Source organism: Phytophthora infestans, genomic scaffold (assembly GCF_000142945.1).
Source record: "Phytophthora infestans T30-4 supercont1.1 genomic scaffold, whole genome shotgun sequence".
NCBI lineage: Eukaryota > Oomycota > Peronosporomycetes > Peronosporales > Peronosporaceae > Phytophthora > Phytophthora infestans.
Window position 1 is genome coordinate 1,664,960 of NW_003303758.1, and position 136,809 is coordinate 1,801,768.

Genomic DNA, 136,809 nt, shown 5'->3' on the forward strand with positions numbered 1-136,809 from the left:
ACAACGCAACGGTGCCGGCCCAAACACCGATCCCACGAAAGGATGTGTTGTTGAACAACATGGCCGGGAGCGTACTGTACAGTGCGCTGGATTTGGTAGACGGATACTACCAAATCCTGATGCGAGAGAGTGACATCCCGCTCACCGCGGTAAGCACTCCAAGCGGCATGCTTTGGGAGTGGCTCGTCATGCCGCAGGGCTTGTCTAACGCCCCGGTGACGTTCAATCGCCTGGTGACGCAATTGCTCCGCCCTTTGCGTACCTTCGTACAGACGTACTTCGACGACATTTTCGTCCATAGCCGTGCCGAGGGAGGCAAGACGGCCATGGAGGTGCATCTAGGACACCTCCGTCGAGTGTTGGACGTGATGCGAGCGAACAAGCTCTACGCCAACATCGACAAGTGCGTTTTCGCGTCACCAGAGATCAAAGTTCTCGGTTGCTTCGTAAGCAACGTGGGCGTTCGGGCTGACCCAGACAAGGTCAAGGCCATAGCAGCATGGCCGACGCCCCGATCCCAGAAGGATCTTCGAAAGTGGTTGGGTTTGGCCAACTACCTTCACAAGTACAGCGCTGGGTACGCGGGCTTCGCTAAGCCCTTGTCGAGCCTCCTTCAGAAGGACGTCGACTGGCGCTGGGAGCAAGAGCACCAGGATGCTTTTGACAGCATCAAGGCCAGTCTCCAAGAGGCCCCTGTCCTGGCTCTGCCGGACGAGACGAAGCCGTTTAGCGTCGTCTGCGATGCCTCCGATTACGCCATCGGGTGTGCATTGCTGCAGGACGACACGGCTGGACAGGAACGAGTCATCTCATTCCAGTCCAGGCAGCTCAAAGCCGCCGAGCGGAACTACCCTGTCCATGACAAGGAGCTCCTGGCAATGAAATATGCCCTTGTGAAGTTCCGTGTTCACCTTCTGGGCTCTACGCCCTTTGTGATCTACACAGACCACGCGTCCTTGAGGACGGCGACTAACTCGCCTCACCTCTCCCAACGGATGGCGAGGTGGCTGTCCTTCTTCGCGGAATATAACTTCCGCGTCGAGTACAAGCCGGGCAAGCTCAACGTGCTTGCGGACGCCCTCTCTAGGCGTCCCGACTATGAGTTGGCCCACATCACGCGGGTGACAACGGATCTATATGATCGGATACGCATGGCGTATCGGGACGATGAGGCTGTCGCGCCTATCGTCAAGTTCCTTAAGGCCGGAACGAGCGCGAAGTCCGACTGGCTCTCGTCGCGACAGCGCTCACGGCTCCACCGATATGAGTTGAAGGAGGGCCTCCTCTATTATCGGGTGGAGCCCACTGATCCTCCACGGGTGGTCGTACCCAACGACGAGGATCTGAAGTTCGACATCCTCGCGGAGGCGCATGACGCGCCCTCCAGCGGCCACTTGGGCCGCGAGAAGACCTTTCTGTCGGTCTCTCAGTCCTTCTGGTGGACCCACATGTACAAGTGGGTCGCCCGGTACGTCAAGACATGTGAAACATGTCAGCGGGTTAAACCCGCAGGGCACTCTTCGGCTCCACTACAGAGCCTGCCCGTACCGGCTGATTGTTGGAAGTCGATGAGTCTTGACTTCATCTTTGGACTTCCCGCCGACGGACACGGCAACACCGGAATTTTGGTGTTCGTGTGTCGGCTGAGCAAGATGGTACATCTTGCTCCAGTTCCCGTCACTGTGACGGGCGAACAAACCGCAAGGTTGTTCGTCGATGGCGTGTTCCGCTATCACGGTCTCCCGGAGACGATTGTCTCGGACCGAGACCCGCGGTTCACTGCTGCGTTTTGGAAAACGCTGTTCTCTTTACTGGGAACTCGTCTGCAGATGTCCACTGCGGATCATCCGCAGACAGACGGCCAAACAGAGCGCGTCAATCGAGTGCTCGAGGACACTCTGCGCAGTGTGTGCGCGGCAGCGCCACGTACGTGGTCGACGCAGCTTCCAGTTGTTGAGTTTGCGCTCAACAACGCGGTGCACGCGTCCACGGGGTTCACGCCGTTCTACTTGAACGGGTCCGCCACCCCAGAGTGCCTCTCACTCTTCGAGGAAACACTGACTCCTCTATTCTAAGTGGGGGAGAGGCTCGGAAAGCCCTTTCCTCCCAGGTCTCGGATGTGAGGCCAGTTTCGCTGCGGAAACAGGTGGAATCCTTTATGGATACCAAGCTGAACATTGTCAGCAGGGTCCGCGATGCCATGGCAGCGGCCCAAGATAAACAAAAGGAGTACTCGGACAAACAAGGAAGAGGAAACTTAAGTATATTTGAGATTGGTGACTTAGTGTTACTAGACACGAGGAGCCTACCTCTAGACACTGTTAGCTCTGTCGGCAGCAACAAGCTGAAGCACCGCTTCATCGGACCTTTTGCAGTCCTGGCCAGACATGGTGCGTCGTACACCATCGACCTTCCAAAGTCAATGACGACGCACCCGACGTTCTATGTCGGACGTCTTAAGCGGTACTTTGACCCGCAGACCCCCCTTGACCCAGCTCCTCGAAGCGAGGGCCGGTCACCGTCGTCGACGAGGGCGTCGGAGCAGGCACCCAAGCCTCGGTCGGGACGGCAAGGCTGCGGTCAAGACCGTACGCCGGAGGGGCTCCATACGAACGGACCCTGGCGCCATACGCCGAGTACGCTGAGTACGCCGGGTACGCACCATACGCGTACGTCTGGGAGTGTGCCGCAGGCGGCTCCGGACGTGGCAACAAAGCCTCGATCCGTCGGATCATGCGAAAGGCCTCGTCCAGATCGGACGAAGAGGCCCGGCGGTCCACCCGCAGGTGCAGGCTCGCGACCTCTCGCTCCACCAGGTCCAGGCGACCCTCAAGACGAGCGAGCTCGCCCTGATTCCCGGCCTGGGCGGCAGCATTACCGCCAGTCCCAAGGCCAAGTGCAATCTCAAGCACGAGGAGACGTTGACGGAGGCGGTCAACCTCAGGGTCCCGTGTCGGACCCGCAGTCGGAGCACTCGAACGAGAGTGGCTCTCGGGAGGCGCCGAGTACTCGTACTCGTACGAGGGCACCTCCGCCCCTGCTTGACCGGAATGGAGAAGTCCACTTCCACGTGGAGCGGATCCTCCAGGAGCAACGGTGTCGCGGGAAGCGACAGCTCCTCGTGAAGTGGAGGGGTTATGCCCACTCCGCGAACTCGTGGGAGCCGATTGAACGGCTCCTGATTGACTGCCCAAAGGCTGTCGCAATCTGGGAACAGAAGCGGCGGCAGCTTCATAAGTAGTCCGGGGCTTCTTGCCCGAACGGGGTACGGATGATAAATACATACCGTACCCGCGCTCATCGTGAGCGCTAGAAGCCGCGCGCTTCAGGATGTCCCTTGGCAGCATACGCTTGCTGATCAAGTGGGCAAACCTCACACGAAGATCACGCTGGTCCAGGATGTGGGACAGCTGCTGATCTTCATGGAGTTCCCATAACTCCGTGGGCGAGTACTTGAGAGTCTCCACCCACGCCCAGAACATGTCCTCACAAGAACTCCATGTGGGACAGTTCTCGGGCATAACCCAGGGGTATCCCCAAACAGGATAGAGACCACCCCGGGTCTCGGGCTTCTTACGACAAGTCGTGAAGTCCTTAAGGGGAATGCGGTGTGGCGCGAGAAGCACACACCGAGCAGCCTCCACGTTGTCGACGAACAACTGTTCTTTCTGAACAAGGGCTCGTTCATAGATGCCCCTAGAAGTGTGGCCGCCCACAAGGCCACGAGGAGCGACGAGAAGCTCTAAGAAGAGGTCAGCCCCAGAGCTCTCCTCGGGAGGCCAATACCCTCTTGAGTTGATGGCAGCTCCCTGGCTGACGGGTGCCGCCACCGAACCCCCACGCACACGCTGGGCAGCTTGGAAATCCTCCTGCTGCTGGTCGAGGTCATTCGAGACCTCCCGGGGCTCAACAATGGCACCCTCCTCTTCCTCTTCTTCCTCCTTCTCTTCCTCTTCTTCCTCCTTCTCCTCCTCTTCATCCGAGGAGCCGAAGAGACTCTGATAGGAGCGTCGAGTCTCCTTCTCCTCGCGGAGTGGAGACTTAGAGGCGGTACGCTTCTTTGAGGGCTTGGCGCCTTCGGCTTTAGAGGCCTTAGCGCGCGCAAGACCCTCGGCAAGCGAGAGACGTTTGCGAGGACTCCCTTCCTCATCGCCACCGGCTTTGGGAGTGCCCTTAGCCTTAACGGCCGGACTCTCAGAGCGCACAGAGGTCCTGGGACTGTGATCACCGTGATCACTAGCGGACGACTGCACGCTGTCTTCTTTGTGCTCACTGGGCACTGGGCTGTGCCCTCCCACAGAGCGCGCAGGAGCATCATGAGTGCTCTCGGACTCGGCATCGTCCTCACTGCCCGAGTTGAACTCACGTTCTACGAACCGAGGGTTCGGACGATTGTCTGAAGACGAGGGCGACGGACTGCGGCGCCTGCTTGCGCGCTTGTCCGCAGCCGCGTCACCCGAGGATCCGATCGCCTCGGAGGCCACCTGAGTAGCCTCCTTAAGTGCAGAGCCTTTGCCGTGAGGCTTAGTGCTCTTGGCCTGCGCCTTACCGGCTGCAGCCTTGGAGCGTGTCTTAGCACCGCTCTTAGCAGTGCCACGAGGCATGTTAACGGTCGAAGTGGAGACCTTGACGAAGAGCGCACAGGTTGCTGCTCGAGGCTCTAACTGTAAAGTGAGCCTCCGCCGCGCTCGCGCGCCGAGTCGATGGTTTTCGACTTTGAGAATGAGAGTTTGTGACGAACATCTCTTCATTCTGATTGGTCGGTAAACCGAACCTAAGTGGGGGAGGATGTAACGGGGTACGTAGCACTAAGTGTACCCTGGTTACATGAAGTGTGACACTTCACACTTCAGGAGTATGACATGTCATACTCCGGGATATTTGGTACAAGGTACCAAGGTCATTCAAAACCAACCATTGGTTAAATGACATTGCATTTCTATAGGTAACTGATAGTTTGTATTAACCTCAAACTTAACCTACCTATAAATATACTCAGTTTACAATCTACCTTATTTAGGTCACTTCGCTCTCTTTAATTAAAGAGGGGACCTGTGAACTGCCGTTCACTGAGAGTTTGTATACTCTCGGAAGATAACTTCCTCTAGCGCAAGGTGCTGTGTGACCCCGTCACACTTTTAGCCTAGAGTGGGACTCGTACAGTGGGCCGGTGTATCCCCTTTCCGCGGAGATGGGCTAGGCCCCCGTCTGACTCCATTTTCCTCCCTAGCGATGTCGCGCCGACCAACCCACCGCCGCGCCCGCAGGCTCCCAGAAAGCTCCGAGGACAGCAAAGACACCTCGGCACGCAGTGAGACCTCAGGATACGACTCGTCAGCCAGTGAGCGAGATGACGATGACTCGGGAAGTTCGGAGGATGCTTCGTCACGTGCGTCAAAGAAGCGGAAGAAGCGAAGGTCCCGTCCGCGGAAACACAGGAACAAGAGACAAAAGAAGAGGTATTCGCGGCGCAAGTCAAGACGATCGAGACGGCACTCTTTATCTATGGCTTCAGACGTAGAATCTGAAGTTACTGCTGAGAAATCGGACTCTGCTGCCTCCGTCAGCACGCATCTTGGCGAGGACAACTCGCCAGACGTCCCTTCCCAAGAAAGTGTACGGGCTCCCGAGCTGGACGTTAAACTATTTGCGAGTTGGGGAGAGCTGGAAAGCTATTTGAGCAGCTACAGCAGACGAACGTACCAGGTTTGTCATATTTACATATCAGACAGCGCCACAGGCTCAGGATTTGAGCCAATTCGAGAGTCTAACTAACGTTTTTTTCGTACTGTGTAGCTGTACTCCGTGCGTACTGCGACTTCAGTTACGACGCGGAACGACAGAATCAAAAAGAACCAAACATCGTGCAAAAGGATTCCCGAGGAATTGGAATTCTACAACAAAACGTTCGTGTGTACACACCACGGCAGTCCACGGCGCAGCAGAAGTGCTGGAAAGCGTCCCAAGCAGCACTCGAGAAAGATTGGTTGTCCAGCTCAGGTGGGGTTTGTTCTGTTTTATGCCGACGCCGAGGATTGTAACTCTGAAACGGTGCTTGTGATGCCTAGATTAATGCCTGTGTTAGGGATACAGGAGACTGGGAAATTTGCATTACGAAGCAGATCAACTTCGCATAACCATAATCTCAGCCCAGAGTCGTACGAGGGGTACCACGAGGCTCGACAAGTCTCTGACGAAGAAGTACTGTCAGCTGTGCGTACACTCCATCGAGCCGGGGCTGATAGAAAGAGGATCCTCGAATACATAACCGAGAATACGACCGTTGAACCGACGATGAAAGACGTCCACAACCTAGTTGCTAAGCTGAAGCGAGAGGCTTACAATCTGCCATCTCTGGAGGGGCGTATTAAATCCATTTTGGAGGATTTTTCTACCAATCCCGGGAATGTCGCTCGGGTCTTTTCAAACGAGGAAGTGAGAATGAGGTTAAATTTCTAATTACGCTTAGCTATTAATGGTTTGGGATCTGTGTCTTTGCAGGAAATAGTCGAGTGCATATGCATTCAGTCCGCACACATGCGGCAAATGTTTGGACACTTTCCGGAGGTGCTGATGATAGACGCTACACACGACACCAACTCATCAAACTATAAGCTGTTCAGTTTTATGATTCACGACGCTATGAAGAAGGGACAACATGTTCAGGTACAAAATCAAACGAATTCTCTGTAATTGCGACCCAGTCTTAGACTGTGCACAATTTTAATTTATTCACTGATACTTTTTATTGCCTATACACAGCACAGCTTACTGCAAAACAAGAGAAAGGAAACGTTGCGATTGGCGTGTGTTCAGTTCAAGGAGACGTGTCCGTCATATGATTCGCTAGCTGTCATTATCGTGGATAAGGACTTCACAGAGCTGGCTGTTCTGGAAGAGGAGTTTCCTGGCGTTCGTATTCTGCTGTGCCACTTTCACGTTGTTAAGTATCTACAAGAGGAGGTCGCCAAAGACAAGTACAACCTGGACGCGTACACGAAAAAGGAAATGAAACGATTGATACAGCTGCTGGTTAGTACACGGTCGGAAAGGAACTACGACGATGTAATCTTAACGATGAAAGTAGTATTGCGATCTGAAGCTAAAGTGCGTCTATGGTTCGACTATTTCGATCGGAATTGGACGAGCTGCAAGAATCAGTGGAGCTCTATCTATCGTGGGAACGTCCCGCACATGGGAAATCGTACCAACAATCGACTTGAGTCCAGCTGGCAGAAATTGAAAACGCTGGTGAATCGATCGACTGCGCTGGATGATTGCGTCGTCTCTGTCTTGTTTTGGCAAACTGTGAAGGAGAAAATGTGGCTGCGGGTTGTTAACAAAATTGGCGTGAACATGAATGCGCAATACGATGCGGAGATGAATGCTTTGTCAAACACTGTTTCGGATCACGCTGTACAACTGATTAAGCAACAGGACGACTTTGCTCTTCTATCCGCGACTAAATATCGCTATTATCCCATGGGCCCCTACATCATGATGCAGTACGCTGCTGATACTGAGGAGGACATTCAGGAAGAGTATCCACATGCGTGGACTTGCTCGTGTATTTTCCGCGTGACGAGGCTTCTTCCGTGTCGCCATATCATATACTATCGAAAGACAATTGGCTGCACCGATATCGTTCCTGAAAGCATTCTTCATCCGCGTTGGGTGGTTAAAAACTACAAACAGCTGAGAAAAGAAACGGCTGAACCCGTGGAGCTCCCTTACGAAGACAGAAAAATACCCAATCCATCGTGTGGACGTGCCAAGTCGCAGAACGAGAAGTTCAACGAGCTGCTACATATAGGCAAGCAGGTTGCTGACGTTGGAGCTACTTGGGGCACCACAGCGCACGAAAAATTGAAGCAGGAGTTACTGAAGGTTTTTGATGCTGTTCAGATCGGCCAGTGTCATCGTGTGACGTCAACCAGCCATCATCATGATAATACCGAGTTGGTGTCCACCGAAGATAATAGTTTTGAATCGACACCTGGATCACAGTTTGAAAACGTAGTACAGTCTGAGACTGTACTCGAACACATCAACATGTTTGAAGCCACTACTCGCGATTTGTCAAACCAAGACATCGAATTGCAGCAGCGCGAAGAGGAGGACGTCGTGTGCGTAGACCTGAACGAGCGCGCTGAGTCCCGGCGTGATGAAGAATCTCATTCCGAATCTCGGAGTGCTACACAGTCGGATACACGTGCACAACCTAAGACTGTACAATCCTCTACACAGGCGGACACGTCTACAAGTGAGCACGCTGAGGCTCCGTTGGATCCCGAAGAACCTCAGCCGCCTCCAGTCCCTTGGATGATTGCACCTTCCAAGAAAAGAGCAGGACAAGCTAAATCTGCCAGAAAAGCTCGCAAGGAAGCCAGCAGAGAATGTCTCAATCAGACGTCCATGTTGGTCGAAGCAGTGGCGGATGGACTATTACCTTCAATGGCCAAAGTGCAGGCCGCCCAAGACACAGTTTTTCGTTTCAAAGATCGCAGCGTTCTGAGGGGAATGACGGTGCTACGTCAGACACGCTCATGTAAAAATTTAAGTCGCTGAGAGGAGGAAAATGCCGTGCACAGATGCCACTACCATTCGATCTGTCCTCCCAACCAAAAGAATCGAGTCGTGCCAAGCCCAGATTGCTATTTTCCAGAATAGGTGGTTCAGCGATTTTGATCAAAGAATCCCTGCAGACGCCGTTTCAGTTAAAACGGGTGGAGTCATATACGACTCTCAAATGCTGAAGGCAATGAACTCGTGGCACTTAGCAGTTCAACGATTCAACGAGGTCCGAGAGATTATTAAGTGGATGCACAACGTAGACTTGACGGGGTGGAATCCCGATGATAGCTGGAGGAACGGTTTACTTTTGCCCGATGAATTGGAGAATCGTCTAGAGGATATCGATGTTTTTGGCGACTTTTTTTGGGTGACCACTCTACGCGGTCACTATTTAGTAGAACTATCGTGTACGGACCTGGCTCCAAAGTCGCTGATTAAACGCTATGGTGGAGACCATGACATTTTTGCTGTTCCGTCCTACTTGATAAGATATCCTGAGTTTGATCGAGAGGAAGTATCCCAATCAGAAGTTTGGCACCAGATTCGAGCTGCAGCGGAGCAGAAAAAGTTGTGGAGTGATGACGCTCCTAGTACTGTATACGACGATCGAGGAAAACCATTATGGCTATTTGCCGTGACCCTGTACCGAAATGAACACTGGTGTGCAGTAGCGGTAAATTTCAACGACCTCACGATCACTGTGCTTGACCCGCAACGCACTGGAGACAGATACGAGGCCCTTCGAAAGTATCTGTATGCCGACTTGGTGCCGCTGTTACCACAGCCCCCGTCCCCAAAGCGGTACAGGTTCAAGCAACTCGAATGGATGACGCAGGTCGATTCCTACAACTGTGGCGTCTTCGTGATCATGTTTTTCGAGATGCTTCTGCTAGACGTCGCTGTAGTGGGGTCCGAATCGGCGTCAGAATCTACCATAGCGATGCAGTACTTTCGATACCGTTTCATAGCCATATATTAAGCTCAATGTAAGCTCAGGTTCCACATTAGTGTAATTGCTGCTAAGTCTAAATACTGTGATTTTAAGCTGGCCGTGTACGTACTTCGTGAAAATCACCGTGTTGGAGATCTGTGTTGTATTTGCCTAAGTCTTTGCCAATTTGACGAGATCGAGTTTTTTTTAGGCACGGGCTCGCGCCTTTCTGGTCGTGCAGTACGCTCTATTGCACTGTCCTCGTCGTCTATGAAGAGAAACGTGAGTGCCGGCTGGCAAAGAGCTTCGTCTCTGGAGTGAATTCTGACGTTCACATGGTTGTGCTATCCAACACATGGTGAGGCTATACACCAGAAAGGACACCGGACTGTGTAAGACTGTGCGTGATTCTGTAAGACTCTGCACAAAATGCTGACTCATCGCCTCCAGACTGTGTACGTAGGCTCTCTCCGACTACTGTATCGGACTTGAGTCAACTATTGTGACGAGGAAGCTGTTGGCAGCCAGCAGCTTCCTCGTCACAATAGCCAGCCTGGCTGGAGGGCGTCGATCACGGATAATGCACTGGCCGCAATGAAGCGCTTATCAAGAAAATCTTCAGATTTTGTAATACGGCGCAAGGAGTCTCGTCGAGTTGCCTGCTACACAGTCGCTATCAGCGAGCTTCCATCTACTTCTGAAGTATTCTATTAGTACGGTGTGTTTCTGAGCGATCGACGGTCCGTGAGAGGGATCGCGGATCGTATAGTAGTGGGACTCAGTTAGATTAATCGAGCCATGACGTGGGCCTGTAGGACGTGCGAGCTCGCGACCAATGAGAATGACGAGAAGGCATGAGCGGTATGTGGCTCAGAGAGAGGAACAGATCGAGTCGGCGCCAGGAGGAGACGGTGACACATGCCCCATGATCGTGATCGTCGAGCTACCTGCCAAGGAGAAGCTGGGGGTGCAACTTGTGCCGTCCAAAAACGGCGTGATTGATCACGGTACACCATCTATAATCCAGAGCTGAAGAACAAGGTGCAGGCTGGAGATCTTTCCCTCTCTTTCGGAGGACTGAGCGTAGACGGCATGGTCTTCTCCGACGCTATTGATCCGGAAGATGCCTTGACCTATTTCCTTCGAGATCGACGAAGTCCGACGTCAGCGAGTTGTGCGCGAGAAGTTCCAGCAGAATAAAGATGATGATCTGGACAAGGGGATCACCACGTACGCTGAGGTTTTCGGCAATGGACCTATGGGATTGAGCCTGGGAAGAAGCAGTGCGATACGATATTGACGGTGCCGTGGTTCGTGCACTGAAGGGTCAAGCCGAGACAAGCCGTATGACATCTGTCGGTGATTTCTTGTACAAGGTGAACGAGACAGACGTACATCGTGTCATTGCCCAGCAGCTTCCACACCGTGTGGAGAGCAGAGTTAAATGAAATGCTTGGTGTCGACTCTCGTCGGCAACATCCTCAGCTTCTTGAATACGGAAGCTGCTTGCCACGCAATTCTGATTGGGTCAATGGGCATGGATGCCATTGAAGTGTTAGTGGAACAAGGAGCTGTTATAAATGTGTAGTCAAAGGGGTAAACGCCCTAATGCTTTCCAGCTTGTTCGGGCGAGTTCGAGCCGTCAAAGGTCGAATTGACAGTGGAGCGGACGTCAACTTGAACGATAAAACAGCGGAGATGGTTGCAGCGGGGAAGGCGCAAACGAATATTGTGAGTGTTCTCCTCGACAACGGAGCTGACATTTATGCCAAGTCTTATGATGGCAAAACAGCGCTGATGTTGGCATCTTGTCTTGGACATACTGCCACGGAAGCGAAGCTGTTAAAATCCGGAGCTGCTGATACAGTGGATTCCCAGGGATGGACGCCATTGATCGGTGCTGCTAAAGGCGGACACGTGCGTGTAATGCGGTTGCTACTTGAGAAAGACAGTCACGACATCAATATCGTCGAGAACTCAGCGTTACTTTACGCGTCATTCGTGGACGCCGCATGGCTTCTCCTGAAGTATAAGGTGTCAGAGGACAAACAAAACCGCTTTGGTTGGACCCCGCTAGCAGCAGCCGCTCAGCTTGCAAATGGCAGAACCTCTCGTTAAACGCCATGATGACGCTGATGGGAAGCTGCTTGATGGACGTTCGCCACTCTACCTTGCCGCGGAGGGGGGCGTGTCATATATTACGGACTTTAGTGGATTGCACAGATAAGGCAAAACGGACACCGTTGATTAGAGTAGCATTCAATGGTGAAGAGGAATGTGTTCGTCTTCTTCTCGAGAACGTGTATTTGTTCGACCCCCAGGGCGCCGAGCAGCAGATATTGCAAGATAAAACAATCGGTACGACATCGCTACCTTAATCGAGACTCAAATACCAGAGCAGTCGGTAGGGTGTTCGACAGAACGCAGATTTGTTGATTGACGAGCGTGAAATTCGACGAAACTGGGAGGCATTTGTGGGTGAAGCTCCGGTAAAGTATACAAAGGAACCTGGCTTGATGCTGACGTTGTCATCAAGCGCGTAAAAGCCTTCTCAGAGGATGACAAGAAGTCGTTCTGGCACGAGGCTCGCATCTGGAAAAGGCGAAGCACCCAAACACCGTTTCATTCTTCGGCGCCTATTTTCGTGGGCCGAACTATTTCTTTGCTTGCAAGGAAGCTACTAAATGAGGCCTGCTTTTTCTTCACCAGCGCAATATCATTCATAGCGACCTAAAGTGCAACCAGATTCTCGTTGGAGAAAATGGCGAAGCGATGCTGACGGATTGAGCTATATTTCGGATGAGTCGAGACCGAGGGGTGGTGTCCAGGGAGATGTGCGCTGGAAAGCACGTACTTAAACCCCCAGCGAACCAACCAAAGAGGCAGATGTGTATTCTTTTGGAATGTGTGTGGTTGAGTCGGTGACAAGACGGAAAGCCGTGGAGCAACTTGCAAGATTTGGCTGTCATGCATCACTTACAGAACGAAACGTTTCTAAAGCAATCCTGGGAGTTTTCTGATGCTCAGTGGGTGCTTGAAAAGTGTTTGTGTGCTTTTGATCCACAACGACGTTTGACGCTGCGGTAAAAGAGTTGAAAACTTCGCCCGCCACGAAAAGAAGAAAGTCGGGCAAGAGACTTCTGTTACCTTCGAATGACAACCTGAGTCGGAGGACAGCAATTTTTCAGATTCAGATTAAGCCGTCCGCCGCTCTACGTTTCGAGCTGCAAAAGATTTATCCACCCTTTACTTTTGTCTTCATTTACGACTCAAACACCACTTTTTCATCCAGCAGGCGGTCGATCTCCTGTTTGGAGCGACCGAGAACATCCTTTAATATTTGACGTGTGTCTTGCCCCAATTTACGTCCAGCGAATTGCGTGACACCCGGTGTGTCCTTCAACTTCGGCAAAATCGCAGGCACCTTGAGCTTCCTCGTGCCATCTCCATCCGGAATCGTCACTTCCTCAAACATGCCACGTTGCTGGTACTGCGGGTCTTTCACCATATCTTCCACAGAGTACACGAGACCCACAGGCACAGCAGCTTTCTCCATCACTGACACTACCGTGTCAATATCCTGAGTAGCAGTCCACGCAGCCAACGCAGCGTCAATCTCAGCTTGGTGCTCGACACGATCACCGTTCGTGCGGTACTTGCTGTCCGACGCCATGTCCTCACGACCGATAGCGTTCATGAGTCTTACGAACAACGAGTCGATATTGGCCGCAAGAACGACGTTCTTCTTGTCCTTAGTGACGTACGTGTTGGAAGGCACGATACCCGTGATTGTAGACCCCGAACATTCCCGGACGGAGCCGGAATAGTCATATTCAGGGACCACCGCCTCCATCAGATTGAACATGGACTCATAGATAGCCACGTCCACCACTTGTCCTTTGCTGCTCAGTCCACCTCTCTCACGACCGAGAAGAGCGATGACGATTCCAAGTGCAGCATGGATACCAGCTATGGTATCTCCAATACTGAGGTTCGGACGAACTGGCGGACGATCCGGAAAGCCGTTCACATAACGGAACCCACCCATGGCTTCACACACCGACGCAAAACCCGGTCTAGAGGAGTACGGTCCATCCTGTCCGAAGCCTGACACCCGAGTGTACACGAGTTTCGGATTGGTTTTCTCAAAATTGTCAGGTCCAAGTCCCCACTTCTCCATGCGACCAGGTCTGAAGTTCTCAATGAGCACGTCACTCTGTTCAATTAGCTCTTTGATCAACGTCCGACCTTCTTCCTTCTTCATGTCGATAGCCACGGATCGCTTGTTGCGTCCGAGGGAATACCACCACAGAGACGTCTTGGTTGAGTCGAGTTCGCGGTAGTCGCGCACCTGATCACCCGTAGGGGGTTCTACTTTGATCACGTCGGCGCCAAAGTAGCTCAGAATTGTTCCAGCGAAAGGCCCAGCGATGAGGTGGCCACACTCCACGACTCGGATACCTTTAAGAGGTAGAGGACGGTCGATGTTTGTCGATGCTCCAGGAGTGATAGTCGTCACGGAGCGACTTACATGACTTCGCACGAAGCGGGTGCGTCCAACAGTCAGCAAAGAAGCTCGTGGCAATGACGAAAGCATTGATAAATGCATGGGAACGTAAGAGAGTGAGACGATATTCGATGCAAGGGGGAAACTGAAGTGATCGCTTCGCAATCGTGTTTTACTAGTCACTATTCTGAACTTCAACTGTGAGTTTGTGTCACTGACACGAGGGAATGACCTTCATGGCAAGATTGCTGGAGCCTGGAGAGCGTAGTAGCTGTGCGGACAATTGGAGAGAGTAGCAAGTTAATATGCACAGTGATAGCTGGGAAAGTATCGTATGTGTATGTGTTTGAATTTGAGCTCTACCTGATGTTAGCTGCGTCTGTGAGGCACAGGAGCGTTCGCTTGGTAATTGTTGATACGCCGCGGGGTTCATTGACGTCAGCGCATTGCTGCAGCTCTTGAAGCCTGTCAAAATGATACATCCAGTTAGCATCATGTAGTGATAGTGCATTAAAGGTGAAATTGCACCTCTTTACGCTGAGTGTTGGGGGCGCGCGAGAGGAGACGGCGGAGAGTATTAAGAAGCAGCTCCACGTTGGCTGCTCGACGTTATTGGCAAATTTCCTTGCTATCCGCTTACGTTTGCGGTCAATACGCTCTTCTTGAAGACTCGTGGTCAGCGCATAGCCGTAGATCACGTCGACAGTTTCGTCGGAGGCGGTCGAGATGCGAGCGCCACTCACAACTTGCCACTCACTGAGGCCACGCTCGACCACGAGATCATTTAGAACCTGCCGACACGAGTTTTTAATTTCCCCATGTTCAATGAAGACGGCTTGAGTCAAATAACTGTGCTAACCTCTTGCGTTCCGGGTGCAAAACGAGAAATATCCATTTGCCGCAAATTATCAACTGTTTATTCAGCAGACTTAAAAATATCGATTAAGCTGCCATTAAAACTGAAATTTGCCGGCCAATTTATTTTTCCGGACTTTTGCCACGGTCTCAAATGATTTTCTTTTCGCGATAAAGCTCGAACAGCGGTTTATGCTGCATCTCGCCGACCACGAAGGACAAAGTCGCGTTCTTATAGTGGTCGCCGTTGACAGACAAATTGTAGATCACATCGTCCAGCAACACGGCTTTGCCTGAGAACGTTCCTGTGTGAATGATACGAGAGAATGAGCCTCCTTATAAATGAATGCGTCGGATTTACAGTAATGACTCACCAAAGATCATCTTGACGTGAGAGAAATGCACGTGCAGATGGTAGTATGTTGGTTGATAGTGAAAATACATGCGCACCGAGCTTGGTTCGACTCCAAATTTCGAGCTCAACACCTGCAGACTTGCCTTCCTATTGCATAGCAACATCTCTAGTTTACAGAATGCCAATTCATAAGCAAGACATGAAAAAACATACCGAACGTTTTGCAACAGTTTCAAGTGTGAGCCCGTGAGATCACGAAGCGATCGGAGTGATCGATCGTGCACGATGGCCAAGCAGTAAAGCGATTCCAACTGAAACAAAGCCACACAGTGTTAGAGCACTACTAACGTTACCTACTGTCACTCACAAGAAACACGTACGTTGGAAGGATCCGACCACTTGAAGTCAGGCAGCAAAATGAATCCATCTCGCGGACTCATATCTTCATAGATGACACGCTCCGTCTCGCTTTTGCTGAAAATCAACGAGCAAGCAGTTGGAAAATTCCATCAAATATCTACAGTTTCAATCGGTCAAATTGTACTTACTGATCCAGAATATTGTAAACCCACTCGATGTTCTCTGCAGGGATGCTAACGATGAACGGCTTCGTGATCGTCTGATACGTTTCCTTGGTCTCCACAACCATGTGAAAGTTCTGGTCCGTGTGCTTTTGCACGTGACGCTTCGTCGCAGGATATATTAAATTCACCTGGCCAAAAAAACAATTATGTTTTTGTTGCTGTTTACAAGTATTAGTACAGCCTTTTCCGTACCTTAAACGGCTTGACATTGCGAGAGACGTCTCCCTGGAACGAGCTGTAGATGTCGTTCACCAGAATCTCATGCAGTGACATTCCAGTCAGCAGCTGATCCAAAGCCCCCGCGTCCATGGCCGCTGTCTGGATGATCACTACGGCCGCCTTCTTCAGCTTGTCGCTCTTAAACTCACCCAACAGTGCCAACTCAGTGTCGGTACGTTTCAGCACACGGACAAGGTTGAAATTGCGGAGCATCTTCGTGGTCCCAAGACCCGCCATGGACATTCGCCAGAACCACAACCCACTCAGCAGCATCGCGGCCAGTGCAAAGATGAACTCCACCGACCACAACACTTGAAGAATCTCCATTGTCGATCCTAGATCTCCGATTAAAGAATGATACTTCATGGCTGGTTTAAACGTAAGCCGTATTGGATGAAAGATGGAAAATGACAGCTTCAACTTGTTTTTTTAACTGTTAAAACAAGATTTTGAACAGAAATATCGTTAAAATTGCAGATATTTTTCCTACAGCAAGTAGGTGGCGGCATCGTCTACAATGCGAGCCACCTCGTCGACGTGTTTTTGAATGGTATCAGCATCATCATTGAACGCGATGGCGTCCGAAATGCCCGGGAACGCTGCTCCAGCATAGCCCTCATAGAACCCAGGACCAAAAATGACGTGCTTGTACCATGGACGATGAGGTAAACCCTCGTTAGTAATCAAATGGCGTTCCAACAACACCAGCTTGTCATTCCACAAGCGGAGAGCATCGGAACTAGCAGCGAGGGTCTCGTTCGACACGAATGCAGCGAGCCCAGCGTGGAAAGTGGTAGCGCTACTTGTGAACCGCGCGATAGCCTTGTGCAAGTCACTGAAGTCCACTCCTAGTCCAGCAACTTGTTGTTCAAGGCCAGCCAAATCCTCAGTCATCACAAACCCATACGTAGTGAAGTCGAAGGGTAAAATCTGATCGTCAGCAAGACGTAAGCCCAGTAGCCCCCACCACTGTGCAGTCGTGATGTGAGTAGCGTAGTTGGGGTCAGCATACAACTCCGAATATCTGATGCTATCCATGGAGCTGTGGTAAACTCCGTACGGAGCACGTGCCAATGAGAAGCCCAGGTTTGCTGAAATGATACCGAGATGCTGATAGAACGCTGTGTAGTCTGAGCCAGAACCCATGAAGTTGATCAAGTGAGCAGGGCCAAGTGTTCCGTCGCTAGCTCCGTTAAGATGCTCACGGTGAGCTGCTGCTTGCTTGACCCATTGCTCGTACAGCGTTTTCTCGGTTTCGTTTCCGAGAAACTTGTTGGCTGGTACGTTCTTCGCTGTTTGATAGAGAAACTCAGCAATGGCTGGGCTGGCACTGGCACTGACTAACGGACCCATAATGGAGTCCACGTTGAGGTACGCAACAGCTTGGTTCCTAAAGCGCTCAGCATTGTCCTCAGCATATTCTGTACTGCCCAAGAGTCCATACTCTTCACCGTCCCATGACCCGATAATCAGCGTACGTCGGGGCTTCCAACCTTGTTTTAGGAGCTCACCATAGCCACGAGCAATTTCTAGAAGAGTAGAAGAGCCGCTGTTGGGGTCAATTGCACCGCAGACCCACGCATCGCGATGGTTACCCAGGAGAACGAGTTTGTCTGGTTCTTCGGAGCCCTCAATCGTTCCAATAACATCCCAGATAGGTCCGATCTTGTTGTCAATTTCAATGTCCAAGTTGACGACAGTTGCCTCGTCGTCACCGATACGATAGCCACTAGGCAGCGAGAGACCTCCTTGCCATGTTTCAGGCGCTTCCTTGCCTCCTAGAGACTGTAGAATATATTGCGCTTGACCGTACGACAATGGCAACGCTGGAATGTGCGGAATAGTATCTACCTTTTCGTATTGGATGTGGAAGCTACCTTCGGTAGAGGCCCAACCGGGTGTTGTCGGGTCACCAGCAGCCATCGATAGGTATGTGAGTGAACCTCGTTGAAATGAACCCTCAGGACGCCACGGACCATTCGGATACACAAGGCCCTGTACAAACCCGTCCTCCTTAGGGTCCGAATAGATCAACACGCCAACCATACCGTGTTGTTCGGCTGCCATAGCCTTCAGACCGCGGAAGTTGCCACCGTATCGGGCCAGGGCGATCTTCCCTTCAAGCGAGACGTTATTGGCTTTAAGCCACTCGAAGTCTGCTGGCTTCCCGAAGTTCACAAACACGATCGAAGATGTGACGTTGCCAGTTGCAGCGTATGCCACAAAAGGTGGCAACGCACTATCGTCGTTGGTGCATGTGTCGCCGTGAATCGAAACTTCAGTCAGGTTCAGCTCACGCGCGGCTTCAGCAGGCTGCACAATCTCCAAGTGTCGACGTACTGGAGTCGATAAGAGCGTATAGTATTCTTTGATTTCGGCTTTGATACCGAATGATTCCAGCATCTTGGCAGTGAATAATGCGGTCTTGTAGTCCTGCTCAGTACCACAGCTGTGTGGGACGCTTGAGTATGTGTGCAGGTACTCGCGAATATTACGAGCATTCACGTTGTCGACAAACTGTTGATGAAAATCAGGGACCGAGATTTCGGTTGCGTTCGCGATCGACGCTTCCTGCTCTTGAATTTTAACTTTAGTGACGACCGAGCTTGGGTTCGACTTGGCTACGTATCCTGCAGCCAGCAGGACCAGGCCAGTGATGGCCACAACGCGTAGCAATACTCCCGTTCTGGAGCCGGAGCGATCGTTGGACACTGACGACTGGCGACGACCGTCGAAAGTGCCGTAGATGTCATCGTCGTCCACGGGCTTTGCGAGCACAGGGCCGCGATGCTTCTTAGCTGATGGAAAGGGGACCATGGCCAAAGATGGAGTGGCGGTGATTCCTAAGTGCTGTTCTCTGCTGGAGGGAACAAAGTCTCAGTTTTGCGAATCAAGGTGATGAGTGTGCAACTGGAACCGAAGCGGTGCGAACTGGAGCGGTGATTGGATGAAAATGGTTTGTTGGACGCTTTAACGCTAGTGATTGGCGGAGTGAGGGCTTCAACTGACTTCAACAAAGACAACGTCGATCTCGTCTGTCTTCCACTCCTGCATGTGCCTACAAGTCTTGTCACAAGATGGCATGTAGTCTGAGCAGTTCTTAATCACCAAGATACTCAGCAGCCTTGCAGCTGGATCGCAAGAGTGCTTTTTACTACTTCAGTAAACACCCTGTTCAGCACTGTACCGTACCGGTACCAGCAAGTGACATTCGGAACGAGGCCAGTCGGTTCTACTCTGGATACGCTTTCATTCCCGCGGCTGCACAGTAGCTATGACAAGAGCTATTCTTGCCGGTATGCTTAATGATTTCAAGCAAAGGATTGTCAAGTATTCGTCCCCACACAAAGAATAATCTGCTCGCTAGGAGCAGATATCGTACTGTACCATGCATCAACCAAATGTTACGAAGTCGCGGTGAGTAGCAACACTTAATCCTCGGCAAGCGAATCAGGCAAAATGCAGTGGATGTAAATTGAGTTGAATAATCAACGTTTTCAAGATGAACTTGTGACCTACTCTACATGCCAGACACCACTCACGGCATGGCGGCCTCTGGGCCCGGAGACGTCTGGAAAGTTGGCGAGATATGGTCCCAGATCTTGCGAAGATCCATGTAGTTGTCCTCAACGAAGCAACGGCCCTCACGCTCGACTACGTCGCCATTGGCGTCCACAAAAATGAGCGTCGGGATCGTCTTCACATCGTAGCGTTTCCACAGGTCTTGCACGACCTCTCGCCGGTGGAACGGAACAGCCAGGAACGGTGTCTGCAGGAGCGAGTCGTGGAAGGCCACGGGACTGCGGTCAATCGAGAGCAGCACCACGTCCAGCTGGTCCTTCATGGGCAGCGACTTGTATGCGTTCAGCGTCATGTTGCGATGGACAGTCGCCAGTACGGGCGTGAAAGCTCGGCACGGACGGCACGTACTGGCCGTGAAATACAGCCCCACCACTGTCTTGTGCGCCAGCGCCTCCTCGGTGGACGTCTCGCCTCGCCTCGACACCAGCGTGCTGCCCAAAAGCTTCTCTAGGAGCGTCATTTTCGGTGGCTTGCCAGTTTTTCTTCTCTTCTCGAGGATTTGAGGGGTTCAGAGCAAGTTCTCCAGCAAGAGCCACCCGACCGTTGTTTTCCGGCGATGGAGGCTGTTCGTTCCACCGATGCACTTAGACTTAACTTTTGTATGCTTGTGAGATGGGCAACTTGACGTTACATGCGGACGAATGGACTTTATTATCAAGCAGTCGCAGTTTACTTCATGTACACTCCTGGGGGCACCTACACGGCACGATCCCATGAGGGTGGCGTCAGGAGTGCACGGAGCTGGTGCTGCGACGCGCAGTTTGCGCGTGCGGAAAGTCTAGCTACGAGGTTAAATGATATGCTTCTCGCGGAAGAGCTCGAACAGCTGCTTGTGTTGCATCTCGCCGACTACAAATGAAAGTGTTGCGTTCTTGTAATGGTCGCTGTTGACCGACAAGTTGTAGATCACGTCTTCAAGCAGCACCGCCTTGCCAGAGAACGTTCCTGCTCACAATTATCGCAAATTAGTGCCAGTCTTCTACCGAATGATGCAAGTACCTGATGAAGCATACCTTGATTCATCTTGACGTGCGAGAAGTGCACGTGCAAGTGATAGTAAGTTGGCTGATAGTGTAAGTACATGCGTATGGAGCTAGGGTCCACGCCGAACTTTACGTTCAGAACTTCAAGGCTAGCGTTCCTGGAGAAGACAAGATTATACGTGAGGCTTTTGGCGAGATCAGGGTATAAGGAAGCAGCTGTAACTGGTACCGGATGCTCCTTAATAATTTCAAATGCGAGCCAGTAAGGTCACGAAGCGATCGCAGCGATCGATCGTGTACAATGGCCAAGCAGTAGAGCGACTCCAGCTGCAAGCAGAACAGAGAGCCCAGTCAGCACCCTCATAGAAATATCAGATCCAATGAGTAGGATTACCTTTGACGGGTCTGACCACTTAAAATCGGGCAGCAGAACGAATCCGTTGCGGTGGTGCGTGTCTTCGTATATGATCCGCTCTGTCTCGCTCTTGCTGCGATAAGCAACACGTAACCATGTCTCCCAACTGCGTCTACAACATACAGCTGCACTTACTGGTCCAAGATGTTATAGACCCACTCAATATTCTCCACAGGGATGTTATCAATGAACGGCTTTGTGATCTTTCGATACGCCTCCTTGGTCTCCACCACCATGTGAAAGTTCTGGTCCGTGTGCTTGCGCACGTGACGCTCCGTCGCCGGGTAGATCAAATTAACCTGGGCGAATCCATACAAAGCAAGTGGTTACGCCGTCAGCACATGGTCCACGTTCTAATGCCGTCTCTCCTCCCTCACCTTGTAAGGTTTGACGTCGCGCGATACATCTCCATGAAATGTGCTGTAGATATCGTTTATCAGGATCTCATGTAACGACATTCCCGTCAGCAGCCGATCCAGAGTCCCCGTATCCATTGCAGCAGTCTGGATAATTAGCACTGCTGCTTTCTTGTGGTTGTCGCTTTTGAAATTGCCCAAAAGTGCCAACTCCGTGTCCGTGCGCTTGAGCACCCGCACGAGATTAAAGTCGCGAAGCATCTTCGTGGCACCGACATCGCCCACAGCTTGTTGCCAAAGATAAAGCGCTCCGAGCACAGCTACTACCACAGCAATGCCGACACCGAGGCGCTCGACTTGGCCAACCAGATCCAACAACACCATGGCTCCGGACTTCCGAATCAATTGTAGCGGAAGTTCCGATACAATTTGATTGGGATGACGCTGGCAGTGTCAGATCGGCTTCTGATTGGATGTTTCTAAACGCTGAGAATTTCTGAGCGTAAAAACGAATAAAGAAGAGAACACAACATGACCACACCAGGAAATAAGCCTATGTATCCGCAGCTTCTGCGGGCCCAGGAGGCTCCAATGAACATTCATGTGTAGTATATACACGAGGTGGCTACTGTATTTGCAGTATCTAACGCTTAATGGTTGATGCTAGAATGATACGTCGCGTGACGAGGAGGTGGCACGCCAGCTACAGGCCCAGTACGACCAAGGAAGCCAAGCGGTGGCACTAGCGCAGCCTGTTTTCCAGGCTGAGATGCCATACAAGTGCGGCAACTGCGGCACAACACACGTGGTGCGCAATGCCACGCATGGGTCGATGTTCCAGTGCACTGCTTGTGGCGCGCAGAACCAGATTCTACTGGAACGCCATCGCCCCATGGTCGTAGTGTAAGTTGCTGCTGTAGAATGGCAATTGCAAGACTGTATGTGTTGTGAGAAGAAGGCTAATGCACTGGTGTGTGGACGTGTTCTCGACAGCAGAGGCCGCTCGTACAGCTTTCTACCAATCCCAATCATCTGCAACATCATGTAGTCGCGCTGAGAAAGTGGATTAAGCTCCACGATTACAAGCTGAACCGTCAATGCAAGACAACCTGCGTTCGGATAGGAATTACACCGACGACACTACATCGGACTGCAGCAGATAGTAACACTTTTAAACCGTTTATTTACATCGAATTTTATTTAATTGCTACAATCTCGTGCTTGTATTGTGGGGACTCTGCTGCATGCCCCGCGCTTGCTATCAAGCGCGTTGCATTGCGCATTTTGCGCGCAAGTTGAAGCAATTTGCCGTCACCCGTCAAACACGGTATCAGATTTGGCACCGCAACAATTATACGCCCTCACACATACAAAGTCGAAGAGAAGTTAAAGTGAACATGGCGGACGAGGCTCAGATCGCAGCGGGCGTACAGGCCCGCGCTACGCAAGTACAGGGACTACTAGCGCAGCGCAAGAACGAGGAGGCAGTGCGCGCGGCGCTGGAGGACCCGCCGCTACAGTCCAAGAACGACGCGATGAAGGACGAGAATGCGAAGGTGGTGATGGCGGCACTTGTTGCCTGCAACAAAGGCGAGATGCAGCGCACTATCGATTCACTTCCCAGTCAGCTGGAGGACAACCTAATGAAGTACATTATGCGTTTTTTGGGCATCGCGTCGCAGAGCGCTGCTATGCTTGACTGGCACCAGAAGCTGGTGGCCAAAGCCGGATCTGGCTGCGTCATGCGCGCCTTCACGGAGCGGAAGCTGGTCTGAGCAGCTACAGATGCGTAAAAGACAGCAGATACGTATGTCAATGAACATACCAAAATTTTCACTTGTTGCTTCGGGGGATTGTATTACTTTTAGTTAAAGGCGTTTATGATTAGAGGAGAGGAGCGATTTCACCGGGGTCTGCAACTTCTGCTACAAATGCCTTGATCAGCTGCATTGTCGGGTTGGAATCAGGATCATTGTTAGCTAGATGCTCGACGATAGTAAAGTGATTGCAATTGGGAATGCTGTGGCGCTGGATTGAGGTCTGTAGTATGAACGCAGCATTTCTTAGCAACTTGGAAACCAAAAGGTGGTAGTCCTATGAAAACGTACATTTCCCGCAGCAGTTAGCCACCGTTCGAGCTCCTGTGCGTCTTCCTGAAAGTGGAAATCTTCTTGAGCATTTATGAGCAGTAGAGGCAGCTTGGTGAGTGGTGAGGTAGCCCCGACTCTGGTGGCTGTCATTCCTATCGAAGCCTCTCTCCACTGCTCGACGCGTTCACCAAACGGAGGATTCGTTACGAGAGTTCCGTAGAACGACGTGTTGGCAAGACGTACGATGTTATACACGCCCGAGATACCCACAGCTCCCTTGACAAAGGTGTCAACTGGTTGCTCCATCCCTGCTGCTCTCAGGTATTGCGGATCGGCCAAGATCTGCATGATCAAATGTGCACCAGCACTGTGACCTACTAGCACCAACTTGTTCGGATCACCACCAAACTGCCAACGGGTGAACAGTGCGTTAGTTAATGAAGAATCCGCCTTAGATCAGCTGGATATCAATCACCTTGGCAATGTTCTGGTGTAACCACGTCACTGCAGCAGCCACGTCCTTGGCATGTTCAGGATGCTGCACTTCTGGCGATAATCGATAATTTACCGAGACGCCCAGGCAGCCCGCGTGTACAAAAGCCTCGTCAATGTCTTGATTTAGCCCTCCGCTCTTGTCTCCACGTTGCCATGACCCGCCGTGTACAAACACACAAGTCGGCAACTTGGCACGTGGTGGAATCCTCCGTGGGATGGCAATGTCTAAAACTTGTAGCACATGTGGACACTCGGTAACATAAGGCAGCTCCTTCCAGCTATAAGCGCCCAGCGAAGGCAGCGTCCGGCGCAGCATCGACAGAAATTGCCAATCTGATCCCAACGAAATTATTGTACACTGTCATTGACGATTCGTCAATGACGAAACTTGCAATTCTCAATAGCTGTTTTTAATTTACAAATAAAATCATTTCTATGTTTTTAACGAGACGGTTCTAAATAAATTCGCTTTTTTTAATTTTTACATTTCGGATCCAAATTTTGTAAATTAAAAACGTTTTTAATTATTACGGCATGGTACAAAAAACTTCGTAAAATTCAATTGCAGGCAGGACATGGCGGCGCGAGCGAACGTAAGTGTCTCTGGAGGCGATAGCTGTTGCGAGTACAGCCTGAAGCCACACCATTAATCGCTTGTATATTACGGCCAACAGTACCGGGCCTCTGTTCAGTTCCCGAACGCACACAGCGACGGCATTTGGAGCACATTTTGGACGTCCAATGACAAGATTTTGACTGGATCCGTGGACGAAGTTGCCAAGTCCTGGTGCGTCCTCAGTACTGACCAAATGTAAAAAGGAATTTCCTGACCATTTTCACTGCTGCGATAGGGATGTGACGGAGGATGGCGTGTCCATTTCGCAGCAGTATCCAGGTCACGTGCTGGGCACGATCTCCATCGTAGGAAACAAGGCGGGCACACACGCTGTCACCAGCTCTTTGGACTGCCAGATTCGCGTGCTTAATCTCGCGTCGGGTGCCGTGGAGAAGACCATCGATGCTGGTCCCGGTGAACTCTGGCAAGTGGCCTACAGCCCGGATGAGACCCAGCTCGTATCAGGTAGCCAGCAGGGCAAGGTCAATTTCTTTGACCTCAAGGCGGAGAAGATCGTGCAGGAAATCGCAACTTCGGCCAAATTTGTGCTTAGCGTCGCTTACGTACGTTATACTAGTGGATTTGGCGTGAATGGCAACAGATGCTAACTCGTTGGAACGACACGGCAGTCCCCAGACGGTAAACATGTTGCATGCGGTGGATTCGACGGCTTTGTCGGGGTCTACGACGTCGAGACCGGAACTTTGGTCCACAAGTACGAAGGTATAAAGCGATGATATGCGATCGGGGTGTTGAACGAAGAAGTTCATGTTGTGTATGGTACTTTGTAGACCGTACGAAGCCTGTGCGCTCAGTGGCATACTCGCCTGATGGAAAGCTGTTTGCTGCGTCGGATGACATGCACATCAATGTCTATGATGTGTACGTCAAGTGTAATTTGGGGCGCTTTTGCTTGATTTGCACTAATATTCATGCTATGTAGGGCCCACGACAATGCTGTTGCCACTCTGTCCGGTCACGTCTCATGGGTGTTGAGCGTTGCCTGCTCGCCTGATGGCACACAGTTTGCTACGGGGTACGTTGCTGAGCTTTACCAACTTGGTTTTAATATCCGTCCTTTGAATTAATAGAGTGGCTGTGTCTATTTGCTGTCGATAACAGTGGAGCAGACCGCCGTGTGAAGATTTGGGATCTTGGCACACGACGTTGCTTGACGACTTTCGATACGCACACGGACCAGGTAAATGAATTCATTTTATTGATTTATTGCAAGATCTGGACTCACTAGATCCTATTTGTTAGGTGTGGAGCGTTGCGTACAACTCGACCGGATCGCGACTAGTGTCGGGTGGCGATGACGCGCTTTTGCAAGTGTACGAGACGGCTAAGTCTCCTCCATTATAGTCTGGAGAATCAATAACACATTGACAGTCGGACGAGCACGTTGCTGTCTCTTGATCTGGTAGAATGAACATTCAATTGGATGACTGGGGCTGGGTAACGTCCGATGCGCTGTCGAGGGATTCTGGTTCTTGGGATAACCATGATAGACTCAGGATTTCTGCCAATGTGATTCGTTCCTTTGGATTCTTGGCGAGCATTCTGGCAGTGAGAGATTGTAGTCGTGGGGAAACATGTTGCCATATCTTCTCTTCGAAATTAATATCTCCGATCATATTGCGCGCCAGGAGCTGGTACGGGTCTGAACTAGAAAATGGAATCGATCCCGACAGCATGAGATACAAGACGATGCCAGCACCGTACACGTCAGCTTCCGGTCCACAGGAACCGTCAAAGCGTTCGGGAGCCATGCAGCCATAAGTTCCCGCGTTTGCTATCTTCTCGGTAATGTTGCAAGTGTCAATGTTCACGCCACTTCCGAAATCCACAAGTTTTAAGTTGCTAAAGTTGCCGTTGGGTGCATCATCGAACAGAATGTTGCTGGCTTTGACATCCAAGTGCAACACTTGGTTTTCGTGAAGTAGTTGCAACGCTCGGCATAGAGAAACCAAGATATTGCAAGCCATTGCTTCGCGTAGAGGTCCACGGTCATGGATTCTGTCGGCCAATGAACCACCAGCGTAATATTTCATGACGACAGTGACGCATCTAGTCTTGGTGTCTTCGAACAAGTAGAAATACTGCGGCAAACACTGCTCCAGTTCGGGGTGCTCTCGACTCAACTGCATGATGCGAGCAGTCACATTGAGTTCACTGTGGCCGTGAGATCGATGAACACGTTTGAGCACAAATTGCTTCTTCGGGTCGTCGCAGTCGTGACAGTGGTAGACTGCTGAGTTGGGAGTCTTAGCCATACTCTCGTGGATCGACAAGCTCTGCAGTAGCACAGCAAGGGACACCCATCGGCTCAGTGTTTCGTGGACAACTTGGCGTTGCTCAACAGTGTCGAACTCCAGTGACAGCGTGTCATCCTTACGCACCCTCGAGCTCACCAGCACCAGTCGCTTGTCTCCCACGACTCTCATCCTAGTGTCTCCTCCGAGCAGCAGCATGCGAACTGGCACGCAGTCCTCGGGGCGTCGTGGGTCATGGCGATACACGCTCAGAATCGGTGACTTGGAGCCACGGAGTACAACCCATCGACGCTTTGATACCCAGCAAGGCACGAAACGCGCACACTTGACGCGAGCAGAAATCATGAACTCACTTGGCAGCACCGCGTCTTCCATCGCGCTAACGAAAGTGGCACCATGATCGCTAACTGAGACCTTGGTGCACATATCACTGACCAACGTCGGACGTTCCGTCATTGCTTCCTTCGACGTAATTTCTGCACTGACACTCGATTGACGAAAACCCATGTTGAAGTGCTTGGTGCTGCCCCAGAGTTTCAGACCAAATCGGTGTAAAATCAAAAGTTGCTGGTGTATTGTAATACAAATTCGTACAGTACAGGTACATAACCGGCCGTTTGCAACCGAGGTTGTATTTTTCTCATGAAAGCTATTTCATTGGCGAATCGCTTGATTTGTGGACGGTACCGGCTGGTCTGGGGCTGATACTTTGCCAAACGCAGCTGTATCGACTGCAAAATCAGTTGAACAGAGGGTTTGATATCTTACCCGCAGTTGCAACCAAAAGTTAAGTAAGTCGCGCCTCCCTCCGGTTGCATTGAAATATATTATTTCCACAATCGGAAACGCAATTCAAAGCTCAAGTATAATGAAAGGAAGCCGGTACAAGTCAATTCTCTGTGAATTCATGGCCTTTAGAGCTGATCACAACTTCCCAGCTAGCACTGTCTTCAGTCGAGAAGCGCTGCTGGAAATCACACCGGACGACGTCTGCCATTAGATGAATTATCGCGCTTTTGGGGACCGCAGTCCTACGGAAGACGCGAAGCCAGTGAACGCCCGGGCATCTACCTTGGAGTACGCTAAGAAAGCGATCTCCTCTTTCATGCCACGACGGACGGTCCCGTGGGATCCTATCCGTAATGAAGGTAACCCAACTCGATCGGAGGCCGTGAACGCAGTGATTAAGAAGGTGAAACGCAGTGAGGTTCGCAGAGAAGGAGTGCAGTCGGCAGCAAGGCGTCCGATCGAGTATGAAGAGTTCCTCAACCTACTCGAACAAGTCATTTCCAGAAAAACAAAGGGGGTGCTGAGGTATCTAGTATGTGCAGTGCTCACTATGCAATGGCATCTTATTGCTCGTATTGACGATATGATGAAGCTGCAGTTTGACAGCTTGTCCTGCAGTATTCAGCACCCAGGTACACTGACTTGCCAACTACGGTGGTCTAAAAACATTTCTGAAGAACGCGACGCACCAGAGCAAATTGTGCTAGGCAGTATGGATCCTCGCGTCTGTGTGCTTCTTAACATCGCTGTTCATGTGGAGATGACCGGAAAGACGTCATTATCATCTTACGTGTTTGGCAATCCACTGGATGGAGATCGCGTCGTCCGCCGCTTCATACAAGAAATCTTCGTTGGATCCACCTTCCACAAGCTGAAGCCAGGCAACCTGGGAACGCACAGCTTGCGAAAAGGTGCAGCTACTTACGGTAGCCGAAGTGGTCTACCTAAGGACTATGTTAATCGGCGTGGAAGGTGGCGTACAAGGAAGAGTGTTGTCGATGTGTACATTGACAACACTCAACCGTATCCAGACGCTGTAGCTGCCGGGGCATTGGCGGGGCCGCTTGGTCCTTGTCGCTACGTACTCAAGGACGGAGTACAGACTGTCACTGACGACGTGTTAATTCATCAAGTTGGGCCTGTGATTAAAGAGGCTATGAATGACGAGGTGGCACGTGTACTTGCACTGCCACTTATTTGGGCAAGTTTGGTGCCGCACGGAAGTTTCGATTACGAAGTCATACCGGCTGCGCTCAAGAAGCGCATTTTGCATGCCTACGTTAATGCTGGAGGAAATCCATCTATAAATGCGGTAGAGCGTGTACCCATCCATGTTGCTGGCGAGGGTGCGCAGCTTCAGCTCGTTGAAGTACGAGAAGACGCTGTCGAAAGCGGTGCTCTCGAACACACTAGCGGGGGCATTAGCGTGGATAGCACGCGTAAGGAGTTCGCATCAATTCACTCGCAGCTGTTCGGCATGCAGCGCCAGACAGCCAACGTTTTGAACGAGGTTCTTCGTCGCGCACTGAAACTCAACGCGACTACCAAAAGCTGTTGGCGGTGGTACGACGTATTGCGCTACAGCCTGTAGCCCGCATGATACATCCCCGACATGCAGTAGCGGCAGCTGCAGATGATGAAGAACAGTGTGCAGCAGAAGTCTTACACGCAAGGCTGTCTAAGCGACCGAAGGACCTGTACGAGCTTTGGGGGGAGTACCAGTTTGGTTTAAGCGGGTTGAAACCAGCCAAAGCCTTCACTGCAGCAGATCGCGGCGCCAACAAATTTGCGTATTCTCGTCGCAAGGTATTCTGGGACGCCGTTGCTACGTTTGTACGCTCGGGGTTCACCAGCGACGTTGCCATTGACAGAATTTACGCGGCCTATGGTCGGCAGCTCTCTGTCACTCGCATCCTTGCCGCCCTTCGCAATGACAAACACCAAGGTGGCCATCCATCTCTCCGTCTGTAGTTACAGCTAACGAAACTCACGAATGCACCTTATTGACCAATGACAGTGCGGTAGCTCGCTCAGTTGCACATTCAGTCGGTATTTATACAGTGCCCTTAAATCTTGATAAGTCAGTAATGCACTTACAATGCGCCGATTTCGTCATTTTCCCGTCCTTATTTATTATCGATTCTAGTTCTGATATTATATATGCCATACCTCAGGTTTTCCTATTTTTGGACTGAAGTTACGCCAGCCGACAGCTTCATCTCGTTGAAGTGGCAGAGGCAATAAATATCCGTCTTCGTTGCTGCACTGCACCTGCAGGTCTCAGTCCGCAGCTTTCTCCATAGCAGTTTCGTCGCGATCTTTTTCAAGCGATGGCGGCACGGGACGCTGTACTGTCGATGACTCCGCCGCCGCGTCGCGCATCTTGTGGCCAACAGACGGGAGAGGTGCATTTCAAAGACGGCAACGGTTGGTTCTACCACACAGTATCGGCCGCTACGCCTACGGAGAAGCGTAAGGCTCAGCTGTTCAAACAGGAGGCTGGTGAGCGCCAAAGTGACAGCGACAGCGACGATGACGCAGCGTCGCAGCAATACGCGTGGAGTGTGGGCTCCACGCGACGCCGAAGCAGCGTGGACAGCTCCGTACAGTTAGAGCGCACACGCGAGATTGCTGGTAACCTGCAGGACAGCATACTGGCTAGGATATCGACACTCCGAGCACTCTGTGACGAAGGATTTATCACGGAGGAGGAGTATGAACGGTATGCAAATAAAAAAATGGTTGGGGTCGATACTTTTATGTTGACGAGTGTTTAATATTGCTATGTAGACGCAAGTGTGTCATAGTGGACGAACTCACATTTTCATCGCTAGCACCGGCGTCAAGTACGCAGAATACAGTCACACAGAGGAGACGCATGTCATTTCGAAGGACGGAAGGTGCGAATAATTGCAACTTAAAAGTAAAAAAATATGTTTTTAACGGAGTTGTGTTGCAGGCTTACCACTCATTGTTCCGCACGCGCCGGACTTTCGGGAAATGAGTCCGGAACTAGCTATTAAACACGTATTCAACTACTCCATACGCCAATGGAGCAGCACGCAGGTGTTCATCAATCTGGACGAGACACCTTTTAGTAAAGGAAGTCTTCGGATAGTGTACCATTTGCAAGATCTGAGCACGGACAGCTCCGTGAGTTTGTCCAATAGTGGCTGCTATACAGATAGCTACGTGGCTAAGCTGGCTATCGACCCGGACGAAGACCCGCAGACGTATTTTAAAGACATCGAACTGCAGGCTCATTGCGCACATTACGCTCAAGTATATAACTCGTATACTCCACCCAAGCGTGTCGAATTCATCCCAGCTTGGGTGCTCGAGCTACCTGAGCGAAATGGTGCATTATGCGCAGTGGAGGCGTATATCCCGGGAGAATACCGCAAACACAACAACAATTTTGGGTCAGTGAGCGACGATGAACGCAACACGCCACAAGCTTTTTCTCACTTTACGTACGAAGCTTCGAATCACGAACTACTCGCTGTGGATATTCAGGGCGTGGGAGATCTGTATACAGACCCACAGATCCACACACTTAACGGCCACGACTTCGGTAAAGGCAACCTTGGAGTTCTCGGCTTCCAGAAGTTCCTCTCGTCGCATCGATGCAACTCCATTTGTCGCTATCTCAAGCTACCCGCAGTAAATCCAAAGTCTCGTCACGCTGACTCCGGCACTCTACCCGTTCAAGAAGTGATGAACCGAGATCGTGTACGACCTACACATTTCGACTCGCGACACTATTACGAGAACGCTCCAATGCTCCAGAAGTACGTGAGTCAGTGCCGCGAGATGGACAGCTCATATTCGGCTTCGTCTTCGAGTTGTTCCAAGCGATTCCGAGAACGCAACACTCGCCTACACTCTGGTTTTGCTCACTTCTGCAAGGTGCTGTTCTGTGGCTGCTAAATGTCCATACTCTCACTTTTCTCATTAAAAAAAACTTGTCTAAAAAGTAGGAGGCGTATCTACAGTAGTTCATCTTTAGAAATCAAACACAATTTCCACTAACCTACGCCGCTTTCTCACCGTACACAGCCTGGTTCACCAGCTCAAGTAGAGTATCCCCGAAAGTTTCCAATGAGAAGAGTTTTTGGGCACGAAGTCTGCCACACGCGCTCATTTCGACGACTTTGGTGCTGTTTTTAGGTCCACACAGCTTCGCCATGGCCTCTGCGAAAGCCTCTGGCTTCTGCTGACACAGAAATCCCGTCTCTCCATCAGCGATGGACTCTAACGGACCGCCAGAACTCACTGCGATAACAGGAGTACCACATGCCATGGCCTCGACAGGGACGATGCCGAAGTGCTCACGATCAGGTGTATACAGGATGCCATGAGCCTTGCGTAATAACTCAAGCTTCATGGAGTTTGAGACGGAAGTACGAAACTCTACATGCTCCTTAAGACCATGCTTCACAACCACAGCTTGGAGCTCGATGAGATGTTCCTTGTTCTCGGTATTTAGCGGGTCGTAACCTCCTGCCACGATAAGTTTAACACGCTGGAACTCATCGCTCGGCAGTCTGGTACGCAACTCCACGAGCGCTTCAATCGCTAGTGCCACATTCTTCTTACGCTCAAAGCGGTTCAGCGACACAAAAAGCCCTGAATCACGCTGTACGTCTGCCTCAGCGGTGGCTTCGTAAGCCTTTACATCTACCGGTGGGTAAAGGATGCCTAGCTTCTTCGAGCGGAGACGAGGGAAAACCTTCTGAAAGACTTCACGAGAGAACTTGCTGTTAGCTACGATGATATCTGACGCAGCGGTGGTGATCTCCTCCAAATAGTCCAATGGTATGCGATACATACGCTTCCAAGGCGAGTCGGAGCGGATGCAGAGAAGTTTGTCTGGGAAGTGGCCATAGAAGAGCACGGGCTTGCCTAGCGCACGCAAGAACGGGATAGAAATCGACACTTGGTCCACCACGAACACATCCACGTCGTTTATGTAGGATATGGCGATGCATAGTGTCACGAATAGTACGCGTACTACTGCGCAGAGCGCGTAGAGCTTGCCTAGGATCGTACGGGGTAGCCAATCGCCATGTACACGCACGTGAGCAGCCAGCGGTCCATCGCCACGTGTCTCTTCGAAGCAGTGGTTCACGTCGTGGTGGGCTGTGAACACGGTGACATGAGCACCACGTTGTTGCAGCGCCACCGCTGCGTTTACAACGAGGTTCTCAGCACCGCCGATACCGAAGTCAGGGTGTACGAATCCTACGCGAAGCTTTTTGGTCTCTTTCGATTGTCGAACAGGACGAGGAATCGAGCAGTTGAGACCACGAAAGAATCCCCAGACGACGAAGATGAGCACCAGGACCCACGGGGCCACGATGGCGGCCAGCGCCGGTGGAGGAGGAAGCGCCATAGGTCTTAATTTTGGCGAGGTTTTCACTATACCGGTAATATTAGTTATAATTACAACTGTTTCAGATTCTAAAAATCATTTATACAAAAAAATAGAACTTGAATTGAAAACGGTGATGTTTTACGATGACGAATCACCTCAGTAACATTGGAAAGCAGGAACGGGAGGGATGACGGTCGGATCCCAGCGACAGAAGTAGCCCTTCCATAGTCTGTAATACGAAGTAACGTAATTTAGTTTGAGCAACTTCAAAAGTGAGAATTTAGAATTGGATCGTACTTGATGTTCTTGGAGAGCGTGCTGGGAGACAACACGGTCGCCTGCTCGCTGGGTGCATACATGTGGTTCGTGAAGCGCTCGCTTTGAGTGTTGATCTCGCTCCAGACCGAGAACACTCGATGTTTAGCGAAAAAGTCCTTCCTATAATTGAAATGCAAAGAAAAATATTGTCAGATGCAAGTCAAGCAGCATAACTCACGAAAAGATACTCACCGTTGACGTTCGCAATCGAACATGAACGTGCCGAACTTGCACGAGTAAACATGATCCGCCAGCGTAAGTAGAAAGCTCTCGTTGAACTCGCACTCCGTCGGATACTGGCGAATGTATTGCCAAACACAATCCAACCACAGCAGAAACACGGGCGAACGTTGCTCGTTCGAGACGTCACTGCGAGCGTGGCCACTCCTTAGAGCAAACTGGTGTCCAAATGCACACCATTCCTTCTCAACGAGTATCTGGAACCCACGCAGAGTACGATAATACGGATCCAACATCAACTCAGCCAGCGCCACCATCTGCGCTGTACGGTCCCATCCATCGCTACAATGCGTTAACACGGACATACCATTGTGAACTGTGTGCGCCAACTCCACCGAAGCCTCCAAAACCAGACGCACGTGACGTAGCCAGCCAGAACTGTCGATACGTCCGTAAAAACTGCTCGACGTATCTTCGCTCGCACTCTTCTTAGGCTCAAAAGTCGCAGCTAAAGCGAGCTGCGACTGCCGAACCGAGTGAATGTTCTCGACGTTCATGAATATCAGTTTAGCGCCGCGATAGTTGCTGGAGATCTCGGTTCCTTTTCCCAACGCTTTATTACCCACAGCAGCCAATTGACTTCGCGCATCCATGATCACATAACGTCCGAACGCTTTCTTGTTGCTTGAGCAGCACGACAGCGTTACAAGCAGCTCGTCTTCTCCACTACGTGCAGATTTCAAGCCTACAAGCGGTTGACTCGACCGAACGATGGTGGCTCCATTCCCGCGATGAATCCAGCTCACCACAGGAAGACGTTGATGAGCTCGGAACGCAGCGGCTGCCTTGAGACGTACGTCCGAGATATCCGCAGGCACAATAAGGTGTCGCGGGTACGTCTCGCAGAGCGTGTACGTCACCGACTGGTCGATACAACGCAGATGTCCTGGAAAAGATAGTAATCCGATACGTTTGTACTCCTGACGAATGTCGAATTGCACTTCTTCGGATGGAGCCACAGTTGGAGCATACGCAAAGCAGAAAGCATCCAGCAAACTCTGTGGGAAAGCCAGAAAGCTCAAGCACTTGACAAGTTTGCTGTACTCGCTCTGGTCAGCGATAGACAAGCGTGCCACCTGTAGATCTTTGCAGCGAATCACGACTTTGAACGAGTCGTCTGGAGCGAAACCAAGAGCAACTTGCGCATTTTCCACCGAGAGCGTAGCAGCAGCTGTTGTAGAATTATCACGAGGATTGATACGGTCGATTGAGGTGATGGACAGCACCGGGATCTGCCAGTCAATTTCTCCTCGGCCAAGTAGACGCGTGAAGAAACATCGATAGTTCGTGATGAACAACTTCCCGCTGATGTAGTGAGATTGGCATGATCCGTCGTGGGAAAGCACCAGTCTCTGCATACTCGTCTCAACGTTGGCGTAACACAGCTCTCCGGGTAAAAATACAGGCAGAACCAGCTCAGATAATGCAGTTTCCGACCTCGGCGAGGACCCCGCAGCATCTGAAGATCCGATAGCTTCAGAACCATCCGAAACAGCAGCGTAGACGTCACTGCAATGGCAGAATCCAATGTATACCGGGCGGTTGATGAGTTGGAGACGACGCTTTACTTCTTCAGTCGTCACGCCTACAATTGGAACGCCATTGATGGACTGAAGCAGATCACCGAGACGCACTTTCCCACTAGCTTCGGCTTGTCCTACACCATCGGTAGCATTTGGGTCTCTTGTAAACGATTTCACTGCTAAACGATCGTCGTAAGGAGCTGCTGCTCCTGTCAATACAATGCCAAGCGAGCCTTCCTTAAACTGGACAACTTTCACTGAGCTAGATCCTTTATCAGAGTTGGCCACGTCACTGGCACTCTGTTGTTGCTCTTCGGCCATTGGATCTTGTAGAACTTTGGCGAAATTCATGAGTTCCACAGCGCGATTCTCTTCTCCGTCGAGTTCTTCTCCTTGATACGTACGCATGAGGAGCCGAAGACAGCCAGTGTTATCCGATTGACGTAACTCAGAGGACAATTGCAGCAGTCTCGCAACGCAGACATAACGCAGCAGTGGGAAGCCAGTCCAGTTCGTATCTTCGCTTTTACAGGCTAGCTTAGGTAATTGCAATAAATCGTTATCTGATTTGACAGTCATGTTGATCACTGGGAAAATAACGTCCGCTCGACTGTTGTCCAAGATCATGGCATCCCAGACCCACAGTAACTCTTTCAGTGCGTATTCGCGTGCAAAAAGAAGTCGGATCCACCTCAAGCAATACGTCTCTGGGACAATTTCCAAGTTTTGCAACTGGTAGTATAGCTGCGGGTCTTTCTGCTGCAATAGTTCGAATTGGATATGATGGCATAGTCGATGCAGTGCTGGTTGTGTTTCGTGTCCATTGCTGCTCTCACTCTCCTTTAGTGAGAAACTGGCAAATAGTCGCCTGCTGTCCTCATTATCACGTGCAGTGTTGCGTCTCGTCTTGATAATCTCGTAGAACGGTTTAAGGAACAACATGACGGCTTCAAACACCAAGAAAGTGTCCGCTTCTGGCTGATTCGGTAGGTTTTTGACCTGATCTTCCTCGGTGTTGCCCTCTTTGGTAGTCTGTAGGAAGGCGTAGAGTACTACGGCAACCACATCGTGCATGCCTTGACGGTAAGCTACATCCGGATGTAATCGACACCAGACGAAGAGTACGTGGCGCAGTGTGCTCAAGTACAATTCGTTTTGGAAGAAACTTTCGTTGCCTGCAGGGTACAGGCGCTCTAGATCTGTGTTGATCTCCTCTAGCAGCGTTTCGTCCGTGAAGTATTGGCTCCAACTTGAAGAATTGGCAGAAGGCGAGCCATTGGCAGCCGCGAAGGCAGTCAGCGGGTCAGTGATGCCAGTCGCGTCGATCTGAAACACCATGTGCTGCTTCAGACGCTCGTAGCGCTCACGCTGTGCTGCAAGCACATCGCCCTGCAGCCCAAACGCCGCTGCCCAGCGCGCTCCACGGCTCTCCATGATGGCTACAATTATACTGACGTACAAGCTGTAGTATTTATTACTTTAAGTATAATACTTTGACAGAGTCGCGAAAAGTAATACCGGCAGTGACTGATAGTAGCTTCAAGTATTTCTAACACTTTAATTTTCCCTGTACCGAGAACTAATGTCTACCTTAGTAGTACCAAAATTAAAATCTGGATACATGTATTAGGTTGATGTGACGTTCGAGCTAGTACTATTAATACATGATGTATCAATCAGATATTTAATCTGATCCGAATCAGATTTATTATCTTATAACAGCGGATCATTGTGCTGTACATGTATATTGTACAATACCTTCAAAATTGTGTTCAGAACACTATAATTCGTCAATACTATTGACTCAGCCTCAAAATGCTGAGTAGAGTGACGTCTTCGTCTGTGGCCCGTGGCTTCTCGACGCTCTCGTTCGGGGCGCTACCGCCTACTCCCAATCGTCGGGTGGTCGTAACTGGTCTGGGTGCTGTCACTCCGTTCGGCGTTGGCGTTTCGCGCTCTTGGGACGCGCTGCTAGACTCGCAATGTGCCATCGATGTATGAATCATCGCTGAAATGTGCTTTCCATTGATCCTTAACACCTAATTATCGTGGGTTGCAGACAGTTGACGCCCTTGCAGACACGGGGCTCAATTGCACCATTGGCGCGGCTGTCCCGCGAGGCGAAGGGGACGGGGCTTTCCGCACGAAAGACTGGGTGAACCTCAAGAACCTCCGCGCTCAAGAGCCAGACTTTATCGCGTTCACATTGGCAGCAGGTTAAGACGATCTGTGATGATGCTGTGTCGAGCTAGCGTTGATTGTGCTTTGGATGTTTTGCTACAATAGCTGACGAAGCTTTAAAGGACTCAGGATGGAGTCCTCACTCAGATGAGGAAAGAGAACGAGCGGTGGGTACTGCATTGCGTGTGATTGAAGAGGGTGTAGCTGACAGATAGGCTTCTGTTTGATAGGGTGTGGCTATCGGTGCTGGTATGGGGAATATTGCGGAGGTTATGGATGTTGGAAAGCTCATTCAGGACAAGGTACTGGCGGTCGATTTGTTGCTGACACGTGAATTTGTATTCTGATTGACTGAATCATATCTCGCAGAAATACCGTCGTGTATCGCCGTTCTTCATCACGCGAATTCTCATTAATCTGGCGGCAGGTCACGTGAGCATTGAACATGGACTAAAGGTTCGGCTGTGAATTGTGTCGGAAGTGGTCTGATGCCAGATATCTAATCGTATGCTGGTGTAGGGACCGAATCATTCTTGTGTCACGGCATGTGCCACGGGTAGCCACAGTATTGGCGACGCTACGAGTTTAATCCGACACGGAAACCCCTGACGTGATGGTGCAGGTGGCACCGAGGCTTCTTCTCAATGAGAATTTCCAAGGTGCGCTTTCTTGCGTGCACAGGCTTTATCAACAAAGGTGGGGCAGTGCGGCATTATATAAGGAATCAGTCTGCATGTGCTGACGTTTGTCTTGTGCACTTGAATAGTTCAACGGTCGCCCACAAGAAGCCTCCAGGCCTTTCGACTCGCAACGCGACGGATTTGTCATGGGGGAAGGTGCTGGTGTTGTTGTCCTGGAGGTATATACTTTGCAATACTTAAGCTGTCGTGAGGGATTATTAGACAATTCAACCGTTTGGTCTGCTGTGTTAAATGAAGGAATACGAGCATGCCAAGAAACGTGGAGCTAAGATCTATGCTGAGGTACGGGGCTACGGTCTCAGTGGTGACAGTAACCACATTACGGCTCCTCTGGAAACTGGAGATGGCGCTCGACGAGCCATGCAGTCAGCAATCGCCCAGTCTGGTCTTGCCTTGTCTGATATCGGCTACATCAACGCACACGCGACGTCAACGCCACTGGGTGATCGCGCTGAGAATGCCGCCGTGAAAGAACTCTTCGGCGAACATGCTAATCAGCTAGCAATGTCATCGACCAAGGTACACTTTACAAGACATACACAACCTGTGTTGGATGTGCTGACTTTCCACTTGGTAATTAGGGAGCTATTGGCCACTTGCTTGGTGCTGCTGGCGCCGTGGAGGCGATTTTTTCGATCAAGGCTCTGCACCACGTAAGCTTATCATTATCTTAATTCATTTATCTGCTCCACTAACGTTTTTTTTTTTGCTGAAATCAGAACGTAATGCCTCCTACACTGAATTTAACGGAGACTACAGAGGAATTCACGTTGAATTACGTCCCGAACCAGCCGCAAGAAAAGGAATTACGCGCAGTTCTCACGAACTCGTTCGGTTTCGGAGGAACAAACGCCAGTCTCTTGTTTGCCAAATAGGAGCAACATGTTGCTTTCTCTAAAGTTTTCCAGTACTTTTAGGTTTGGTAGCGAGAAACTGTCTTCTCTGCTGGGTCGTATTTGTCTGCTATTACATCACGCGACGTGCTACCAAAAGATTCCTTTCTGTCGGAAATTTCAGCTTGCATCCGCGAATGAGGTAGTGGAAGGTACGCGTAGCTACTGCTCCGGTACTCCTCCACCTTCTTTCGCGCCATCTATAAAGGTAAACCACACATCAGAATGGTTCATGCAGCTAAACAAACCTGGTCAAGCACCTACCGTGGCTTCACGCTCCATCCGCGATCTCTCGAGTGTCATCCTCTCCAATGCTGTACGGAGCTCACGCTCTTGTCTGTAGAATTGTTGTTGTTTCGAGAGCGCCCCTGTGAGTTGGGCACTTAGCTCCGACACTTTGCGGTCGCTATCATCACATGCATGTTCCTGCTCCAGGAGTAGCTCCTTTGCATCATTCAGATCTCTGGTTAGCTGCTGGACCTGCAGTGTCAGAACGGAGCACTTGGCGTCTGTTTCCTGTCGACTCTTGTCCACACGCTTTCTCTCCTCCTTGAGAGACTGCATCCTTGCTTTCAAGCTCTCGACTTCTGCAATCAAACGCACTTCGCTACGCTCCCGTTCGCTACGAGAGCGGTCCAGCACTGACGCGGCTTCTTTCTTGGCCAGAGACAACTTGTACTCCAGTTCAGCAGCTTGGGCTTTCAGATCTCGATTCTGTTGATGCAGTATCTCGAACTCATTCGTAAACCGGTTGGCACAATCCGCCTTGACCTTATTCAGCTGGTCGTTCAGTAGCTGCACTTTCCGGTGCTGCTCTTCGCTTTCGTCTTTTGCTTCACGTGCCTCAGTACGACGCATTTCCAGCTCTCGCTCCATCAAACTCACTCGTTCCTGTATAGATACGTTAACCACGTCGGTTCTTGTTAAACCATGAGAATATCCACCTGAAAAAGTACGTACGCCCAACTCTTGTCCTCGATCCCGGAATTCAGCTCGCAGCTTTGTTAGTGCGTCTTCTTTTGTTCGAATCCTCTCGAGGTATTCAGCTTCCAGGTGACTAGACTGTGTATCACGACGCCAACGTAGCTTTAGTGATCAGCGTTTAGTGACGATAAGAGCTACAGTGCCGTACCATATCGCGAGCTTCTTCAGCTGTTGCAGCACGCTCGCTTAGATGCTGGAGTTTCTTCTGCAACACCAAGAGTCCAACAGTTAGAAGCAATGCTGCTTGTGAAGGTTGTACAGAGTTAAAATACCTCGAACGCGATGCTTGCATCCTTAGCACGGCGAATTGAGTCTGCCAGTTTCTTCTCTGCCTCCTTATGGTTCCTTGTCGTCACCTCAATTCTGGATCGTACATCTGCGAGCTCAGCGTTTAGAGACTGAATCTCTTGTTCTCGACTGCTCATGTCCGCCTCGTGTTTGCGAGCTACAGTGTTCAAACTCTCCTCTTGCGTCTTCATGTGATCTGCAGCTTGTTGTCGAAGTCGCTCCAATAGTCGGACAATCTCCCGTCGACTTTGCAGCTCACGAGCAGCCACCTATCCCAACGAGGCACACAACCTTGCAGTTAGGTAAATTGCTATCCTGTTGTTGAAATGAGGTATTCAAACCTCTTCTTTCTCCAGAATGGCTTCCTCAACCTTCGCTTTACATTCCGATTCCATCTACAACAGTGCACACAGAGCGTTAGAGCGTCAACTATTCGCCTAGATGAAGTGATGTACACTCTTACCTCAGCAACTGCGTCTTCTCTTGCGCAGTACTGAGTAAGCTGCTTTTCCATACTGTTAAGAACGTTCAGCATGCCCTCACAGTCTTGCCGTACACCATCTAGCTCGCCTTGCAGTCCGTTATTTCGTTCTTGTAAGTCATCGACAGTTTTCTCTTTCTTCTCGAGTGCATTTGTCAGCTCGCGTAGACGCACACACACGTTTTGATAGCGTGTGGAGAAGGCTTCGTCTTTGCGCTCGTTGCTTCTCTTCATCTTCTCCATCATGTCTTCGTATTCGCTAAGCTGGGTTTCTAGATCGCCGCGTTCTTTGCGAACTGCCTCTGTTTGTTCCGTCAGCGACTCCTTCACGCTCTCCAGCTGCGCGATCGACGCTGCATAGTGTTGTAGCTGTCGTTCGCAGTGTGTCTTCTCCTCTCGAACTTGTGAGCAAGCGTCACGCAGCTCCTGCAGTGCGAGGGTAGCTTCGTTGAAGTTCTGCCCCATAATCTGCAATTGCTGGTCTCTGTCGATGATCTCTTTCTTCATGGCGCCCATCTCGTCGTCTTGAAGAGAAACTTGCTCCATTAGCATATTGTTCTCAGCCATCAACACGTCAATACGCTCGTTGATCTCCTGTAAATACTCTCCGTTCTCGTGCACGTTCATGAAGTCTTCGTGCATGTCTCTGGGCTCATTTTGCATCCGGAGCACCATCTTCTCCCCCGCCACCTCCAGTTCTCTACAATTACGTCGTAAAACTTAGTCACCGCCCCCCAAACTCTCACCTCTGTTGCCTTACTGTCTCAGTGTAGTGTTCTCTCTGGCGAGTCCCTCGGCTCGCGACGCCACGCGGTCCATCGCTTTCTTGTTGTCTAGTAGTGATGTCTCCTGCAGTGATTCTCCTTAAAGTTAATAAATCCACGTATACTTCTAAGCTACACTATACTCACCAGCTCCTGGATTTTGAGATCGTAGGCCTGTAGCAAAGGGTTCGTGTACTCGGAGGCTGTTAGCCAAGGAGCCAAGCGCTCGTGTGGATCCTCGTCACTTTGAGTTGCGTCTGCTAGTGTTTTTAGCTTCTCCAGCTCTCCGTAGCGCTGTAACAGGCCGCGTAGTTGCACTAGCAATCGCTCTGCATACCCTCGGAGGAAGTCTCTCTCATCTGCGAGTCGTGCGCTCTCCACACAGCAGCCAGAAATGCACGCAGACGGAGGTAATGTGGGTCCAGCAGGTTTCAGATTAGGTTCAGGCTTTGGAGGTGCCTGCAGCCGCCCCTGCGTCTCCAGACGACGCGAACGCTCCGCTTGAGGCCCGCCATCGTCCATACTTCAAATTGAGTTGGCGTCTTTTCAAGATTACATTTATGTGACATACATTAAATATACTCCATTATTAAATATAAGATATAAGAGACCTGTAGAATGATGTGTTGTCACTGTGTCAATTATGTGCATATGGTGTTCAATGTGGAATTATCTACTGGTGCCTGTTTCATTCGGGGAGTAGCCGAAGTGTCAATCAAATCAAAGAGCAAAAATGCCGACCGTGGGGGTGAAGCGCGACGAGCTGTTCGCGGCCATGGGCCAGACGTACACGGACGAAGAGTTCGACGTGTTGTGCTTCGAGTTCGGCATTGAACTGGACGACGTAACGAGCGAGAAGCAGCTCAAGCAGCGCGAGACAAAGGGCCAAGGCAAGGACCACTCGGAGCACTCGGACGCTGTGCTCTACAAGATCGACGTCCCCGCCAACCGTTACGATCTGCTCTGCGTCGAGGGAATTGCACGTGCACTGCGTATTTTCCTAGAGAAGGAACGCCCGCCTGTCTACACGCTGACGCCCCGTGCCGAGGGTGCTCACAGCATCACGGTCAAGCCCAACACGAAGGTGGGTTGACAATGCATTGGGTTTATTAATATTATTAGCTGTTTAATACTGTTATTGTAGCTTGTACGCCCGTACGTAGTGTCGGCTGTGCTGCGTGACGTCACGTTCACACAGGAGCGCTACGACAGCTTCATCGACCTGCAGGACAAGCTCCACCAGAACATCTGCCGTCGCCGTACACTTGTGGCTATCGGCACACACGATTTGGACACTATTGAAGGTCCTTTCACCTACAATGTACGTGAATTTAGGTGGGGTATCGACAATTTAAAGAAAATTTTGTAACCATTCTATTATTTAGGCACTGCCTCCGAACGAAATCAGCTTTATCCCGCTGAGCCAAACCAAGGAGTTTGAAGCCAAGGAACTACTGGATTTCTACCGCACCAACCCGGAAGTCAAGCATATCAAGCCGTACACGGATATTATCTACGACTCGCCTGTGTACCCTGTGATCACGGACAAGAACGGCGTAGTCTTGTCGCTGCCGCCCATTATCAACGGCGAACACTCCAAGATCTCGTTGGACACGAAAAACGTCTTCATTGAGTGCACAGCCACGGATATTACCAAGGCCAAGGTCGTACTTAACACGATGATCGCCATGTTCTCCGAGTACTGCGCCAAGCCTTTCACGGTGGAGCCTGTGCAGATCAACTATGAGGACCAAAGCGTGAACGAGAACGAGCTGACGCCCAACCTCAGTGAGCGCCCGGTCGAAGTGCAGATCAAGAACATCTACTCGATGTTGTTCGGCAAGGGGGAGCCTGTTAACTTGGACGTGGACCGGATCTGCAAGCTGTGCGACAAGATGCAGCTGGACGCTAAGCCCTCAGGTAACGGCAAGACGATTATTGCTGAGGTTCCTATCACCCGGTCGGACATTCTACACCCCGTGGATGTGATCGAGGACGTTGGCATCGCTTACGGCTTCAACAATATCCCGCTTACGATCCCTCAGACGCAGACTATTGGTATGGCTCAGCCGCTTAACAAACTAGGCGACCATCTTCGCGATGAAATCAGCCGTGCCGGCTACATCGAGCTGCTGACTCACGGCTTGTGCTCGCACAAGGAAAACTTCGAGTACCTGAACCGCGAGGACGACGGTCACTCGGCTGTTGTGCTGTCCAACCCGGCTACTGTGGAGTTCGAGGTTGTGCGTACGTCAATGTTGCCGGGTGTGTTGAAGACCATTCAGAACAACAAGGCTATGTCGATCAAGGAAGGGCTGAAGCTGTTCGAGATCTCGGACGTCGTCGTGATTGACGACAACACGGACGTCGGAGCCAAGAACGTGCGTCGTATCTGCGCCGCGTACACTGGCCCGACTGATGGTTTCGAGGTTATTCACGGTCTCGTTGACCGCATCATGCAGTTGATGGGTATCCCGTCTGCGCTGGAGATGCCTGCGGGCACAAAGGAGTACTACACCATCACGCCCGCGGAGGAGCGTACTTACTTCCCCAACCGTTGTGCGTACGTGACTCTACAGAAGGAGGATGCTAAGCCTCTGCGTCTTGGTACGTTCGGTGTGCTGCACCCACAGGTGCTGAAGAACTTCGATCTGCTCAACCCCACATCCGTTCTGGAGATGGACTTGGAGCCTCTGGTTTAAAGCTCGACGGTATCAACACTAGGAGAGAAGCAGGAAGGATATACGCGGTGTCAAAAGATGGCGACATCGCACGAGAGGAGTAGACAGCCAATAGCTGGGCCCATTGGTAGCAACAGGATGGGCGAGGTAATGCGATGTGATGCGAATCCAATGTTGACTTGTGTGCGCTCGACTTGATCTAGAGATAAACCTCTATAAATATGTAGGTCAAGCAGGCGAACAAAGGTAAGCGAAAATAGCTCGAGGAAGCTTGGACTTTGGTATTGGTCTCAGTACTGCAGAGCATCATTCGCTGTCGCCATGGACGGGGACACTCTGGATCGTGAATTGGCCTCGCTCGCCGACACTATCACTGTGAGCAACCCTATCACTTTTGGGCAAAAGTCTTCATGGTACGGATTCATTGCACGAGTTGGCAAACTGGGATGTGGATGTCTTAACTTATGTTGTTGTTGTAGGCGTACAGCACAAAAAGATGCCGAATTGATGGCAAACCATGAAAGCGAATTTGCTAAGACGCTCCCAAAGAAGTTTGTGCTGACGGAACTTCGCGATGCCAAAGGCGACTTTGCAGTTGTAGCTAATGCTGCAAAGAACCCGATGCAGCCACTACGCCCTAGTTTGCTACTTAACGAAGATGGCAGTAGAAGCAAAGCCAGTGGTAGTGCAAGTATCTCGGGCGATCCTCCACCCAGAGCAGCGTTAATGACGCCGCCATCACGCGTACCAATCGCTAAGCGAATCCACATGGACGGTATCCTACGTGGTGTTCCTGGCAGCACCGAAGCGATCAGTACCATTCAGCAGCGAGCTTTTGTGTATGACAACGAGATGAGCAACATGAACCGCGATAAGGACACAAGTCACCACCGAAAGCGAGATGCTTATTCTGAATATGTGGAGGCTCGTGCGCGATTTAGCAAGATGCACAGCGTGAACTGAAGCAGAATTACAAACGGTGATAGAGCAAAAGCAAGGCGTATTTTAATGCACCCTGCTTAGCCCTTTCGTGATACAGAACACTTAAGCCAAACAGATCCAACATATTTATTTCCCAAAGATGACACTCGATTTTGTCACTAATACCAAACTAAAACTGTGTTTTGTCAATCGGCCTAATAGGCGACACTTGCGTTTTAAAGTCCAGTCCTCTTGGTAAGGTAATAAATTTGGGGTTTCAGGTTGTGGCAAAAATAAGACGTCCTCAGCTCCTTAACCATTTAGCGGGACTAGATCGATTCACCGCTTGTACTTGAAGTAGAACTCAGCTACTATTTAAACCACCCATACGTACTGGGCAATGCTTGCCAGCATTGTACTCGTCATTAGTCGCTTAAGTGCAATGCTGGACCTGCTGTCGTTGGCTTCGACAAAAATCAGCTTCACTCGTTTCGAATTCGCCAACGCACCATTCAACAATCCGACTCCTTCCAGAAAACCCGCAGCATCAACCCCATTAACAGGATGCTTTGACTTGGCCGTAAGTGTAACGGGCCAGGTATTTACTCGCTACTTGCTTACACTATAGTGTTGAGGAAGCTCGCAATAGGACGACTGAGTCTTAGGTTTAAGGTCTGACTTTATTTTAGGACCAAGGCCACAGCCGTGGCCACTCAAATACACGTCAGATGTCCAATTGGCTAATAATGGGTCTGGCTCCCCATATATCAGCCAATGGCATGACAGCATTTCAGCACACGCTAGTCGTGTGCTGATGCACCTACTTATGTAAAGAAATCTACCTACTTATGTAATGAAGGGGCCCATTACATTACCCCCCTCTTAAAGTTGCACTTACGCAACATAAGCGCTGATGAAGAACATTGGAGAAGACTGCTGGAACGGCGGAGACAGCGGCGACACTCGCGACATCAAGCCACTGGCGTATCAACAAGAGACACCACGCTCGGCAGCGAGCGTGCTGAGCGAGAAGCCATCTCAGACAACAGCTTGGAGGCCACCGTCGCTGGCGCTGGTGTCGACACACGTGGGCTTCGAGGCACCAGGTGAGGTTCTGGTGGAGTGAAGCTTGGACCTTTGAAATTGTACTGAGGCGCATAAAAATCTCTGAGACGTCGTGTCCGAGCATGTAACGGAGCATGCTCACGCGCAGTACGCGTGAGTTCGATTCCCACGGAGATCAAACTCCGCGACAAGTGCACGACCAAGTGTTTTTGCAAGGAAACGCTGGCACGATGATCACCACAGACGCAAAGACGGAGCGCCGACTGGAGACTTCCTTGTGCTTGGGGATACGCTCATCGTGGAACGTCCACGATGTTCTAGCAGACACGAGGATCACGAAGACAGCGCACGAGGTACCTGAGACCGCGAATACGGGGACGACAGCCACTTCACTCAGTTGACTGAGCGACGATGTGCGACTGCACAACGTACGGAGAAGTATCCTGTAGACCCAGGCGACTGCGACATCGGAATATAGGTGACCTGCGAGCTGGGGTTTCACTCGTCGTGGAACCTCGCGTCACTCACTCACTCACTCACTCACTCACTTGTTCACTCGGCTTACTCACCGAGTGGCTCAGCGGTACAGTGCCGAGTTCTCGTGTAGCTGGTCACCGGTTCGATCCCGCCGTCGACTCCAGTTTTCTTCTTAATAATCACGGCGAGGCCTCCGTGTATACGCGGAGGCTGGTCGCCTTCTTCACCGCGGGTATCAGCACCCGGCTCACTCACGCTTCGGAACGTGAGTGTCTTCTCGTATTCGTTCACGATGTCGGGAACGTCTTCCCGCAAGCGACTGCGCGGCTCCCAAGTATCTTCACCTGGGGAGAGTCCCAGCCAACGCGCGCGATAGTGTTGTTCCTTGTCCCGCAGGGCACGACCCTGTGGAAACGCTTCAGTGTGACGGTCAAGGGTACCATGACTTTGGCGAAAGTCGTGGTCGACGATTCGCTCAACGATCCAACGCTGAGCGCCCGAAGAGTCGATCAAAGGAGGAGGACCATCTCGCTGGAAAGTTGCCGCGTCACTCGAGGACGAATCAGTGTCCGGGATCTCGGATGGATGGTATTTCTTTAAACGTCCGACGTAGAACGTCGGATGTAGCCGTAGTGTCGAAGGAATATCCAGAGTGTAAGCGTCACCAATGGTCTTGATCACCGTAAACGGCCCAATAAAGCGCGGCGCGAGTTTGTTCGCGCCGAGGTTGATAACCGCAGCGTTTCTGATACCTTCCGTCGACAGGAGCACTCGTTCGCCTGTCGTAAACGTGGCCGTGTTCTTGCGGCCAGCCTTATCAGCGTTCTCCTTCTGCTTGTTCACTGCGTCCTGCAGTGCGTCTCGAACATAGCGGGTGACCGCTTGGCGCTGTAGTACAAAGTCGGAGACGACTGCGGAGTCGATTGGTCGCGCCGCATGCTTCGGCGCAAGTGGGCTCGATGCGGAACGTGTCACTGCGTTGACCGATGTGGGGACTGGGATACACTCAAGATATCAATAGCAACCGGTGTGTGTACCGGTTGACCCAGTGCCGGTGTTATCGCTGGAGACATCGGAGCTATAGAAGACGGCTTGTCGGCAGCTTCTTCCCCACCCAGAGTGGAGACACACGGTGCTGTGGGATGGCCCACAGCGAGAAGAGCAGGGACGCGCGGGTGTCGCGCGTTGTTAATGAAGAAGGGCGTCAGCCCAGTCGACGCGTGAACCGCGTTGTTCAGCGCGAACTCGGCCAGAGGCAGAAACGAGCTCCAGCTGGAGAACGACGTCGCGTAGCTTCGAAGGACGTCTTCGAGGACGCGATTTACGCGCTCCGTCTAGCCGTCCGTTTCCGGATGGGCTGCTGTGGACATTAACAGCTTCGAGCCCAGCAGCTCGAAGAGCTTCGACCAGAAGGCCGACGTGAAGCGCGGGTCGGAGACGATGGATTCAGGAAGTCCGCATCGATGAAGTGCACCGCGTTATCTGCCGCGGTGATCGCATCCGACACCGGAATCAGGTGGACCATCTTGCTGAAGCGGTCTACGAACGCCAAGACACCTGAGCGTCCTTTAGCATCGGGTAAGAGCCCGAAGATGAAGTCCATCGACACCGAGCGCCAGGCCTCGGTGGCCACCGGTAGAGGACGCAGGGGAGCTGCGAAGACGAGGCAGGTTTCACGCGCTGGCAGATCTCGCAGGTGCGCACCCATTTACGTACCCATTTGTACAGGTGGGGCCAATAAAAGTCGCGTGACACAGCGGCAAATGTCTTCTCGCGACCGAGATGAGCACCCAGCGGGGCATCATGAAACGCATGGATAGTCCGTGAGCGCAGATCGGGGTCGTTAGGGACAATGATACGTGGGGTATCGAAGTTGTCGATGATGTACGTCAGCAGCTCGTCCTCGAGACGATATCGGTGGATTTTGTTTCGTACCGAGCGGGAAAGGGCTCCCAGTGTATCGGCGCTGGGAGAGCGGAGATGCTCCAGGATACTGGAGCACATCGAGTCGTGGTCGTAAGCAGCTCGTATCTCGTCGCGAAGTGGCATTACCGGGGAGACGCTCGCCAGGTTGACGCCTGACGCCTCGCACGTGGCACACTCGTCTACATCGTCTTCATCCAGTGAACCTTGTCGATCCAATGCACCGCGTGGGTCGTAGTCGGGACGCCGAGACAAAGCGTCGGCGAGAATGTTGTTCTTGCCGGATTTGTAGTGGACAACGAAGTTGTACTCAGAGAAGAACGAAAGTCAGTGGGCCATCCGCTGGGAGAGATGAGGACTCTTCATCGCTGTCCTCAGCGATGCATAGTCGGTGTACACCGCGAAGGTATCCTCCCCCAACAAGTACACTCTGAACTTGATCAGAGCGTAGCGCATCGCAAGGAGCTCCTTGTCGTGAACAGGGTAGCTGCGCTCCGCCGGCTTCATCTGCCTGGACTGGTAGCTTACGACACGCTCTCGACCTTCTTCATCGAATTGCATCAGCGCACAGCCGATAGCAAAATCGCTCGCGTCGCAGACGACGTGAAAAGGCTTCGAGTCATCCGGGAGCGCGAGGACTGAGGCCTCGGCGAGACTCTTCCTCACCGAGTCGAAGGCGGCTTGATGTGCGGAAGTCCACGACCACGACACATCTTTTTTCAACACCTAAGAGAGCGGCTGGATCAATCCGGCGTAATTCTTCGTGTACTTGTGGAGATAATCTGCGAGACCCAGCCACTGACGCAGTTCAGTGGGATTCTGTGGCGTAGGCCACGCACATATCGACGACACTTTCTCGGGGTCGGCGCGGACGCCGTTCTTGCTAACAAAGCAATCAAGCACCGGAATCTCCGGCGCGCAGAATATACACTTCTTCAAGTTGGCATACAGCTTGTTTTCGCGCATCACTTGGAAGACTTGCCTCAGATGCTTCAAGTGGACTTCAAGCGCGCTGAGGCCTCCCTCAGCGCGACTGTGTACGAAGATGTCATCGAAATAACTCGGTGCGAAATCGCGGAGCGGGCGCAGCACATGGGATACCATGCGATTGAACGTGGCTCCGTCGCTCATCGACTTCTCCGAAGTTGGTTGAACCGCCTCCCGTTCTTTCGTTTGGGAATTGCAAATCTAGTGTTGGTAGCAGTGCAGTATTATTCCTAGAAAGGTACCTCCGACGGCGTGTTGTGCTGCGGGAAATGGCCGCCGAGGAGGTAGGGCTTACGCTTGCGTTTGGTTTAATTCTGGGCGTTTGAGTGTGTCGGTGGGAGATGTTGATGGGGGATGTACGAGATCTGAATCGGGAAGACGCCAAAATCCTCGCCTCGTCCGCGCAGGTAAGCTGTCGGTTTTTGTTTATACTTAGACATGCATGGCTTAATCTTTCACGAGGAGTGTGTTTTCCGAAGATTTGGTGGCCAATAATAGACTGAAGTGAGCACCTTCACATAGTCCACATTGAAGAAAGTGTAGATGAGCTAAGTGCACAGCCAGCTGCCACAGTCTGGAGATTCATGCTTCTTGTCGGCAATTTCTCACGTAGCGTTGCGATTGAGTTGCGTTAGAAATCCCTGATAGCGTGAGCATAGCGAGCAGTTGGAGATCGTAATCATTCCGGATGAATTTACTGCCATTGTCAGCAAAGAAGACGCCACCCAAACGATCAAAAGGCTTGGACAAGCCTGTCCGCAAACGCCGATTCCTCGCAAGGATGTTCTGCAGAGCAACACATATGCAGTTAGATCAGTTTAAGGGCGCCATAGTGCCTTGTGGCATAACAAGCCACTCCCAGAGCATACCACTGGGAGTGCTTACCGCTGTGAGCGGTATATCGCTCAGCCTCATGAGGATTTGGTAGAACCCATCGGTCAAGTCGATGGCGCTGAAGACCTCACTACCCGACATTGCGTCGAGCACCATGTCCTTCCGAGGAATCGGCGTCTGGGCAGGGATGGTAGCGTCGTTCAGCTTGTTGAAGGCAGGGATGGTAGCGTCGTTCAGCTTGTTGAAGGCATGGACGATGCGCCATCCGCCCGTGGCTTTTCTTCACACAGAAGGTCGGACTGGAGTGCGGCAATGTGCTCTCACGCACATGACCCGCCTTGCGGCTTTCGAAGAAGTCATCGATAGCTTGGACCTGATCTCGCGGGAGCGGCCACTGCCGCGTCACAACTTTGACCCTGCCTTTTGCGGTCTGTATGACACGGGGGATGGCACTGATAAGAAGGGAAGTCGCACGAGAATGGAGTCGTCGACCGGGTTCGAGGCCCGTATCTTGTTGCAATGCATCGCTCGACGAAGACACATCCACGGGTCACAACTGGCGAAAGACGCATACTGGGGCTTCAAGAACGACCACCACAATACTTCGAGCCGGGCACGAGATCGATCTCGTGGCGAATTTCTCGGTTAGCTGGCAACTCAGCTGGGATCTTATCCGGAAATACATCTTCATATTCGCGGGCGGACTCGTAGACTGGATTGCCGGATTCGCGTAGCGCTTCCCAAGACTGCGCTGCGAAGCGCTCCTCGCGGGCCGACTTCGGCTCAGCACTCTTTGGACGCGAGACGTCGTCACTGACTGCATTCACTTCGAGCGACGCCGAATCGGCGTCGGTGATCAGGCAAATTTGCTCGATTTCAACGTCCTTGAGGCCGCGAAGGAAGCTCTTCCAGGAAAGACCTGGAAGTCGAGTGATCGACCCTGCGTCGCTAGGTGGGTTTGCAAACTCGAGTGCTCGTCGGCGACCGGGAGTACCTTTCACGTACTCAAGCACGCAGACCGACTCCGTCGGTGATCTGTCACTTGGCACGGGCTTTTGACGAGGTTTCAGCCGACGCCGCTTCGACTTCCGCCGCCTCGATTGCGAACTCGAGGATGACGAGTCGCTCTCGCTGGACGAGAGGTCACACCCCTCTAGCGGGAGCCCCTGCTCGACCGCGGTAGTGCTCAGCGGGAGCCCCTGCTCGACCGCGGTAGTGTTCAGCGGGAGCGCCAACTGCTCGACCACCGGCTCAATTGACGGGAGCCCCTGCTCGACCGCCAACTCGTTCGTTTGCGGGAGTCCCTGCTCGACCGCGATCTCGTTCGTCTGCGGGAGCCCCTGCTCGACCGCCATCTCATTCGTCTGCGGGAGCCCCTACTCGATCGCCATCTCGTTCGTCTGCGGGAGCCCCTGCTCGACCGCCGTCTCGTACATCTGCGGGGGCCCCTGCTCGACCGCCAGTTAGTCTTCATCCCCGCGTCGCCGCGGGGACTCGTCAGTTAACAGCACTGCGCAAGCCGTGCAGAGAGGGCCATCGCTCACTCTGTGCACAACGTGCGTCGTGGATGACCGGTCCACGAAGGTGACGTGAGGCCAATCCTTCTGGGCGACCAGGAGGTGCGTGTACACCTCGCTCACATCATGATCACTGCGACGCTTGACCGACCGGGCCAACCAGTCAATCTCTGGTTGATAGCGCGTCAACCACGGCATACCCAGGATGCAGTCAAACGCGTAATTCATCTCAATGACGAGGAAGTCGTCGTTGCTTCGGAAACCGTCGAACGTGTACGGAAGTGTAATCTCGCGCCGCGCGACGCGGCGTGATTTCCCATCGGCCAACTTGACAGCGACCTCCCCTCTACCTTTGCGGACAGTGATGTCCGACGGGAGTACCGACAAGCACGACGCGCGGAAGAAGTTGTTGGTCGCTCCTGAATCAAGGAGCGCTCGCAGTGGTCGCCGGGCACCGGCGACATGAAGACTAATCTTGAATCGCTCGGCGTGGTGGTGGCATGAAAGTGTGCATGCAGCACAGGAGGGCTAGGAGGTTGGGTTGCCACCGGGGGACCCGGACCTCTATTCCAGCCAGTAGGGCGCCCCGCACCTACTGACCCTGACCGTTTTTGGGCTGGTCAGAACTCGGCATCGACATGCGCAAGCACTGGAGCTGGCGCGCGGCACTTCGCCGCGTGATGACCGACCTTCCGACAGCGGAAGCAGGTGAGAGAACGATTGTTCCGAGCACCGCTCCGACGCGCTACAAGACGCTGACGATTGCTCGTCGCATCGATAGCGTCGATGTCCATGGGCTCGGGCGCCGAATCCCGAGCTGAAGCAGGTAGCGCGTGAGCGTATGACGCCGCAACCACGTAGTCCTCGCGTAGGGCGAGGGCGAATGCCTCTTCGAGCGTAGAGGGGTCCGATCTTGTAAGGCAGTAGCGCGTCATGCCTTCGCGCATACCGAACACGAATACATGAGCCTGAGAGGCCATATCGATCGGCTTAGACACGATGCACGACGCGAGGTGTCGTGTCTTCTGGACGTAGTCGCGCATGGTCATCGTGCCTTGCCGAAGGGCGAAGAAGTCTGCCCGAATTCGGGATTCATGTTGCGGCGGCTCGAACGCGAGCCGAAAGTCACTCTGAAGGGTATCCAGAGTGGGGAAGACGTTGGGATCGATAACCAACTTGCCGAGAGCCCATTCCTTGGCTTTCCCAGACAACCGCGAGAGGAGGAAATGGACCTTCGCGGAAGGCGCCTCGATCAACCTCGAGGCGATGGCGATGTCGATGTCGATCTCTTGAAACCAGCGATTCAGCGGAAATCGATCTTCCCCGGCATCGGAGTAGGTGGACGTCTCTAGCTTCACGACGTCATTCGTGGAGATACGCGAGGGAGTTGACACTCGCCGATTCGCATCGGCGAGCTCGCGTTCCATGAATTCTTGTGCCTCAACGCGCTGCTCGTCGGCCGTCGCTGAGCGCAGCAGCGACGTAACGACGGCTTCTCCGGACACCGCCGCGAGGCGGTGGAGATCTTCCCACTCGATCCGAGTGAAATGGAGAAAGGCAGCGTGGTCGAGGTCTTGGCTCATATCAAACTTGGTCGTTGGAAGGACCAATAAGTGCTACCAGGTGTGACGGGCCAGGTATTTACTCCGTTACCTGCTTACACTATAGTGTTGAGGAAGCTCGCAATAGGACGCCTGAGTCTTAGGTTTAAGGAAAAATCAACTCTGACTTTATTTTAGGACCAAGGCCACAGCCGTGGCCACTCAAATACACGTCAGATGTCCAATTGGCTAATAATGGGTCTGGCTCCCCATATATCAGCCAATGGCATGACAGCATTTCAGCACACGCTAGTCGTGTGCTGATGCACCTACTTATGTAAAGAAATCTATCTACTTATGTAATGGAGGGGCCCATTACAGTAAGGATAGTAAAACGAATCTATTGATTCGTATTTGGATGCACGCGAAATGCAGTACGGACCCATCTGTAGAGTTTTCGTAGTCAAGTTCTTGGGGTCAAAGAAGATAAATTCGCTTTTACAGAACGTGAAGATCTTGTTGCGGCCGTCCGAGATACAACGGATCTCATCACCACGTACCAGTTGTTTGTGTACTTTCAGCTCAAATAAATGTCCACGAAGTGCCGCCGGTTTCGGAATACCGTGGTGGACAAACAACAGCAGGTCATTTCGCTTTTGGTGGTGACGAGAACTGATCTTCTCCAGAACGCGGAGAGAGACAAACGTCGATGCAATTTTGAGCATCAAATCCTACAGGGTCATCGCGTTTCGGTATATGGTGGCACATCCAATGATGTGTAGGTCGTCCCCGTATCCCCTTAGACAGCCGTTCAAGCACCCTAAGGGAATACATACCAGCAATGTCGATCTCCAACCCCTGTATTCGAGCAATAACAAATTTCCTTTTCGTGCGCGACAGCAACGCGCCACACCGCCAAATATGGAGAAACGTTCTTCAATCTTCTGGGGGGAAATAGGCATCTTCAATGTAGCTGCAGCAGCGATCAGTTCACCCTCGTCCCACAGCGGCATATATAGCGTGCACGCCTCCTCTTTCTTGGAAACCTTGCGAAGCCATTCTTCGTTTGGGCTGGCGAAACAAACTATCTTCGAAGGCATTTTCGGCTCAATATCCGGTGGTCCATCGTACAAAGATAGAACGCCGTCCTTGCAGTATAAAGAGAGCTTCAGATGTCGGAACCACGACACCCCCAGACGTGGGTAACGAAGCTCCACGTCACGGTCGTCGCCGCCAAGAGTCGGGTCTGGACCTCGTTCAGATCGATGTCGCTTTAAGCGACTCGGAGTCTAGATCCCGGGATCCTCTGACACGGCAGGTGAAAGAGGCTGTCGAGATGGTGCTCATTAGACCTGAGGCCAACGGGAGGTATTGAGCTCCTTATCGGTTTTGGACGAGGACGTCCTGGAAGAGCTGAGCAAGCAGCGGCAGACGCGCTTGGGTTCTTAAAATTCTTAACCCCTCTAGCCCCGCCGCCTGTATTCTACAGGATAAAAATGTCTGTTTCCTGTATTCTTCAGGATACAAAAAAGGCCATTTTCCTCATTACAAAAAGTAAGTGTTTCCATACAAACTTCAAGTTTCCACTGCAATTAACTTTTAGAATCATGTTGCTAACCTCCGGGCAATAATTCGTGGCTACAATTTTTCGAGATTTAGGGAAAGCTAGCGGCGCGCAAATTTCGCGCCATATGCAAATCGGACGGGCATCAGCAAGAACGACCTCATGCCGAAGCGGAAGCACATCCTGCCAATCACTTGGGGCAAGCTCTGGACGAAACTAAAAAGGTTAGGATGGCAATTCGAGCGACCTAAAGGGCTATCCAACCAAAACTGATACTTCACGCGAGAAGGCTGGTCAAGAAGACCAAACGCTACGCATCTTGTCGACTACTTCGATGGGCCAGATGAAGTATGGAAGCATTTATCCGTGGAAGGTATGCCGATTGGATTTTCTGGCCTACGATTAAGTGGCTAATTTTGAAACGTTTGTATGATGAGGTTCCTCCTGCCAAGCGATCCGCATCTGTCTCGGCGCCTGTAGAGAAGCAGCTGAGCATGAAACCTGCTGCATCACCAACGAAGCCCATCGACCAAGACTCAGTCAACCTCCCGAGCCAAACCGGCGGAGACTTAGTTCAAGTCTCCGGCGAAGTCACTAGCCAAACCTCCACGCAAAGCCCCAGCCAAGACGTCTTGCAAATCGTCTACGACGGCCTCAGGCCAGGCGCCGCCCAAGTCACCTGCCAAGACCCCATCCACGCCGCCGCCCAAGGCTCCAACCAAGACCTCATCAGTGACGCCGCCCAAGTCAGCGGCCACGACCCCATCCACGACGCCGCACAAAACGCAGGCCACGCAATCTCCAGCATCTAAAAAAAACAGCCAGGAAGTCCACCGCTCCAACTATTGGAGCAACGTCATCGACGCCACCAAGGCAGACGTATGTAACCGCAGCTGCAAATCTGGTGGATTTCTCGACGGGTGACGACAGAATGGAGTCTGGAGATGAAGACGACTTTGTATTGGAGAATGGTGACGCAGAGGCGGCCAGCGAGAGCTCTGCAAGCGATGCTAGTGATCCCGAGGGAACAAGTGATGAAGAAGATGCGGTGGCTTTGTCGGTGGGTACGACCTTTGACAGAATGAGCAAGGAGAACCTGAGCGAGCACGCGAAGACGGGCTGGACAGCATACTTCGAGGACGAAAGTAAGTTCAATCCTGTACGGTACAGGTTTGCATTTATCAAACCCGTTGGACTATCCTGTATTATCCTCTAACTTTCAAACTGTGTGCTGAATGCAGGCTGCTCTCTCGATTTTCCTTCGGCAAGTCTGACCAACTGCACAGCAGCTTCAACTGAGAACGCGGAAGCACTCGGGTGTAATATGGAAGGACTCTTCTTCCTCTTTCTCCCCAAGGAGATGTGGATATCCGTCGCAAAGAAGTCCAATAGCTACCAGCGCCAGTTCCGGTCCCAAGCTATGAATCGATCATGATTCGCCAGCGCCGCATGAAGGAGAGACGCCCCGAGTACAAATTGAAGACTCTGCAACAAGTGAAGAGGGAACTAGACGCATCAAGCCTATCCAGCCGCATGAACAGGTGCATTTCATTGGTCTACTATGTGCAAGAGCATTATGCCCGCATTGCGAGAAGCTAGCAAACCACTGGGCAGTCGATTCACACGGCGCGGTACCGAAAGGCACCTTCGGACGTTTCATGTCAAGAAAACGCTTCGAGGAAATTGTGCGGTTCATGCACTTTTAGCAGCAACAACGGCGCCGGTGCACAGCAATACAAGACTTGTAAAATCAAGCCCATTGCCGATACAATCAATAAGACGTTCAAGTTAGCCACGAGGGTTGGACAGCGCATTGCATTTGATGCAGGTATGATACTCATGAGGAGCAATTACAACCCCATGCGACAATACCTTCGTGCCAAGCCCCGTCCGTGGGGTACGAAGTGCTACTTGACGTGCGCCGCTGCAACGGGTTATTGCTACAGGTATGTCCTGTGCAGGGCTGAAATCTATCAAGGGCGGTTGACGAGTGATAGTGCCGATCTGAGCCAGGGCCCAAACGCGGTAATTCGCAACCTTGATGCAGTGCTCGACGGACTGCCAAAACAGCGACTCGTCATTACGAATCGGTTCTATTCGAGCTTGCTGCTGTCTTCGATTCTTCTACAACGGGGTCTTTATCACGTGGGCACCATTCAGACAAACCGGCGCGGATATTGCAACACGATTCCATACAAGCAAGCCAAGAGGCGAAAGAAGATGATGAGAGGGCTGTATTAAATTGCACAGCCAAAGGTGGAGCCAAGCATGGTGGCCGTTTCGTGAATTTACAACCGTCCCGTTCAGTCATTGCCACGGGCTGTGGTACTGGTGTGGTAAGTTTGGTAAGACGTGCAGGCGCTGACACTGTTGACGTCCCGGCACCCCAGCTCGTCAAGAACTACCAAGAAGGCATGGGAGGCGCATATATACATGATCAGCTGCGGCTTTAGCGATATTCAGTACAGGTACTGGCATTTGTATCCTACACTTCTTTGGTTTCATATTGACAGTTGTTATCGTGTACACTACAGGGAGCGATGAAAATGAAAAAGTACCATCGCACTATCTTTCTCGGATTTATTGACATAGCGTTAGTCAATGCCTATATCATCCATCGCCGCGTCAAAACAAGATTGAATCCAGGTCGTGCTCCACCCACGCACGCAGAATTCATGAGATCTATGCAAGTCGCATTGTTGAACGTGGGAGCTGCCGATTTCGAAGGAGACTTATCTGTCGAAACTTTGGTTGATACGAGCGTTGTGCCGTCGATACACGCTCGCTACACACTTCCGGCCCATCACATACCTCGCAAAGTGGATATTTTCCGCACGACAAGAATCAAAAACAGAAAAGAATCGAGCAAAAGACGTCAGTACGGATGCAAAGTGTGTTCATTACTTCGCCTGGCAAAGACGCCGTGGGAGACACGTTTTACTGTGTTGAGTGCTCAGAGGAAAGGACGAATCGCCAGTTGGGGGCACGGCGAAAGATTTATCTATGCCAAAAGGTTCGCCAGCACGACCCGTCGGATATCAACAAACTCAGCAGCTTGCAGCCAGATTCGGCACAACCTTTGGTGCTCTGGTGCTTGTATACCCCCTGGTTTGAAGACAATTCGTATGCACCCACCAAGCGGCTCAAGCTCACGCCGCACTGGAGAAAAGATTGTTGACAGCGATGAAGAAGAAAGCTTGGCCAACGCTCTTCAAGATAGGCATAAATTGAGGTTAGTGCAGGAGACGTAGGCAGTATTGAAACAGCGTGCATCTAAAATAAGCTGTATGTCAACCGCGTAACGCTTGGAATGATTGTAGTCCGTTAGAGTGAATGTATTTGTAGAATTTAAGAGTTTTTTTCTACCTCTTCTATGTGTTAATCCTGGCTAATACAGAGTACACGATCCCGTACATTGACTGATAACCTGTATAAAACAGGGTAGATAAGGAGTAAGGAATGTGAGCTTCGTAAAGCTCCGCAAATAGTAAAATCAAGATAAAACACTATCCTGTATAATACAGGGTAAGTTTTGCCCTAAATCGCGGGGCTGGAGGGGTTAAGAGTCCCAAGGATCCGGTATATCCTTTGGCGACGGAGTATGCGGACGTGGTGAACAAACACCCACCGACCCAATTCCCACCGGATCGAGGCGTATGGCATAAGATTGATCTCGTGCCCGGCACAAAGTAGTGTGTCACTAGACAATGACCTCTTCCACGTGAGCAGTGCGAGGTCATTGATGCCTTCTTCGCTGCGAAAGCGAGCACAGGCATGGTGCGGGAGTCAAAGTCCCCGCACTCGACGCCAACGTTCTGCGCTCGGAAGCCGACCGGGAAGTGGCGTCTAGTTCACTCTTTTAGCAAGCTGAACAAAGCGACGGTACCGGCCCAGACACCAATCCCACGAAAGGATGTGTTGTTAACAACATGGCCGGAAGCGTACTGTACAGTGCGCTGGATTTGGTAGACGGATACTACCAGATCATGATGCGCGAGTGCGACATCCCGCTCACCGCAGTGAGCACTCCAAGTGGCATGCTTTGGGAGTGGCTCGTCATGCCGCAGATCTTGTCTAGCGCCCCGGCGACATTCAACCGCCTGGTGACGCAGCTGCTCAGGCCATTGCGAGCCTTCGTTTCGAAGACATCTTCGTCCATAGCCGTGCCGAGGGAGGCAAGACGACCATGAACGTGCATTTGGGGAACCTCCGTCGAGTGTTGGACGTGATGCGAGCGAACAATCTCTACGCCAACATCGACACGTGAGTCCTCGTGGCACCAGAGATCTTGGTTCTCGGCTGCTTCGTCAGCAACGTGGGCGTTCGGGATGGCCCAGACAAGGTCCAGGCATTGCAGCATGGCCAGTGCCCTGATCCTAGACGGATCGTCGAAAGTGGTTAGGCTTGGCCAACTACCTTCACAAGAACAGTGCAGGGTACGCGGGCCTCGCTAGGCCCTTGTCGGGTCTTCTTCAAAAGGACGCCGACTGGCACTGGGAGAAAGAGATCCTGGACGCCTTTGACAGCATCAAGGCCAGTCTTTAACAGGCTCTTGTCCTAGTCATGCCAGACGTAACGAAGCCGTTCAGCGTCGTCTGCGATGTATCCGACTATGCCATCGGTAGTGCGCTAAACACGAACGATTCATCTCGTTCCAGTCCAGGTAGCTCAAGGCCGCCGAACGGAACTACCCTGTCCACGACAAGGATCTTCTGGCAATGCAGTAAGCCCTTGGGAAGTTTCGGGCTCATCTTCTGCGCTCACGGCCCTTTGTGATCTACACAGATCACGCATCCTCGAGGACGGTGACAAATTTGCCTCATCTGGATGGAGAGGTGATTGTCCTTCTTCGCGGAGTATAACTTCCGCGTTGAGTACAAACAGGGCAAGCTCAATGTGCTTGCAGACGCCCTCGCGCTTCGTCCAGACTACGAGTTGGCTCATATCACACGGGTGACAGCGGATCTATATGATCGGATACGCGTGGCGCAGCGGGATGATGAGGCTGTCGCGCCTATCGTCAAGTTCCTCGCAGCAGGAACGAACGCGAAGTCCGACTGGCTTTCGTCACGACAGCGCACCCGGCTTCACCACTATGAGTTGAAGGATGGTCTCCTCTATTGCCGGGTGGAGCCTAGTGAACCTCTCCGGGTGGTTGTACCCAACGCCGAGGATCTAAAGTTCGACATCCTCGCGGAGGCGCACGATACGTCCTTTAGCGGCCACTTGGGCCGCGAGAAGGCCTTCATGTCAGTCTCTCAGGACTTCTGGTGGACCACATGTACAAGTGGGTCGCACGGTACGTGCAAACATGTGAAGCATGTCAGCGGGCTAAACCCGCAGAGCACGCTTCGGCTCCGCTCCAGAGCCTGCCCAATCCAACTATATGTTGAAAGTCGATGAGTCTTGAATTCATCTTTGGTCTTCCCGCCGACGGCCACGGCAACACCGGATTTTGGATGCTCGTGTGTCGGCTGACATATCTTACTCCAGTACACGTTACCACGACAGGCGAAGAAACCGAGAGGTTGTTCATCGATGGCGTGTTCCGCTATCACGGTCTCCTGGAGACGATTGTCTCGGACCGAGACCCGCGGTTCACGGCCGCGTTTTGGAAACCGCTGTTTTATTTACTGGGAGCTCGTCTGCAGATGTCCATCCACAGACAGGCGGCGAGACGAAGCGCGTCAATAGAATGCTCGAGGACACTCTGCGCAATGTGTGCGCGGAAGTCCCACGTACGTGATCGACGCAGCTTCACGTTGTTGCGTTTGCGCTCAACAGCTCGGTGCACACGTCCACGGGGTTCACGTCGTTATACTTTAATGGCTTCCGTCACCCCAGAGTGCCTCTCATTCGTCGAGGAAGCACTGCATCCTCTATTCTAAGTGGGGGAGAGGCTCGGAAAGCTCTTTCCTCTCAGGTCTCAGATGTGAGACCGGTTTCTCTGCGAATAAGTGGAATACTTTGTGAATGTTAAGCTGAGCGTGATCAGCAGGGTCCGCGATGCCATGGCAGCGTCCTAGGACAAACAGAAGGAGTACTTGGACAAGCATGGACGAGGAAACATAATGGTGTATAAGGTGGGTGAATAAGTGTTACTAAAAACGAGAAGCCTACCACTAGACACTGTAAGATCTGTCGGCAGCAACATGCTGAAGCACCGCTTCATTGGACCGTTCGCAGCTCTGGCCAGGCATGGTGCGTCGTACACCATCGACCTGCCCAAGTCAATGACGACGCACAAAACGTTTTACGTTTGACATCTTAAGCGGTAGCATGATCCACAGGGGTTGCTGACTCGCAGACCCACCTTGGTCCAACTCCTCAAAGTGAGAACCGGCCACAGACATCGACGAGAGCGTCGGAGCAGGCACCCACACCTCGGGCTGAACAGCAAGGCTGCGGTCAAGACCGTACGCCGTACGAACGGATCCTAGAGCCATACGCCGAGTACGTCCAGTACGTCGGGTACGCACCGTACACGTACGACTGGGAGTGCGCCGAATGCGGCTCCGGACGTGGCGGCAGAGTATCGATACAACGGATCATGCGGAAGGCCTCGTCAAGATCGGACGAAGCGGCCCGCCGGTCCACCCGCCAATGCAGGCTCGAGACGTCCCGCTCCAACAGGTGCAGGCGGCCCGCAAGACGAGTGAGCACGCCCTGATTTCCGGCCTGGGCGGCAGCATCACCGCCAGTCCAAAGGCCAAGTGCAATTTCAAGCACGAGGACGCGTTGGCGAAGGCGGTCAACCTCAGGGCCCTGTGTCGGATTCGCAGGAGAAGCACTTAGACGAGAGTAGCGTTACGGAGGCACCGAGTATTAGTACTCGTGCGAAGGCACCTTCGCCTCTGCTTGACCGGAACGGAGAAGTTCACTACCACGTGGAGCGGATTCTTTAGGAGCAACGATGTCGCCGTAAGCGACGGCTCCTCGTGAAGTGAAGAGGTTTTGTCCACTCCGAGAACTAGTGGGAGCCGACTGATAGATTGCCCGAAGGTTGCGCGATCTGGGAACGAAGCGACGGCAGCATTATAAGTAGTCCGGGTCTTCTTGCCTGAACGGGGTACGGACTCCGTACCCGCGCACATTGTGAGCGCTAGAAGCCGCGCGTTTCAAATGTCTCTTGGCAGCATGCGCTTACTTACCAAGTGGGCTTACCGGGCACGAAGATCACGCCGGACCAGGATGCGGGGCAGCAGCTGATCTTCATGAATCTTTCACAACACCGAGGGTGAATACTTAAGAGACTCAGCCCAGGCCCAGAACATGTCCTCATACGGTTTTCAGCTGGTACAGCTTTCGGGTAGAATCCAGGGGAAGTCCCAGAGAGGGTAGAGACCACCCCGGTTGGGCTTCTTTCGACAAGACGTGGAGTCCTTCAGAGGAATTCTGTGCGGCGCGAGAAGCACGCACCGAGCCGCCTCCAAGTTGCCGACGAATAGCTGCTCCTTCTGAACCGGAACACGCTCGTAAACACCCTATGAAGTGTGGTCACCGACAAGGCCGCGAGAAGCGACTAGGAACCTCCAGGAAGAGGTCAGCCCGAGAGCTCTCCTCGGGAGGCCAATATCCTCTTGAGTTGATGGTAGCTCCCAGACTGATTGGTGTCACCGCCAGACCCCCACGCATGCGCTGGGTAGCTTGGAAGTCCTCCTGCCGCTGGTCGGTGTCGTTCGTGATCTCTCGGGGCTCCTGAATAGCACTCTCCTCTTCCGCTTCATTTGAGGAACCAATAAGAATTCGATAGGTGTACCCAGTCTCCTTCTTTTCGTGGAGAGAAGACTTCTAAGCCGTGCGCTTCTTAGAAGGCTTGGCGTCTTCGGCTTTGGCAGCCTTAGCACGCGCAAGACCCTTGGCGAGCGAGAGACGTTTGAGAGGTTTCTCCTCCTCGTCGTCGCCAGCTTTAAGAGAGCCCTAAGCCCTGACGGCATGACTCTCAGAGCGCACAGACGTCCTGGGACTGTGATCGCCGTGTTCACTAGCGTGCCCTCCCACGGGGCCCGCAGGAGCATCGTGAGTGCTTCCGGACTCGGCCCCGTCCTCACTGCCCGAATTGAACTCACGTTCAGCGAACCGCGGGCTCGGACGGTTGTCTGGAGAGACCGAAGATGACGGACTGCGGCGCTTGCTTGCACGCTTTCTCGCAGTCGCGCCATTAGATGAACCGATCGCCTCTGAGGTCACCTTAGTAGCCTCCTGGAGCGCAGAGCCTTTGCCGCGAATCTTAGTGCTTTTGGCTTGCGCCTTTCCGGCAGCGGCTTTGAAGCGTGTTTTCGAATTCGCTCTTCGCAGTGTCATGGGGAATACTAAAGGTCGATGTGGAGACCGAGAAGAAGAGTGCCCTACCGCTGCTCGAGGCTCAAGCTGTAAAAGTGAGCCTCCGCTACGCTCGCGCAGCCAAGTCGATGTGATACGACTTTGAGAATGAGGGTTTGCGACGTACATTTCCTCATTATGATTGGTCGGTAAACCGAACCTAAGTGGTGGGGTGGGTAACGGGGTACGTATCCCCAAGTGTACCCCTTGTTACGTGAAGTGTGACACGCCACACGTTTGAAGTATGACAAGACACACTTCGGGATATCTGGTACATGGTACCAGGATTGCCCTAGGCCAACCATTGGCTGATGACATTGCTTTTCTTCAGGTGACTTATAGTTTGTATATCTAATCAAGCTTAGCCTACCCTTAATTATATTCAGCTTACAACTTATAGTAAATTGGTCACATCGCTCCCTTAGGCAAAATGGGACCTCTGAACTGCCGTTCACTGAGCGTTTTTATACTCTCGGAGGCCAACTTCCTCTTGCGCAAGGTGCTGTGTGACCCCGTCACAAAAAGGGGAACGTTTTTTTTTACAGTACCGTCTCATTGGCAAATCTTCTCAAACGAGACATGAAACGACAATCTGTAGGGATAATATTGCGTCTTCAGATTGGTGTTTTAAAACGTCTCCGTGCAACATCAACCAACCCTCGAATCTTCCGGCTGTCTCCCTTTCTGATTCGGCGAAAATGCAAGCGTAGAATCAGTTATTTAACCCTTTTTATCTTCTGTGGTAAATATTACAAACTTTAATTTTGATATTTCTGTAAAACGAGTCCTAATACCACTTTTGCGTTTCATTTTCGGTACGTCAGCAATTATTTTAGGGAAATCGTTGGTATCTATTTTGCGATTCTTTTGTAAAACGTGGCATAATGCATCGTCTTGCAACATTTTCCGGCTGGAGCATAGTTTGAATCAAAACTAAATCTAGAATTTTGATTGGGCCCTTTTTGTAAACGATGCATAATGCCACGTTTTACGAGGGTTGGCAACAAAACCTTTAAGGGCAAAGAAAGGACCGGAGAGTCGCTATAAGTCCGATTGGTAAGACGTATATTTTTACGCTAGGGTCTATCAATATGTCTATTCGATTGTAGCTGCGCCTGGCGACTGGGGTAGTACAATACCCGACATCGTCGACGTGAGTATGGCGAAGGGGCTTCAGCAGCTATAAAGCTAACAACGCCTCAAACCTTTAGTACTGAAAGATCAACCACCACTACATACACCATCTTGATCGCTTCAATGACTTCCCTGCCTTCTTTTCTCTTGTCAGTGAAATACATTAGCCGATTACGTCTTATAAACTTGGTAAACGACCTCTGGTGTCTTATCGATCAAACGTATCTTACCAATTTGATCTCTATCCTATACTATGTCGAAGTCAGTATGTAAAGGTTCCCTGCGTACTTACCCAGGGCCAGTTTCGGGTCCTGAATGTCCCTGCGATAGATCGCGCGTGTGCCAATGTGACACAGCCTGTTTCGCCTGGGCGAGGAATCCATACCATCGGGTTAGTAGCTGTGGCACTGTCCTGGGGTTTAGCCGAGCGCTTTACTTGTTGTGTGACGGGGTTACACGCAAGTGGCTACACTTAGTCACTTAGTTACGAAGGAGGTTTTCCACATTTATGTGAGATACACCAATGGCTACATTTGGCAGACTGTTGGTATACATGCATTCAAGGCATTCATTGATTGAAAGTCAATATCTTCAACCAATTAGAATAATAGGATTCTGTTAGCCATTCGTTGATAAATACCTTTTATTTAGAGTATTAGATTAGGAGGAAAACCCAGACAAACAAATAAACAGCTTTTTTCTAATTTTACCGGAAATCGGTTAGCGGAAATCGGTTGTGCTTTACTATTTAATTAAAAATATACTTTCGGACGAAAGAATAGTTAATACAAGGGAAAAGCAACTTACGCTTGCTCATACACGTGGCTCGGACAAGCGTTTGGGCCGAGAGCAAAGTTTCTCGACCTGCAGCAAGGTAAGCATGACGTTCATGCTTACGCCCAACGTGCACGGTACTTGGTCTCGAACATCGTAACCAAACCGATCGACGAGGCGACATAAGTCGTCACGTTTATTAAGGTCTTGAAGGAGGGGTCGATTGTGACCTTTCTCTTTTAAGAGTACCCAAGTACTCTCGAAGCTGCGATTGCTCTTGCGATGCAAGATGGGTTTAGCCTGAATCAGGCTAAGCTGCACCAGAACGTGTCGAGAATGGCACGCCCGAAGATGAGAGCAGGAAGTCCAGAGCCTAAGGACCTCTCGAGCGCTTCAACAGCTGGACGCCAACAGTCTACTCGGGGACAAGTGCGGTGTTACCAATGTGGGTACACCAGACACTTTGTGCGTGAGTGCACAGCGCCTGTGCACTCACGCACAAAGTGTACAGCGCCTGTGCACTCGGTCAGGGGCCAATGGGGCGATGCCGGGTATCTCCCTGTTGGCCCCTGGCCGAGTGTTATCAAAAATGTGCAGAGCCAGTAGGCGCGGGGCGCCCTACTGGTATTGCGGTGGCGCGTGTCTACAGCGGGCACGCGAGTTTAAGGACTGCAGACCCCACCGAAGGGGATTCTCGCTGCAAGAAGCAAGATGACAAGCCAAATCTTGTCATCCTGAAAGTGGCGTCGAAGAGAGCAGGCTCTCTTCGTGCTTTGGTTGACTGCTTTGGTTGACTCAGGTGCATCGACCACTATTGTTCGACTGGAAAGTTTCCCGAAGTGTTTTGGAGGTGCGGTTGGCAATAGGTATCACCGTAAGAACGAAGAAGCGCGTAGTACGCGTGCGCTTTCGTCCAAACTCAGGGTGTTTGTGGAAGATCTTATCGTCCTAGAGATGAGCGCTAAGTTTGACTTGGTATTGGACATACCATGGCTTGCGCGGCATCATCCAGTAATCAATTGGTCGAAGTGTATACTTGTATACTTCGGACGCAACGCGACAGAGATCGATGACTCTATCAGTGTCGCGCATGCACCGCAAGGTGCGTCCGATCATACCGTCGACGTAGCACCATACGCTGCAGCCTTCGGTGCCCATGCACAAGTCGCATCGACTGAGGCAGTCGCTGACTCTGTCTCAAATCAGAAATTCAATTTGAGACACGTTTATACTTCAAAGACCGTATCAACTCGGGGAGTTGATCGATCAAGTATAAAAGAACTTCAAGTCACAGGCAATGGCTGTGACGGTAGTGCGTCGGCCCCGGGGACGGATGCATCAGATATGCAAGGAACACAAACTACAGACAGTAGCTGTGATGTTGGCGTGCCAGATCCGGGAGATGACACGGTCGTGATTGGTTCAAAAATCACGATGGTCTCCGACGAAAGGCGTCGAGGTAATAAGGACGTGTCAGCTTTAAGAGTCGACACAAACTGTGATTTCAATATCGAGAAGAGACTCTGCCCGATAGCGTAGAGGTGATGACAGCGCGTCAGCTCCTGGATCTGACGACGCGGCAAGCAGTGTTGGCGATTGTAACCGTACAACACTGAAAACGCTTGCGTGCTCGCAGAATCCGCCGATGGTTACAACGGAAATTCGTCCAAGGCCGGGCCTAGACGAGAAACATGTGAAGCCGGGCCTCACAAGAACAAAAGACGACGCAAGCGACGAAAGCTGCTCAACTCTCGGTCCAGGACCAAGGCGATATTTACGATGTCTGCCGAGCAGACATCGGGAGACGACGTCGTGCGTCGAGACGCTGAACGTCTTGACCCGGACCAGTACTGGCATCCAGTACCCGTCGATGCAACTGCAGAATCGTCCGACGAGAGCGTCGGAGTTGACGTTGCTTCCAGTCATGGGCTGGATGCGCTTCGCAAAGGACTTGTACGATGGACGCGTCGAGCCGATATGCATCCTTTTGGGATGTCAAAAGTGTGCAAAGCAAAACGGAGGGGTTGAGGCAACTCCACGCTGCGAGTACCGCTGAGAGTACGGACACGCTCAGCACAAGGACGAAGAAGCAGCGCTTCGACGAGCAGAGCTGGGACTGATTGAAGTCGAGTCCCTTCAACGATGTTCTGCTGGAGCGCAAGGATGGGCTCCCGGAAAAAATTGCTGCGATAGCTCCGTAGGACAAGTGCTTACAGCACGAGATCAACCTCGTGCCAGGCACAAAGTACTGTGTGACGCGACAGTGGCCACTGCCGCGTGATCAAGTAAAGGTAATCGACGACTTCCAAAGAAGTCGTCGTAATGTGGTCAAAAGCGGGAATTGAAGTCCCCGCACAGCGCACCAACGTTCTGTGTCAAGAAGCCACAGGGCCGATGGCGCATTGTTCATGCTTACAACAACCCAAACGAAGCGACGATACCGGTGCAGACGGTGATACAATGAAAGGATGTTATCATCGATTAGATGGCCAAGAGCACCATCTACAGTGCTCTTAATCTGCGCGACGGGTTCTATCAGATCCTAATGCGTGAGAGGGACATCCCTCTCACGGCGGTGAGCACTCGAAGCGGTATGCTTTGGGAGTAGCTCGTAATGTCGCAGGGACTGAAAAACGCCCCTGAAACCTTAAATAGATGTGCTTCACCGATATTGCGCTCGGTGCGTGACTTCGCACCGAGCTACTTCGATGACGTGTTCGTTCACAGTCGGGCTGTGGATGTATTTGGTCTTCCGCCAGACAACAAGCGGAGGACTGGCGTTATGGTCTTTGTTGACCGATTCAGCAAGATAGTTCTTCTTGTTGCAGTACCGGCTGAAGTCGCGGCCGTGCAGACTACTTGACTGTTTGCTGACATCGTGCTCCAACACCATGGAATGCCCCTCAACATTGTGTCAGGCCGTGATCCACGCTTTACAGCGCGGCTCTGGCAATACGTGTTTCGCACTTTTTGGAACGCAGCTGTCGATGTCGACTGCGAATCATCTGCAGATGGACGGACAGACCGAGCGCCTGGATTGCGTGCTCGGTGACGTACTGAAGAGCTACACACCCGTTCCCGCAGTGGAGTGACTGCACGCCTCAACTGGGCATCCATCGTTTTACGTGAATACCATGCGGCATCCACGCCTTCCGAACTTGCTTGGAGCAGTGAGCTCCTCCTTGATTGGAGGAGAATCTACGGCTGCGTCGAAACAATTGCAGAAGAACACTGATACCGACGTGAGGTCAGCGGTGGCGACGCGACGACAAGTGTCCCGTTCCAAGAATGAGACGAAGTCAAGGAACACCGTGTCTGTGCGGGTCACGGCACCGCAAACAAGAAGACGTATGTACTGGGTACAGACAGCCCGCAGGTCGGGCCTGCTGCGGGGACAAACACGCCTGTACCGGGTACAGACAGTGCCCAGACTGGGTCCGCACAGACGACGCCTAAGCCGGGTCTGCTGTGGAGAAGAAAGCCGTGCTGAACAAGCCATTCAGCTTGCAATTACTGAACTTTGTCCAGCGCCGACAAGCCGTAATATGATTTGGCCAGGACGCAACAGCAGCTTCTGTAGACAAACAGAAGATGAACGCAAACAATGTCGGTAAAGGCGACACCAATGAATTCAATAGGGTTCATTAGCTCTGTTAGCTACGCAGAACCCAACCACGACATGCGGTCTCTGAATTCGGTGCAAGCAAGCTTGCTCCGCCCTTCATCGGCCCGCTCACAGTACTTGAACGGCAATGCAACGCGTATACGTTGGACATTCCGTCCAGCATTCGACTCCATTCGACATGTTACGTCGGGCAGCTGAAGTTTTACGAGCAACACGGGCCATCTAGTCTCGATGGCTCGAGGATGACGAAGCGGCGTGAGCCAGGTTCCCGAGCGCGGCGACGCGGACCTCAGCTCCAATCCAAGTGCGACTTGAATGTTCAAAGCGGTAGCTCCTGTCGTAGGGCAGCGAACTTCCCGCTCTGGGGTTGTTCCAGAGCGACGCCACGGTCGTACAGAGCACGGGAGTCATAATTAGCCTGGGTTGGCCATGCGGAGGGTGTCTTTCCGCCCCCACCGCCGCTGCGTGACCCGCACGGCTCGACACGTTGAACTGTCGAGCGAGTCGTGGACTATGAAGCCCCAACGACGAACTGAGATCAAGCTCGTCTTCGTATTCATTGGAGAGGATTTCCTCCCCATCGAGATGCATGATAGCCACGGAACGTCCTGATGAAGGACGTTCGGGAAATGGTGAGGGCGTACGAGGCCCAGAACCGAGTGCGAGAGCCTCCAGCACGGGGTGCATCACGGTACTCAAGCTGAGCACGGAGGTCTCGCAGAGAAGCGGGTACACGTACCCGAGAACATCGCGTTCAGAAAGGCGCACTGTCCCGAGGTAGCAGTGCGAACAAGCAGTTGCAGGTGAAACTGCGCAGGGGATTCCGCTTCCATAGGGTCAATATGTAAGCGATCGACGAGATGACGTTTCGAGAAGGTCTTGAAGCGCTGGCGAGCCGCGACAATACGCTCGCCGTGGACTTTCGCATCGTTGCTGAAGCTCACAACGAATGCGTTTCAAGATTTACAAAGTGCCACCCACTCAGGCACTTTTCTCTTGCGCGAAGTTTTCTTCGACGCATTCCATCGGAGCTCATGAAAGCGTCCGACGCAGTAGTCGCGCCATTGATTCGTAGACGAATCAAAGTGCATGTCAACGGCCTCAGCGAAATCATTGATGGCGCTTCACACGTACAATCCTATCGCGTTCGGCAGCGATGTCGCGCCGAACCTGTCAGCGATTTCGGATGCAGTTGGCATCCAGGGAGCGCGTACTGCAGATGCAGTATGCGCAGAAGAAAAAGGCACTGGCATAGGTGACTGCGCCTCTTTTTCATTGCGCGGACGCTTTATTTCAGGAGCGTTCGGATCATCGTCACAGCCACCCCGCGACCCAACAGGGGGGATCGGGCGTTGGTTCAGTCGACTTAGAGTCGACAGATGAAGACGAGGTGTCCTCGTCTTTCATGGGGACGTCTTCGATGTCCGATCCATAGTCAATGGGTATGTCTCCATCAGTAGATATAATGACGAGCCCTCCATGACGACTGACGGTTTGTCAGTCGTAGCTTTTGCGTAAGCATAGTGTGATATTGCGTGACAGAAAGATTCTGTCGCGGGCGTGCTCTCTTGCGCAGACACTGAAGTGATGGTGTTTGCGGGTGCAGGCACAGACGTGACAGGGCCTGCCGGAGCAGACTCTTGCGCGGGCGTCTTCCTCGGCGAGCTCATTGCAAAATGAGCTCGGGTTTCTCAGGTGTTTTGACGGCCTCGTCAATACTTTGAATGGAGTGTTAAGACTAGAGCAGTCTTAGTTTAACGGAGAGGGGTAACAAGGTTATACGCAAGTGGCTACACATAGCCACTTAGTTACGAAAGCGGTTCTCCACATTCGTGTGAGATATACCAATGGCTTCATTTGGCAGACTGTTGGTATGCATGCATCCAATGCATTCATAGGTTGAAAGTCAGTATCTTCTTTAATAGGATTTTGTCAGCTATTCGCTGATAAATATCTTTCATTTACAATATTAGATTAGGAGTATAACCCAGACAAACAAAAAAAACAGTTTTTCTCATTCTACCGGAAATCGGCTTTGCTTTCCTTTTTAAGTAAATAAATATTTTCGGACGAAAGAATAGTTATTTTTAGTGAAACACAAATAACGCTTGTTCATACACGAGCGCTACCGTGTAAGCCGAAGCAGTGGGCTTTAAGTAGGCCCATTACATGTTTTCCATCGCGATATTGTCTAGGAAATATGCCGCAGCGCTGATCTCTCGTTTTCGATGTCTCTAGGTGCGTACCAAGTGTCGTTACCCCATTCTTCTGTGCGACCAATATAAACGTCGTAAGTGGGCTGCTTTCGGTTATCGTCTCTGCGCATGCTAGCTAGTGATGAGACCCCCCCCTTTATGAAGTGGTGCCCTTGCAGCATCCCAATAAGCGAGCTCTCCGCTGCTATCTAGTCGAAACGCACATCCGCCTCTCCATGGAGGAGGTTGATGATCTCCAGAAAGTTGATAACTTAGGTTAAGATAAGTGGGCTGCTCGAATTACCAGTGTGAATGGTCCCCGCCCACACAGGACTCATAAAACCTTTTGAATTTGACCGATGGATGTCGTGCCTTAAAGTAACTTACCCTGTTTCCGTAGCACTCGAAACACCGATGCAGATCTACCGATTTCGTCATCGGATTTAAAGAGGAACAATTCACCGATGCTTGCCCGGGAAGCCACTCCAACCAGGTGTGTCCGACTTGTCAACCCTTATGATCGTGTCGTTTTGTCAGAGCAGAGCCCACAAAGCCCGCAGCGTCCGCACGCAAAACACCCATATCATTATCTGCGCTGTATGCTTCGAAGTAGCCATCTTGCGTGTACAAAGCCACCAAGTACGCCCTCAGGGCAAAACAGCAACCTCGTTGCTAGCAATTAGGCCGCCCCGTGCCTACTGGGAGCTGCCGCTTCCCGGCGATGACCCGGAGGGTTGGCTCGCCGGAGCCTGGCTCGTCTTGCGCAGAGAGCAACAAACCCTTAAGTGTTTAGTGCTATTGCACACAATGCATCGGCAGGTGCCGGTGCGCTGCTCCGCAGCAAGAAGCTCCGTTTCTTCATCTTCAGCATATCTGGAGCTCAGCGGTTCCAGATCGCTGGAAGCGCTCACGTTGAGCGCTTCAACCAGGTCGAGTCGACTTGAAGTAATGCTCGGCATTCATAGCTATATTCACCGCCTCTTCGAAAGAGTTTGGGTGTACACGGAATACTTCCGTTTGCGCTGCGCTCACGCGGAGTCCGTCTATGAACAAGTTACGGAAGCGGGTCCGCCGCCATGCCGACGATAAGAGTTCTCAACTCTTGGACACAGTCCGATGACTTTTTCTACCCTGTCGGGTAGAAAGGAGCTTCGACCAAAACGGAACGCCTGATTAGGTGGCGCAAACACGCGCGAAAGATGTTACTTCAGTTAGTTCGAAATGGGAAATACAGCGTCTACAGACGTGCCACAAGTTAGTGCCCACTCACGGGCGCGACCTCTAAGTCTAGATATAGCAAGCGCCACGCGATGATGCTCAGACTGGAGCAGGCTGGTCATCTTGGCTTCACGGTTCTAAAGAATGAGACTCTCTCCATCGTTTCCTTCGAAGGCCTTCACGCTCACCATGAGCGATCTTGGTCACAAAGACTCGTCACGCGTCGTCGACGCCACCGCCGTTGCGGCGATCATCTTCTCTTGGATATGCTCCAAGAGTGCTTTCCTAACGCGAGAACGATTCCAGTCTAGCGCTCACAGTCTCTGGACCTTGCGACACAAGATGAGTAACACGCCCCGGACCTAGCAAAAACATAAGCTTAGTAAGCGCGTCCTGCTGTTCCAGAGGTAAATTCGCGAGCACTGGGTGTTCCATTCTCGCAGGGGATACAGTCAACCGACTAAAGAGCGGGATTGACTACAAGTGCTACCAAGTGCAGGGCTGCCGTAGCTTTCGCGTCGGAGAAGACGTACGACTCAGAGTCACTACTACTAGGTTTCTTATCCTAAGGACACTTACAGCCCACAACCAGGGCTCAAAGATAATACCGTAACTTTGTGCTCCTAAACCAGAAGTGTTTATTTACTATTACTGCGGCAGGAGTAAATATATATGTGTAACTTTCTAACATAGCGCATGACGAGAGCGCTCTTAAGTCGCCGTTTATCATACTTAAGTGGGTTAACTCACAATTACAGATTTGCTCTGTTGCACGCGCGTTCATTCAAAAACCGCGCTTGCTTGCGGGGCTCCGTTCGGCTTGTTCCATCAGATAACTTACCAGGCGGATCTAGACTTAAAATATTGGGAAGGGGGCTCAGCCAAAAAAATAGGTTATGAGAAGATTTGGGGGCTAGAATTAGACCTTTGATTAGTCCAATTGAGGTACTTTCCCTTAAAATCGAAACTGTACTTGAGGGTTCTCAGGTAAAAAAAAAATACAGAGAATTTACGGGAAAAAAATTGTATCGACCCTTCAATCAAAAATTCCATCTCGCATTGTTTTTCTCTCTTGCGTAGCCGTGGAAGAGAACCAAGTTACAATAACCCATGGGCACAAGCAATCTGGAGGTGGCACTGCCAACTGCCATGGAGCGAACGGAAGAGTTCTCTGCTGCTCTGCCAATGGAAAACCTGTACCCTATTTCTCATTTTTACGTACGTGATTGTTACCCGGAGTACTATGAACTGATTTTGAAGACGCTGTATGAGTGCAACTACAAGATCGTCACAGTCACGGGAACGCCGGGTAGGTATTTATGTAGTACTTTCTTATGTAGTCTTAATGTCGGGGCCTAATGTCAGTGGGTGGATGTGTTTGCATCAGGAATCGGCAAATCTGTTTTCTACGGATACTTCTTCCATCGCTACAAAAGCAAGCCCAACCTGACGATTATAACCGCTTCGTTTACGACAGAGTCGAAGATGAAGGAGGCTGTTGTGTTTCGAGGTGGTGCAGATTGTGGAAGCGCATCGGGATCTTCACACCAATTCATACGAGATGCACAAGTTGCTGCTTTAAAACGCAAGGACGAAGTTCTATTCTTGTACGATGGACCACCGGATATTGAGCCGAAAATGCCTTCAAAGATGGTTTGTTTCGCCAGCCCAAACGAACAATGGCTCAGCAAGGTTTCCAAGAAAGAAGAGGCGTGCACGCTATATATGCCGCTGTGGGACGAGGGCGAACTGATCGCTGCTGCAGCTTCATTGAAGATGCCTATTTCCCCCCAGAAGATTGAAGAACGTTTCTCCATATTTGGCGGTGTGGCGCGTTGCTGTCTCGCACGAAATGAAAAATTTGTTATTGCTCGAAAACGGGAGTTAGAGAGCGACATTGCTGGTATGGATTCTCAAATGGTGCTTGATCGGTTGCTTAAAGGGATACTGGGAGGGCCTACGCATCATCGGATGTGCCACTATATACCGAAACGCGATGACCCTGAAGATTTTGATGTCCGAATTGCATCGAAGTTTGTCTCTCTTCGGGTTCTGGAGAAGATTAGTTCTCGCGCATACACAAATCGAGATCTGCTGCTTTCGTATCTCGAAGATATTTCTAAAGTGGCAGCGTTTCGAGGACATTTACTTGAGATGAAAGCGCATGAACAATTGGTACGTGGTGGTGATGTTTGCGCAAAATGTATCTCATTCGACCGCGAATTCACAGAGACTTTCGTCTGCCAAGAAAGTGATGACTTTTACTTCTTTAACTCCGAGGACTTGTCACGAGAGACGCTACGATTGGGCCCGTATCACATTTCACGCGCTTCCAACTACGAGTCGATTGATTCGTTCTACTACCCGATACAATGCGCATCCGAGACCCCCAGTAGGTGTGAAGTCGCTGGTTTTGGATCTGCATCGAATATCCTACTGTTCCAAATGACGGTATCGCCAAGGCACCCTGTTGACGGGAAGGGCATTGTGAGTGTTCTGGATTCCCTCGAATTGTTGGATGAAGCTTTGTTCAATCCGAACCGAGTGAAGCTAATTTTTGTCGTAGCCAACGATAGCCAGCCCAGCCTTGCACGCAAGCAACCAATTCCCTGGAGTCCAGCAGCCGACTCCAACCAAGTTAGCATCATTAAACACATTGACGATGCGAAGATGAAACAGCTTTTCGACTTGGAAATTAAGACGGTGAGAGATCTCCGCAGAGCCGTTCGTGGAGGGCCAACAAATAGTTTGCTAGCTGAGTGCCAAGCTGATCTGAACGCATTTGATGAAAGCCAGCAATTGACGGAGAGAATGCTGACAAGCATCACCCAGTACGTGTGGGAGGTGTAGGTAGCTGGTTTCATATTCTTTAACGGTGGGTTAAATTTTTACAATCTGAGCTTGCAAATCTGCTAAAGTGCTTTTCCACCATTGTCTAGCTCTTGACCTGGATCTTCAAACTTGTTTTTTAAGTCATCCTGATTTTCATTTTGCAGAGCCAGGGACCTCTCTTCCTGTGTTCGATCGAGCTTTATCTCTTCATTGTGGACTTTCGGTTCTTCTTGTAGCGTCTGGCCTACGCATGCTGGCTGATCCTGCCCTAGTCCTTCATCAGTTTCGTGCTCTAAGAGGTTTCTGCTTCATTTGATTTGGGAGTTAATTTTGCCTTAATGACGTCTCCTGACCCAGACCTTTATCAGCCAGCTCTTGTCCTTGAATCTTCGCTTCAATTTGCTCGTGTTCAAGTGTCGTCTCTTCGTCCTCAAGTTGTTCTATTCCTTGCAGACGATCTGTGGTATCGGGTTGCTCTTCGTGTAGCTCCTGATTATCCAGTTCTCGATTCTCCTGTACCTCAAATATTTCTGTGCTATGAAAAATCTGTTCATCAGCCGGTGTATCTACCGTTGCCTCATCTTCAAAATGGTGTTTATCAATGTTTGCAGTCACCTCCTTGTCATCTTGATCATGCTGTTCTTTGACAGAGTTATTCTCCTCGCTCAGCACTTGCCTCTCACCCTCACCCTTTGTATCGTGATATCCGTAATCGTGGACTTCCTGTTCGGCATTTTGAGATCCATGCTCTTCACGCTCCAGCTCCTCTTCATTTACAACAGCATGAGAGCTTGATGGTCCCTTCTCCATATCCGTACCACCTTTCTTCTTTGGACGCTTTTCAATCTTCTCCAATTCATACTTCACTGGATCTGCTTCAGGTGCTGGAATCAGTGTCGCCAAAGACTCGATGTGCTCCAACTATCAGCCCCAACACAAGTTAGCATATTCCTATCCCTCGTATCAATCTCAACCTTATCATTGTACTCACCTGAACTTGGGCATCTGATAGTACCGCGACAAGGTAGCCACGATGTTCCGCCGCAGCTCGTTTCTCACGCGAGCTCACAAATCGCGCATCCTTTGATCTGCCTCTTCTTTCTTGTTTTTTCTTTGATCTCTTCTTCTTCTTGGCTGGAGATGTCGCTGGTAATCCGTTCCCTGTCACGTAACTCTTCAAAAACCTACTTCGTCCGTCACCACGAATTCGTTGAACTACACTGTAAGGGCTCTTTCCAGTCTTCTTTGCGAGCTTTAGCTCTGTAATCGCATCAGCCAGCGCACCAGTCGATTGGCTTTTGCCGATTTGGGTGCTATCCCCTAATGCCGCGAGACGGTGCTGTGGTTTCGCCTGTGAAAGACGATCGGCTGCCTCCATCATATGCCGAAGAGCATAGCCTCCGCGTTTTCCAGAGTCATTTTGTTGGTAAAGCTCTCGGAAAAATGCTTCTTCCCTCTGTTGCTGCTGTGGACTACCGTCTTTAAGAATACTGTCCGGAATACGAAGAGCACTGCTATCATCCATCTCGAATGATTCAATGCGAGGCGGCAGTTTTGGTGCCATCGGCAGGGAATGTAGTGTGCTGCGTGGACCTGTTTTAAGCTTCGCAGATCGATCATGTTGAATCTCGTTACTCGAAACGGGTTTCCATGCTGAAGCAGGAGGTTTTGATTGTGTCGCAGCGCGAGTTCCTCTGGTCAACGGGCTGCCTAAACTCGTAGTAGTTAGCAAGAGCAAGTCTGAGGAATCATCGTCGAAATGCTCTGAATGATTGGGTCTTTCTCGTACAGGGCGTAAAAGTGCTGGAGCACTAGCACTAGTTCGAATGCCCAGACCGTTGGCTTCAAGTGATGCAGTAGCGTAGTCTGCATACACGAGACAGCAACGCTCACAGACTCCTACCGTTCTGTGCAGGAATATCGGGTCTTGACGGTGTCGAGCGAAGTCTTCAGGACGTAGTGTCGGATGCATGTACCGGATCACGGGAGGAACGAGTAGCTCCCGTCCTTGCCACGCCTTCATACCAGACGTAGCACTCGGCAAATTCGTGTCATCACTACTAGAGTTTACAGTCTTGAGATACCGAAGGATGCCGAATCCTACACCTCCGGCTTGTTGTACAACTCGCTCGTTAGGTGGCCACTCGATAGCATCTCGGTTTGCTTCGTTGACTCGTTCACGAAGAAACTTTATCACGTGTTGAAAATGAGCCAACACAGCTTTGTACGTCGTAGGCAAGAGTGCACGAAGCGCCACCACCTGGGAGCAACTAGCGCAGCGCGTTTGTCCTGGGCGAGGTTCTTCGTCCATCTCGGGGCTCATTGTAGAACTTAGCGACACCTGTCCGCCACCGCCTTGTGCAAAGGCAAACATGGGGACTTTTACATCGCTGACAATGTCCAGTGGTCGAATATTCTGATCAAATTGCATGTCGGACGTAATCGCAGCCAGCGGAGGCTGTAAGCGCAGTGACGAACTCCACAATAACCACAATCGATCGTCCGAATCGACCTGAAGACGCAACGCCATTCGTGCGATTCGGGATTTGTGGTAGGACACACGTGTGACATGGTCTACAACCCGTTCACAGAGCTGCTGTACCATACCAGGCAACATCGAGCCACGCACTGGTTCAGGTCGACTGAGAGCCTCAGCGCCACCCCCTTCTTCGAAAGTCACGCCTCGTTCATAAACAGTAAACCGTGCGTCGTGGATGGCATGCACATTGATTCGACGCTCTAGCAAGCACAATTTGGGCGACCAAATCGCACGAAGAGTGGAATTCCTCGCTCCTTTGGGAAGCGTAAGCTGCTGAAGAATCCCTGTAGATTGTTGTGAGCCGGTAGAAGACGAATGCGGGACCTCTGGTCGTTTGTATAGGAAATCACGAAGTGCTTCTGCATCGAAATACTCGATAGCAGGAACAGAACTCTCCGCTTTTGGGATATACAAATAATACCCAACGATGTCCGTTTCAGCCTTTCGCTTGGTGAATGAATGTTCGATATGCGCCGCTGTGAGGTTTGCTCGGTGTTTGCGCTTGATGCGTCCACTTTTACGACTCGTGAAGTACCAGGCTACCGGCTGCGAGCCTCGATAAATCACTGTAGGGGGTACACTAACCCGAGGGCCACCTCCCAGATCATCCGTTGTCCACAAATAATGAAAGAGATTCTCCACCAAGCCATCACCTTCCAGTGGCAAAGCTGTTGCCATATCAGTCCTTCTGTTAAAGAACAAGAGCCATGTTAGTCACTTGGGACATAACAAAAGCGCTATTTCGGGTCGTCAGACGGAGTTTCAAGTCTTGACAATTCTAAAAGTTGTAGACGACGCTCCGCTTGAGCTGATCAAGAGGAAAGTATGAGGAGCAATCAACAAGTATCGCCAACAAAGTCTCTCAACGGGGATCTAGCTGGAGTTAATGCGGGGCCTGCTGCAGCTGAGCCGGAAGCAAAAGGTCAGCAAGACTTGCAGCATGCTGTGGATTTATACCAGAAAGGCATGGAAATCGCGCATGGAGCGTCCACGTTTGAAGATCACTGTCGGGCGATTGAGAGCTTCAGCTTGGTCATCGACAGGTCCGAAGCTCGCTCGTTTCTTCCTCGCTCGTGGCAATGCATTTCGAGCTATTGGAGAACTTGAACGGGCTGCCAAAGACTACGGATCTGCGATCACATTGGACGATCGTAGTGCACTTTACTTCGCCAACCGTGGAGCTTGCTATCGTAAGCTCAACCAGACGGCAAAAGCTCTCGAAGACCTCACCACCGCGATCGAACTGGACGGACGGAAAGCTCCGCACTACTTTAACCGCGCTCTTGTGATGCACGACGCCGGCTTTTATCGCGAGGCCATCATTGATTTCTCGAAAGCACTTGAAGATGGATCCACGGCAGGAAATACTGTCGCTAGTAACGCTGGAGTCCCTGGCGGTGGAATCGGTCTTCGGGTCGAGTATCGTGCCTTACAGAGTCGTGCCAACTGCTACCGGCGACTTGGACACTTGTCTAAGTGCATTGACGACTTACAGGCAGCTATCAAGCTGGATCCTCGCAATGCGTCAGCATTTAGTGCTCTAGCACTCGCTCATTTCGAGTGTGGTGACTTCGAACTTGCTGCTGACGAGTTTACACAAGCCATTGAGCTCAACTCCGGGAGCGCCAGTTACTTCAGTTATCGCGGACTGTGCTACTACCGCCAGGGTCAAGAAGCTGCTGCAAAACAGCGACAACAGCGAAATGCTCCACCCAATATCTTCAGTGGGATGGGGACTTTTGCACGGCAATGTCTGGCAGACTTTAACAAGTGCATCCAACTTGATGGCCGCGATCCGCAAGCGTACTTTTACCGAGGCTCTGTGAGACTCGCACTGGCGTTAGATCTTGACCAAATGCCTTCAACTACACCAACAAACACGATCGCCACCGAAACAAAGCCAGTGAGTTCATCAAATGCTGTCCGTTGCGGCACAAGCGAAAGTAGTGAACCTACCGCCAATGTAGTCGTAGCTCCGGTTTCGATTGTGAGTTACATGTCTGCCGCTGAGCAACTGGAAGCAGCTTTTGCAGATATTGAAATGGCCTGTACTCTGTGTCCCACTGGCATCCCTTATCAGATCGGCATGGCTATGATCATGCAGCTGAAGCAGCAACACTCAGAGGCTCGATCCATGCTTGAAGCAATCGCAACAGGTTCTTCTGAAACGCGTAAGAGTGTCTTGGTCCAATTTCACACAGCGCTTTGCTGTCACGCGCTCGGTGATTATGAACGCGCAGTGGAATTACTTACTGATGCCCTGGATGCACTCCCGGATGAACCCATCTTTCTCGAAGCTCGCGGACTGATGCTGCAAGAAATGCGGGTGCATCCTCTAGCTCTTGCAGACTTCACACATGCGCTGGGGCTTCTTGAAAGTCGCGAAGACCACAAGGCGGGCTTGAATCAACTTCTTGCGCTTCGGTATCTGCGCGGAGAAAGCGCGCTACGACTCGAGCACTATCAAGATACCGTTGACGACTGCAGCGCAGCTATTGCTGGAGGTTATACGGCCGATATGGCAGCCCAGAATGCTCGGGGCATGGCATTTCGCGGGCTTGGTGACTACGATAGCGCTCTCCAGGACCTCAACGTAAGTGCAGGTTCCTTTCAACCAAAATTCTATGCTGATCTCTTGTTGCAGGCTTGTGTGGCCCAAGCACCGAAAAACGACATTTTCCGCTTCCACCGTGCTCTTTGTCTGATGGAATGCTCTCGTTACTCGGAGGCTCTGCCGGATCTCCATGAGACTGCTACTCGCAACTCCACGGACACAAAGTATGGTGGTGGCGCTTGCGTTGCTTGTTACTGTCCCCCTCGAGCTCACCAAGTCCATTTTTTTGCCTTCAGACTACTATATTACATGGGTCTGTGCTACTATCATGAGCGCCAGCTCACTGAATGCGTAAGCTTCTTGAAGCGCGCTCTGGTATGCAAACCTGCACAAGACTTGCTTCCTCATCTGTACGTCCTGACATGTAATGCTGCTTGACTTCATTTGTCGCCTCTGATTCGCGTGGTGTGGACAGGTATTATCACATGGGGCTTTCGTACGCGCTGGAAGGCGAGAACATGGACGCTGTTGAACACTTTACGAGTGCTTACGATCACTCTCTGATCGTGGAAAACAACGTTAAAGCAGGAAACAACCAGGAGGACATCGACGAAGCAGGAGGCAAGCAGAGCCAACTCCAACAACTTCACGAAGCACAGCTCATGTACATTCATGAACGTGCCAAAGCCTTGCAACTGGAGCGATACCACGCCGAAGCCCTCGCAGACTTCTCCTTTGTCATCGCGCAGCAACCAACCAATGCCCACGCGTACTTCCGTCGTGGCTTCGCCCACAAAGCACTTGGCGATTTCAAAGCTGCCGCCCACGACCTCCAAACAGCTCGGCTACTCGACCCGAACAACCTACAACTCGTCGTCAACTACAAGGAGCTCCGAGATGTCGAGTGCATTGTACTTTGTCCTCCAGGCGATGAGAAGCGCTTCTAAGTGAAACGTTAACCGTAATTAGGTAGTGAATTCGAAACTGGCAAGGTGTCCGAATCGTCGCGTATCCATTGCAGATCGCCCGTTCATTGTTCAGCAAGTCTCGAAGAGCTACACGTTCACGAAGAAACGATCAGACAAGAGGCGCAGTACTCACCCGGACAGAAATGGGTAGCGTTTGCTCGTGTTGTAGCTGGGGTCGCGAAAACTTAAACTCCAAAGATGCCAAAGCGAAGAAGCTGGGCAAGAAAGACGTGTGGTTCGAGCAAGATTCCGTGCCGCTGGTGTCTGCGATGCACGGCCTCGACGACGTTGGGCCGGACGAAGCTGATGGAAGCCTGAAAAGGAAAGTGCTGATGCGCTCCCCGCGTCCTACAAACATGTCACCTAGTGACGAGCGTTCCAGGTTAACATCGCATCACCTGCAACAACAACACGAGCAAGAAGAGAGACAGTATCACACCCATAGAGGCAAGTCAGCATCCGTGGATTCCAGCAGCTACGCCCAGAGGAGGCCACATAGTGGTGAAGGCGAAGAACGCCCACGGAGCCGCAGTGGGGCTGGACATCGCCACCGCCACTCACGCCATCACGATGGCACCAATGAACACGACAGAAGAACTGCCAGGTCGACATCACTCGATGTACAGGATAGCACGCGTGAGATGCGTTCTCCGTCGTCGTCGTCAATGAGATCGCCTCGAGCACCCTCATACTCTCAGGACGCTGCATCTTTCGCCGATGATGAAGTTGAAAGTGTAGACTCGTCTCGCGGTTCAGCCCGATCGCACCGTTCATCGTCCGCTTCATCATCACCAAAAGCATCCTCCAAAAGTGGATCTCCGCACAAGAAACAACGCTACGGACGGAAACACTATCGAGCGGACGTCAAACGTAAGTAGACCTCCCCATTCATAACCAGCACACGCTAACAAGACACACAAAGACACACAAACCGTCTGCCCATTTTCACTCGTTCTTCGCTTTCATTCCGTTCTCTTCCTCGCTTCTGTGTCCAAAACGCACCTCACACCGGGCAACTCCACAACTACTTACATGCATGACATGGACTGGCCAACGATTCACTCATTTGCGAGTACGGGGAGCTGCCAACTTCGACTGCTTCATGCGTTGTCTTCGAGGAAAGATGGCGCCAAGCCGACCTGCTCGTTGTATCCGCTCATTTCGGCATGGAATTGATGTACTGGAGCAGCCGCTGTTCTGAGATACTTCCGTCTAGACCAGGAATGCCTCCGCCTTCACTAGCAACGAACTTGAAAATAGGCTCCTCGCACTCGAATCCACCGAGGTTGTACGGGGCCTCCGCAGGGGTGTAGATGACACCGTCGACCTCGTGCGTGACGCTCTTGGCGAACTTTGTCAGCATGTACTCAGTCTTTGCCAGACGGAAGTGGTCTTTCATACGCACGCGGAAAGGTTCTTTCGCGTAGTCGAACGATTTATCCTGTATAAAATCCATATTGAACAATATTAACAACCGGATGTCCTCTCTGAAATGCATTTTGTACGTCAAATCGTACATTTTTGCGCGGCACGATGATCTCGTTCTGTAAGCATTGCAGCCGCTTTTCTAGCTTCTTCTGCCATATCGGTGTTCCCTCCAAGAAGAGGATGTCGAATGCGAGGTATCGGGCCACTTTCGTGTCATGGTCTTGGTCCTCTACGATAAGCCCGTCAATCAGCGTGTTCGCCTGAAACTCCTTCTGAATTGCACATCGAGAGATAGCACCAAGTAAAGTCAAAATCTGACCACTAGACAATAGTTGAGCCTTTATAGGTACGTACCGGCGCCCTCCGCCGCGGGAACTTCATCTCAGCCTTAGTGAAGGTCATGTCCCGAGACACAACGTACGTTCCATCGGCAGCGACATAGAGAAGACAACGGCGACTGTAATAAACCGCAATAAAAACACGTAATTCGAAAGTTGAGCAAAAAACACTCGACCGCACAGCACGACGCACCCTCGTGCTCGCCACGTAACAAGGTAAGCCTTGGTCAAGCCGCCCTTGCGCTTGTATGCTCCTTCCGCGACGTGTGTCGCTGTAAAAGGAATAGTCTAATGCATCCAGAGCACAAGTGTGAGTATCCTTCCAAAAGCGTGTGAGCTGTTTAGTATACTACTGCTTACCTCGCATCCAGGGAAGCCCTCAATACCCGTAAGCTTCTCCAGCGACTTTGTCAGCTTCTGGTGCTCTTCCGAAGAGGTCGCAAGCGTCTCGCCGTAGGTTAAAGGGTCCACCTCATCTATCCACGACCGGATCTTACGACGTTTTGCTGGGCGTGGGTCCTGGCGGTCTGGGGGTATGTACATCGGGGCTTTGTACACTGGCGCCGTTGGGAAGCCGCTAGGCGTGGTAGCTTTTCCGTTGTTGACCGGAGAAGCCTTGGCGGGCTCGACACCTGACATCGCCACCTTCTCTTTCCGCACAAACTTGTTCGCTCGATCCTGTTCCGTCACAACCTCATTGCCAACTGCTGATGCGCTCTTACGTTTACGATTTTCGTCGTTTTCCCATCGCGGAGCAGCAGGAACTGAGAGCTGTGTCGACTCGGACGGCAGTGTACTGTAGTATTTGCGGTACAATCGCTAAAAGGAGCCAAAAAAAATACATTAACGCTAGTTAGAAATATGCAATGTTACAGCAGTAAGAACTACACTTCATACCTCCAGATAATGTCTCGAGTAGATTCCAGGCGCAGTCGATTGGGCAAACTCCTCCACCGCAGCGTCCAAATTCAATCCACAGTGTTCCACCAAGTAGCTGCAATCGTCCCGCACAACAATCAGATCCCCTTCCTAATATCTTCCAACATTATCGCCACGCACCTGACAATAAGGAACCCTACGAAGTTGTAGCCCTCTGCTCCGTAAACAGCCACGTCCATGTCCTTTCGTTCTCCTTTGAGGTGTTTAACCACTGCCTTGTAAAAAGCCTCGACCATCTTATCGTCATGAGCATCACGATCCTTCTCCTCGTCGTCTGTAATACGCAGCAGCAGCATCTCATAAGTTTCAACCTCACACATACAGCATCGAAACCACCTCAAATTGCGCACCTTCGGGCGAGTCAACGCGCAGCTTGACGTACTGGACGTCCCAGTCATCCCACTCCCTAATACAGAACTGTACAGTCAGAAATCCGGCCTCATGTCTTAAAATCCAGCACGATCGACATACTTGACGTCGTGAAGAAAGGTGTCACTGCCCGTAGCATCAATAACAAGCCCCACGTTCACCACGGAGCCTGAGCGTGTGTCTGCAATGAGCTTCTCCATGAGAGCGGAAGGTGCATAGCTCTTCCTGGCCGAGAAATGGATCTCGTAGCTGCAAGACAAGGTGTTAGTAGGCACTTAATTTTACGGATACAAGCAACTGCCACGTACATGGAGGAGAGAGGCGCGCGAATGGGCAAGATTGGCGCACTCTTCACGCGCGTCGTGTACTGCGGCATCCGCTCGAACTGCTGCCAACGCGCAGCGTCCCAACGGAGCAACTTGCGGCCTCCACCATTGCTCTGCTGTTGTTGGGCGGCTCGCAGCTTTGCCGCTACCTCAGCGCGGGTTGCATCGTCGCTCATGCTGCGTAAATTGAGGAGTGATGGTCGGGTTGCTTCTTCCACCTTGGCGCGCAAAATCGCTCAGAGCCGGAATGAGTAAAACCTCGGCTACTTCAAATTAAGGATAAAACCTCAATTCAGAGGTACAGGTCAAGGGGGCAACTTGTACTGATTTGTGAGGTGGATAAGATATTGCAGGAAGAAATGCTTTTAAAGTAGTCACTCCCACGGGTAAGGTTACTACGAGCCGCAGGTGTGACCAGCATGCAGAGGGTGTTAAGTGCGTGGCGCAAGACGCGTAGGGCGTCCGCTAAAGAGGGTCACGAGGTGCCTTGTGTGTCGTGTAAAGCTGCTGTATCTTATATGAATTATTGACGCTAGATTTGGGCCTTGGCTGCGAAAACAGGAGTTGCAAGATGTTTTGACGAAGCTGCGCAAGCTCGGTCGGCGTGCAACGCTAGAGGAGGTGTGCTGCAAGCTGCAAGCTGAAACGATATATTTTGCCGTGCGACTAACGCTGGGTGCTCTTGATTTAGTTCAAGGAGTCGCCGCTGGTGGCCAAACTAAACTCCCCCATTCAGTTTCATGGATTGGGCAACATGATCTACAACAACTCGAACGAAAACGATGAGGAGGTGCAGAAGGCGCTACACGTGTGGAAGATCGCTATGGACAAGGTAAGCGCGAAGTTAATGCAGTATTTCGCTATAGTGTATTTTAATGGGTTGCGTGTAGGGAAGTGAGAAGGCCAAGTTTAGCTATGCCTTGTGCTTGAAAAAAGGCATCGGTAAGGCATGCTAGGCAAAGACCGCAATACCGTACGCTTGAAAATAACAAATTCATCACTGTAGGCTTTCCGAAGAAGGATGCGGCGAGTGCTACCAAGTATTTTAAGGAGGTAAAGAAGATTAACTTAACGTACGCTGTTTCTAGCTTACAGACTTAACCTCTTTTTTTTCAGTTAGCCTCATCTGGACATGGATGGGGGTCATTCGCTTATGCCGACGCCTTGAACAATGGTGAAGGCACACGCAAGAACGTGGAAAAGATATTCGAGCTGTACAAGAAATGCGCTGAAGCAGGCATCCCTCCGGCTTTCATAAATGTTTCCAACATGTACACTTCAGGTACGGGAACGAATAAGGTATGCATGAGTCGTGCACTAGAAGTTTCGATTGAACTTTGCACAAGTAACTGATATCGTGTTGCAGAACGAACAAGAGGCATTAAAGTGGCTCATCAAAGCTGCTGAGGCCGGTGATCCGACTGCTAAATCCCGGTTGGGTGAGTACTACTCACATGGTAAGGGTGGCGTGCAGAAGAACCAGGCTCGCGCTGTCCAGTACTACAAGGAAGCCGCGAGTGCTGGCATCATTTTGGCGCAGTTCAACCTTGGTTATCTCTTCCTTACTGGAGACGGAGTGCCGCACGACCCATTGCAAGCTGAGGCTCTCTTTCGTAAGGCTGCTGAGAAAAATTTCGTGATGGCCATGGTCAACCTTGCCCAGATGTATCGCACCGGGTACGGCGAGGTGCCAAAGGACCTGGAAACAGCGCGCAAGTGGCTAGAATTGGCTTCTCCGCACGATCCGAATGCTAAGGAGCTGCTGAAGGCGATGACGGAGTCAAAAGATGCTAAGCAGGAAATTGCCGCCAACAATTGATGCAGCGCTACGGTTTTGATTAAATTTCTTACTTCTTCTATCTACCACATAGTAGTTCAATTGTCTACAGACTGAAGACGGACACGAATGCCTGGATCGTGCACACAGTGCACACTATGGAGCTGATCGCAAGGATGATCCAGGCCGTGAGTTTGCGGCGGTCTGTGTTAGGCTTCTCACGTCGGATGCACACGTAGGACACGCATGGTAAGACGTACGAGATCAGGAGCCCAACAGTGGAGCCCATGAGATTCCAAACAACATCCACGCCTGGCGAAAGGAGCGCGATCGTGATGACACCGGTCATGATACCGACGGTGAGTAACACGTGCACAATGGTTGACTGGTACCTCCCCCGTGCGTTAGCACTAGAAGCTACGTTACCATTGGACGGCAAGAGTGCGGTGCCCTCGCTCATAGTCTCTCCTTCGTTCTCTGAATCACTCGAATCGGGTGCATCGTACACTTTGGCACGTGTACGCATGTAGCTGCGAACGATCTTAGCAAGACGAAGCAGGTTGGCGCGACAGGGCTGGATGATGAGCGGCAAGCTCAGTTGAATGGTGACAAGTAGTCCCAGTCGTCCGAGGTTCACAAGCGGATCGTTGTCACTGAAGTTATTCAGGATATCGCCTTGAACGCCACCATGTTGTTGGAAGGCGAACAGGTATCCCATGACACCGACCAAAATGTAGAATAGCCACGTGGAGAACATCGTAGACGCCACGATCTTCTTTAGACGGTGACGCGTGGGCTTGTGCAGCTCACGATACACTGGCAACACATTAAAGTGGCAGAGGAACGACACTGAGATGATGGGGAACGCATACACGGCATCTGCCCAGCTGTCGGGTGTCAGCTTGATGGGGATCTGTGATTCTTCCTGGGCGTCAAGACGGCTGAACGTAGCGTCTGCTGCTCGGACCGTGATAGCAATTGCCAGCACCAGCACGGACACGAGACTGAAGATGGAGGTAAAGCGCAACGCGTCCATGGAGCGCGCTAGGAGCGCCGGCGACACGAGCAGCACGCAGATGATTGTCATAACGTTCTGCTCCGCCTCAGAAAGCGGTCGATTGTAGAGGAAACTCGCACCAAGTGAGCCCACTAGGTCTTTGGTGAGAATGACGTATGCCACAAGCGTAAGGAGCGTGAGCACCACGAGTAACACAACGGTGATGCGACCAGCCCGTGCGCCCAACGCCTTGCGCACCACTTCTTCGTATGAGGCCGCGCTACCGCGACGACTGCAGCTCACAATGACGTAGAGGCTGAAAGTAGAGGCGGAGGCAGCAATGACCATGAAGATAAGCGCGACAACGAGACCGCACTTGTCGAAGGCGAAGGGCAGCGACAAAATGCCGCCGCCGATGATCGTGCTCACAAGATTGAAGATAGCAGATGGCGCCGTGGCAGTGCGCGTGGTGGCATGCGGCCCTGGGCTAAAGAACTCGTGGCTACCGCGGTTACGTTCATAGCGGTACACACCCGTGTTGATCATACTACCCTGCGAAGACGGCGGAGCGGACATCTCAATCTCGCGAAGAGGCGGCGGAATGATGAATGAACTGATTCTACGTACGTGCAAATGGATGTTTGGCCAATCAGCGGCAGATTTTTAGATTGTACTTCGTATGAAGAGAAAAAATAGTAAAGCTATTAATAGTAGCCTAACCATCATGGTGGAACACACCTAAAGAAAATGTGATAATGAGGCGCCTCGACGGCTCGTTTTGAGGAAGCGATTGCAAAGCGAGCATGTAGACCCGTCTACTAGTGATGAGGAAGACACAGGAGGTTCGGCAGTTCGTAGACGGCGTGGTGGAGGATTGTTTGCTACGAGACGTGGTGGCACTGCAGAGAACGAGTATGCTCTCGAGAAGGTGTGGGCTAAGCGCTGAATTAATGAGGCTACATTCTATCTGGTGCAGTGGGAAGAATTCCATGAACTGACCTGGGAACCTGTAGCCAACATTCCGTGGCTAGCGGTTCGTGGCTTTTCGTCAACATGGCTACAGTTGCTTCAACTTGTTAGCTCCTATGGCGATTGACCTTGCTTTGCAGTTGGAATTGCGCCTTGAAAGGCTCTTCACGGGGCTCCCACGGGCCTGTGGCGAAGAGTGTGAAAGAGCGTCCCGCTGCAATGGAGACGATAGGCCCCACGCCGTATCCTCGAAAGCTTCCACGGTCTACCACCCCAGGTTCGGCAAAATCTGTATCGCCGATTTCGGACCCTTTGCGGCCTAGACAACCTGAAGCGTTTTGGCCCCACGTATACAGGTTTCCGTCGACAGCTAAGGCACAGCTGTGGTGAGAAGATGTCGTGATGGTGTGGCAGCGAATGTGGCGGTGCCGTAGTGTTGGAAGGCAGGCTATAATGGATACGAGTGAGCCTTTATTGCATTCGGATCAAAGCAAAATGAAGCAGCCTACTTGGTAGTGCCGCAAACTTCTGGTTGCCCAGGCCGAGCTGCACAAGAGCAAAGAAACCTTTAAACAGAAAGCCCACTTTGCAAGACTGCTGAAAGTGCAGGAGCCAACCTGTCCTTGAAGGCCGCTCCCAAATGCGTACACAAATCCACCCCTGCTGTCATTGTTACTCGTTGCGGAGACTCCGAAAGCTCTTCGATGAGCCTCCATAGGGAATATTTCCTCTTGTTCATGTGCAATGCATAGTGTGTGCCAGCTGCCGCAGCTTACGTCCAACACAACGTGATTCTCAAGAGCGCTTACTAGTTGTGGATGGCAAGAGTCGTCGTTGCTGCCGAGTCCAAGACGGCCACCGTCACCGCAGCCAAAGGTGAAGAGCTGGCCTTCAGCGGATACAACTGCAGTATGCACGGCTCCACAGGAGACTCGCCTGATCCATTTACTATGCAATGCTTCTACTATTGTCGGAGTCGGAAAGCACAGCTGCAAGTGCTTATCTTTCACTCCAGCGCGTCTAGATTCTCCCAAGCCAAGTTGACCACTCCAACAGCTTCCCCAAGTGTACAACCTTCCTTTGTCGGTGATCGCCGCAGTGTGGGTGTTGCCTACACTGACCGTAACAATGTGCGTACTATGCAGCACTGCTACGTGGACTGGTTCCTCAGTTACAGCCTTGCCGCCATATTCGCAAGTATTAGTCCCCAACTCGCCATACTTGCCTCTGCCCCACGTAAAGCATTCACCCTTCTCACTGGTCATAGCAACGTGTCCAGCAGTCCGACCACATGCGATGTGTATGAGGTGCCTACTCGACAGACTCGAGATTAACCTTGGAGATAAAAAGATTGCACCACCTGCACCACGCGCACTGTCGTTTTTGCTCTGATCCTCTTTCCGCTTCTGTATCTTTGGTAGATTCGTCTTCGCAGTGGCCTCATCAAAAATGGCACGTCCACCACCGCCCCATGCAAACACTTGTTCTTCTTTGGTACGGGCAAACGCAAAGTTTGCGTCAAAGCCCTTCAATACGCATGCAAATACACAGCGTGAGCACACTACGATTTTGGTAATTTAAATTTCTCTACATAAGCTATAAAGCCTACCGAGTATACGTTAGTGACGTGTGCTCCACGAAAGGTTTCAATCTCCGTAGGGATATCACAGGCACGGCGGTGACCCAATCCAAGCTCTCCATTGTTATTGGACCCAAAAGCAAATACACGTCCAGAAGCTTTGATAGAACAGCAAGCGTCGTTAAGGGATGCAACCACAAAGCATACCAAATTTGGACTAACCTAGAATTGCGTCCTGTTTAAGCTCAAGCAAACGCTGTTCTTCGAGACGAGCAACAATTTCAGGCTCATACACCCAGTCTTGGATTCGAGTGACCAACTCCAATTTCTTGCCGTCAGTGGGTAGATCTAAGAGCGCGCATGCTGCGTCTAACTCGTCCTTGCGCCACCCAAACACGTCAGCTTCTCGCCAGAAATCCCGCGTCTTCGGTAAGCTTCGGATCGCCACGCCCTGCACAAAAAATGTAAGCCAAAGGTATACTTGACTCCATACTACACACCTCGTACGAAGGCAATTGCTCGCGGCTCCAGATGCGCTCGCGCTCCTGTGGGTCAGAGAGTCGAGCGATCCGAGCCTTCCGTCGAACACTTTCTCTTTTGTTCTCTTCGTTCCGTCCCAGTTCGTCCTTCTCTAGTCTCATTTGAGCGTGCAGATCATCTTGCAACGCGTCCAGTAGCTTCATCGCACGCTGCTCGCGTATCCGCTCCATAATTCTTGTTGTGTCTTTTCGTACATTTGTTTCCATGGTGTGGTGCACGCAAATACCAATGAACTCGCTTGGTCTCGAGTATGGCTCATCATCCGACGAAGCCGACGAGCGTGCACGCCCAGTGTCACCGCCTCAGACTCAGGTTGTCGCTGTTGATGCCCCATCAGTTAAAGTTTCAGTAGTAGAACCTACCGCTAAAGCTAATGATGCTCCGGCCAAGCCAATCGAAGAACCTGTCGAATCCAATAAAGCAGTAGACTCCGCTGCGATCACTGGACCGGATATGTCAATGGACGACGAGGATCTGGAGGCGATGCTCTTGCGTGCTGGCATCCCGCCGGCAACTGCTCCGCTAGCTGATGATAATGAGACGCAGCAACGTATCGAGAAGTTCTTGCGGGTGCAGCGTGAAAGAGGGCAGGATTTCCAGACAACGTTGCAGGACAAAAAGGAAGTGCGAAACCCCTATATCCTCGAGAAGGTGGTCGAATACTTTGGTATCGACGAGCTGCAGTCTAACTTCCCTCCTGATGTATTCAACCCCCATGGCTTACCACTGCACGAGTTTGCTGATGTGTTGGCTTTGGAACAGAAGAAGCGCGCAGACGCTCGAGCGCAACGCCAACTCCAGCAGCAACGGGGCGGCGCCGATCCTCGCCAGATTCATTTTGTATTTTCCAACTCATTCAGCAAGCCATGATAAGTTTTTCTACCGGTTAAATAACTAGACAGTTGCCACGGCTGCAGCTTTATTTCGCTCGATTTGACCGCGGCCTTTGCCAAGACCTCTACTACGTCCGTGAACTGCTGCGTCTTGAAGTTTTAAAAGATCTTCCTGGCGAGTCATCAGCTCTTGTTTCATGCCTGCGATTCTGCTTTCTGAAGCGCTCAGCGTCGCATCCATTCGCGCTAGTTGCTCGTCCGCTGCTTTTTTCGCTCCTCCCCACTTTGCAGTCTTTCCTCGATCACGGGCAAACACGTAGCGCTGGGTCTCAAGATCTGCAAGTGCTTGACGACAGTGTAACAACTCACGTTTCAGATTTTCGCATGCTGTCGTCTCCTTTCGGAAATCAAGTTTGAGCTGCTCGGCATTGCTGCAATGCATGCAAGGCAGAGGTAATGTGTGCGCCTGGCATCTTGAAGCCAGTGCCGTCGTGTCAATAACGTGGAGATCTAACGGGTGTGCATAGCGACATCGCCCTAGTTTTTGAACGTTAATGCAGATTCCGCGTTGCCTGAACGAAGGGCAAATCGGTCGCTCAGGTGCAGCTGGTGATAAAGTATCAGGCTGATCTGGATTGCTACTTTTCACTGTGGTGATGGTACTTTTCTTCTGTCCGTTGTTCGGGTAAAGCGCTCGTGTCTGATCGATCCTGGAAAATAGTTTCTCTAGTGGAATATGAGAACATGGAGGAAGTAGGGTGCACTTGGGGCAGCGACGAAGTGGTTTGCTCATCTGGATAATTGAAAGGGGAAATGGCGGTACGGCAGGTGAACTCATGCTAAATGTCGGCTGGCAAACTTTCATCACGTTGGCTTGGCTGATGAAGTATTGTTTGAGGAAAACTTCGTGTAGTTTCTCCATAGAGGGTACCAACTTAAACGAGCAAATTTTTGCAAGCGCTTCAAGCCCTTCTCGTGTGTATCCAATCTAAAACAATAATCTCCAAGTGAGCACCAGAACGATGAAAAAGACAAAAAAATGGCATGCGTCTTACCCGTTCTTGTTTGCATATTAGCAGCAGTTTCGTTCGGACGAGATCAGCTGACAAAGGACGCAAAGGCACAGTCATGGATTGAGTCCTTATTTGCTCGGCAAGCTTGTTTGCATCGGGACGCACAAGCAGAATCACAAAAACTCTTTTCAGATTCGCTTCTGCAAGCAGAGGAAGAAAGAAATGCTGCTGCGTGCTAGGAGTAACACTATGGAAGAGGTAGCAGTAAATCATAAGCTGGTTCATCAAGCAAGCCATAGAAACCAGGACTAATGTAAGCACCTACCTTTCGAATCGTTCAATGATTAGAAATGATGGAGCACCAGCTTTCGAGGCATCAAGGCGCTTGACTGCGTCTTCTAGTTTGCTCTGTAGCACTTTATCGCTGCAGTAGAAACATCACACAAACAATGTTTAGCGTAGATCGACATAGAAAGGAGGAAATCTTACGCAAAGACGCTAGCGTTGAGCGAGAAGAAGCGGCACGGTTGCTCAAATGTCGCTGTCTGAAGCGTTTTACGAAGGATACCAGTAAATGAGGCCTTACCAGTGGAATGTCCTCCCTAAGTAGTATAAGGATAAAGCCTCAACTAGCTTTGATAAGAGTGCGAAGACAACCTTACGCTGATAAGGAAGTTGGTGAGCGCGGGTGCAGTGTCGGTGTCTATTCTACTAATGACTGCACGAATGCAAGCAACTGCCGCTGGATTGTCCAAGAATCTCTCAATGTCGCCGGGTACTAGACGCTTCTTCCTATGGATCAAGTCAGATGCTGTTACATTGATCTATAACACGTGGAGCATTGCAAACTCGTTACACAACCATTCCGATGCGGAGTCAAACGGCAAACTCGGGCAGCGCGGCTTCGATGGAGGCGAAAACGAGTGATAGAGTGCGTCGAGCTTCGTCCAGAACCCGAATGAGACTCGCCAGTTCGGCTTCTCCGGCTTCGGCTGCTGCTGTGTTCCCGGCCTCGAGCTGCTGCTGACAGTGGACATCCTGGTCGGAGCAAAGCCAAAAGCCCAAGTTGAAGTTGCCACTCGAAACCTCTCATTTTACATACATACAAGCGTCAATATTTTTCAACGGCCGATGAAAAGGCGTGATGCGATTTGAGAGTTTAAGGTTGCTTATTTTTGCTCAGATCCAACTAAGGTCTCCTCACACGTAAAGATTCAGAAGTGCCCGCCAACATGAGCCTCTTGCCCACTTCCCGCGTGCTTACCAAGCGCGCCGGTGCCTTCATGGCGCCTTTAGCCAGTCGCAACATTTACACGAAGGGCCTGGCCAAGGACATGATGAGCAAATCTTGTTACAATGGCGTTAACTTCATCATTCCCGAGAAGGCGACTGTGTTCGAGGCGCTGAAGCGCATGGCAGGCATTAATTTGGGCTGCCTCGCCGTCAGCAGCGACGATGACAAGTTCGTAGGAATTCTCACGGAGCGAGATTACCTGAAGAAGGTGGAGCTTCAAGGACTCACGGCTAAGGACACACTTGTGAAACAGATCATGACGAACCGTGCACGTCTGACCGTCGCGAAGGAGAACGAGACTCCCAGTCAGCTTATGACCAAGATGCTCTCCAGTGTACGTTTGCTGCAAGTAGTGTGTACTTAAGTGTTGACTCGGATGTATACAATTTTACTTACCTTTTTCAGGATGTTCGCCACCTTCCCGTGGTGAATGACGATGGCAACCTGATCGGCATGCTGTCCATCAAGGACATTGTGCGCGAGATCAACCGCGAGCATGACGCCGATATGGATACGCTCAGTAATTTCGCCATGGGCCACGGCGGTCACTTCGTGCTGGACTAAAATAAAGCCAACACCGACTGCTGCCGAGGAATGAGTTATCCACACACACCTCACTTGATTTACCGGAAGCTGCTGTGCTCATCTCTTTGCTCCTAGCGAACCGAACTCGAGCAATGCTGCGCATTTATCCCGTTTGCATGAGCTGCTGGGCTAGTTAAATCACGAATGCGAGCAGTACAGTTGACCTTGTTTGTGGTGACCTTGTACTTCCGCTCTACTGTAGGTCCTCCAGTCACAGTATAGTACACCATCGAGCTCTCTATTGCGTCGCGACTTTTCACTCGGAACCGGTCGTCCACAAGTACGGTCTGGCTGCTGACTCATCGTCTGCAACTTTTCCTCGGATGATGCATGTGCGCCACCCACCAGCAACGTCGGCGGCATCTTCCTTGGACCAGGGCTCATGCTGCTGAAATGCAAAACACCCCTCGGACTCCGAGCCGGGGTGCGACTACCAACAGCTTGAGCCGGCGCGTTCAACTCCATTACAGCCGCAGCGAACACCAGCGTCGCCTTGGACTTCAGGTAAGGTGGTACCCATGTCGACTCACCTTACTGACTCGTTTCTGTTCAGTTTGAAGCGAGTAGCCAATCAGAAACTCTGTCAGTCATGCTACCACTCTCCGCACGGACACTGCGAGGCTGTCCAAGGTCACTCACTGTACAGTACGCCAACTCCATCAAAAGCCCGAGTCAAGCCCGCCTTCCTCGAGCCGCCCGCTACTACACCGCCCGCTTCGTCGGCATGAGCGAGCGCCATGACGCGGGGCCCGATGCGTTGCTCTCGGACGCGCAGGAAGCGCGGCTGCAGATTGTCGGGTACTTGTCTAGCGCGCTGTCGCTCTCTGGGACGCTCTACGTGCTCGCGCACTTCGGTTACCTGCAATGGTGCAAACCGCGACGACTCGAGACCTTCACTCTGCAGCAGCTGCCTGTCCAGTTCCAGCGGCGTCCGCGCAGCCGCGTGGACTTCATGGACAAACTCGTGCTTGTACTGGCGCTCTTCGATCTCGTTACTATTGCAGCACGTGCCGTCGGGCGCAGTGTCGTGCATAACTACGCTCTCTGTCGAGCTCAAGCGGCCATCACACAGGCGGGAAACCTTGCCAGTTGCATCTGGATCTGCTGTATGGCCTTCAATCTCTACCGCTGGATCGCAGGAGGCGAGTCGGACGCCACACGACAAAGAAGATTTCCTTTATTCTTGGCTGTCGCAGTGGTTCCAGGAGCAGGCTTCGTCGTCTTCCACCTCATGAGTATGATAAAGGAGAGCAGATTTTCTAAAACGTGTACTTACGGGTTGTGCCGTGTTGTCCAATGGTAGCAAACAAATACGGCGACGCGACGTTCTACTGCTGGTTTGACGAGATCCGCTACATGTTTCTCAACTTCTATCTCTTCTATCTACTCATGATTGTATTCAACTTCGTGCTACTTGCGCTTATCCACTTTAACATGAAGCAGCGAGTGGCAAGGTGCGGTGTAGTATTCACGGTACCCACTAACCCCTGTATTAACTCTTATTGACGATAATTATGCCAGCAGACATGATACAGTGGAGGCCGATACGTCGTCCATGCTGATTCGTCGCAAGTTGCTGCTCTACATTCTCGTTTTTATTGCTCATCGCACGCCAATGATGATCTACCGCAGTAAGTTCGTCTTGTTCGTCATTGCTGCTTAGAAAGTGGAGAGTTGTAATGTTGTACTGTATTCAAAGTCTTTGAGGCTGGTGGCATGGACAACTTAAGTGTAGGCCTCGTCATGCAGGTGATCCAAGATCTAAACGGGTTTTCTAACTCGATCGTTTACGGTGGGATTTGTCGAAGACGTACCAAGGAGGTACCACCGCCGCGCGAGTGTGAGGCCGAGAGCGTTTCGTCGCCAACTGAAAGCATTATGGGTGGCTACGCTGTCAAGAAGCGTCCTACCGTCACAGAGGACGAGCACGACTCCATAGCCCGTCCGTCTGCGAGGATCGGAACTGCCTTGACGCAAGCAGGTCGTAAGATTTCGTGTGAGTCGGACAGTGGAGAGTCCAGTGTGGATAAGTGTGTTCATCCTCGCAAAGCCCAGGAAGATCACAACTACAGCTGTCGCACCTGGCACCAACGACTGCAAAAGCGCTTCTCGTTGCACTATCCAACTCAATCGTCTGCCCCAGTAGAGCCCAAGAAAATTGCCATCTTTGCGTCCACCTTCAACATGGGCGAGAAAGATGTCAATGAAAGTGAACTGGTAACACTGAACTCTGTAATAATTGTAGGCGGTGTCATCTCAACTAATTGCTTACTGAACATGTGGTGTATCTGCAGCGTGAGTGGATTCCATTAGGACAAGATGTTTATGTGATCGGTGCTCAAGAGTGCATGGATCTAGCAGACTTACAGATCAAGATCTTACGTCATCTTGTCTCAGGGTCTACTAGCAAGTACGTGCACTACTCGCGCGAGATCGGCAAGCGAGCTACCGCGTTGGGTTATCATGGCTACATTGCGCTCTGCATTTTTGTACGAGCGACAGCTGTAGCGTCAGGCCGCTTCCGTATGCCTCATAGACAGAGCAGCAACAAGAACGCTCAAGAAGTATTTCGCGGCAAGTCCTTGCTCCTGTTTGGCCGCGCATCCAACAAAGGAGCTGTTGGCATGTCGTTCCGCTTCGACGATACGTCGTTTGCGTTCGTAACATGCCACTTGGCATCCGATTCCTCAAGTTTAAAACGAGCCAAGCGCAAGAAAAGCTCCAACGCAATCTTGAAATGTGGCGACAGTTCCGGAGACTTCAGCTACAGCGGAAAATCGCGGAGAAGTGGCGGAGACAGCGGTGGCAGCAAAACTTCAGTATTTGATGGACTGACAATAGAGGCACATCAGCCGCCGTCGAAAGTGGAGCGACGCAACCGAGACGCGATGGAAATCCTGCAGCAGCTGTACTTGGACGAAGAGGACTATGGCTTTGGGTTTCCGCATCTACACCACCACAGTTTTATTCTGGGAGATCTCAACTATCGCATGACACGCAAAGCAACGACACCGATGGACATGCTCGACCTCCTTGTGAATGCCGGGACGGAGCATCATCATCCGTCCGAAGATGTTTACACCATGGTATTGTCGTCACCATCTTCTCCAGCGATCCTTCAAACATCGGATGAAGGAGACTTTCGACAATGTATAACGCCCAAAGAGCAGAGTCCAACACCAGTCGTGACAGCACGAAGAAACCACCGGTACGCCAGGGGACGTGCACGTACATCAATAAGCAATAGCGGCAGTAGTTCGGCACCGTTCCTACTACGAACACTGGTCGAAGAACACGACGAACTGTACCAGTTGTGCCGCTCTCAACAGCTTTTCCACGGCTTTCAGGAAAGCGAGATCACTTTCTTCCCAACGTTTCGCCGTATTCGAGGACAAGCTCTGCGAGACCCACTTGATGCGATCTCCTTTCAGCAGAATTACTCACTTGTAGCCACTCACGGTGGCTACCGCGTACCATCCTACACAGATCGTATACTTTACAGCTCGCTAGCTGGAATGAGGGACTCACTGCGCTGCTTATCTTACGATTCTTGTGAGGCTGTGACCTCGTCGGACCACAAGCCAGTATCAGCCTGCTTCGAGGTGGCGTTGTTGACTTCACCTCAGAAAGCTTCTCCAGCAGCCCTATTAGCAGAGGACTCTCAATGGAACGCGAACTCGACAGACGCCAACCCAATGATCCTTCGCACTGATCGTACTCTGTCATCTGCACGGATGAAAGACGTCCCTGGTGCGTGCGAACTCCGTATACGGATCGAATTTCGCTCTATTCATTGGATCGATGCACTCGACTCGGCGCTATTCGATCGTGCTGAGCACGTGGAATTTGGCTTTCTGTTCCCACTGCCATGTGAAGATGTATTTGCGCATCAACGTAAACTGCATGAAGTAGCAGAGCACTTGACGTTTGGCGGGACTGATAGCGGCAACTCGGGTGGCATGGGGTTTGCCTCGACCATGACGCCCACCTCCAATTTCCACACCCTAAAGTGGCACGAGTTCGTTAATGGTGGTCTACGATACCACACCATGGCAGGTGCATTAGGTCGCAAGCACGTCGCTGTGGTGCTTCGCTCATTACGTCGAGGACGCACATTGTCCAAGACGTCGTCCGCTTCACGGTTACTTGGCGGTAGCTGCTCGTTGTCTCCGCACACGAGCAATAACTCGATCGCCTCCACGTGCTCCCCGACACCACACAACAGCTCGGTAGGTTCGTCCTCTTCCTTCTCTTCAGAAAAGTTTTTTGGCCATGGCACGTTTTGCGCCGAGGGGATGGCCAAGAAACGTGATGTGTGTGTACCGCTAACACTTGGGGGAAGACTGCTGGGGCGTCTTCAACTGCGGGTTTCGTTGCAAACGCGTCAAAAGAAATGACAGCTGTGTGCGGCGGAAAAATGTCCTAGGTAGCACCGCTCTGCGATGTTTTGTTTGTACAGTATGGAAGTCGAGCATGGAGTTGTATGGATACAGTCTGAACGAGCAGCGACTACGAAATGCAAATTGTTAGCTCATCACCACTTGACAAAGTGACAAAAAGCTATGGATACTACGTACCGGTAGTACATCCATGGACACGTAATCGTGATGACCACCACCAACCGTACCGTACAAGGCGGACCGAGCATAGCAAAACCCGGATAGCAAGCGCAGAGCGCGCAAAATACCCGTCACGTGTTCCTCGAAAGAAGCCACACGAAGCAGTACTTCGTCTCAGGCTTTAGATCTGGTCAATCTCCCCATTGCTGCTTTGCATCGCTTTTTTTAAAGCCATCCTACCCGCAGAATTGCGTAAGCCGTTGAGTTCTGTCTTTCTGAAGCTGTACATGCTCACTATAAACGCCAGAAAAAGTGAGATTCGTCCTTTGTAGTCTGCACGTGCATTAAACACCACACTATTAATAATAAGTCCGTTGGGTTAACACCTGTAACGCTAGGCCGTGCGAAAACTTCGACATTGCTTGACTCGCTCGGGTCCTTGTTTTGCCGGTATTGCCGCTATAAGAATAGTGATACCCTTCGAGGGCCTTGCGGCAAGATATAAGTCTGACGTTGCGTCCGGTTGCGTCCGGTTGCGACCTGGCTAGCAGATGCACAACCTGTTGCAGCACTCCAACGTTGAAGCCCGGTGTATATGCTTGGGTACAGCCTTATCGCTTACAGCCGTAAGAAAGCACTATGGTGGAAGCATCGAAGGCGAAATTACCGCGGGGTCCGTGAACTATTGCACTGTACAATCTCTTACCAAAAGTAGTGCCTCATCATTTGTTTTGACGCGGAGGACCGTTGTGTTTTACCGAGTTTGCTGTCGCGCGGCTGAAGAAAACCTGCTTATGGGTGGACTATATGGATATTATAGAAGCGCATATTCGCGAGCGTTACGGCGAGTGCATAGACACGCTTAGCGTATCCCGGCGCGAGCGACACGCACTTCAATGAGACGCAAGTGTGACTTTCTGTGACATAAAACAAAAAAATACCATAATCCAGTAGACACGGTACCTAAGTACACTGTACATGATCGGAAGTGAACAAAACCTTCAGTATTTGCAACATGCTGCTGAATATTACCCTGTTCATCATGCCTTCCAATTTATTTCAGGTAAAAGGTAAAACCTGCAGCAGTAGTAGTACGGATATCGTCGATAGCTGCGTATGCTTTTTTTCGAGCATGATACTTAACTTTTTAAGCTGTATAAATTTTGCCGTAATAATCGTTTTAGAACCAAGACGTGATTTATGATAGTCAAGATAGAACTATTTGCAACAATATGAAGGCACCTTTGTGGGAATCACGTCAAGCCAGGTAAGTACTGTAATCCCATAATATTGACTCACTGAATTTAAAATAAAAATCCGTGAGCATGATCTTATAATTTGGCCTCATGGAGCTCTCTTAGTGAGAGCTTCGCAGATCACGTGACTGCGTGGCGCTGTACGTATGCTTAGCTCACCGGAGATTTTACCTCGGCAGGTGTTTTCTTTTTTTCCACGTTGCAATACAATGCTCTATCGAGCCAGTGGAGAGGCTGATAGCGGCAACAGCACACTCAATGCGTATTACGGCTGGTGAAGAGCGCGGCGATGGATGCGCAAGTGCTTAAAAAGCGCTATGACTCATGATTCACGACCAACGAAGCAGCCAGGATATGTCAAGTTTGCGTGGTGGACATGCTGTTAAGACATGTTAAGTCATGAAGCAATACTCACTTAATCGGACAAACGTTGGTACGTAAGCTGCAAAACAGTACCAGCGAGGCTGCAGCGCGTGCTTAATGTAAGCATCGGATCAGTCTTCTTTAAATTACACTTTTGTGCAATACAGTGTTTGATACACCTTCAAGTAGAGATTAAGCTCTTGAGATGGACGCGCCCACTCCAAGTGTAAGAACTCCAATTATTAAACGCTTTTGAGAACGTGTGCGACGGCCTGTCAGGTTAAGAACACATTGCCGCTCCTGTGATCAAAACGCGGCGATGATGCGCTGTTACTCTCCTGTATCATTTGCCATATGTGCGGCCAGCTTCAACATTGACGTATTAATTATGGATTTATGCGCGAAAGCAGCCCTTCGCTCGTGTTCTAGCAGTGCTGTACGGTAGACAGCTCGTGTCAGTGATACGGTATCACCACTGGTGATTCACCAGTCGTCATCCGCCTTAGTGTCAGCAGTACCAAATAAATGCGTATATCGATGCTGCGATGCGAAAACACACTTGCGTTTCGTAAGCTGTTACGACCGTACCAACTTGTGTCGTGTCCACAGGGGGGAGCGAAATACAATCTCCACCTCTGACGACCTCAAAAAGAGACCGACACGCTCGCAGCATAGAAAAGAAAAGCACTGCCCGAGCCCCAGCCGAAGTTTAACGCGCTCCTCTTGTCCATTGCGACACGGACAGGCAGCTCCGCCGCTTTGGAGACACAGACGTCACTCTTCAATAAGCAAGATCAATCCGGCGACGGCGCCACGCGCGCTCGACGGCGGCAAGGCGTTGTCTGAGAGGATTGACGTCGGCTGCGAGTCGCACATCCGCAATAACAACTCGGTTGTGAAAAGAACGACGACGACCTGGTCCCCCGACTTCAGCCTACCCTCCATGCCCTTCAGCGACGAGGTCGGAGCACGGAGCCATCCGACAATGCATCGCGACATTGACAGACAAGCTAATTTCTACCCAAAGGACCACCACTACACGAGCAACACAGTCAGCTGTGAGCTTAAGCACGACCCTGCAATGATGGCTACGCCGGTCTACGATCTAGACCCAGACATGATGGGTATGCTAAACAACAATTGGAACCTCAACGCCGGTCCGCCTCGCCCGCCCGTCCCCGATTGGAGCTTTGAACCTGCGCATCCCGAGACACAAGCGCTCTACGACCCGAGCGCCCTCACAGTGGGAGCGAGCAACCAGCATATTCCAATCTCTGGACCCGCGATAGTGGTGCCACCGACATTCGGTTGTGGAGGATCCCTGATTAACAACCAGCAGCCGATGGGTCCTCCGGTGGATCCGTTCATCGACGTAGGCAGTAGCTTTGTGATGCCATACCAGGATTGCGCTATCCTACCCACGCTTTATGACGGCGGGGCCACGTACAAGCCCCTATTTGATAGCGCAAGAATCAATGACACAGGAATAAGCCAGTTCGCACCGAATGGAGCTCAGCTGATTGACAACCAGCTGGATGAGACTGCAGTGTCATTCTTCAGGGCCAACAGCGCGCCACAGACGGGTTTGACTGCTCACCGCACCCTCGAGGGTGCTTTTGACAGCAATACGCTATTTAACGAGGTGGCTCATCCGCCTGCTGTTACTTTGGCGGCTATCAACGGAATCGCGATGCCTGAATTGGAAGATGACGATAGCGACTGGAACGGATCCTCTTCTGGTTTCTCGGCGGTGGTATCGTCACCGATTGCTGATTGCCCTATCCCAACGTCCACTGCGGGGATAAATATCGCTAAGACTTCAGTTGCGAACAAGACAGGAACCAAGAAACCCAAGCGGATACGCCGACTATGCTCCGTTTCTGGATGCGGCAAACGTGCACGATCGCAAGATCTGTGCATTGCCCACGGGGGTGGACGTCGATGCATGGTGGAAGGATGCGAAAAGAGCAGTCAAGGAGGAAACATGTGCATCAAACATGGAGGTGGAAAACGCTGCAAACATCCAGGCTGTGACAAGGCAGCGCAGACCAACGCCCTGTGTAAGGCACACGGCGGAGGACCGCGCTGTCAGTTCCCAGGCTGTACAAAAAGCTCCCAAGGCGGAGGGTTTTGCCGTTCTCACGGTGGTGGCAAGCGCTGCGCCGCCCAGGGATGCAACAAAGGCACGCAGCGTGGAGATTTTTGCGCGGTGCATGGAGGCTCTCGCTTCTGCGAAATCTCAGGCTGCATGCGCAACGACCGCGGCGGAGGGTTTTGCGCACATCACGGCGGGGGTAAGCGGTGTAGCGTCTCAAATTGCAACCGCTCGTGCAGGCGAAACGGTCTGTGCTCAACGCACCTGCGTCTGCTAGGACACGAAGCTGGCGACAAAATCGGCAACGTCATGCCGCCTGCGATTTCGGCAGCCATGTCAACCAGCAGTGGCGTGTCGTCTGTTTAACCTTGGATCTCACAAAATAATTATGGCAGCTCCCGGCTAATTAATTATGAGCTTGACACTAAAAAACGTTTCCGTAAGTTTAAATCGGGTAGTGATATTAAATTGCTTCGCATCTTTGACGAGCAGTTCAATAATCGAAAAGATCGGTCAAGTCGAAGCTTTGGATTACAGTACATGTAGACCTAAAAACCAGTTACAAATCACCCAGCGTCTGTGCAGAGCACTAAACAACTACTGACCGAAAATTCTTCTAGATGTCATCTAGTAGATGACACACATTCGAACTTTCTAGATCTATTAGCGATGTTATCGATCTTCTAGTACAATGTGCAGCTACTTTAAGGTACTTTATGACGACAACGTTTGCCACTCCAACTGTTAAACTTAATCACTTCGCAATTAACCTAATAGTTACCAAGCTACAAAACATCCCCCCAACTCGCCCAAGATGTCAGGTCGCACTGGTCGCCGCTCTCACGCTACGGAAGAAGATCACTGCCAGCAAATGCTGAGAATGTTTGATGATCGAGACATCGTCCGCCGCGCTGAGCTCGACAGGTTTTCACGCGTGCTCCGCAATGATGACGACGTGCATGTCGACTCACCGTGCCCAATTTTCGACGCGTGGTACATGGAAGGAGGAGCTGACGCCGTAAGCCGCTTGACCAACTTCACTCCTCGCGAACTCAGCGCACTGTGGCCCATAGTGCGGCTGCACGTCACGCGCTACTGGAACGTCGGAAGAGAACGTCGCTCTCAGTTTGCTGGAAAGGACGTTCTCTTCATGACGGTAGCTGTGTTCAAACACGGAGGCACCTGGGATATGAATGCTCACGTTTTCCGGATCAAAACCCCGACGTTTATCAAGACGATAACGTCGTTTTGCCGTGTACTTGCGCCGCGCATTTACGATGAATGGGTGCTAGGAAATGCGGTAGAGACCAACATGTGGCGGCTGGTGACTTCCGGAAACACCTTTAGTCACTACCCGTGCGCGTTATATGCGACGGACGTCACTTTCCAACAGGCCAATCGATCTGCTGGAAACATGACCGAAGTGATGCCGTACTATAGTGCTAAGCACAAATTGTATGACCTCAAGGTAGAGATGTCTGTAAACCCCTAAAGGCTTCGCTATCAACTGCAGCCAGCACGAGTGCGGCAACACGCCTGACATTTCGATCTTCCGGAATAACATGGAGTTCCACTCGATCATGCGCGTGAAGTCGGAGACCGACAGCCAAATTCCGGACGAGGGCCCGTTGCGCGAGGAATTTCCCAGTGAATGGGCAGTACTCACCGATAAAGGCTACCAGGGGCTGGAAGCCCACCTTCGCTGTATCCACCCAACAAAAGGCTCAAGCCTCCCGCCCGAGATTCAGCGACGAAAAGAAAACATTTCTAGTGACCGAGGCCTCGTTGAAAACTTCTTTGGGAGGCTCTGCAGTTTGTGGCGCATTGTTGCGGACAAGTACCGCTGGAGCGAGGACTTGTACGACGATATTTTCCAAGTTTGTGTGGGCTTGACCAACTTCCACATTGAGTCAAACCCACTGCGAGATGTCAACGGTGAGGCCTACGCACAGCGGGAGAACAGACTACGTACTATTGGCAACACCATTAAAACAAAACGACGTCTGTCGCAGGACAAGTACCGGAGCCGAAAGAGACTGCGCCACCGCATGACGCTTGACGACCTTCCAGGCCACGACGATTTAATCTGCGACTCAGATGATACACAACTGTCTGGTTACTAGTTAAAAGTAGTTTAATTCGAAGACAAAACAGCATGGTAGGAACGGGCTGCGTTTTTAACGATCTCGGCGATCTTCTAGAAGAAACACGAGTGTTCGATTTGTGCATACACACTTTATGACCCAAAATGTAGCTCGCGAGTTACAATACAACTGGTTATGCGACCTAGTGCTTCAACAAAGCGTCAAAAATATTCATAATATGAAAGCATATTCTACAGTACATAATATGTATACACATTCTACAAAATTTGATTTCGTCGGCCATATCAATCGCCATGAGCAAGCTCGCCAAATCAATCCAAGTCATTTGAGCTTCCGGCATCTTTTCGAATCGTCAAGTGACGCCACCCCAGACACGGCTCCTTCGACCCGTTGGCTGTTAATACGAGTGCCCAACCGGCACCTTGTCCGACCGAGTCAACAACCATAATAGCGTATCTCTTTCGACGTCAATCCCCAACTGTCAACTCTCGCGTGTCACTTTGACAGCCACTAAAAATGTAAGAACCGAGGCCTTTCAGTTCTCGACTTCTTTTCCAACCCACACACCGTCAGCTTTCCAATGTCAACACGGCTCCGAGTTGAAGCGAGTCCGGGCGTTTCCCGACGCCACCCTCAATCGCAAGGAACACGGCTCCCCTGGTGACGACGCTTGGACGCTCAAGCAACAATTCTGGGGGAGGAAGCGTGCTCACCTTGGCAGAAACAGCATGTCGTTGGACCTACAGTTCCTGGATCGACTCGCCAAGGACATCTTGGACGGTAAACCAGCCGTTTCTATGCAGGAAAACGTGGTGGATATCCTCGCACCACCGAACCCTCGCTTTGCACGCTCCAAGTCACCCGCGACGTCAGCGTCTACCACGCAGACAAAGTCATTCTTAAAGAAATCTTCTAGACCATCGGCACGTACCAAGCGCAAAGCCAGCAGTGACGACTCAACGACCAAGGCACCCGCCAAGACGATATACGCCTCTGGAAAGCCCAATATGGCTCACATCCCGTCCAGCAAATACGGTCACTTGCTTAAAGTGAGTTCCTGAGCCCTTTCCCCTGTTCGTCAAGCGATCACCGCTAACGCGGAGGTGATCAGCAAGAAACCCTGGCGTTCGTGTGTCCGTGGACTGGACGTCCCCTTTGGTACAATCCCACCAATTTTCGGCACGTGTACCGCGCACACTGGCGCTTCTGGATGACCAATCGACACGCCTTCTGGGAGTGGTTACTCCATGCTCACCTCGCCTCGACAGCAGCCATGACTCAGCGCCGCAAGTTGAAAATACGCGCCGTTTAAGATAGTTGGGCCTTCACCAGCATTTGCATTGAGACGTGGGGATTCTATGCCTTCCTTGAAATGCTGGAGAAGGGTCCCAAAATGTACTGGCTCGGGGCTAACCCGACATAGCCACACGCGACTGTCAGCATGGGTGTTTCGGGGTCATTGACATGCTTCGGCAGTAAACCCCAGTGGCTTCACAGCAATACCTATGTATTAATGTCCAATATGACTGCTAACGGCTTCTGGATGCTCTTTCATGGGATGTTGAGAAAGCTAAATTCTGAAAACGGATCTTCCGATCCGCGTCCTCTAATGCACGTATCAGCGCTCCAAACTCAGGTACCAAAGCCGCTCGAGACAGCCAGAACGTCTCGTGGATGACAGTGATAACGAGGTACTGCAACGCACGCTTCTCAATTCTCTTCGCAATCACGTCCACGATCGGCGACGACATTCTAGAGAAAGCTGCCCCTTCTTTGCCAATCGACAGACGTTCTACAAAACTCGTGGACAACAAGTCGTCGACGTTCAGTAGATCCGTTCTACCTTCAAAATCGTCCTCTTCTACACGACCAGGCTTTTCGTCCACGTACGGTCAGCTTCAGCGACCGCGGAAAAGCTTTAAGCGGATAACCACCGTGACATTCGTGTTGGGGTGGATAGACATCGCAATCTTGAATGCGTTCTTCCCGACTTGGCTGACAACATGGTAGGGACCGTGCCAGGAGAACACCATTTTCTCGCTCTGCGTTCCACCACTCTAGCACTAAAGTACTGGCGTATTTTTCCGCATACGCGGTTGTTTAGTCGCTGTTCGTGTCTGTCGTGAGCCTTGAATAGTTATCGTTCCGCTAGACGACGAGAGTCGCGTAATGAGCAATACAATTATCTTCGGTACGTCGCGACCTCGTTACCCTTCCAGTCCTTTTCAGGTTTTAGGAACGCTAAGTCAATAGGCAGCATGGGATCGCGTCCGTACAGACTAAGGAACGGGGTGCCACTGATACCTTCGTGGTACTTCGTTCGATACTCTTAGCAGATGCACATTCCAATCGGTCTGCGCCCCCTTCACGAGCAAGCGCAGCATGCCCACCAATGAAGCATTTTACAAGACCTTGGGTCTGCGGGTGGTTTGTGGCACCGCAAACTTCTTAAACTTCAACGTTTGATACGGTGATTTGGCCAGAACAGACGTGAAGTTCGACCCGCGACCACTCAGTAGGCGCTCCAATACCCCATGACTACCGATCACACCCTCAATCAAGACATCCACAACCCAAATCGTGTCGAGCGACGTGACCACAAACGCCTCGACAAATCCTGTAAAATAGCCCACAAACACTTAGACGCGCTTGGTCCTTCGCCGAGGGACAGCCAGTGGGTGGGTCAATTTCAGCCGAAATGAGCAGCAAGAACGAGTCAGAGGAGTCCTATACTGCATTCGTTGCATCAACTCATTCCTTCAGGGTCTATTTCCCGTTCCACCGCATCAAGTTGAGCATTCACGAACGTACTCGACCTCGTCCCTTATCCACCCGTGTCAATAAGCGTGGTGTCTCATCGTGACCGCTGTTTTCGCTTTGCCCAAATGAGCAGCGAAGATGTCGGCGTGACAGCAATGCAGGACCGTCTTAATGGGACAGTTGGAACGCACACTATTCTAGCCGGACCAACAGTGAACGAGACATGCCATACTTCGTTTTGAATCAGGTAGTGCGGAGGCATCTTCAGCACGCTCACTCTCAGCTGTGGGTCTAGAGCGAAGGCTTCTTATTTCAAAAATGCTTTCTAAGCTCCACACGCTCCTGTTCGGCCACAAACTTGTCATAGTTCAATCCGAACATGACGGGTTGGATAGCGGAGCCCTCCCCTGCAAGCTTTTGAGATAGGTTCGACAGTCACAGACGCGCCCTCAGTCGGTTGGTTGCCACCTGCTGCTCCATCGTCAGGATCCTTGGCCGGGTAGGAACGTTGTTGACGCTCCAACCCAGCATTGTGCTTAATACTGACTTTCTTTATGCGTACACATACCATCCGCTTTCGACACTAGATGCGGGGGTTGCTTTATCGGCATGTGCTCTTCGGTGTCAATACTGAGCTGTAGAAGATTTGGTCTTTTCGGTGTCTCTGTTTCGACGAAGAAATCCCTCAGTTCTTTCATCATCTTCGCAAAGAGACCTCTTTGTTCAGCGCCAAGCGACGTGTCCGCAAAGCCCCCCTCCCTCGAAATTGTCTTCATCGCTGAGCTTCATGGCGGCACTCATCTCTGCCTAAGCCGTTCCAACTTTGGTCACCGCGTTTTTGCTCACCGCGCTCAGCACAGCGGTTTTGTTCCGTGTCGTTCCAGCTTGTTCAGAAGCTTTAGTAGCGAACACCGGCTTTAAAACGACGACTACAGCAGCAAAGTAGGAGCCGGACTTGATCTCGACATCTTTAGCAGAAGCGTTGCCCACTTCAACCAATACTTCCCCATTCTTTACCGTACCCAGCGTCCTAACGAACCTCAGAGACGCATCTGTTCCTGGATGGGCCTCCATTAGCACAACAGCGTGGTTGTCTACCGCTCCACGTACGCTCAATCTCACCAAGGCTTGTCGACCGGGTTTCAAACGCCCGACCGAGGATGCCGTAGGGCTCCTATATCCTCGTCGCGCCTAACGAGATCACATAGCCGGTCCACTTTAACGTCACCGACTGTGACTCTAAGTCAATCACAGCACGGAACGTCAGTGAGTCCGCTGCAAGAATTGCGTCGACGAACAAGTGGTCGGTCACGACGAAGGGAAGCGCCCTCGCCAGTGCTCCAAGAGCCACGGGCAGGTAGAGAGTAGCGCTAACACGAACCTTGTGTCCCAAAACACTATCTAAGCTCCCTGTATAGGATCTGAGAGGTTCCGAAGGTCGGCCAAGTCTTTTAAACACGCGCTTGTCAACGAGACTGGTGATGGCACCGGTGGCGGCCAGCATCTCGGACGGGAGCAGTCGGTGAAGCTATCCGACAGCACCTGCACTCCTTCAACACTGCAGGTGACGCGCTTGCCTTCGGGTACGACACCTTCATTGCTGTCAAAAACATCACCGCCGCTCACCTCGCGCAGCCCAGGTTTTGGGAGCTCCTCACATTTACAGAATAGACTTCGGACTCCTCGCTCCATATTCTAGGCCTTCGATCCCCGATAGACAGATCAAAAGTCACTCTTTCCCCTGGACTTGTCTCAACAGTCGCGGCCATTTAACTGACTGTTTTCGGAGGCTTAGCTTTCCCGTCGCACATCTTGTCGCAGTTTACTTGAGCTTCCGTCTCCAGATACCGTCGGGACCGGGCAAATGCTCAGTTTTGGAACGTCTCACTTGGCCTTCCACTCACGTACACGAGGTATGCTGGAAGCTTTGGAATACTCGTCCAATAGACCTTTGTCAAGCAAAAGAGGGATGTCGTCTTTGACATCACCACTTTCCTTACGCTCAGGATCTTTAAGCTGACGACCATCCATAGCGCTCCGTTCCTGTCTAAAGCGTTCAAACGCTCGGTTGCGAATTTTAGAACGCCATCTGAATGGCAGCGCGTCCGTCTCCTACTCAGGGCCCCTAGCGAATGGAACTGCAGTCTCATCGAGTCCAATACACACGCTGGTCATGAGCTCGTGCTCCAGCGATTCTGCTGAGCCCTCACGCTCGTCCTCGTCCGTCATAACCGAGCAACAGACATAGACTACTCATCTAATCTCTCGACAATCCTAGGCTCGCAATTGTAGCCCTTGCGCTCGCGACAGGAATGCCACGTGCGTCTTCACATTCCATTCCATCTCTCCTGAGAGCCACCGTAGAAACACCCACCAAGCCTTGTCGCGGTGAACCCTCATCTCCCTTTGTGCCGCCAACCAGGCAAGAGAAAGGAGCGACACTTTCTTCCCTTTCCCTCAGCCCCCTTCATTGTTGGAGCGTGTCAGAGGGTGTAGTCGCGTCCTCTTTAGCCACGTTCTGCATCATTTCTCGTAATTTATCGAGTCATGAACAGATGACCCTTCTCATTACACAGCTGACACTCCACTTGGCGACGCTTACCGTTCCGATAATTCCCCCTGTGGTCCCGGCCAGTTGCACTCTGTAGAGTAGTGACTTAGCTCGCTTCACCGATCGCAGCGCCCCCGGATAGGTCTCGCGGCTGCACCCTACGTGTGCACAGCGCCCGCAGGCCACTTCGCCCTTCCGTGGTACGCGTGTTGGGCCCAGGCGGATACGAAGAGGTCCGATTGGTAAACCAGTGAAGTTCTGTTTTTGAGTAGAAACGCTGAAGCCAGGAACAGCCGTGGGAGCTACGATGCTAACATGCCCTTGAAAATTTCAGAACTCTGCTGCTGCTTTAACATCAACGGATTCCTTTGTTGAAGCTGCTGGAGCATCCGCGACTGCGTCGACGTCACGCCATTCAGGTTTTCTGGCGTCGTCTCGCAAACTTTTCCTCTTCATCCACACGGAGGCGCGGGCTCCTGTACAGCAGTAAGCGCACGATTCCGGGGTCGAAGTGACCATACTCGCGTTCAGGAGGGCTCACATCTACATGTTCCCTGGTCCATCTAGGAAGAACTCATACCGCATGCGTGGCTCGGCATAGCTCAAGGCTTCGCACATCGGTGCGATCCTGTAGCCCCACTCTTCGGCGGACTCACCATGATTCCACTTCGTAGCCTTGAGTCGGTTTCACAGCTGTGCCAGCGTCTGACAAACAAAGCGGTTATGGAACCTCACTTGCAAATTTTAAAGTTATCAATCTTCGAACTGTACCACCACTCCCGACCCACTTTGCCCTTGAGACACTGCTCAAAAACCGACAACCGAATCTGGCCATCCATACTGTAAGTGCACTTCTCGAAGAAGCGCCAGAACGCGACAGCTCTTTCACTCGGTGCCGTGTCGGAGTAAAATGCAACGATGACATTCACGGCGTTCCGCAATAGAATGCCATCACCACTTCCCTACTCAGGCACGCCATAGCGACCACCTTGGCGGTAGTGCTGACTTGTTGCAGGATCTGGAGGAAATACCGCGTTTGCCGGGCTCCTTCCCCCTTGAGCACCTAGACCTACGTTCCCCTCCAGTCCATGAGTTCCTACAAGTCCCTGGAACTCCACACTATTTGCTGGTGACGTCCTCTGTAACACCACACCATTCGTTAATGACGTCCTTTAGAACGGCAACCCGCACGTCCCACTTCTTGGGCTGCCAGGAGCCTTCTTAACGAGAGCAGATGACCTCGATGGTAGCTTTCCAGCCGCGGCCCACCCAGACGTCGGCGTTATCGACGGTTGGAACGGAGAATAGAACACACCCCGTCGGGACGTTTCACTCTCTCCACCGTTCCGGTTGGAACCAGGCACTTGAATGAGCACACCACCAAACGAGTGAATGACAGGCATCGGCATCCCGATGGGTGTCGAAACCGGCGTCTGCGTCATCATATTCGGGGCGTGGGAACCTTTATATCCAGCCATCGGCGACGGCAAGATTGATAAAAACCCACGATAAATGAATCTGGTTAACTATCTAGTATTAGTAACCCTACTTAAATGCATAATGTAATGGGCCCACTCTGTGCCCACTACTTCGACTAACACGCTAGCGCACGTGCATAAGATGCGTTTTACTTAGATTAACTATACGCTCGTCCGAAAGTATAGATTTACGTAAATAGAAAAACAATGCTGATTTCCGGTAACAATTGAGAGCTGTTATATTTGTTTTGTCTGGGTTTTCATTCTAATGCTACATTCGAAATGAAAGGTATTTGCCAACGAATGATTGACAGAATCCTACTATTCCAATTGGTTGAAGATGTTGACTTTCAGCCAATGAATGCTCTTAATGTATGCAGACCAATAGTCTGCCAAGTGTAGCCATTGGGTGCCTGCCAAATATCACATTAAACGACCGACTTACTTGCAGCAGATAAGTCGAGGCATAGGTGCGCATACCCGACCCGAAGTCATAAATATCGTGTCAATAGACTCCCCTACACCTAAATTTATGCTGTGTATCCATCTTAGCGTTTTATATTAATTTTTGTATATTTTATGATTACCATCACTCTAGCGTATGCCACACTCACTCCAGCGACTCAACCTTGAAGCATATATCTTCCGATGCACCCAACACTCAATCATTCAAATCTGCGGAGACACCAAAACAGCATTGTGCTCAAAAGGTTTGTTGTTGCTTTTGGAATGTGCTGTAAGTTTATTGAATTGACGCACCTTTGCTTTGCAGACGTATGGTAAATCCTGTATACTTTGCAGTCCATCAAAGACGGCTGCGCGTCGAAGAATCCTCCAGCAGCGATGAGAATTCGCCGCCCAACGTCATGTTCAGCTAACAGCTGGGTGAAAGCTTGTCCTCAAGCACAACCCAGACAATGTCATCGCCGTGAATCCCTCCTGGCAACCGTAGCGCTCAGTTCAAGAGCGTTAGGAGTCCCTCCGACACTCGTAGCGCCCGCACCAAGAGCAATAAAGGCCCACCACCGGTGGGTACAGCACCCCAACCAGCGAAAACTTTAACCTGTCACTACCGGAGCCCGACCACTTCATCCCCAGTGCTTCTGGAGGACCCACCACCGCGTCGCTGCGCGAAAAAGGCCCCGACGGCACGTTATGGCGCCCGGAGTAAGCACCAACGAGCAGCTGCGCCATACAATAGGGAGCGCTCATCCTATCGCAACTCCGAACCGCAAGCTTCGTCCGCCTGTAAAAAGCTGCATTCGCTCTTACAGATGGCCGAGCCGGACGACGTGTTTGTGCCTACTCGATGGCCATGGGACGTTGTCCACCTGCGCGAGACTTTCGATCCTCAGGCTACCGTCTTCCCATTTGTGCCGAACTACGGGTGGTGCGGTTGTTCGAACCCGTGCCGAGTTGATACGTGCCCTAACTCACTCGTCAACCTGTATTGCGACATGAATAATTGCTCGTACGAAGGGCGATGCGGAAACACGTTGGCTGAGTCGAGCAAGGTGTTCTTGGGGAAGAACACGCGGACGGAGGTATTAGGCATCGTGGCGGGTGAGGATATCGGGCCGGGGGAGGTGGTGGGGCAGTATTTGGGTGAGCTCGAGCACATCAATGTGCCACGTTCTCAGCGCCCGTGCAACGAAGGATACCGGCTTGCGCTGAACCAGCGTCCCGCACGACCAAGCCACCCCGCCCGCGTGGTCATCAACGCGCAAAAGATGGGGGTCCTAATGCAGCTTGGCAACCATTCATGTCGTCCCAATGCCAAGTTTGTGGAAGTCTCAAACGGACGTCGCATCACTGTTGCGGTGGCCACCACTCATGTGATTCGCCGCGGGGAGGAGGTGACGGTCGACTACGGCGACGATCTCTGGTTTATCTGCCGGTGCGGCTTCGAGGGGTGCCGCCACCGGGACATACAGGATGAGGACGACCCGTGAAAAGTGGGCGGCAAAGTGAAGGCCATAGTTAAAGAGCAGGTATATTTGAAGTTAATTTGAGTATCTTTCGTTTAACTTCGTTTTTTTCATAGCTGTACCAAGGGAGATTCGAACGTGAGCCTAGATAGCCGACGTGAAGTTGCTTTGGATTCAGCGTTTGCGCCATCTCTGGCTTCTGCTGTAGCGTTCAAGCGTCTCGTTACTGGTTTCGCGCGCAGATTTCCCGCACGAACCGCGTTGAAGTTGCAGTTATGGCTTATAAAGATCCAAGACAAAACATTGGTGGCTCTAGCGGCTTCTTCTGTAGGTTCGAACTGCGCCGACCAGGAGCATGCGTCTCTCACTTTTCAATTCGCCTCCTGCCAAGCAGCTCCTAACTCCGAAGAAGCCCTCAACACCTCCACCTTCGATCAGTAGGCAGCTGCTCGGCCTCTCGTATTTGAAATCGCACCTTGACTAACATGTTCTTGTTGTGCCATACACATATGGCCAGGAACGCAGGAACCACCAACTATTCCATGGCCGACATCGATCGCATGCTGAGTCTCGTTACGAAGGTTCTGCCGTTGAAGAAGGATGAATGGGAGCGCCTCGCGGTCTCATTGAACGCGAACCGACCGCGTGGAGCACCTGAACGCGACTTCGAAAGCCTTCATCGGAAGTTTAAAGTGCTATACAGCACACGCAAACCGACGGGAGTGGCCAGCAGGCCGCCACACATTGAGAAGGCAAAGGAGACCAACCAAGCAATTGACGACAAGGCCAGCGTCATCGAGCTTGACGACGAAGCGGACGTGGATCAACGCACCGTGGAGCCCGACTTCAGCTTCGACGTTGAACCTGACCAAACTTTCTACGAAGAAGACGATCCGTCCATCCTGCGCGCCGCACATGCTGGGTCCGTGAGGAGTGAGTCGATCGCTACCGACACCGCCACGGACGAGTCTGTTACTTTGGGGTCCGCGGAAACGAGCAGAGGCGAGTTTCAGGACTTGCTGTCATCGCCTTTCGTTGCTGATCGTCTCGACGGAGCTGCCAATACACCCCGTCCTACACCGCCAACTCGTCGCCCTGGCTCCGCTGGTCTACAGCCGCCGCGAAAGACTCGGTCCAATGTCGACACCACCGCGCAGGCACGGACGTGTCAGGGGCGTGACACCCGAACGCGGGACGAGATCGAAGCTGCAAAATACCCGGAGATGAGCAGTCGCTCGAACCGCCTTGGCGGAGGAGATTTGGCCGTGTTTCGCGACGTGACGGGCGCCAAGCGTGCTCATGAGGAGGACGACGACACTCACGAAGCCAGCTTTGCCAAAACAAAACGGCTTCGTGCTATGAAGGCGACCTCGGCATTAAAGAAGAAGCTGGACGGTCTCGAGAAAGCTGCCAACAACAACCGTGGAAGCATCATGGAAACGATCCTGCTGTTGCGCGAAGAGAGTGAGCGCAAGGCCGAAGCCCGACGCGAGGAGGAGGACCAACGTCAACGCGATGAACTGGCAGCCATAGAGGCAGAAGCTGAGAAAGTGGAGGCTGAGGAGCGTCGTCGTGCGGAGAAGCAAGACATGGAAGAGCGTGCACGTCGAGATCGCGAGGAAGCGCGTGCTCGTACTCAAGAGCTGCTCCTGTTGATCGGAGCTCTTACGAAGAAGGCGTAGGATAACGACGATGTGCCTGACAAGCTCAACGACAGCGAGGTTCTATATCTGATTTCAGTAGTGTTGTTCAACTTGTTAAACTTCGATAAATGCACCAATTAACCGGCAACTAGTTAGCCTTCGTAACCTTCAGTATCCCCCAGGAAAGTCGTTCCGATCTGTGAGATACCAACGGTTCGTACCCGATAGTTCACCATCCGGAACAAGTTGTTGAGCCTGACTCCGCGAAGCTCTAAGTCGTACGGCAAGGGGAGATTCAGGCGGTGATACACCTTCTGAATGCTCCCCATGCCCCACTCAGCAGCTTGCCTCACCGACCTTATGGCGTTGTGAATCGTGCGGGCGGAGCTCCGAAGTGATGACAGTATCCGTTCCAAATCCCCGTCCTTCAACGGGGTCAAGATGCGGCCAGCCATGGATGACGAACAAGGAAACGCGGAGTCTGACACCACATTCATACGGGGGTCAGGGCAGTGGGCCACATCCAGCAGCTTGTTGCGGAACCCGAGTGAGGTGTCAGAGTCATTCCAGGACCCGGGGCAATTATGCTTACACCAGACGATGCAACCGTCGGCTGCAAAGCATATTGTCCCGGTGACGAATACGGTGTGCAACCAGCCGTTGTACATGGCGTTCTGCAGATCACTACTAGATGGCTGCTGGACCTGCAGGTTGGCAAAACGTATCCATAGACAGCTATCATAGTACTTTTAAATAACTATCAATACACTTATGCATTTCGTCTGAACGCACCCTCAGATTTTTTCCGTCGATGAAGCCGAAAGTGTGCTTAGGGAGTGGCTCCCTGCCTTCTACCAGCTTCGCCAGCTCGGCCTGCCAAAGAGGAGACGGCCACGCGATTCTCGCGGGTGCGTACCCTTTCAGTGTAGAGGATAAAGCCTTCTCTGCTCGACGTAGCGCTCGGGACAGCGTGCTGGGTGGTATGCCAAACACCAGGCACAAGGTGCTCTGTTCCATTGAGCCCACGTAAATGCACAACACTAGCCCCAACGCCTGGTGGTGATACCGCAATTTGGGTCGGCGTCCTCGAGCTGTATGACGCGGAATGTGGTAGAATCTGCGGAATCTGCGAAGAAGCTGGTGGAACGTCGGCCTGTATGCAAATTCCGCTTAGCGAACAAGTTGGTTACCATCCTCGATCAATCGAGCCTTACCTGGTCAAGCACGTGGCGTTTAGAAAGTTCAAGTCGTTGCCGTGTCTGTAGAGAATTATCCACGCAGACTCGCTTGGTGGGTCTAAGCACTGCGTCGTCAAATAATGGCGACTCCGCATGGCGATCTTCCACGCCTCGGCGACAAGCATGCCAAATGCCGCACGACGTTCGTCGCTCAGCGGTTCGTTCTGCTGTGGGAGCGCGTCGCTCAGCACCAGCAGTAGGTCCATGTCGTCCGCGGTCTCTTCCCCCATCGGCTTGTGCTTGGCTAGAGCTGATCCAAAAGTGAAAACAATAGAAGATGCGGGGGAGCGGGCCCGCCGTGGTGTCCCGAGCAAAATGTCGGGTACATTTGTAGATAGAAGCTCACGAATACTGCAAAACACTCGGAAGGACAATTTCGGCCGGACGAATAAAGTAGTGGAATGTTAATTGTGGTAGAGCGTTTCTACAATAAGCCGCTATAAATCGTTTTAAGGACTGACTTATCTGCTGCAAGTAAGTCGGTCGTTTATGTGATATTTGGCATGCACCCATTGGTGTGTATCACACCAACGTGGTAAACCTTCTTCGTAGCCAAGTGGCTACAGGTAGCCACTTGCGTTTAACTTCGTTGCACCATCCCGTCGCTAAGCTAAGACTCACCAGTCTTAACCCATCATTCAAGGGATTGACGAGACCGTCAACACGTTTGAGAACCCCAAGCTCATTTGGCAATGAGTTCACCAAGGAAAATGCCCGCACAAGCGTCTGCTCCGGCAGACTCACGTCCGTGCCTGCACCTACAGGTACCACCACTTCGGTGTCCGCGCAAGCGAGCATATACTCACAGAACAAGAAGCGCGCGCAAGCTACGACTGACAGGCCGTCAGTCGTCCTGGGGGGATCGTCAGGTATGTCTACTGCCAGAGACATACCCATTGACTATGGGTCTGACATTGAGGACGTCCCCATGGAAGACGAGAACTTCTCGTCTTCAGCTGTTGGCACTAAGTCGCCTATACTAGCGCCCGACCCCTACTTTTAGTTTGCATTGAGTCCGTGACAAAGACTTGGGCACTCCAGCCCGCGTAATGAAGATGAGGCGCATCCACCAGTGTCGGTGCCTCCTTCAACTTCGCGTACTGTACCTGCCGTATGCGCTCCTTAGATGTCAACTGCATCTGTAATCGCTGACAGGTTCGACGCGACATCGTCGCCGATTCCGATTGATTTGAACGTGTGAAGCGCCATCAATGATGACACTGAGGCTGTCGACATGCATATGATACGCTAACGGATCAAAGGCGTGACTACTACATCGAAGTCGTTTACGAGCCCCGATGGACTGCGTCAAGAGGAGTCGACTTCGCACAAAGGCAAGGTGTCCGAGTGGGTGGCACTTTGTCAATCTTGGAACACATTTGATGTGAGCTTCAGCAACAATGCAGGAGATTGTCACAAGCGCATTGTTGCGGCACGCCAGACTTTCTCGAGGCGTCATCTCGTCGACCGCCTCCATTATGACGCTTTGGAGGCGGGAAGGCCTGGCGCCGTTTCTATTGAAAATGCGTGACAATGTCGCTAAGGAGCAGTACGCCTTACTGACCACGATATTCTCGGGTACACTTCTGTATCCGCTCCACTGCGAAGCCTTCGTGCTCAACTTCAGCAACGGGATGCGGCTGCACTCGGCTCTGGGTCTCGTACACCCTCACCATTTCCGGACCGTCCAGCATCTGGACGGGGAGGAAATCATCTCCAACGAATACGAAGACGAGCCTGATCTCGGTCCGTTTTCGGGGCTTTGTTGTCCGCTATCCTCTCGACAATACAACGTGTCGAGCCGTGGGTGTCACGCAGCGGCGGTGGAAGGGGCAGAAAAATGCCCCCCGTATGGCTAGCCCCAGGTTGGCAATAGCTCTCGCGCTCTGCACGATCGAGTAGTCGCGCTGGAGCGATCCCAAAGCGCGGAGCCCCTGTTCTACAGCAGGAGCTGTGCCTTCAGAGGGTGCATTTGCTGCGGCTACGCAGACCGCTTCGACCATCCACGTCGTACTTGGATCGGAACTGACACGACTACGCGACCGCGTCGTCGCGCTCGAGGGGCTGGATCACGCCGCTTTGTCGTCCTCGATCCATCCATACTCGATGGTTCGTGTTGCTCGCTAAGGCTTCAGTCTCCCAAAGTAAAATGTTGAATAAAGTCGCATGGACGGTATGTCCAACGTGCGCGTTGCCATTCCGTCCAAGCACTGGTATCGGACCGAGCTGTACTGAGATCAGAAACGGCATGCCGTGGCTGAATCTGTGTAGCTAACAGAACTAATAAAACCCGTTTTTGAATATTGTAGTGTTTCCCCTGCCGATGTTGTCTGCGTTCAGCTTCTGTCTATCTACAGACGCTGCTATTGCGTTCTGGACAGACCGTATTATTGCTTGTCGGCGCTGGACAAGTGCAGTGCTTGCGTACTGAATGACTTTGTTAGCACGACACTTCCTTCTATACAGCATGCCCGACCTGCGCTCTCTCTGTGCCCCGCACAGACGTGTTTGTTTCCACAGAAGGCCCGGCCTGCGCAGCGTCTGTAACCGATACAACTGTTTTTTTTCGGTGCCTCTGCCCTGCACCGACACGGTGTACTCGGGCTTTGCCTCGTTCCCGGAGCTGTAACACTTGTCTTCGCGTCGTCACCGCTGATACCACGTCGGTATTAGTGTTTTCTGCGGCTGTTTCGACGCAACCGTAGATCCCCCTCGACTAAAGGAGAAGCCCACCGTTCAGAGCAAGCTTGGAAGGCGTAGATGCCGCATGACATTCACGTAAAACAGTGTATGCCCTGTTGAGACATGTACCGAGTTGCTGATGATGGCAAACTCTGCCATCGGCAAGCAATTGCTCCACTGTGGGAACGAGTGTGCGTAGCTGTTCCGTACGTCACCGAGCACGCGATTCACGCGCTCGGTCTGTCCGTCCGTCTGCGGAGGATCAGCAGACGACATCGACAGCTGTGTTCCTAGAATTGTAAACACTTCGTGCCAGCGCCGCGCTATAAATCGTAGATCACGGTCCGACACAATGTCAAGCGGCATTTCATGGTGTCGAAACAACATGTCAACAAAACGTCGTGCAGTCTGCACGGCCGTGTCTTCAGCCGGTACTGCAGCAAGGTGAACCATCTTACTGAATCGGTCAACAAAGACCACAACGCCAGTTCTTGCGCTTGTTTTCTGGCGGAAGACCGAAAACAAGGTCCTTAGAGATGGACTGCCAGCACTGCGACGGCGTCGAAAGTGATTGTAATGGAGCCAACGAATACACAGCAGACTTCACGCGTGGACACACTTCGCAAGCACGTACTTGCACATCCACTTGTACTGGTGGTCCCGGTACAAGTCGCTTGTGCGAAGAGTGTATGTCTTCTCCCGACCCGGATGCCCTACCGTTGGGGCATCGTGATACTCGCTTATGATCCCCATACGCAGATTATATTTATTCGGCACGACGATGCGGAATGTATCGTCGTTCACTGCGCTGTAAGACATCAGTCCTTCGCGCACACGATATCGGTGTGCACGAGCTCGTAGATGTGACGACAGCTTCCGACGTGTCGCGTCAGAAGGGGCTGATACATAGACTAGCAGTTCCTTCACGTCTGCGTCATTCGCATACGCTTTTCACGTCGTCGATCAATATCGACGACGAATCACTCATTCGTTCGACGCCAATCAAATTGGCGTCGGCTGTCTTAATAGCGTAATCAGGTCGACGCAACAACGCGTCGACCACCACATTCAACCTTCCACGTTTGTACTCAGCCTGTAAGTCGTACTCCACAAAGAACGATAGCCAACTCGCCATTCATTGCGAGATGAGCGGAGTCTTTACTGCCGTTCGCAGTGAAGCGTGATCGGTGTAGACCACGAACGGGCTTACACTCGGAACCTCGCGAGTGCATGCTTTATGGCAAGAAGCTCCTTGTCATGTACGGGGTAGCTACGCTCATTTGGCTTTAGCTGACGCACCTAGAAGTAGAATTCACGATCGCAACCTTCTTGATCGTGCTGCATCAACGGTATTCGATCGCAAAATCGGCCGCCTCACGCACGGTATGGAATGGGCAATCTTGGTCAGCCACTGTAAATATCGGCGCCCCAGTCAGCTCTGCTTGTCCGTATCAAAAGCCTGCTGACACTCAGCAGTCCACAGCCACCCAGCGCTCTTCTTCAGAAGCTGCGACAGTAAGCGAATGTTGCCCTCGTTATTGCCAACGTAATTGCACAAGTACGTTGCAAGTCCAAGGAGCTGTCTTAGTTCCTTCACGTTCGATGGAGTAGACCATTCATTGATCACTTTGACAGTTCTGGATCAGGGCGTATGCCGTTCTTCCTAACAAGACACCCGAGGACGGGTATCTCGCTCGTCCCGAAGATACATTTCTTCAGGTTTGCAGAGAGTTTATATTTACGCATAAGCCCTAGCAGCCGATGCTCTTTGTGCACCTCAACGTCGGTCCTCCCATCGACAGCCTAGTAGTGAACGGACACGTCGTCGAAGTAGCTCGATACGAAGTCAGGCCCAGATCGCAATATATGTGTGACACATCTATTTTAAGGTGCCAGGGGCGTTCTACAGTCCCTGTGGCATCACGAGTCACTCCCAAAGCATACCGCTTGGACTGCTCACCGTTGTGAGAGGGATGGCTCTAATATACATCCGTATCTGAATACAACCCGTCGTGCAGATCAAAACCACTATAAATGGAGCTTCTGGCCATTGTATCGATGATAAAACCTTTTCGTGGTATCGATGCCTGCGCCGGTATCGTCGCATCGTTCAGCTTGCTGTACCCATGAGCGATGCGCCACCCGCCCTGTGGCTTCTTGACACAAACAGTGGTGCCCTGTACGGGGACCTTGACTCCTGCACTTGTCCCGCCCTTTGACGACTTTTTAAAGAAGTCGTCGATTGCATCTATTTGATCCCGCGGCAGTGGCCACTGCCGCGTCACAAGGTCGATCTCGTGCTGTATGCCTTTGTCCTACGAAAGCTCCACAGGGATGTCATCCGAGAGCACATCCTTGTGCTCCAGCAGATCATCGTAGATGGATATCAGTTTCAGCGAGTCCCAGCTCTGCTCCTCGAAGCGCGGCTTCTTCGTCTTCGCGCGGAGAGTGTCCTTACTCTACTTGGCGGTATTCTACTTAGCGGTATTCTACTTAGCGGTATTCGCTGCATGGAGTTGTCTCAACTTCTCCACTTCGCTTTTCATTCTTTCGGTATCTGAAAGGAGGCATTTCAATTCAACGCGTACCCCGTACAGGTCTTTGCTAAGCGCTTCGTGCGCATGCCTGGAAGCGCCGTTAACTCCAACGCACTCGTCGGAGGATTCTCTAGTTGTATTGACCGGTACTGAAGACCAGTACGGGTCCGCGTCAAGCCGTTCAACATCTGGATGCACGACGTCTCTCCGCTGTCTGCCCGGCTGACGCCGCTTTTATCGCCTCGGACCCGGACCGAGACTTGCGCAACTTTCGTCGCTTGCGCCGTCGTACGTTGCTCTTGTGAAATCCGGCTTCACATTTTGCTCGTCCAGGCCCGGCCTTGGGCGGATTTCCGTTGTTATCGTCTGCGGATTCTTTTCGCGGACGCGAATGATCAAGTACAGCTTAATTACATGATGCTTTCTCGTGCAGCCAAGCTGCACCACGAAGCGGTACGCAGCCGTTTTCAGTGCTGGATGTTGCAGCCACAAGCACTGCTTGCGGCGTCGACATCTCCCGGAGATCACGCGCTGTCATCACTTCAACGATGAGTCCTACCTCGATGTTGATATCGAGTTTTAAGTCGACTCCAAGCGTTGACACGCACATGTCATCTTGACGCGTTTCGGCGGAGTCTTCCTTGATTTTTTATCAATCAGGACCGTGTCGGTTCCGGGAGCTGGCACGCCGACATTATAGCTATTGGTTGTAGCTGGCACCCCTTGCCTATCTGATGCGTCGGTTCCCGGGACCGACACACCACCGTCACAGCCATTGCCATGGACTGAAAGTCCTTCCTTCTTGATCGATTAACTCACAGAGTTGATACGGACATTGAAGTATGAACGGGTCTCAAATCTGATTTCTGAATTGAGACAGACTCAACGACTGCCTCAGTCGTTGCGACTTGTGCATGAGCACCAAATGCTGCAACGTGTGGTGCTACGTCAGCGGTATGATCGGATGCACCTTGCGGTGCATGCGCGACACTGATAGGGCCATTGATCTATGTCGCATTGCCTCCGAAGTGTACAAGTATGCAATTCTCCCAATTGATAACTGAATCATGCCGCGCAAGCCACGGTGTATTACCATGGTAAAGCTATCGTTCAGGCCCAGGGCGATAAGATCCTCCTTAAACACCCGGTGTTAGTACGAGAAACGCACGCGCACGGCGCGCCTCTCCGTTCTGACGGTGGCACTCGTTGCCAACCGCACCTCCGATACACTTCGAGGTGTTTTAATTTCCTCATAGCTCACCTTTGGAAGACAATCCAGTTGAATAAGTCGTTCGGCGCACCTAAGTCAACCAAAGCGCGAAGAGAACCTCCTCGCTTCGATATCACTTTCAGGATGACACGATTTGGCACTCTCATCTTTATTCCGCTCGCGTTTCCGTTGTAGATACGCGCAATTGTAATACCAGTAGGGCACCCCGCGCTTACTGATTCCGCTCGTTTTTTAATGTTCGCGGCGATGCCCGGCATCGCCACGTCGGCCCTTGGACCAGAGCACAAGCGCTGTGCACTCACGCGCAAAGCGCCCGATTTACCCACATCTGCAACATCCCACTTGCCCCCGCGAAAGCTCGTATAGAAAAGCTCCGCAGCTCACATCTTCTTTGTCCACCCAGCTGAGCTCGTCATATCCACGCCAATGTACCAAGAGCGCACGGTAGAGGCATGTTCGTATGCATCTTAGACTGATTCAGGCTTAACTTCTCTTGCATCGCAAGAGCAATCGCAGCTTCGAGAGCACTTGGGTATTGCTCGAAGAGGGTGTTCTTGACAGGCCCATCCTTAAAGCCCATCATGGGCGTGCCGACCTATATCGCCTCATCGTTCGGGTTGGTCACGATGTTCGAGACCAAGTACCGCGCACGGTGAGCATAAGCATGAGCGTTGTGCTTACCTTACCGCAGGTCGAGAAACTCTGCTCTCGACTAGAAATCATTCTGAGAAGGCTCAAAAGCTTGTCTGACTTCCTCCTAGAATGCCGCATACTAGCTAAAGTACGCATGATCTGTGAGCCGGCAGCAATACGCCCCGCTCCTCGCTCGTCTGCCATGACACTACATGGAGAACGCAACCTTCGACGGCTCGTTGGTGATATGACGAGTCTTAATGGCAGTGTCGACTTCGACAAGCCATCGGAGCGGCTCACCCTTTTTTCCAACATAACCGCTCACGTGCGGTTTTAACGACTGCACGCGCGTTTCGTCTCGGCCGACACCGTTATAGCAGCATCATTATTGCGCTGCTCCTTCACGATGAATCTCAGAGCAGAACCCTGTTGCTCTGTTGGCGACAGCATACGCAGCATTGCCGCTACAGCTGCCTCTTCAGTAACAGCTGACTGCAACGGGCCAGGTATTTACTTTGTTACTTGCTTACACTATAGTGTTGAGGAAGCTCGCAACAGGACGACTGAATCTTAGATTTAAGGAAAATCAATTCTGATTTTATTTTAGGACCAAGGCCACAGCCCTGGCCACTCAAATACACATCACAGTCCAATTGGCTAATACTGGGTCTGTATCCCCATATATCAGCCAATAGCATGGCAGATTTTCAGCACACGCTAGCCGTGTGCCGATGAACTTACTTATGTAAAGAAAGTTACCTACTTATGTAATGGAGGGGCTCATTACATTACCCCCTCTTAAAGTTGCACTTACGCAACATAAGCAGTGGGCGAAGAACAAATAAATCTGCGTGAGGATGGCGAACCGGGACTTGGCTAACAAGCGAAACGGAGACGGAGACATCTCCTGCGAAGCGCAGTAACGGCACAGCTCAACTTGCGGAGAACTTGACAAGCGACACGATGGATCAGCAGCGGGCGGGAACACCGACGATGGCGACGTCGTCGACAGCAAGAGCGACAGCAGCGTCACGAGACACGCGCGTGTTGGACGACTAGCTCCGGGTATGGGCTCTCTACGATATATCCGGAGCGCGGGCTCCGGAAATCCTGGACACGATGAAAGATCACTTCCGGCGCTTCTGCGGACTGCGGAAGAAGCCTGTCGAGGGTGTCGCATATGGCACGTTGCAGGAGTCATGGTGCGCTCTCATCCGGCGCTGGAACCGGACGCAAGAAGGGGAAAGCTTCGTCGGCTGGTTGGTGTACCGAGAGGAGGTCGTCAAGGAGCACCCGCTCACGGAACTTCAAGAGCGCGTCTGCACGAGCGCATGGGAGGACATGGGTCGCATTTGCTACGTGAGGGTCGCCGAAGGGTGTATTGCTTGTACCGGGCCGCGTCCGACTGTCGAGGAGTGGAGAAGTCACATTGCCGAGTATCCGCTCGGTGAACAAGAACACGGGTGGATCGAAAGGTATCGTCGCTCGTTGGCCGAGAACGAGCGCGCCTCCAGTCGCGCCGGCTCACGTCGACGCTCTTCACGCGAAGATTCTTGGTATCGGACTCAGTCTCGTTCGCGCGGCCTATCAAGCCGCCGATCTCGATCTCGTTCGTGTAGTCGTTCAAGTCGTCGGTCTCGATCACGGTCGCGTGTTCGCTCAAATCGCAGATCTTGGTCTCGCTCACGTCGTCGACCAAGTCATCGGTCTCGATCACGTTTACGTGGCGGCCTGCGCTCTCCTCGTTCGAGCTGGCATGCGTCACATGATAAGTCGCAGCGAGCTTGGACTCATACGCATGGACTACATTCGGGACGTCACGAAGGCGATTAGCACGAGGCTCTCACGTAAACGCGTCGAGAGGAAACCCGAGCCATCGTACCCGAAAGCGACCTGCGGCCGGAACATCGTGGGCTCGTCCACGATGTCCCTGGGAGCGCGAAGTGGGGCTTCGTGGACAACACTGTGCTCAACAATCCAGCGGGTATCTCCGGCTGCGTCAACAACAGGAGGAGGGCCGTCGCGTCGATAACACTTGCGTTCTGGCTGCCCAGAACGAGAACGACTTGTTGAACCGCTACTAGGATGCCCAGCAGGAGTTGGATTAGGCTCTCGATCAGACTGCCCGGGCCACCGGGGAGAGTGCGCAGCTGCGTAAGTCGAGCCGGGAGATCCTTGCGCGGCTGCAGATGCTGGCGAGGTCGGTTCACGGTCGTTTACAGACGGGAGCACAGCCTCGAGATCCGACTCCTGGTGCGAATGAATCGATGGCTCGCCGAGCCCGTCGATAAGGTCGCTCGACGCATGCCCCGGATCAGGAGGCTGAGACGACTCTGAAATCGTAGCGAGGTGACATTTCTTGAGTCGTCCGACGTAAAACGTCGGATGCAGACGTAGTGGCGTAGGAATGTCCAGAGTGTAAGCGTCTCCAATGGCCTTGATTACGGTAAACGGTCCGATAAAGCGCGGCGCGAGTTTGTTCGCGCCAAGGTTGGTAGCCGCAGCATTTCTGATACCTTCAGTCGACGGGAGCACTCGTTCGCCTGTCGAAAGCGTGGCCGTGTTCTTGCGGCCAGGCTTATCAGCATTCTACTTCTGCTTGTCAACTGCGACCTGCAGAGCGTCTCGAACATAGCGAGTGATCGCTTAGCGCTGTAATACAAAGTCGGAGATGACTGCGGAGTCGATTGGTCGCGCCGCATGCTTCGTTGTCTTACCTGCCTAAACATGCAGTCGCGATGCGTGCCTTCTTGACTTGGGCGCTGGTGGCAATTGTTGCGTGCCATGGCGTAGTTTCCGAGTCTAGTCCCAGTGTGCGAGGGCATACTGCCAAGCAATCGCGACACGCGACTGAAGTCGCACCCGTGGACTTCACCTAATTACAGCAGATAGTGTCGAAGAGAGGAGCGATGCTGTAGGCGCTTCAAGCTCAGACGGGATCGCTTCTTCTATTGCATATCCTGCGGCAATAACGGTGACGCCAGCGATCGATACGCTAGCCACAGAGCAACCGGTGGTCACTACACAAACCCCAACCGAGACCCCTGTCTCAATGCCAGTAGCCCCAACACCAGTGACGAATGAACCCGTTATCCCAACTGAGTCTGGAAAAGCTAGGCCTGATGAGTCCAGCGCCTCGACTTCGCAATCGACGATTCCTCCTTGAATCATTATCTGAACCGAGTACTTCTTCAGTTCCTTGCGGTGGTGTCATTATCTGAACCGAGTACTTCCTCAGCTCCTTGCGGCGATGTCAGTTCCAAAACCCTCTCTGATAAATGTGTATCGGTTTGGTGACAAGATCTGATCCCCTTGATCAGAACCGTCAAATGCTGTTCGGAAACTACCTTCGACTTGGCTTCCATCGTCGTTTTCCGTGCTTACAATTTTAAGTACACGGACTTTGTTTTTGTCCTTGTTCTTGTGATAAATACACGATGAGTCTCAATCATGGCGGTAACAGCGGTAGTTAATTCTGACGACGGAATTGGAACGTATTCCGACGATTCAGAATTACTAGGAGATATGGTATCGGTGAAATCGCAAAGCGTTTCAAGAAAGCGCCGCAAATGGAATATGCGACGTTATGTCTTCAGACCGCCAGGTAGATAAGCACAATATCTGTTGGTGGTGATGTATACTTTAGGGGAATGAAACGCTTGACACTACCAGCAGCGGCCTTGGATCCACTGTTGCTGGAAGTAGTCTGCAAATACATGAAGGTGAACCTTTTGGTGCCATTTAGCCAGCTCGCGATCTCTGTACGTATCGTACATGCAACTTCGAGAGATGCAAACTGATAATAGAGTTCATCTATTCTAAATTGGAAAATGCTGAGTCCGTTTTTTACGTTTTACATAGCACAAAAAACGTATTCAATTAAATGAGATCGAGATTGCTGGTACATTTATTGCAGCAAAGAATTGAGCGTCCTCGGCGTCACCCATTACAACATCAGCTCGAAGTGATACTCCCTGAGCACTTCGGACGCCTTCGTAAAAAGTTCGGAATCATTTAGTGTACTCATGCTCTGTTAGGTGAGTCATCACAATGATAGCACCGAACTGGTAGGAGGGATCTCGGTCCGTGAGCCCGCAGCTTATCACCGGATATCCCATTTCACTTAATATAATAATGGCATCGGCCTAAAATAGCGTTAACAAATTTCACCTGAAGGACCGCAGACAGCTGACAACCATGGCTAGTGAGGCGCCCCCTACGATGAGGAATCGGCATCTTTTCCAGATCCAAAGTAGGCGAAACTATTAATGCTCAGCTCGGGACCAAACAATAAAGCAGTGTCAGCTGTAAGACAGTGCACACGAGCAAAAGCATGGATAGCTATGACGCAATATTTAGCTTCTTACTATCTGTGGCTGCGCTGCCAGGGCATTTTGCACTTGAAAAAGTGTCGGCCATCCTCCTGTAGATGGGTTGACGTTTTTCTGCTTCTTATGATTGGCCAGAATCGCTCGGGGCGGTATGCCAATATCTTCCTGCTGTGCAAGCCAAATTCTAGACTCTCGATTGCAAATGTATTTTAATTTGAAGCTGATATGAAGGTTTTATAGAGCCAATTTAAAACCCTCGAAAGTCAGAGAGCCATCTTGGCAAGTGCAGGTTTCTCAGGTTCGTTCTGGAGAACGGATCCCGATAATGACGCGCAGTGGTTTCGCTGAAAGGTCTGAAATGGGCTTCGACCGAACATGATCGGACGTTTTAAACATGGTTCCGACTCTCAGCTCGGTCTCACACGTACCGTTTTAACATCGAGAGCCAGACCCTCAAGGTTTTGCCGGCTCGCAATCAATTGGGAGATCCTGTGTTCGCTTCATGTTCGATCAGCTGAAAAGTGGCAGCAAGGCTGTCTTTTAGTACCCAAACGCTGTATGATCGGACACATTCCTCAGCAAAAGAGAGTTCACTGAAGAACCTTTTCACCGAATGGTGATGGACACCGTGTACTTGTCTGGTCCGGGAGATGATTAATAGCTCTCTGAATCCGCAATAACATCAGTTACTGCTTCAGTGGAAGCGTGGTTGTCCTTGATACAAGGTTCGTCATTCGCGGGTTTAGGACGTACATTATTGGAACGATGTTTTTCGCCTACTGCCATTATGTGGCAATTTAAACAACCACTAAAGAAGGGTGGAGATTTATTAGCTGTACCATAAAACAGCTGAATCAAAATTTTAACTGTACAGGAGAAAGAGGAAAGGGAGCTTTATGTGGTCATATAGTGCTAAAAGAATTAATTTTAGCGCCAAAACCTACCGGCCGATTTCCTTACAAACCCTGAGACAAATTATTTTTATACAGAAAACCCTAAATGTGGAGAAGAAAGGGCCGCTCAAGTACCGGTCCTAAGTGACCGAGTGTCCTAAGTATATACTTATTATTTTCAATAGCAACAAGGGATTTGTATCATATGCTTGCGAGCTAACTTGCTTTAAACGGTAAGCTAAAAATAGACCGACCGGTGGCTAGAGTGGAAAGAATGTCGTCTTCACTTTCCGAAGGGTCAGGCAATGATGCGATCTTGGACCACTAGAACTGGCAGGATGTAGAGAGCATTTACACGTTTCTGTCGACAAGGCCAAACCCGAAGTCCTCGAGCGACTTGCACAGGGGCCCAAGGTCGATCAAGGTATCAAAGAGCTAACATCACCGACGCTGAAAGGAAATGAAAGTAGAAGAAACAATCGAAATTGAAGAAGCAGACAGGCTTCGTCAACGACGTCTTCGGTAAAGGGCACCTCGAGAACTACCGTACGGTTAGCGTGGCGACAATTATCCCCTTTAAAACAGAAGAGGACATCGTGCTGTAACTGAGCTCTATGAGGAAGGAAGGCTATCCAAGCTAGCAAATATGCTGGAGCTAAAGGCGCTCGAGGTAGTGGCTTACGAAGAGGTATTGCCTGACGTCTTCAGCTAGTCATATTCTAAGAATAATTCTCGAAGGCGTCGCTATAAGCGCAGACACAAGCTGCCAAAATGTGCACGGAGTCACCAACGGCAAACTACTCCAGAAGACGCAACAAAGCCCAAGTTTCGAGGTGGTGTCAAAGCGGCTATCGTCAAGCAATATCTGCAACGTCTTTAGCGCGGACCATACAGGTATGTACTCACCGAACGCTAAGATGATTTGTACTAACCGCTCTACTCTGACGTGACTGATCCATAGCCATCGTCTTCGAGATTCTACCGCGGAACCCGATGCAAAAATACGGTTTGAGAGTGATGTGCAGCGGTAAAGATAAAAATCGAACGACGGCAATGCTTCTAGTAGACTGGCATGGCAACAAGATGACGCCTTTTTTATCATTACAGCTGGTGTATCACTTTGGTCACAGAGACAACATAAGTGATAAGACGCTTATCTTGTGGGACGACTTCTCGGGCAAGAAGATATCTATTATGCAGCAAAAGTTAGTTTTAATACACTCGCGACATATTTATTGTGCTTTGCAGAACGGTCGATTTGGCTGCCGTAGCTCAAAATTACATCCAGTCTCGCTATATCAATGTGTAATTTTTATAGACCTCGATTTAATAAAACGATCTCTATTTATTCTAAATCGAGCATCAGACTAAGTGAAAGAGACAAAAGCGTTGAAATGCACAATACGTGTGTCAGCACAACGACGTGGCTTGGAATCGCACGTTCAAGGCTCACTTGCGTAGACGCTGGGTGGAGTGTCTTCGGTCCGAAATCACTCGCCATTACGATGAGGAAAGGCCCCGTTGTGCAAAAGCACGCAGAAGGCTCGAGAAAAAAATCACAAAACTCCACAAGAAGATTGAGAGCTCGAAATTTGAGCTGGAAGCATCTAAACGCCAAGATATTGCACCTTCGTTCGCTAAGTTGTGGAGAGAACTCAGTGTAGCTACTATAGTTAGAGGATTCGCTAAAGTCGACCTTTAAGGTGATTCCCGGAGCGCTGGAGCTGCCGAAGAGCAGGGCAAAGATCAAGGCATTGATGCGGTACTCGACGGACTTGCTGATCTTGGAGTTGCGTACAAGCCAGTCGACTCAGAGGACGATTTTCTTAAGCAGTGATATTCTGATGAAGATTTACTCATTTAAACTGATCTATGCTGAATTGTTTTCGAAAGGTAACCGAGTGAGCTTGGACCCGTAGCTCAATCGGCAAATCTACAGCCCATGATTTCTACACTACGATTTCTACATGATTTGGCCCATGGCTGACCATGTTTGTAATTTAAAATATTTTCCCGTTTTAAAATGCAGGCGCGAAAGCCAGTCATTTATCTGACACGCGTCACGAGAAGGCGAACCGCTCGCCACTGCTGCCCGCGCGTCCTGGCAAGACCCCAAGACCCCCGCCAGCCGACAGCGGCCTCTCTGCGCCTCCTTTCCCACGTCTGCCCGCAGGTACGCAGAATCTTATATGCTCCATCATCTTCATTGACGCGTACAGGACGCAAACTAACTCTTCCTGCTGCTGAATCATGTTGTGTTGGACTGTAGCGAAACTACTTCGTCTACGTCTCGCAGCAGCCGAAAGCGTGCGATCACCGATTGTGACGAAGAGTTGTATTATATGCCTGCCCTACCGAAGTATCATAAGACATGGAAAACTCTGGATCGGTACCTGAAAACGTATCAGCGGGATACTTTGACGGTGATGTCAATCTCTGAGACTCAGAATGTCAGACTACGCAACCAACAAATCGTAAAGCTGAAGACACATGCAGGCAAATCTGCATCTGAGCTACCACTCGTGCCAGAGCAATTGAACCCGTTTCAGCGAGTTTACATCTGTACACATGGGTTGAAGTCATGGATTCGCTCGAAGGGATCAAGACCGCGGCATATAGTCAAGGGTACCGGGTGTTCATTTCGCTTCAGAGCCCAATTTGTGCAGCGATCGAGTGGACAGTGGTGCATCGAGATTAAGCAGGCGTTTTGCGGTCACAGCCATCCTATCTTGGAAGATGTTTACAGAGCATACCCTTCTGTACGTCAGATTCCGAAAGATGCGCCTATTATGAGTGATTTGGAGTTGATGGTTGCCAGTGGCAGCAAAGCCAGTCGGATTTACGACTACGTGCGCGAGCGGACACCCCATTACGTGCAGCTGAAAGATGTCTACAATCTTACTGCCAAGATCAAGAGCTCTGGTACGTAGTTAGTGGACACTAGTCATACGTATTCTTAGCGACGACCAATCGTAGTGACTGCTAATATCTGCAGTTTTTAGGTGGCAGATTAACTGATGAAGATTTGGTTTCAGAAGTGTTGGTAAGCTTCGAGCTGGAGTCGCTTTGAAATGTGGCTGCGGTCGATGAAAACGCAGCCGGCCATACTGCTGTCGTGACCATAAGTTCTCAACACACGCGGAAGCTGTACAAACGATTCCCGGAGATACTGCTCGCTAACTGTACACACAAAACAAACCGGTGAGTAAGCCATTCAACCATGGATTGACATGATTTGCCCATGTATTTTATTTGTCCATGATTTATTGACCATGTTACTGGACCATAATTGCCATGTTTTGCCTGTTACAGTTACAACTACCAGCTTCTCACATTGATGGTCATGGATCAGTTCGGTCAAGGCCAAGCGGTGCAGCACTCGGTCATCGAAAGAAATGCAGATTGGCACATGGAAAAATCGCTGGAGCAATTTCAGGCTGTCAACGACTGGGGGAGGCCCAAGATCATCATGGTTGACAAAGATCTCAACGAGATCGAGGTGTTTCGGGCAATGTTTCCTGGTGTGCGGGTCTTAATCTGCCACTTTCATGTTATCAAGTTGTTGAACAGTGCGATTCGAGATGACAAGAAATACGGAACTTACCCAAGTGACGTTCTACAGCATATGGATTTTTGTGTCTCGAACATAGTGTACTCGAAGTCTGACGACGAGTTCCAGCAACATTTGGTCGAGTTCAAGCACCTGGCTTGCAGTGACAACCGAACCGCATTGTGGCTTTACTTTAAGATGAACTGGGTCAACTGCCAAGAGATGTGGGTCATGCTACATCGAATGAATCTTCCTCATTTTCGCAGCAACACGACCAATAGATTGGAGAACTTCTTCGGGAAACTGAAGGCTAACCTGGACTGTTCGATGTCCATGAGGCAATGATGGATGCAACCATTAAATATCAGCGTCGCAAGGAAGACGAGTACGTGGCGCGTGTGATTATGCCGAGAACTCAGCGTGACATCACAAATACGATGAAGAAATGAACCAGCTGCTTGGTATGGCTAGTGAGTGGCTGGCAGAAGTATTCGCGCCAGCGTACAAGCTCGCGCAAGACCCCACAAATTTAAGCAGTTACACAGTTGAGGATGAGGACCTCTACGTCACTTTGCAGCGCGACGGGATAAAACATCGCGTTGACAAATTCAACTGGATGTGTTCGTGCGAGTTCTCGGCGACTATGAAGCTGCCGTGTCGCCATGCCATGATGTACCGCAAACACCTCGCGCACCTCCTTACAATCCCGTACTCGTCGATACCAGCCGGGTGAGGAGATACTATTTACGTCCATGTTCTACAATGATTAACTATATTTCGAATGCCATGTTTTTCCCATGATTTAACCATGTCTGGATCTGAATAGGTGGCTACGTGTCGAATTATTGGAAGAAGATCTGCAGGCTGTAGATGTTCCACGGATCAGTACTGCGACTGATGAAGTTCGTCGAAAGAAGAGGATGACAAGATCACGACAAGCTCAAGAGTGCTCAGAGCGTGTTTAGCCGAATTACAGCTGAGTGACTGATCTTCTTGATGACAAGTTTGCTGCAGCTCTAGAGAATTTGGAGAGTTGGTGGGGGAGCTTGCGGCAAGGGTGTGTGGTGATGAAAATACTCTCTACTACACTAGACGATAAAGAAGCTACACTTCCACCCATGACGGACGCTGATGACAAGGCTTCAACCCAGGTTGCAACTAATGCAGAGACCGAAGAAAAGGACTAAAAGAAGAAGAGGAAGAAAGTTCTGAAGCCATATAACCCGATAAAACGTACGGGCCGGCCTAATAAGAATAGAGCAGGAGAAGCAGCCACGCGCAGTCAGCAACGAAAAGAGTACAACAATGGATCCAAGCTGAGAAGTGCCCTGTGAGGAGACGACATCGTATACGTACAAGAATTCATTACGAGTTGTCAGCCTCCTCTTCTGGATCTGTCATCGTATATCAACACCACTGAGGCTCGGTATAATGGCCACAAAAACGTGAAAATGTCAGTGGAGAAACGTGTCGTGCAAGCTGCGCTCGTTGCATATCGGCTGCCTGAGTCTATTGCTGCAGAGGGTCTGGCGTTCTTTGAGCGCAGAACACCCTTTGGTGATGCGATGGATGTCAGTAAGCCCGGTGATGAAAAGTGTGCATGCTGGGTGGCTACAGTCGAGGGAATTGAAGAGTTTACGCAGCGCCAGCTAATGGCAATGAGCTTCATCTGGAGTTTAGTTCATGCTTGCCGAGAAGGAATGCTTTGCTACTCGTGGCTTATGAGTAAAGTTGATGAGCAGTTTCTAAATGAAGGAGCATGTGCACTAGCAAAAAGAATGGTTGATGCGTGGCCGTTTGAAAGACTTCCGGGTTTCGGAGAAGGTTTTGACCTGGATTGGACCCATCTGTACTGTGCCCGCAGCGAGTGCTGGTACCACGACAGCCTAATTAACGCCTTGATGATGACCCTGGCGGAGAATTTTAAGAACAACACAACGCTTTTCCTGCCGCCATTGTATACACCTGCGCCGAGTAAATGCAAACGAATCCCTCCTCGAACGCTGAGTTTGGTAGCAGCTGCTGACAAGGATTTGGTATTTATGCCTTTGAACATCAACGGAAAGCATTGGGTGTGCCTCGTTCTTGATCGACCAAGAACAACTATCTACTGCTACGATAGTTTCGACAAGCGGTCGAACCAGATCATGCTCGCAGAGTTGGCGGAAGAAATTGGGCGGAAGGCTCTTTCAGTGGAGTACCGTGTCGTCTCGGTACACAGCCCAATCCAAAAGGACAGCGATAACTGTGGTCTATTCATCATTTTGCACTTCTGGCGACGATTCGTTAAGGAAATGGGAAGTGATTACACGACGGTGGGATTGCTGCGCCGGCGGTGGGACGTTCTTCGGACCGTGGTGGACTTTAGCGATGCGAGTAAAGGTGAACAGGACTAAGATTCACCGCTAACACGATGAATACTTACACATTGCGCGTTTCACTATACTATACTAAGTAGTTCTGGATCATGCAAGATAAGAGGGGGAACTGCTCGACACCCCAGCTAATCTCTCACTCGTCAAATTATATATCGTCCTGGAAACATGATTTAACCATGGTTATTAAAGTCAAATACATGGACATCATTTATGACCCGTGGTAGTATTGCTCATGCAGTCTGAGGGTCCGACAGGCGAAAATCGCGCTCAGTCTTCAATTATCGGGTAGTGGTGCGAACATGTCTTGGCCGTGACCCAACATGGGGGTTACATGCTCAAAATAGAATACCTCGCTCCGTAATATATTTTTGGGAATCATGGAGATATTAGGCAACAACCATGATGACTGTCCCCTAGCCCTAATGAAAAACATGGGTAGCTCAATTGGTTAGAGCACCGCGATTTTGCGCGGATGGACGCTTTGAATGCCGTCGTGTCCATTAATTTTCTTTGGTTAAAATTCATGGCTTTGATTAATTTAGCTCATCACTATTTACTACTTACTACTATCCTCTCGTTGGTAATAATTGCAACAGTCTCCTAGTCAAGAACGTGGTTTTTCCTACAAACTCGCTTTAGAAGCGCTGATTGGCGGAATCGTCGCGGTGGGATCTCCTCTTTCCAACGCTGGTTTGCGCGCGAAAACGCTGCTCAGACGCCAGAGTTATCGACGGAAATGTACCGCAGGCAGCTTGCCATTTTACAATTTTCAGCATCTTTAACACCAGACACTCCCCATTTCCAAGCCGCATGACCAACGCAGCCGACTCAGCTGGGGCCACTTCGAGGCCAAACCTAACGAACCGAGAACGCCAGGATGTCGTCCTCTTCATCCTCATGCACAGCGTGCGGGGGGAAACCCGACTGGGGTTGCTTGACCCGTGTATCTGACCATTTTGGCGTCGACAAGAGCACAATCAGCCGTGTTTGGTCCGCTCCGCACTGCTGGAGCAGATAGCCGACGTCCCTTTCAGACGCCGCATGACCCAAGACAGTTTAGCAAAAGAGGTGGGTGTGTCTCGTTCGGTCATTCGCGACGCGCTAAAGGAAGGTAAGCTGCTGCGGCACTTAGAGGTGTGGATAGTACAATGTTGCACTTATTTCGTCTCGGAGGAAGTATTAATAACTTCAAAAGTAAGATTTAGTTTTCATTTGACAGCTGTCAGAACCCTACATTATTCATTGGCGAATGTTCGCATTGCGATTCACAATTTGCGAGCATTCGCGTAGGACTGAAGCTTTAGTTGAAGTACAAGAACGGATTAAAATGCATGTACCGGTACATGTAGCGTTACATACAATAAAACAGGGCAATGTGATGCAAAAGGTCCAGTCAGTGCCCCCGTGAGCTTAAAGAGAGCTTTTAAGCATTTAAAAAATGGTACTGAAAGGTCCAACCGGCACAAGTAATAAGTGGCACTGGAAGAGCTAAAAGTAGTACTGAAAGATAAATAAGGCTTAAATGCCGCTGCGTACATGCTATACTGCTCGACGCCTGCCAATGCCATGATGTCATCAGCTTGTAGGCATCAAAACCCATTTTGTTTCGTTAGAGTTTTTTAAACAGCGCGGTTATTTTTGCGCTTTCCCGGTGTTGAGATGAGTCTTCTGCAAATTGAGCTGCACGTTGTAGTTCTGCTTTTCTCAGCATGTCGCATCGTGGCGTTCTGCCGTAGGACTCCTGTAGTACAGGACCTGTACTATTAATACAGGAGCTCCTACACTGTAGTACAGTGCAGTACAGTCTGTACCGGTAGGAGCTCTGCCTTCCCGTTCAGGTACCGGTACATGGATTATAACATACGTAACTGGAGTGCTTACGGTTTCAGTGTATGTTCCAGGCTCAGATGAACTGCAAAAACAGGCCGAGTCTCGCAGAAGCCTTTGGAAGTTCGAAGGAACCAGGCATCATAGCTTCAGTTTTCAAGACGTATTTTCTTAAAACATATTATATTACTGACGCGCTCATAGACACAGTGTAGTGCTACGCCGTAGACATCCTACCAGCAACAAACACGGCTGGTTATTTCTTCGGAAACACTCATGATTAATGAACGAATTACCATTCAAATCACATTTTTCGCTAGCTTTGAGACGGAGGCCACTTTTTAATCGAATGCAATTTGATAAGCTACATTGATGCTATTCTACATGTATAGCAATACAGTACTTGATCTATTCACTAAAACCAAATGATAAATGTGTGCAGAAACAAGGGCACACTAGGTGTTATACAAAGTCCCCCTCAATAAGCTTAGGCAGTCGTCTAATTAGGTTGCATAGGTAATTTACACCGATCTTGTAATTTGTTACATGCAATATAGATCCATGTGATCTGATATAAAAGGGTATACAAAGTATTAGCTACGCATATTCAGGGGGACTTCAGCACACAGTGCAGGTTTGTGGGTACATATTTTTTTTTACAATCTAGAATTTCATTTCTTTTTTCTTAGATACTGTTTACTGAAAACGCACACATGGATTTTCCCATCTTCCTCCA

At 51.3% G+C, this 136,809-nt stretch overlaps 31 protein-coding genes and 1 non-coding gene across 32 annotated transcripts; 18 read left to right on the plus strand and 14 right to left on the minus strand.

Moving 5' to 3' along the window:
* Nucleotides 1-10,346: 10,346 nt before the first annotated feature.
* On the plus strand, nt 10,347-12,292 carry PITG_00286 (uncharacterized protein; the record flags this gene model as incomplete). Its single annotated transcript, XM_002908858.1, has 5 exons — nt 10,347-10,512; nt 11,094-11,567; nt 11,729-11,863; nt 12,061-12,149; nt 12,215-12,292. The coding sequence occupies 5 exons, from the start codon at nt 10,347-10,349 to the stop codon at nt 12,290-12,292; spliced, it is 942 nt and encodes a 313-aa protein (XP_002908904.1).
* Nucleotides 12,293-12,767: 475 nt separating this feature from the next.
* On the minus strand, nt 12,768-14,102 carry PITG_00287 (formyl-coenzyme A transferase, putative; the record flags this gene model as incomplete). Its single annotated transcript, XM_002908859.1, has 1 exon — nt 12,768-14,102. One exon carries the CDS (start codon nt 14,100-14,102, stop codon nt 12,768-12,770), a length of 1,335 nt encoding a protein of 444 aa, XP_002908905.1.
* Nucleotides 14,103-15,017: 915 nt separating this feature from the next.
* On the minus strand, nt 15,018-15,871 carry PITG_00288 (uncharacterized protein; the record flags this gene model as incomplete). Its single annotated transcript, XM_002908860.1, has 5 exons — nt 15,018-15,172; nt 15,273-15,321; nt 15,432-15,533; nt 15,603-15,690; nt 15,795-15,871. The coding sequence occupies 5 exons, from the start codon at nt 15,869-15,871 to the stop codon at nt 15,018-15,020; spliced, it is 471 nt and encodes a 156-aa protein (XP_002908906.1).
* A 640-nt stretch (nt 15,872-16,511) lies between these two features.
* On the minus strand, nt 16,512-18,861 carry PITG_00289 (glutamate carboxypeptidase, putative; the record flags this gene model as incomplete). The annotated part of the gene is made up of 1 exon (XM_002908861.1): nt 16,512-18,861. The coding sequence occupies one exon, from the start codon at nt 18,840-18,842 to the stop codon at nt 16,512-16,514; it is 2,331 nt and encodes a 776-aa protein (XP_002908907.1).
* Nucleotides 18,862-19,563: 702 nt separating this feature from the next.
* Nucleotides 19,564-20,067, minus strand: PITG_00290 (uncharacterized protein; the record flags this gene model as incomplete). The annotated part of the gene is made up of 1 exon (XM_002908862.1): nt 19,564-20,067. One exon carries the CDS (start codon nt 20,065-20,067, stop codon nt 19,564-19,566), a length of 504 nt encoding a protein of 167 aa, XP_002908908.1.
* Nucleotides 20,068-20,239: 172 nt separating this feature from the next.
* PITG_00291 (scavenger mRNA-decapping enzyme DcpS, putative) lies at nt 20,240-21,761 on the minus strand (the record flags this gene model as incomplete). The annotated part of the gene is made up of 6 exons (XM_002908863.1): nt 20,240-20,552; nt 20,621-20,748; nt 20,820-20,917; nt 20,985-21,078; nt 21,141-21,304; nt 21,383-21,761. 6 exons carry the CDS (start codon nt 21,620-21,622, stop codon nt 20,398-20,400), a joined length of 879 nt encoding a protein of 292 aa, XP_002908909.1.
* A 155-nt stretch (nt 21,762-21,916) lies between these two features.
* PITG_00292 (uncharacterized protein) lies at nt 21,917-22,409 on the plus strand (the record flags this gene model as incomplete). The annotated part of the gene is made up of 3 exons (XM_002908864.1): nt 21,917-21,964; nt 22,029-22,264; nt 22,355-22,409. 3 exons carry the CDS (start codon nt 21,917-21,919, stop codon nt 22,407-22,409), a joined length of 339 nt encoding a protein of 112 aa, XP_002908910.1.
* Nucleotides 22,410-22,758: 349 nt separating this feature from the next.
* On the plus strand, nt 22,759-23,136 carry PITG_00293 (uncharacterized protein; the record flags this gene model as incomplete). Its single annotated transcript, XM_002908865.1, has 1 exon — nt 22,759-23,136. One exon carries the CDS (start codon nt 22,759-22,761, stop codon nt 23,134-23,136), a length of 378 nt encoding a protein of 125 aa, XP_002908911.1.
* A 109-nt stretch (nt 23,137-23,245) lies between these two features.
* PITG_00294 (carbohydrate esterase, putative) lies at nt 23,246-24,262 on the minus strand (the record flags this gene model as incomplete). The annotated part of the gene is made up of 3 exons (XM_002908866.1): nt 23,246-23,401; nt 23,470-23,859; nt 23,927-24,262. 3 exons carry the CDS (start codon nt 24,260-24,262, stop codon nt 23,246-23,248), a joined length of 882 nt encoding a protein of 293 aa, XP_002908912.1.
* A 259-nt stretch (nt 24,263-24,521) lies between these two features.
* On the plus strand, nt 24,522-25,981 carry PITG_00295 (uncharacterized protein; the record flags this gene model as incomplete). Its single annotated transcript, XM_002908867.1, has 8 exons — nt 24,522-24,539; nt 24,639-24,733; nt 24,798-25,125; nt 25,192-25,285; nt 25,354-25,444; nt 25,506-25,598; nt 25,685-25,763; nt 25,826-25,981. The coding sequence occupies 8 exons, from the start codon at nt 24,522-24,524 to the stop codon at nt 25,925-25,927; spliced, it is 900 nt and encodes a 299-aa protein (XP_002908913.1).
* A 17-nt stretch (nt 25,982-25,998) lies between these two features.
* Nucleotides 25,999-27,294, minus strand: PITG_00296 (protein kinase, putative; the record flags this gene model as incomplete). Its single annotated transcript, XM_002908868.1, has 1 exon — nt 25,999-27,294. The coding sequence occupies one exon, from the start codon at nt 27,292-27,294 to the stop codon at nt 25,999-26,001; it is 1,296 nt and encodes a 431-aa protein (XP_002908914.1).
* Nucleotides 27,295-27,838: 544 nt separating this feature from the next.
* PITG_00297 (uncharacterized protein) lies at nt 27,839-29,598 on the plus strand (the record flags this gene model as incomplete). Its single annotated transcript, XM_002908869.1, has 4 exons — nt 27,839-27,986; nt 28,305-28,538; nt 28,944-29,197; nt 29,311-29,598. 4 exons carry the CDS (start codon nt 27,839-27,841, stop codon nt 29,596-29,598), a joined length of 924 nt encoding a protein of 307 aa, XP_002908915.1.
* A 338-nt stretch (nt 29,599-29,936) lies between these two features.
* Nucleotides 29,937-31,316, plus strand: PITG_00298 (uncharacterized protein; the record flags this gene model as incomplete). Its single annotated transcript, XM_002908870.1, has 4 exons — nt 29,937-30,349; nt 30,418-30,527; nt 30,587-31,201; nt 31,303-31,316. 4 exons carry the CDS (start codon nt 29,958-29,960, stop codon nt 31,314-31,316), a joined length of 1,131 nt encoding a protein of 376 aa, XP_002908916.1.
* A 344-nt stretch (nt 31,317-31,660) lies between these two features.
* Nucleotides 31,661-36,519, minus strand: PITG_00299 (alpha-1,3-mannosyltransferase, putative; the record flags this gene model as incomplete). The annotated part of the gene is made up of 4 exons (XM_002908871.1): nt 31,661-33,026; nt 33,302-33,442; nt 33,515-33,824; nt 33,870-36,519. 4 exons carry the CDS (start codon nt 36,517-36,519, stop codon nt 31,661-31,663), a joined length of 4,467 nt encoding a protein of 1,488 aa, XP_002908917.1.
* A 364-nt stretch (nt 36,520-36,883) lies between these two features.
* On the plus strand, nt 36,884-38,842 carry PITG_00300 (3-oxoacyl-[acyl-carrier-protein] synthase, mitochondrial precursor; the record flags this gene model as incomplete). The annotated part of the gene is made up of 11 exons (XM_002908872.1): nt 36,884-37,080; nt 37,145-37,301; nt 37,372-37,433; nt 37,497-37,568; nt 37,636-37,722; nt 37,786-37,831; nt 37,916-37,962; nt 38,033-38,125; nt 38,205-38,486; nt 38,549-38,620; nt 38,687-38,842. 11 exons carry the CDS (start codon nt 36,901-36,903, stop codon nt 38,840-38,842), a joined length of 1,254 nt encoding a protein of 417 aa, XP_002908918.1.
* A 270-nt stretch (nt 38,843-39,112) lies between these two features.
* Nucleotides 39,113-41,899, minus strand: PITG_00301 (uncharacterized protein; the record flags this gene model as incomplete). Its single annotated transcript, XM_002908873.1, has 7 exons — nt 39,113-39,751; nt 39,993-40,049; nt 40,117-40,401; nt 40,474-40,527; nt 40,596-41,313; nt 41,374-41,462; nt 41,525-41,899. 7 exons carry the CDS (start codon nt 41,897-41,899, stop codon nt 39,113-39,115), a joined length of 2,217 nt encoding a protein of 738 aa, XP_002908919.1.
* Nucleotides 41,900-42,062: 163 nt separating this feature from the next.
* On the plus strand, nt 42,063-44,079 carry PITG_00302 (phenylalanyl-tRNA synthetase beta chain; the record flags this gene model as incomplete). Its single annotated transcript, XM_002908874.1, has 3 exons — nt 42,063-42,461; nt 42,522-42,698; nt 42,763-44,079. 3 exons carry the CDS (start codon nt 42,111-42,113, stop codon nt 44,077-44,079), a joined length of 1,845 nt encoding a protein of 614 aa, XP_002908920.1.
* A 300-nt stretch (nt 44,080-44,379) lies between these two features.
* Nucleotides 44,380-45,021, plus strand: PITG_00303 (uncharacterized protein; the record flags this gene model as incomplete). Its single annotated transcript, XM_002908875.1, has 2 exons — nt 44,380-44,471; nt 44,538-45,021. 2 exons carry the CDS (start codon nt 44,380-44,382, stop codon nt 45,019-45,021), a joined length of 576 nt encoding a protein of 191 aa, XP_002908921.1.
* A 4,668-nt stretch (nt 45,022-49,689) lies between these two features.
* PITG_33001 lies at nt 49,690-49,737 on the plus strand (the record flags this gene model as incomplete). The annotated part of the gene is made up of 1 exon (XR_009934395.1): nt 49,690-49,737. It is a non-coding gene; the product is annotated as a 28S ribosomal RNA (ribosomal RNA).
* Nucleotides 49,738-73,265: 23,528 nt separating this feature from the next.
* On the plus strand, nt 73,266-75,082 carry PITG_00304 (uncharacterized protein; the record flags this gene model as incomplete). The annotated part of the gene is made up of 4 exons (XM_002908876.1): nt 73,266-73,464; nt 73,633-74,058; nt 74,386-74,547; nt 74,722-75,082. 4 exons carry the CDS (start codon nt 73,266-73,268, stop codon nt 75,003-75,005), a joined length of 1,071 nt encoding a protein of 356 aa, XP_002908922.1.
* An 892-nt stretch (nt 75,083-75,974) lies between these two features.
* Nucleotides 75,975-78,204, minus strand: PITG_00305 (uncharacterized protein; the record flags this gene model as incomplete). The annotated part of the gene is made up of 3 exons (XM_002908877.1): nt 75,975-75,983; nt 76,057-76,075; nt 76,172-78,204. 3 exons carry the CDS (start codon nt 78,202-78,204, stop codon nt 75,975-75,977), a joined length of 2,061 nt encoding a protein of 686 aa, XP_002908923.1.
* A 147-nt stretch (nt 78,205-78,351) lies between these two features.
* Nucleotides 78,352-81,027, plus strand: PITG_00306 (uncharacterized protein; the record flags this gene model as incomplete). The annotated part of the gene is made up of 7 exons (XM_002908878.1): nt 78,352-78,471; nt 78,578-79,365; nt 79,519-80,119; nt 80,171-80,304; nt 80,377-80,490; nt 80,556-80,646; nt 80,707-81,027. 7 exons carry the CDS (start codon nt 78,352-78,354, stop codon nt 81,025-81,027), a joined length of 2,169 nt encoding a protein of 722 aa, XP_002908924.1.
* A 164-nt stretch (nt 81,028-81,191) lies between these two features.
* PITG_00307 (uncharacterized protein) lies at nt 81,192-81,926 on the plus strand (the record flags this gene model as incomplete). The annotated part of the gene is made up of 1 exon (XM_002908879.1): nt 81,192-81,926. The coding sequence occupies one exon, from the start codon at nt 81,192-81,194 to the stop codon at nt 81,924-81,926; it is 735 nt and encodes a 244-aa protein (XP_002908925.1).
* Nucleotides 81,927-82,204: 278 nt separating this feature from the next.
* PITG_00308 (uncharacterized protein) lies at nt 82,205-84,624 on the minus strand (the record flags this gene model as incomplete). Its single annotated transcript, XM_002908880.1, has 10 exons — nt 82,205-82,489; nt 82,566-82,748; nt 82,831-82,933; nt 83,008-83,102; nt 83,175-83,633; nt 83,712-83,808; nt 83,874-84,027; nt 84,104-84,159; nt 84,225-84,371; nt 84,431-84,624. The coding sequence occupies 10 exons, from the start codon at nt 84,622-84,624 to the stop codon at nt 82,205-82,207; spliced, it is 1,773 nt and encodes a 590-aa protein (XP_002908926.1).
* Nucleotides 84,625-84,867: 243 nt separating this feature from the next.
* On the plus strand, nt 84,868-86,284 carry PITG_00309 (uncharacterized protein; the record flags this gene model as incomplete). Its single annotated transcript, XM_002908881.1, has 7 exons — nt 84,868-84,939; nt 85,010-85,069; nt 85,140-85,280; nt 85,339-85,390; nt 85,455-85,501; nt 85,565-85,747; nt 85,815-86,284. The coding sequence occupies 7 exons, from the start codon at nt 84,868-84,870 to the stop codon at nt 86,265-86,267; spliced, it is 1,008 nt and encodes a 335-aa protein (XP_002908927.1).
* Nucleotides 86,285-86,570: 286 nt separating this feature from the next.
* On the minus strand, nt 86,571-89,456 carry PITG_00310 (sodium-coupled neutral amino acid transporter, putative; the record flags this gene model as incomplete). The annotated part of the gene is made up of 7 exons (XM_002908882.1): nt 86,571-86,610; nt 86,732-87,841; nt 88,222-88,279; nt 88,361-88,639; nt 88,701-88,737; nt 88,968-89,095; nt 89,330-89,456. The coding sequence occupies 7 exons, from the start codon at nt 89,454-89,456 to the stop codon at nt 86,571-86,573; spliced, it is 1,779 nt and encodes a 592-aa protein (XP_002908928.1).
* Nucleotides 89,457-89,752: 296 nt separating this feature from the next.
* On the minus strand, nt 89,753-90,480 carry PITG_00311 (uncharacterized protein; the record flags this gene model as incomplete). Its single annotated transcript, XM_002908883.1, has 3 exons — nt 89,753-89,778; nt 89,993-90,221; nt 90,271-90,480. The coding sequence occupies 3 exons, from the start codon at nt 90,478-90,480 to the stop codon at nt 89,753-89,755; spliced, it is 465 nt and encodes a 154-aa protein (XP_002908929.1).
* Nucleotides 90,481-90,769: 289 nt separating this feature from the next.
* On the plus strand, nt 90,770-91,180 carry PITG_00312 (uncharacterized protein; the record flags this gene model as incomplete). Its single annotated transcript, XM_002908884.1, has 1 exon — nt 90,770-91,180. The coding sequence occupies one exon, from the start codon at nt 90,770-90,772 to the stop codon at nt 91,178-91,180; it is 411 nt and encodes a 136-aa protein (XP_002908930.1).
* Nucleotides 91,181-91,204: 24 nt separating this feature from the next.
* On the minus strand, nt 91,205-93,193 carry PITG_00313 (uncharacterized protein; the record flags this gene model as incomplete). The annotated part of the gene is made up of 7 exons (XM_002908885.1): nt 91,205-91,749; nt 91,807-92,131; nt 92,199-92,403; nt 92,482-92,580; nt 92,646-92,758; nt 92,819-92,948; nt 93,018-93,193. 7 exons carry the CDS (start codon nt 93,191-93,193, stop codon nt 91,205-91,207), a joined length of 1,593 nt encoding a protein of 530 aa, XP_002908931.1.
* Nucleotides 93,194-93,352: 159 nt separating this feature from the next.
* Nucleotides 93,353-94,205, plus strand: PITG_00314 (uncharacterized protein; the record flags this gene model as incomplete). The annotated part of the gene is made up of 2 exons (XM_002908886.1): nt 93,353-93,784; nt 93,856-94,205. The coding sequence occupies 2 exons, from the start codon at nt 93,389-93,391 to the stop codon at nt 94,012-94,014; spliced, it is 555 nt and encodes a 184-aa protein (XP_002908932.1).
* Nucleotides 94,206-94,428: 223 nt separating this feature from the next.
* Nucleotides 94,429-98,580, plus strand: PITG_00315 (uncharacterized protein; the record flags this gene model as incomplete). The annotated part of the gene is made up of 7 exons (XM_002908887.1): nt 94,429-94,539; nt 94,682-95,270; nt 95,339-95,489; nt 95,557-95,670; nt 95,844-96,252; nt 96,330-98,264; nt 98,566-98,580. 7 exons carry the CDS (start codon nt 94,429-94,431, stop codon nt 98,578-98,580), a joined length of 3,324 nt encoding a protein of 1,107 aa, XP_002908933.1.
* A 34,940-nt stretch (nt 98,581-133,520) lies between these two features.
* On the plus strand, nt 133,521-134,264 carry PITG_00319 (uncharacterized protein; the record flags this gene model as incomplete). Its single annotated transcript, XM_002908888.1, has 2 exons — nt 133,521-134,060; nt 134,103-134,264. 2 exons carry the CDS (start codon nt 133,521-133,523, stop codon nt 134,262-134,264), a joined length of 702 nt encoding a protein of 233 aa, XP_002908934.1.
* Between the last annotated feature and the right edge of the window lie 2,545 nt (nt 134,265-136,809).